General features: G+C 41.3%; 1 protein-coding gene across 1 annotated transcript; it reads left to right on the top strand.

The window, feature by feature from the left end:
* The first annotated feature begins 39,385 nt into the window (after positions 1-39,385).
* On the top strand, positions 39,386-109,577 carry hs3st4 (heparan sulfate (glucosamine) 3-O-sulfotransferase 4). Its single transcript, XM_041957373.1, has 2 exons — positions 39,386-39,981; positions 108,923-109,577. Exons 1-2 carry the CDS (start codon positions 39,386-39,388, stop codon positions 109,575-109,577), a joined length of 1,251 nt encoding a protein of 416 aa, XP_041813307.1.
* The last annotated feature ends 12,201 nt before the right edge of the window (positions 109,578-121,778 follow it).

Here is a 121,778-nt window from a genome sequence, read left to right as displayed (position 1 = left end):
ACCAAATTAAACATTTGTATTATACTAATTGTCTTACATTCATTAAATTGCACTATATTTGTTTCGATATGACCCTAAAACCTAGTATTTAGCAGAACAGCATAACTCTGACACAGCAACGATTCTGGTTTTCCTACGAGCTTCCAGCACACTGCCGCTGAACAGCTCCACCTGCTTTGCATAGTCATATCAGTGTTTGAGGAGGGAGCCACTTGGTGGGCAAACTCTGAATTTCTCTCTGACAAATCTCTGTCAAATAAAATGAAAAACACTACAAATGGGCAATACTTCTCCTCTTTTATACCTAACAACTGTCAGATGGAACAAACATAAACCACCAAAAAGTATTTATGGTGTTTTCCAGGAGAACAAAGAAAAAAAACAAACAAAAAAAACCCCCCAAAGCATCCTATTTAGATGTTCTCACTTCATAACGCAGCCAACGTGGCATCATATATTATAGCTGGCATCCAATGTCTGCTGTTTTTTTTTTTTTTTTTTGTGTGTGTGTCAGTCATGAATGTGAAAATTTGTGCACATCTCATAATTCATGGAAAATTTGCCTTTACGATAATATAGTTCATGAAATCAGGGATTTTTAGCAGAAAAATCTCTGACCAGAACAAAACCAAACAAGAAGCTAGTGGAGTCCTTAAAAAAAACAACTTATTTTTATTAACATACTAAATACAGAGTAGTATATACTAAATTTGCCTCATATCTGGAAGTATGTTCTTGTATTAGCATCGAAAGCAGTTTATGTTCTTTAATACTTGGTTTGCATGTGGGACACAACAGGTCATAATGCTTAATTAATACATTGTAAGATGTATGATAAGTACTTTTATTTAAACATGTATTTCTATTAAAAACTGTGTTTCGAACCTGAGCAGCAACATGTGCCACAAAAGTCAATTCAAGTCCACAATCCTGGCACAAATCCTGGTTGGAAAATGGGTTCAGAGGGCGGCGTGATACTGTAGCTCACTGATTAATATCATTTTCCTCCCACTACGAGAGCCTGAATTTGATTCCTGGCCCAGGCATTGTACAGTGCTTACTTTCCATTCACTTCAGTGTTAGTACAGGGCCGGCCGCCGCACTGTGAGTGCTTCTGAATGGATATTCAGCGATTGAACAACTTTCATCTGTGAACATTTGGGCTCGACCCCTCCGTTTGTCGCTTGCTGCTGTGTTATATTTCTCTCTTTAGAGAATACATTGTGTTGGTGAGTGGCGCTCTCTGTTAGCAGGACACCCACTTCAGAGACTGTCAAATTTTGATTCATCGTTCCTTGTGGGCGGAGAACTGTCCGCTGACAAACAGAAATTCATTTGAATAAAAACTATTAGTCCCAGTGTGAAAAAGACACGCTGTAATAAGGCGATATTCTGTGAGTTAGGCCACAAGCTCTTCTCTGTCCAGCAGAGAGAAAGTTAAATCTGCTGCAGGAAGCTTCATGAGAGGCTGCTGAGTCACAGAGGTCTGCTTTAAATGACTTTGAAAGAAGGGAAACTTAAATGTTTGATCACTTCTCAGTGAACTTTTCAGCTGGGAGAGGAAATATGTGATAGACTTAATTTGAACTCTTAACAGAGTAAAGGAAAGAAAATTGCTATCTTTCGCAAATTACAAGATTAATTAGCAATTAATCTTATAATACAATGGATGGAGGGTGAAGGGGATTTTCACTATTAAAATGATTCTTTCCTACTTAATTAACTGCTTATCAATTTTGCATAGTTTTCAACACTAACTTTCCTTGGTTAATAAAGGGATGATATACGGTATATTTTACTTGCAGTGTATACTTAAAATGTACCAGTATTTACTCTTAAGTCAGCTGCTCTACATGGAAAAGATGTGTTTGTTGTGTATTTTTCCGTGTATTTTTGGAAATTAAAAAGTAATTGGTTAACTGAATTAACTTTTTAGGAAAGTCATATCATAAAATATAACATAAAATATTTTCTAAAAATTGATTTAGTCCGTAAAAAACAACAATATATATTGCTGCCTTCCATTTCTTTCATTTAAAAACAGTGCGTATTGTTTTTCAGTTCTAGAAATATGCAAACTATGAAAGATACCTGACATTTAGCGTCCTGGTGGCTGAAGCTGCAGCACTGAGGCACGCTCTGACCACGTTGTAGATTTTTATTTCTTTGAGAATTAAGTGAGATATTGTCACAGGTTCCTTCACACTCACACACTGACACTCACACTAACTCACAGCTTGGACCATGCAGAGTAACACTCATTAATGCCATTACATTATCACCCTTGATTAGCTGAACTATAAACATAAAACATGCCCTTTGAGGTACTTTATGATCCTAAACCATTATCGGTGCTTATTACTGGAGCTTTTTCTTCTTCCAATCAAACTTTATTTATATTACTTTCAGGCTGCTATTGAAACATTTTAAAATGTCAACATGTGTATTTTTATTTCAGCCAATCAGCATTTCTCATATTAAGGAAAGAGGCTCTTATATGCTGAGTGAGGTCTGTTGTTAGAAACGTGGGTGAGAGTGATGGGCTGTAAGTAGGAGCTCAGTTGTCCTTTTGTTGATTTCAGTGACCTCTGCAGGGGTTCATTCACGGCTAATCGATTCACCGATCAGGCCGAGCTGCACTCAGAATAACCCCTGCAACCGCATCCCAGGCCCTCACGTTCCTTCATACAGATGCTAATACAAATAAATGCTCGCTGAGATCCCTCCACACATCAGTGTTTAAATCTGCTGCTGTGAGATCCTCGCACGCTGGACGAGGAGCATGCTGCAGCTATACTGCAAATGACATATAATCTATAAAAGATGGAATATATTCAAATAATTCGTATGAATACATGATTAGAAAATAAAACAGCTCACATGCTCACAGCACTGCTAAAATTCTTTATCCTGACATGATATGTACAGTTTACATTAAAGACAAAGATAAAAGTAGTGAAGTTATTACAGATGTGATTATGTCACAATAACAGGATGCTTCTCTTGTCATTTGCCCCACGGTCAGATGCAGAACAGCTGGTTTGAGTGCAGGGTCTTGCTCGATAACGCCTCAGTGGGGCAGATGCTTGCTGACGCTGGGGCTTAAGCACAGGAAATGACACGTGTCTGCTCCCCAAAACAAAAGAAAAAAAAAACATAGATCCTAATGAGAGTTTATAAAAGACTTAACATCAACCATGCTTTGAACCGTCAGACAGTTGAAATTACGGGATGGGAAGTGGCTTAATGGAGTGTTTGATGGATTTTAATGGGCCACTGCACGACGCACTTCATCAACACAGTTCTTGCAAACATGGTGGCAAACATTATAATGTGCAGCAATGAATGTGCCGCACAAATATAAACTACTGTATACGAATGCTTGTGGTGTGTAAGGTTAGAATTTCCTGTCACCTGAGTGTGCAGGCAGGACTTTTCCTCTGCGGTTGATGTTGATGCAGTGCCACCCATAGACAGGTCAATATATTACATCTTTATCCTCAGTCTGCTTGAGTGGAGGTGGTAATCACACAGACATCAGGCTGAAGAATTAGCAGAAGCACTGTGTTTGCAATGCAAGTGACATACTCTGTGTAGCAAACCCAATGCATGCAGAGAGGTTGTGTTAATGATCTGCAATGATTTTTCAGTAGAGGTATATTTCGGCTTGGGGCAATTATTTGACCAAATGCAATTACATGATTTGATCTGAAACCATCCCTTTTGGAGTTAAGAACATTAGCACATGTTGTTCTTGTGTGCTCTGTTAATGTGGTTTCATGATTTATTGTTGGCCCGGATCGTCATTGAAATGCATCAGCATCAGAAATAACATGGCAAACAGTATTCAGATTTATTTTAGCCCAAGCATCATTATGCTGCATGTATCAGTGGTCTATCAAATAAGCAGCGGTCCCAAAATGTTGGCGTATTCCTTTAAACGTACAGAATTAAAGAGCTGACGTATTTCAGGCAAATCATCAGTTATCGATTAGTCATGCCTGTGGAATACCCAACAATAAGTGATTTCTACTTCATGCACAGATTTCTCCACCGGCGAGCTCAGGAGAAGCATGTTTCCAGACACATCATGTCTAATTTGAGGTGTGTGTGTTTACCATGTATTGTGCTGGACAGCATGCTTGAACAAATATCCAGCCTGCAGCGTGGTTTCCTAAAAACATACATATTTATAGTCAATTGCCTGCACCCCTCCATAGTGGCTGTGGACTGATCTGATGCTGCAGTAATAGGGGGGAGGCGTTCGCTGTCAGCCTGCAGCCTGTCTGTGGGTTCCACCACATTGGTTCTGCTTGATGGTAGATGTCAGCCAGACCATAGAACAAAATAGTTTTGAACGAATGCTGGCAAATTGAATTCCTTCCTCATTTGTTGGCTGCGGCTGTAAATTGATGCTTATTGATAACCGCACTGTGGAGGCCAAGATGACCAACCCTCAACATCACGGATCGATAACATTAACTGAGACGTCCCTGTGACGAGTCCGTGTGAACAAACAATCAGAGAAAACAACGTTCACGCCGTGTGATTTTTTTATGGGGGTCCTTTTGACCAGCAGTGGTTCTGTCACCTTGTTTAATAAGTACTCTCATTTCACCTATTTGTCTTTGTCACCTCAGCGACATTGTTCATCGATCAATAACCGTGGAGCAAAGTAGTCAACATGAATAATGTGCTAAATTAAGATATTTAGCAGTTATTGATTATGAATTTGCCCCTGCCCTTGAACCCCTGCAGAGCACGTAACTGGTTTATATGCAAAGAGAGCTTTATGTCCTTTTATCACAACAAAAGAATGGTACAGTATAGGTCAGGCTCCGTGGCGCTCCATCTATTTTCAGTATTGCAGATTGAGTGCATGTCCTCACAGTGAGGCATCCCTAAGCACTGCCCTTTAAAAACGGGGAGGCAAGTAAAGCATACAAAGCTGCGGTAATTATCTCCATTCTTTACCCTGGTGGTGAATGCGATACGGCGTGCCAAAGAGAAAGGCCTGATCAGCCCAGAACATTTTGTGGAAAACCGGCTTTGCAGCAATCATCCGGCAAAATGTGGCCAGAGACGTGCAGTCAGAAATTATGTCTCTGTCTCCCAGGGTAAACAAGCCAGCACTCATTCATTAAAGAGCTCTCGACTAGACCTCAAATGTGTATTGACCAGCTGGGACAAATGGGAACCATTTCCTTCTATGAATTGAATCCATTTGTTACAGTTTAGGATTGATTCTTTGTCATGGCAACCACCAGAGCACGGTCATGAAATAAGAAATTGCATTATCTCAACTGAAATTGATTTAAGGAAAAAGCAAACCGGGTCGGGTTTTGACAGAGTGAAAGTGCTTGTGAAGTTGTGGCCCAGGACGCATGCAGGTATGTGTCAAAAAGTGAGTAAATGTTGACATCATCGCTCTGTTTAAAGGGTTCATCATCTACCCTGGACCCACAGTTATTATACTTCCTCTACCACACATGCATTCATACCACCATCAGTGTTTTTGGTCCACATCAGCTTCACTTTCACTCTGCATTTCTGCACATCTCCCAGGAAAATGAAGGCTAACTGGCATTTTCTTCTACTCCCTGCGCCCTGACGCCAACCCATGCTGTTATTACGCCATATAAAGTCATGGCAATTTCATTTACCTCTACCTTAAACGTGCTGCTTTCTTTCGTAATTTCCAAAGTGGTGTTCATCATTTCTTTACGGAAACATGGAAACAAATGCAGCGTACCTTTTGTGTTTGGCAGCTGCTGAGCTCTGAAGAAACCAAAGAGCGGTCCGGTTCTCTTTCCGACAGCAACATAAATACCACTTGGAAATTCTCGGGGAGGCATCGAAAAGTTGTCTGTTTCCACTTAAAGTTTTTCTAATTGCAAAGACTGAGATTCCTGCAAAAATGTTGAACTGAAGCTGGGTGTGTAAAGGCACATTAAACTCATCTGATTTGTAGTCTTTAACAATCATTGCTATTTTAATCTCTCTTCCACAGTTGCCAAGTGAGGAAAATCTTTTTAACATGCTACTGAATTGATAATAAGGATAATGTATTGAAGAGGTTACCTGATGAACACACACAGTGCAGTACACTAATCCCAATATCTGCAGAAAATCAGCCCATTTCAATGCGACAGAGACCTTGGTGTCAGATTAAAGTAGTTCTAACATATCACACTATTCATACATGACTGCATTAACAGAACCCACTGGAGCTGTAAATACATATATATGCATATAGGGTTTGGTGTTTTCATGGAAGCTGTGACAAAAAACAGATGTTCCCAGCCCAATTGCCATCTTACTGCAAGAAGCCAGATACAAGGAGCCTAAATCCATGTTAAATTTTAGTAGAAAGGGTGAGCGCTTTTTTTAGAGGGGATGCGTGGGATGCAGTGAGCACCCCGTTTCCCCAGCATTTCCAAAGACAAAACCTGTGCAGCCCGTCAGGAGAGGATACTGGTGAAGAGGTGTTACTGTATTTCTGACGAGGTGCCAAAACCTAATCCCATCAAAGCAGCGGTCTAAGTATATACAACCTTTCCTCTGACTGTTTCCTTTCTCTTTCTGATTTTATATTTGATGTTAATGGGACTGGAAATAAGGAACACTAAAAACATCTGAGACATGAAATAATTGTCAGAAAATGCAATTTTTTTCTTTAATTTAGGTGTTAATCAAACCTTTTTTTTAGAAGTAAACATATGGATTTTAATTGGATGTATACAGAATTTTTCAATTCAGTTATAAGTATGTTGTATATAAAAATGCATGAATATGTATTTAAATAGCATTTATATATATATATATATATATAGTAATACACCTGCATATAGTAAATATTGATCTATTGTGTGTTTTATCTTTTTATTTCTCCATTTTTATTTCATGATACTGTATTTCACCACAGCATATTACTATATTTTTAACATTTGCTATTATACTGTATATATCACTGTCACACTTTACCGATGAATAAGGGAAATTTCTTTCGGTTAAAGTCTGATTTCTGTACAACTTTTATACTAACAAAACATTTATGTACACTGATTTTGGGCTTTACGCTGTATATAGCTTTCCGTTCTTCCTCTGAGCCTTTACTCTTCTTTACTTATTGTATCTGCATAGAGCTTTCTAGATCTGATTTCTAGCTCTAAAGAGCTAGAAATGTGTACGTGTGCTTGTGTTGATCTTCATGTTTTTCTTGACACCTTTCACTTTGCCACCTGCCGGTTTCCTCAGAACCTGGTGTTATCACCTCTATGACAGCTGTCTATAAATACACCAATTCCCACTTGAAATGTCTTTATTTAATCCTCATCTTTAGTACATTCAATTCTGCAATTGAGAGTGAATGAAATTTAAACATGAAACCTTTATTATGACGATGATGAAAAGCAAACCAATTCTGATTAAGAATTGTTTAAATAAGATACCTTCAATAACTGCTTTTTATACAGACATTTAAAAAATGATATTACATTACAAAGTAAACAACTTTTATGAAAAATATCTTCATTTTAAAATATTATCGAAACATACAAATTTTAATAACTTTCTCTATAGTAGCTGGATGAATTGCTTGCTAAGACACAACAAGGAGGCAGCCATATTGAATTTGGTAAATAAGAAACCTCCACTTCCTGCATTGCATTGGTGATCCACCAGAGGGCAGTTAACATGTGCCTGATTGTAAACAACAGGTTTTGTCAGGTAATTTTTGATCATGTATCAAGTATGATACAAGGTTGTTAGCATGACCCCAAATAGAGCCCAGACAATAAACTGACTGCATGTACAGCCTCAGGGATGAAGAAACCAAAACACATAACATGCTGTAATGTGAACTATACATCTTTCTGTTGCTGATGTGCACAACTGAAACTAAGAGGTCATTTTTGGGGCCCCTGTGGACCCAGAATTGAGGCGATCTCAGCCGCAGCCGTAAAGGCAACATCTGCAACGGCCTCCTCATTCAATACCCCGGACAGAGTTATCCAACAAAGCAACACTGACACGGAATCAGTATTACATTTAACTCTGGTTTGAGAAGCCATTACCTTGGCACAGACTAGACAGCTTTATTTAATCTACAAGCTGCCAGCTCTGTCCCCTTCCCAGACTGGCACAGCAGGTGCTTGTTCATTCAATCTGTAGGAGCTGGCATGAGTCGGGGAATTTGATTATATCTGGAGGCCTGAAAAATCTGGCAAAGAGCAAAGTTCAAACTGATGCCTATCTGCACAAGTACTGTGTAATCAGTGTTTTGGTTCTCTGCTGCACTGCATAAATTAGACTGTACGTGCCAAATTTGTAGTAAAAGGGGTAGAGGTTTCTCCTGGGAATATTTGAGGTTAATGTTTGTTTCAGGTAAGAAGAAAAAAAAAAGACACGCTCACAATTCGTCATTGTATTTTTTCCTTTTTCCTTATTTATCCCCTGTGCAGCTCCTCTCCCTATCAAGTCGTGCAGATGCCAGAAATATGTAGGTTATTCCACTGTTGACAGGGCTCCACAGCCAATGAATAACATAGATCGTATCTTTGCAATCCACCGGTCACATCTGATCGTTCACCTCGCGGATACGAGTGGCATTTTTATTTTCAGATTTAAACAGGCGTAAAATGCTGGGATGTCAGAAAGCGCATGTACGGCATGCGTGGCAGGTCAGAGGTCGGTAAGCTGTGTGTGCGGTCTTGGGATTCAGGGATAAGGGAGCACATCCAGGCTGGAGGGCTTAAATCCCAACAAAAAGAGGTGCCGGGCATGGAGTCAGACAGCGAGCTGCACTACAGATTAGATGGGATTGTGGTCACGCTGACCTGCTCTTTCAACCCAAACGTGTACACACACACACACACACACACATATTACAACCACACAGGCTTACATACTGTATAGTGGGGGAGTTATTCAGCTGGTTTTCTGATGCTGAAAGGCACACAGCTAGCTTGCATGAACAACATCAACATGAGGCATCAAGGTCACTAAATAGTCTGCGTTTTCAGTGGGAGTTTTGGCAATAAGATGAGAATTTGCTCATCAGTTAGCGAGTTAGCGTCCCATTTAGAAAGAGAGACACACACACAGACAAACACAATGAATATTTTTAGACACTTTTTAGTTTTATACAGCCAGATATTCTGATTCATGTGTCCTCACAGCATTGCCACTGTGGTCCCATTTCTGTGACAGACAGAATATAAATTGAAAATTTATATTGTCTTCTCCTTTAGGTCCTGATTTGTGAAAAGAGACATTTCTTGTGACTCTTGAAAAAAAAAAAGGGGGAGGATGTGCTGGTGTCATTTGCAGTACGAGTTTTTGATTTTTTCCCCCTGAATAAACATCTTTAGTCCCTGCTGCTCAGCATTTGTTGGAGGATTTTAGCAGGTGTGAGGCAGCAAAGTCAATGGCCAATGAGTTGCCCTTCTTACACCATTACAGGTCATGTCTCGTCTCATTCCGTTCACACTAACAAATTACGCTGGCCTGACACGGTAAATAGACATAATAAGGGCTGTTTGTTTTTCAGCGTCCTCTTCCAGACAAAGTCACGGCTGCTAAATGTTTGTTGTAGCTATAAGGTATTTCTCAGCAGACTACGCCTGAGGTCTGCTTCGTTTGGGCTGTAATTACTCTGTTCTATATTTCATGCCTGTTGGTTCTGCATACAATAGACGTTAATCACTGAGCCGCTGCACATTTCCTAGAGCTGTAATTGAATAGTGGAAGGGGGAGGCAGAGAGCCGGCTGTGACCGTAGCGTACTGCAGATGGCAGTAGCTGAACAGGCATACGCAGGTGAGTCCTGCTCTGCTTTTTTGTCTCCAATGTTAACTCCTCCACAGGTGACAGATGAGAACATAGCGCTTCCCCAACAGTGTAGTAGTACTTTTAATCTAGTTCAGATTTATGATGTCAACAGAGGGAAAATTCTCCCTCGCTGCTTGTCTGAGATGAAATGGAATGTGTGCGCAGACATTAAATAAAGAGGAGGGTGTTTTTGGTGGGCGATAGAAAAAAGGGGGTTTGCCACATATTCACCAAAGTGAATGCCCCGTGTGATTCATCCCACAACCTTTTAGAAGTCTGACTGAGGGAAGGCATGAGGTGAACTGATAACCAAGCACTACATCAGACAGGAAGGAATTGAAAGACAAAGTGTAAATTGCAGCAACTCTCGGAGAGATGAAAGGCAGAGCTGAAGAAAGTTCAAATTGGAACTTAAAACAGGGCAGGAAAAAAAAAAAAAGATGATGAACAGCCAGTATAGATTGACTCTATCTAGTGCCTCATTCAACATGTACACCCTGTGGCTGGATTCCTCATTTCCATAAAAGTCTAGGCCTTCATCTGACAAGAGAAAAAAAAAACACTTGCTGCTGCTTCAAGAGAACACAAAGCATGAAGAATATTGCATCATGCCCTTATCCTGCAGACACTCTTATGTGGTTACACATGACATATCCATTCATGCATTAATGTGCTGCATCGGGACAGTTCTATAAAGCATCCAACTGCATGCAGAAAAAAACACAGCGTCTGCAGCGCGAGGCAAAGCCAATTAAGTGCGTATTTCTCAGGAAGAAATGAGGAGCAAATCAGCCAAGTCAACGCTCGCCACAAATGAGGGGTCAACCTAAATAAAAAGACACGTTCTTAAAAGCATTAGGGGAGCCGAAGCATGAAAGATTTATACGAGGGCCCGAGCTGAAGATTTACAGTCTCGTCTTGACTCAAAGTTTGTCCATCCTGTCAAATGCTGCACGGCTAAATCCGTCACGGTGAAACATCGCCATATCATACTGCCAGGACCAATTGTTTGTTGCGTCTCGAAGATCAGAGCATGACCTTAATGATCTGTGCAACACCGAGTGTTGGATTACCAAGTTACTTGAGTCAGCCAGTGAAAGGCATGCTGCATGTTATATTTTGATTGTGTGGGCAGGAGCTGATACCCCCTCTGCCCTCCCCTCGTGGAACCTGACGCCAGCAGCAGGACACTCTGGGGAGGCTTCAGCAGGACGAGGCATTCAGCCAAATAGCAACGCCACACAGCTCTGCAATTTGTCTTCCTCCTCCTCTGGACACACCTCATGAAAACAAATGAACTCTCACCTTTGTTGCTACAGCCAGGAAGCGTGCAACATTGTTAGAGGCTACAATTCATTGTAGGATGCGGGGGTTGTTATGGATTCCTGAGCACTGCTCCCTTTGGGGGCAGATCCAGACTTCTGTACACCTGTGATTGGATTCCACTAGAATTGGATGAGGTGAAAAAAAAAAAAAGTGAATGATACTTAATGACCTCTGATGTCCAGAGATGTTGGGCCTTCAGGGTTTCTGGACTACATAAAAGACAGCAACAAAAAGCAAGTGTTGGAAATTCACTTGAGGGTCAGAGGCCAGATGCTGCATAAGCACTCCTGCTGCACAAAGATCATAAAGCACAGGGTGGCCTATTGATTTCACAGTCTTTATCGGTGTTTCCATGTGGCCAGTGGCCAAAACACAGTGGAATAGATATGTCTGTCATCTTTATGTGAACATTTACAGCACACAGGTCATTTTTGTTTATGTTTTCCTCATTTACAACAGTGATTTAGAAGAGCTTTCTCTCCGTGTTCTCGAGCAGGACAATATAGTGGAATCAATATGCTGTGGTTGAATTGCTGTACATCAGTTTCCAGCATACTGTACATGAGAATAAAGCCACAAAAGCTTTGCTGTCTGAAGGATAATTCCAGTTTATTACAGCTTGGGTCTCATAGTTGCGGCAACTTTCCTGCCACTTATGATAATATTGCACTCGCCAAAGTGATTGCCGAGATCCGGGGACATTGTTACAAAGAGAAGACAAGAAACACACAATCACACGGGTTGTAAACAAGACCCCAGATTATCTGAACCTGTTGCTGTTTTGATGATTAAATGTGCAGCAGAGACTTCATTCCAGCAAACAGACTGACTCACAAGCTTAGCTTGTAGCAAGCACAGCCTATGGTAATGAGTGGCAAAATAAGGCCTAGGTAGCTTGTTAAGTTCCCTGCAAAATTCAAAGCATTTCATAAATGAGCAGTCCATTGAACTGGTTACTCTGTACTGTGAACAGAAACTGCTCGATCTGGTATCACACCAGCGCACGAAACAGACCCGCCGCTCCACTGTGTTAGTGTCACAGTTTGCCTCACCTAGATGTGAAGAGAACACGTTCTTCTCACGTTGGCAATGATAAATATGCAATGTTAAAAGAAAGTGTGCTGAGAAACATTTCGGGTGACGGTCGCACGTTGGTTTACGCACCAAAACCGAGACGACTGGCAGGAAATGGATGGGAGAGACAGTATACATGCAGTCACAGGTGGAGCATGTCTCGGTGTCTCTTGGGTGCGCCTATGTGTGGCATATTTGACAAAAAGCAGGACTTTGACTGACGCTGCTCTTCATTAAGTGCGGGTCAGACTCCCCCCATCTGAGGAGTCACTTGCACAAACCTTTAGCCTGGTTGGCAGGTGCTCCATCTCCCTCACATTCATCCTTCTTGTTGCTGTTCTTCTTGTTTTATTGGTGGGTGCTGAATGTCTTTTCATGACTGGATGTTGCAGCTAATGTTTTCCATACTGCTGCCTGCTGCACTGGAGGGGACTGTAGCAGCTGGAGAATAAGGCTACAGCATAAACACCCCCGAATGAATTGAGCAAATAAGTGTTTTATTGCTTAGAACAAATGTATAAATCTTTTTTACATTTAAAGTTGCAATTCTTAAGATTTCAGTCCTAGTTGGTTTGGCGGCACCTGATCTGCAAGACCTGAGTCTGCAGACAGCAGGGCACTGTGAAAGCAGTTAGCTACCTTGCTGAGGAGTTGAAGGTGTGCAGCCTGTCGCCTGCAGCTCTTCATCTAAGAGCTCACCGTGGCTGCCCCCTCTCGTTCCATTACTCCCTGCAATATAACAAACTGATCTACTGTCAAAACATGGCGAAAATTACTGTTGTCTTCATTTCTAGACATGTTTTTGATAGCAGTAAATGCAAAACTCACCGACAAACACATTTCATTTCCTGTGACTACTTCATAATAAAAGTCAATCTTGTTGCGTCAGGATGCTTTTAATGTGAAGCTGCAGCAGCAGGAACTGTTCAGTTTGCAGTGGTAGTAGTTCACAATACTGCACATATATAAATACTGCATTACTTTCATCAGTGGGCCATAGCCTCAATCACCACGTGTCACCTCATTCTGAAACAGATCGACATTTATTTAATGAAAATCTTCAAGAACTGCTAATTATAACTGCTAGATATGATGGTGAAACCTGTGAACATAAGCTATAATCAACCTGCTTTTAACTGCTGTATTTTATGTGAAGACAGTTACAAAAGCTTATAATGTGCAACTTATTTTTTTATCGGTTTTCAGCAAATTTTAAATTTCCTGAAAGGTCAACGTGGGCCTTTGTGTAACAATATTTCCATCCTGATTTTTAGATTAAATTCTGTGGCAGATTTCTATCAGCAAGTCAGTTGACTGAGAAGCCTGAGCTTGTTTAAGTGCTGTCTGAGACTGAATGAGTTCAATAACCCCAGTTCATATTCAGGTTAATTATGTCTGCGTCTGTAAATAAATGCAGGTAGTCACCTCTGTAACCTGCGGCTGCTGCCCCTCCTCAGTGTGATTGACTTCCTCTGGAGGCTTTGGGGATTAGGTTGACCTGGTAGGCGAGCTGCTACTGTGTACTTTAGTGGTGTAATTACGGGGTGAACATCACGGCTCAATTTATTGAATACCTCAGTGTTGTCATAATTTTATGCAGCGATTAAATGGCCTGAGTTCTTTTCTCTCCAGCAACCTTACAATCAAAGCCTGCTCTGTACTACCAAATTACATTTCCTACCCACCAACCAGATCCACATTTTTATCATTTCATTTAATACAAGCCATCAAAAGATGTATCAATAGGATGCTACATGCACGCCATTGTAGTGGTTATGATTTCTGTACAAACCCACTCAGAACAGTGCTGTAGAGCAAGCTTACCTGTAAAGTGCTTCAAACAAAGAGCGCTGTAGCCTCAGAAATCTGCCAGGTCTTTTCAAGGGCTGAACAGACAGATGCATTATAACGTAAACACGCTTTATAATAAAGCAGAATTACTTTGTACCTTACAATACAGTGAGGGTGAGTTTCTGTGTGGAAGTGCACCGTGGCAAAATAATTTTGTGGTTTCTGTAGATTCATTACATAGATCTTTCTGATAGTTTTCTCCTTGACCCTTTCGCCATTCTATATGAGTAATGGATACGCTCTCAATCCCATTAAGACTGTAGATAAGGTACTTAAAGGCCACTGAGTGTCGACTGCTATCAGATTTTAATCCTCTGCTCCACTTATTGTAAGGGAGCAACACGCCTGGCTTCTAACAGGAGGGAAAAGATTAAAAGAGTCAAAATAGACAGTGAGTGCTTCAGACTTTGAATCTTTAATCTATTTTATCTTGTGTGCTGTAGTTTTACCACAAAACAGTCTGAACAAATACTTTTTTCTGTTTGTTATTTTTGTTATCCTGTCAAAGATTCCTAACAAAATTAATTCATATGCTTTCCTGAACTGTATCATTAAAGGATGGAGGGAGGACTAGATGACTCACTCAGAGATTATTATTCGCACCTGGTGTCAGAGGAAGAGTAAGAGGTCAGAAAAACACTTCACTGATGTTATATCTAAATTAAAGAAAAGACACACTTTGTCTTGTCTCATTACAGAAGTCAAAAGGGAAGTTGGGAGCACAGATAAAGCCTTTTTTATGAATCCTGGAAGCCAGCAGGTGCCTGTTTTCCCCTCTGAAGCCTCTAAAATAGACTCAGTTAATAATGATAAGATACACACTGTTCTCCACCGTCAACAACGTGGTAACTCTATTTAATTTCTTTTTAAAATTTCCATAAACTCTTACTGTTTCTTCCAAGTTTTTAACTCATTAATGTCCACAGTAGAATTTTATCATTTCTTTTACAGTTCTTTAAAAGTCAGCTGAGCTAATGATGCAGTTTCATTTTAGAGTTCTCCAAAAAACAACATGAAAGAAATAAAAACAGTCACATCGGACTACTCTGGTAATTAAACTGGCTTCAAATGAGGCTTAATGTTCACACAGTTTCTCCTGACTGTCCCTCAGTAATAAATACCCAATGTGCATGTAGGCCTACGATAGAAGGCAGCCAGATTAGCTGTGCACCATGCTAATGCCAAGTTCAACAGGCTAACATGCCAAATAAACACTACAGCAACATAAAAATGGCGAAATAAAATGGCAGGACATAAACCTGCACTTTAAGTGGGAAGTGAAGCTAAATCTGACTGACTCCATGTCTACTGTGTTGTCTGACTAAAATTATTTCACATTTGGACACCAAAACGCACGTGCACAAGCACTAAAAAAGTAAACTTTTCATATGTCCTCTTTAAGGTAACTAAGCTAAGAACAAACCCTTTGAAATTTTTCAAATCGGTCAAAGTATGAGGCCATAGCAAGTTTTTCTTCACACTTTTTCGGTCGTTAGTCACAAGGGATAATAGGAACCTGTATTTCCACCCGGCAGTAAAATGATAAAATGAGTAATCCCATGTGATTAACAACTAAATATAGTATGATACAGAAATGGCTGCTTCTCAAAAACTACAAAGAGTTGTAGCAAATATTTGGTACCGTTGGATTTAGTTCAGTGCTTTTACACTGGATCACGTCTGTTTTTAAAAGAAAATCAATGTCATGTGTTGCCATGTGACAGTTTCGACAGCAAATTGTGTGTTTCCACCTGTAACAAAATAACATTATATTGGTAATATATAATATATATTATATATGTAATATATTGTTAATCAGTATAGTTGCCAGTCATCCTTTGGGTTTACTCCAGATGTTAGAGTGTGATGATTTATTTGCTGATGGATCATTTTAGTTTCCTTGATACCAAAAACTTGAGGAGAAAAACAAGAGGAAAAATGAACCGAAAACATGGAAAACAATGGCGGACTCCCCAGAGTGCGCATTACTGTATCCTTGATTGTAGGAATAGATATCTTGCAGCGTTCAACTCTTTAACCCTGCGGTTTAATCAGCATGTTGACTGAAAAGATGTTATTTAAGTTTCTGAGATTTCCAAGTAAACACCACCGTGCGGTGAACGAGCATTTTAAACAGCTCTGACAAAAAACAATGGAGCGATTTGGTTTGCGTTTGTGACTAACAGCGTGAAAGGAGATCCTACAGTAAACACGCTGAAATATTTAGCTCCGCTCCGTCTCGTTCCCTCGTCTCCGAGTCAGAATGAATGGGATTGAATGCGGAGGAGTGGAAGGTCAGTGGTAGTGAGTGTGCAGGTGTGCATGTGTCAGAAGTTAATAGAGGCAACGGTGGCTCTGTAACAGATTACAGAAGCTCTGTCAAAGGAAGACGGGAGGCAAGGCCTGCAGCCCATTCATCACCAGCCCTGTCTTCTCCTCAGCCTCACTCTCCTTAAGCCATGTGATAAAGGTGCATGTCAGCTCCTCTCTGCTGCTCAACTGCATCCAGTCCCTGCAGAATCCACACACGGAGGATCAGGTGCCTTCACAGCTCGACACCGGAGCCATAGCAAGACCGGCATCGCTGCCTGCTTGCTAATGTAATGCATATATGGAACGGGACTGCCTCCAACACATGGGGTTTCAACTCTCAAAACTACTTATTTAAATACCTTGAAGTTCCAGCAAATCTACAGACTTATTTATACAGTACCTACTGTGTAACTCAGCAATCTTTATCTCACTATAGGAGATTATATATGCCTGAGTTTAAAGTAAAGAAAATCCCCAATCAGCTTGACTGCTCAGAGGAGTCTGGTATTAATCTTGCTGGAAATAGACAGACACTGTCTTACTCTGTGGTGCTCCTATGGCATTAAAACCAGAACGATAACTTCATTCAGGCTAACAACCACTTGGAAGTCATTTCTGTTTGACCTAGATTACAACATCAGGGGATATTTTTCCCCCATTAGTGACACAGGCTTATGTTTGCTCTCGATTGGATGTGTAGGTGGCTGCTGGTTGAGTCATTTTATGAAGGATAAGCCACTCAATCACACCATGTTTCAGCACAAGAGTTGCATTTACACATATTAAGCAAAGGGAAATTGCAGAATCGTGATGATGCTTCTATAAAAGACTGAGTCATCCCTTTCAGCAGCAAATCAAATGTGTATAATCTTGCACAAACCATTAAATAAATCAGTAACTCGAGTTGTGTCTGTGCTGCTCAAGATTCTTCCTCATTGCATAGACCCACAATTTGATTTCACCACGTGCAGCGTGTGTGTCACGACCTCCCTGTGATCACTTGGAACAAAGGAGATGCACATCTGCTCGTTGCATTCAAGCTACAACACAAAAGCCTCTTTTGTTTCCTAACAAATAAACTGCGAAGGTGTTCGGTGCAGGCGTAACTCGTGCAGACGGTGAGCTACTGAACAAACATTAGGTCAGTTCAGCGTATTCGCTGCTGTACAGCGCTGACGGCTTTGCGAAAGCTCTGTACAATAACTGTGCTGAAACCGTTTTCTAATCCCGCACTTTCTCATTTGTAAAGGTCTTCGCATTAATCAGAGAGTTCAGGGTGTTTTTAAAAACATCAAAAACATATTCAGCACGTTTTACTCACAGTCTGGAACATCACTGCTCTCAATATTTTGATCCTGTGCGGCTTTCATTCATTTGATTGGTGCTTCTGTGCTGATATATGTTGGAACATAAAAGCGCTTTAACCTTAACCTTGATAATCTGACAGCCATCTTGAAGAATGAACTAAATCACATGGTTTTAGATGCATAAACTTTCACTCAATATTAAGAAATCAAATCTATGAATGCTTTAGGAGAGATCCACTTCAGGTTGACTGGAAGTCACATATTGATATAATCTCACATGTTTAATTTCAGCACTACTTTATGTTTCTTAAGTCACTGCACTACGGCTCAGGCACAAGAGAATATTAAAGAAAGATTTATCTGCTAACTACAGAAGAGCGTTCTTTTGAAAAATGCCATTGTCAACTGTTAGCGCCTTTTTATTTGGATCTAAATTACATATTCGGGTTTGTAGAGATGAGCAGCTGATTGTTCACTGTAGTTCTCTGGCTCCTGAAATATTTCCTCATGATGAAATATGATATTCTTTTTCGGGGCCACGCAATAAGACTTTTGGCTTTTTGGTGCCACTTTTCACATTTTATCTCCTATCAGACAGATATATGTGGCTGACTATAAACAAAAATATCTTTGGCACGGCATTAAATCCCAAGTCCTCACAGGGTCAAGATGTATTGGAATATATAATATAAACAGCTGAGTATTATCCAGCCACAAGAATATTAACGACCATTGATTAGTACATAGCTCTCTACTCATCAGACCTCCTAAAAGATGCATGTATAGGAAGTGCTGCTATTACACACACTGCCAGACAGTTTAAATTCCTTTGTGCTTTGATTAAGTGCACAGAACACCAATCAATATGGTCACGCTTTGCTGTTTAAAAAATTGAGATCACCCAATCTGACACATAATTTCCTCTGTTGTTTATAGACCCCGGCCTGAAATTATTACCAGATGACCAATGTGCTGCAAACCTTATTTGGACTGTTTAATAAATGCACCTATTCTTTTTAATCGTCTATCGCCGCCTTCGCGTAATGCCTTTCCATTAAGCCTGAGAAGTATGGACATTAAGCTTGCTGCATTTCAATAGCGAGAACTGTCATGTGCCATGCCTTTAATGCATAAATAAATAGCAGTGAATTGATTAGCATGAAATAATGAAGCTATCTTTCTAGATAAAGAGATGGATTCTCTCACAATAGCACAGAGACAGGAATAGACACATGATCTAATATTACCAACAACAGCAGCGTCTGGCATGAAGGCGTGCTGCAGCATGATGCTCACACCTCATAATGAAACTTTACTTTTCATTCTACAGTCCATTTCATCTTCACCTCTCTGCGATGTCCCAGGTCCTTGAGGTGCGCTGGATGAAATGTTCCCCCAGAGTGAGTAAATGTCGTGCAGAAACCTGGTTAGGCCTGCGTTCATTTTGCAGTCAGTTCCCTTCTGCGCCTGCAACACAAGAAGGGTACTTCAACCCTGCCAACTAAAATCTAATCCAGCTACTTGAAGCCTGCTCTGAAATGATATTCTCTCCTCCGCCTAACAACACATGGTCTGAGAGATGCAGCACATATCAAAGTCGTGAGTGCAACAGAGCCATTAGAGGGGAGACTAGGTGTACTGTCCTCCAGAGACAGCCGTTATTTGATTCATAAAATTATTTAATTTTGGACTGATGGGCATTAAGCTGGAGGAAACTATTTCTATGATGATGGGGATCAAACAGATCACATGAATTATTAATCGCGAGCATTTTGTTCCTGATACCCTGAGGAAAAAGCGGCCACTGCTAACACAATCCACATCTCATTTATTTTATGGAAAGTTATTAAAGTATATACTTGAAATCAAACTGTTGGTGCAAGGAGAAAAACACGAAAATAATGAATGTCATAGCCCCAGTATCAGAGAATAAGGCTTTCAATCAGAAAACAGAGATTTACTACTAACCTACGGATATAATAAAAAAAGCATTTGGTCACCTATTTTACTGAGAACTCTTTACAGAAAACAGTTTCATCCATACAGCATGTTCATATCAGGACTGTTGGTCCATTCTTGAAGAACACCAGAGGCAGCAGAGAAAAACACAGCACTCGAACCTCTAAACGTGACAATATGAAAGGGTCATCTATTGTCACAGACGCTATTATGGGCCTCTTATTAACAGTCTGCAGGCATGCTAGCAGCCCTTTCTGCATTCAGGCACAGTAGTGAGCTGAGCTAAATGCTAATGCCAGCACGCCTGTATGTTCAGTCAGGTATAATGTATACAATTTCACCATCTCTGTTTGGAGCTATTTAGCAAAAAAGCTAAAAAGCTACACACAAAGCACAGCTGAGGCCAAAAGCAGTGACATTAGCATTGTTGCTAATTGGACGAACTTTTTGACCTGATGATCGCGCTAGCTGAAAAGTTTGATTTAATTCTGAGCTACAAATGTCAACCTGCTGAAGTCAGGAGAGTCATTAGGATACAACACGTTGGAACCATGACTGTCTGTACCAAATGTTGGTTCAGTCCATCCAGAAGATCCACAGAACTGAGAGCACAACACCAGAACCACATGACAATGCTGTCGCCGAGACATTTCATTTCCATGCTGCTACTTTGCAAAAGCAAACTCTTTTTGCAGCGTGGCTCAACAGCAGGCAAACTTGAACAGAAACCATCAATCCATGCACCAACAAGATGATGAAGCAGGTAACCTCATCCTCCTTCATTTAGCGTCTGCTTCTGATGCTACACTGATGCTAGAAATGGAACTATGTAAGTAATTTTCCGCTGCTGCACTTTATCTAGATACACACATTTTTATTGTAAAAATAAATAAATAAACAACTCAAAGCATGTGAGACATCATGGAGGAGCAGGAGAACATCTCTGAAAACCATTAAATCAAATTGCTGCTGTCTTGCTGAATTATCGTCACCCTGCATTAACTGTGTGGCGCTACATACAGTTTAGAGTGTGTTTTTCTTCCATATTCATTAATATAATAGCCTTGAGAGAAATATTAATGTGAACCAAGCGTCCAATCATAGTGGCCCAGCTTGCTTATGTTGATAAAGGCCTGTGCCACATTACAGCGTGATGTAAACTCGCTGCAATCAAATTTTGTTTTTCCACATCAACGCCGTGGGCACTTGGGCCTAAATTTTGCCAAGGAAACATCACTACAATTCAAAGCTTCAATTCAAAGCGTCGCACTCCGGAGCATAACGCTGTTTCCAGTCAGCCGGAGAGTTTGGTGCTCCCCCTCTAGCGGGGATGCGGACGGCGCCCTCAGCACTCGTCTGCGATGAGGAGAGCTGATGAAGAAGTACAATGCCATGGCCGGCGGTCAGCAGTGTTTATGAGCGGTGTCATCATGGCCGACAGCCTTCCCGCTCTATGATTCATACACTTCCAATCGCAACAGGCACCTGCCGAGAAGTAACAACTCGCCCGCGGAGGAGTGCAGAATTGTTTTAAGCGAGAGGTGTCCTTGATGCCAGCGGACGTAATGACACTCTCTGATGTCTGAAATTCAACAGCTGGAATACTGTGCAAACATTTCCCGGGGATGCATTTCAGACATGTCTATCATCTGATAAAGAAGCTGTCCTATTTACAACTGTTCATTCATTCCGAATGTACACTCCAGTCACTTTTTATTGCAGTCACACTGCCGTCAGTGTTGTGAAAACATTTACCTTTAGGTGACAGCAAACTGAATATCTGAAGTGGTTCGGACGGACCTTGATGGCAGCTGTGATGGCGTGTAGAAAATATGGTGACACTCTTGTAAGTTTGCTGTGGTTAAACTAAAACAGAATCAGTCAAACTAAATAAAAAACGACCTCCCCTTTGAGTTGTTGTGCTGCCCATTAGGAGGTTGATTCATCGCTCATACGACTTTCTCCTGCAGTCTGATGCGCCATTAAGGATTAAACAACGCACCTACTGGCTGTGGAACACTGTCTATAAGACAGACCAGTATAATTTTCCTTCTTCAAAGCCATCTTTAATTGAAATCTTCGTTTGTCATTTTGGGCACAATCACCAGTGGCACCCCATAAAACAGGCACTGACACAGGCCAAGCTTTGAAATTATGATATAATTAGGTATTAAATTGGTGATATATTCTGTTCTTGATTCTTTGGACAGCTGCATTCAAACACGTCTATCACATTTTTCTATTAAATGACACATTTTTGTTCTTGCAAAGCACAGATAAGGCTAATTGGACAGTTGAGAGTCTCGTGAATTGATGGTATAGCTTGGGTTGCTTTTCATTCAAAACGTGGCTTGAATTGGTAAAGGTCCCTCTGCAGCTTGGGCAGCTTCCTTGTGTGACCTTCACTGAGCTTAATGTTTTTGTTTTGCTTCTTCTCGTTCCTTTTAATTCGTCGGCCATTCAGGAACTGCTCGGTGCACTTCGCACATGCAAGGTGAAAATATGGAGCTACAGTCAGACTGTTTGATTCCCTGTGATAATGCATATCATTTACAGTAGAATATCCTGTTTCTAGTCCTTCAGGCAGAGATTGTTGCTGTTTATATAGAGAGAAGGTCAGTAGTGTTGGATTTTTGTATTGAGGGCTTCTAGAAATGTTTATCATCATTATCAGACAACATAGATAGAAACAAGCTTTCCATATAAGACTAATATCAAAATTCTGCCTAAAAGTATAAAGCTGCATAAGACTGTTTTCTATTTTTCCTTTTTTGTTCACTTGACTTTGGTTTAAATACTGGCCGATTTTGAGTTGCCAGCTTTCTGTGCACTCCTAAAACCATTTCTAATGATCAAAAACAACATTTCCAAATTTAACATTTATCCAAAAATGTGTTTTTACTTGAGGCACCAGTCTGACTGTTGGTATTTTACAGGGGAACTTTTAATGCACAACCTTCCAAAGAAAAACAAGCGAACATTTCTGAAAACATTATGCAAATATATGAAGATCTTGCACGTTTCTTTACATTTAAATGGAAGTAATTTGTGCTCAAAACCTTCAGCGAGTGCAGACATTCAGTGGAAACACAGATAAAGTAGTGTCTTCTAGATGCTTGTACCTTGCATAATTATAGTCCCATTCTGATTGAAATGAGACAGACGGTGTTATTGCAATAAAAAGCATAATTAAAAATAAAATGAAAAATGTCTGTGTTGCCCAAAATGACCATGGAAAATAGTGCTTATCAGATTTTGGCAAAAATTCAAATATCACGCATTTGCATTTTTTATCCTGCAGAATACTAACTCAGTGTGACTGTGGTGGAATAATACGATATACAATGAACAACTGATGTGCCTTTAGAGCGCAACAGCCGACAACTTTAGGCTCTCTGTTTTTCCACCATGTCACACTTTGTTGATAAGAACTCGGTGTATCCTGGAAGAAATGGAAAAACCAAACCAGAATCTTTATCTCTCGACATAGTGGATAAACTTAACCTCTGTCTGGGTGTTATCAAACTCCAGTGAACAGGCCCATATTTCTTGTCCATGTGAACATTTACCCTCTGGTCCTCTCTGAATGGAGAGGTACTGTATATCCTGAATCTCACATCTGGACAAATGTTCCCTCTGCACCCGTAACGTCTTGCCTATAATAAATCCTTTAAATTACTCCATGCTTGTTCACAGGAAGAAACAAAACATTCTCTCTCACAGTCCTCACAACACACAGCAAAAATATATAACTTGTAATGAATAAACTGTGGTGCAAACATGCCTCCAAAAAGAAATGTGCACGAAAATAAAAAAAACCATTCACTTTCATCAAAATTGGAAATTTAGATCTTTTGTGGCACTCAGTTAAAAAAAAAAGTCGACTTTAAAGTCATTGAAAGGACACAGGATTTCACATTCAACAGCACTTAAGACAAAAGGGTTAAAACTCATGTGGTTAAAAGCTTAAAAAGGGGGTAAAAAAAAAAAAAAGAACATGTCCGACACAGTGAAAAGCCAATGAATTAGAAGAGGGTTTAGGAACAATTTAAGCATTGGCTCATCTGATGCTTTGGGGACGACTTTTCTATTACACAGTCTCAGCGCTGCCGCAGTTAAAGCTTCATCAGCCATCAGTCTGAAACAGTCCGTTAGGAGAGCGCAGAGGTTTGCACTTTCAACCCTAATTAATGTATGTGATGTGGGCCAGATGTGAACACAGAGGAGAGCCATTCCAGAGAACATGCAGAGAACAGAACGCTGCGTATTTCATGCTCAACACGCCCGGGTTACATAAAGGAATGGCTTTGGAAAGGAGAAGGAGGTGCCGAGGAGGATGAGATTCAGGTTTGGTGATGAAGGCACCCAAGGGGAGACTTGAATCTGAATTCTTTCTGATGCCGGCAATAAACACTGACCCTCTTGTTTTTCTGACATCTGATGCAATGTGCGAAACTAAATCCCAGCCCGGCAGAGCAGAACAATTGTGGAAACCCGCTCTGCATGTCAGTTATTGGTAAATCAGGTGGAGAATCAGAGACAGCTGCCTCCACTATTCTTTCTGTGCATGAAAATGCACAGCGCCGCTCACAGATGATCTGGGCCCCCGTCTTTCAGAAAACACTGTCATGCCGACATTTAGACAGATTTATTCAGGAGATGTGAATTTTCCATGACTGCTGCACCCTGATTTTTCCAGTGAACTATGTAAACAGACATTAAGATGTGGATTATCAGTTGATTGCTATTATTATTTCTATTCATGTTCGTCTATTGTTTACCAATACTTGGAAAAGAAAAGTACATGAAACGACTGTGAAGGAAAGACTAATGATGTGTCTACACAGAGAGCCTGACGCATGAGAGACGGACGAATGGAAAACACATTTCATGGAAGAGATAATCTAGCTTTCTCAATATATCTGTGCTCACAAGCCACGAAACAAATGCCTATACTGTGCTATACACGTGTAAGGCACATGCACAATTCAAGTCCATTTCATTTCACACGGAAGTACAATTACTGCATTTTGGGTTCTGTGTCACCAAAAAGCAGGTAACATTAGCATGCTGTGCTGATATTAGCAGGCTTGTTTATTATTATTGCATTGTACCATTATATCTTATTTAGGCCTTAGCAGCACTTGCTAATTAGTATGAAATGCAAACTACAGCCGAGGATGGGAATATCATTATTTTTGCTGCCTTTCAGTCATAAACCAAAGTATGTGGAACAACTTGAATTTAGATTCTGACATGTGAAAAATTTCTGTTGCTTTGTTTTTGCAGTCTAACAACTGGATCCAAAGGATGGATGGACTGCCATAAGGTAATCTTTGGGGCTGAAAAGTGAAGCCAACGCAAAAGTGGCAAAATTGTGGGTATATCCATGTTTTATACAGTCAGTGGGTGGCGCTCCAAGAAACGTAGATGACCAAAGTCATTAAGATCTGTTGTCTGGATTAAACGTTGCTAATCCATCAAGTAGATGGATCTGGGCGTAGTTAATATTTGCAGTGAATTTAATTGAAGTCCGTCCAATAGCTGTTGAGATGTTTCATTCTGGACCAAAGTGGTGGACCAACTGACCAGCAGACAGACCGGCAGACTGACACTGTCAATCCAAAAGTCACCCCACTCGTGAGGCCCAAAATATATTTAGAGCATCTTAAGCTTCCCAGCAAAAATGGTAGACTATTCAAAAAAACCCCTCTTACATAATGAATGTGTCTTCAGGCAACAGTAGGGTGCTAGGCAGTTAAGAAAATGATTATCCTAAGGTTAAAAGTCCTCATGCCAAAACCATTCTGGGAAATGTGTTTATAAAGTTATACAGTATGCTATTATAGAAGCATTTGATTGGAAGCAGCTGATTCCACCAGCCACACTGCACCTGTTCCCAGCAGAAAGCATATAACCATTGTACTTTACAAGCTGGCTGTGTGCTGAATACTGGGCTGGAAGGTAAATTATATGGACAGAGCAGAATGCACAGTGTTCGACTCTAAGAGCAACTGCATAACTAGGCAGAGGTTTTACCCCTCATTGAATTCATTTTTAATTATTGTGGACACAGTAATCTAAACCAAGCTGAGTGGATGTTTTATAAGAATGTCATTATAGGCGATGGTTTAAGCATCTATTAAACTATGGCTTCCCTGCTCTGCATGTGGCTGGCAGCAGTGATACCAACCACAGCCAAACTGATCTCACTGTGTAAAGAAATTTGACTGAACAGCATCTTTCAAAAAATCTTATTTGCACATTAATAATTGCTGGGGTTATTGGCCAAGATGCCTGGCCCTACCTACAAATCATCACTATGTGGACGGGGAAAAAAAAAAAAAGACATTTACATATGCATGACCAGCAGAATGCAGATGCATTTCTCTGCCAGCACTATTAGGGGTGTTCTCCATTCACTGCGCATGGTTCGCGAACACTATGGCATTCTAATTTGGTCACTTCAGAGGTATGGTGCGTACTCTATGCAGCTCAAGCTCCAGGGTCAGAGTCTACATGTCTCATCTGCTGCACCAGTTGTGGACACAGGAGTGATTTGTTTGTGAAACCATTAAAGCGACTCGAAGTAATGGCGAGACCAAATCGGTATCTCTTGGCAGGCCGATTTATCTTTCAACTCAAAGGTATGACAGAAACATTTGATGTCGATCCCAGTTGCTGGGATGTCGACCTAAAAATGAAGCTAAATCAGTTTAGTGAAGAATCACATGCAGTCACCCTGCAGCCCAAATGGCTGTGTGGCCTGTTGCAAGAGTACAGATGGTGTGCATCAACAAATAGCCAGCTAACAGGTGTAACAGTGACACAGCCATACTGTGGTGAGGTGTGAATTTGTCCACCAGATCATCTATTTACTGAAAAATCCCTCTTATTTATTAATTTAACAGAAACATTTGCTGTTTTAAAAGCAAAATAATACATCAGGTACAATCCTGCTACATTTCTGCACGTTGTGTTATTTTTCCCAAAGTGTGAACCCAAGAGGGTTTAAATTTCATATCTACCTTCCTAACGATGTGGACGGATTCCACATGGCGCTCACCCATGCACCCACACAGGCACAGGAAAATAAAAGCAAACACACACATGCACAAAATCACACACAACCACACGTAGAGAACCTTTTCCCAACGTCGCTGCCAAATCTGATTCAATGGCTTTGTATCATATAGAGCATGTCGCTGTAATTGCATATATCTTAGTCACAAAATATGCAAATGCTTCATATTGGAACATTTCTTAATACAGGAGGAAGACATTTTGATACAAAGCCAGCAGGGAAAAAAAAAAAAAAAACAGCGCTGCGCCCTCTTGTTCCCTTTTATAAAGTCTCTAGTCATTTTTACGGATCATTCAGATATTTTAAAAGTACAAGCTGGAAATGTTACGTTTTATAAGTATTCATGCTGTGCCAAGTTTCTGATGTGCTCTGCTGCGTATTTGTTTATGTCTTGGAGACAGAATATGTGATTTATAGTTAGACTGGTGGGGGTGGCAGCAAGGGAAGCTGTTATGTTCTTCCTTTGCTGCTTGTCGTGCGCCGCTGCCGTTCTCTCCAGCTTGCTGTACGTTCACCCCGATATGCACCCTCAGGCGGTATGCCTTTCATTATTTCTTTTGAAACTTTCATCTGAAGTCTCTGAGGGATTAGCCCTCTTGATTCCTGACACAGTCAATGAAAAACAAGCCTCATATACAGGGAGGCTTACAGCCAGAAAAGCCCTGCTCAGCCCTCCCCTCGCCTCTCGCTGCGAAACTGTATAATGGTTTAAACAACAAGTGGGAGCTCCTCTCATTTTTGGTCATTTTGACATTTTCAGGGTTGAGTTCTTGCAGAACACAATAATAATGATAATTTTATATTATCATCTGGCTTGTTCCCGCGGAGGCTGAATGCACTCACTGGACGACTCTTTGGATAAAAGTGCCTGCTAAATAAATGTAATGTAATTTTAACCCTTAAACCCAACTCTGCAGAGCTGTGCAGGTTTTAGCTGCTTTTATGTTTTGGTTTCCCCGGCTGCACATAGAAAGTATAGCTGAGTCTCCGCGCTCTCATGAACCCCCAGATATAAAGCCATGGGCAGCTATTTCCAGCAAATTGCCCATTATGATACCACTGAGATATGAGTTAAATGAGAAGAAATGTGAACATTTAGCAAGCTAAATATCCAGATATTTTCCTTTGCAGATGCGAGCAACCAAATCAGAGCTAATGTGTTAATTTGTTGGCAAGAAACATGACTCCAGTAAGATGCTCGTGTTGCTCTGTGTTTGCTGAACATGTTAAGCAGGCAATAACGTTTGTTAACACATTACACACCTCAGAGATGGCTTGATGCAGCTTTGAACATTATGGAATCCAATAGCTGTCATGAGAATAACATCTAGCAAACGTATGAGGATAATTAAATGTTCTTGATTTATTAAAGTTGCTATTATCAATATTTATAATGACAATGTATCAAATGACATGCGAAAACAATATACGATGATGTGAAAAGGTTGCCAGTGATAATGAAGCTTCATAGAATTAACACTCAAATCTGCAGCTTCCCTTCAGCGTTATTGAGATTTACTGTGAGCTTATTTCAGATGACTGTTTAGCTGAGCAGCCTGCATCTTCACTCTTTGGGTCACTCTCACAGCTACCATTGCTTTGTTTTTGGCTGCAACAGGCGACTGTTTTCCGCAAAAAAAAGTCACAATCTATTGCCAATGAGGTAACACACTGTTGATTGAGCGTGTGGTCCACTGATGAAAGTATTGCAATATTTATTTATTTGCAGTATTATGAACAGGGTGTTGTAGTGAATCCCAGAAAAAACTGCTGTACTAAGTTACTGCTAATGCAAAGTGAATATTTCAAGCTTCACATTAAAAGCATTTAACTGCCGAGAAATTAGTTGACTTTTATTATGCAGTAGTCACAGGAAATGCAAGGTGTTCATCAACAATGCATCTTCAAAACAAGACAGTGGTTCAGGTTGTAATATTGCAGTGAGTAATAGAACAAGAAGGAGCAGCCACACTGAGCTGTTAGATGAAGAGCTGCAGGTGACATGCCGCACACCTCCAACTCCACAGCAAGGTAACTAACTTCTTTCAGTTTCAGTTTCAGGTCATGATTGCTCAAAAGGCCAAATTAAAAAAGGCCTGACTTCTTTTCTGCAATGCTTGTTTTTCTGTTCCCAGAATTCTCTGCCTTGCTGTTACCACCAGTAACCACAGGTGTCACCAAATCAACCAGGACTGAAAGGACACAGATTGCCACTTTAAAATTAGGAGTTATAACAGAAGGGCCAGAGGTCAAATCCTCAGTGCTTGCCTGGCTTTGTATAGTGACTTGAATGCAAAAGTCCTTTCATCATTTAAACTTAAAGGGTAAAAAATATTGATTATTTGTACAAGATTGCAAATCAATTTGGAAACAGGACCAGCACCAAATGCTATTCTTGCTGGACCATGGTAGTGTTTCTATTAGCATTTGAAATTGACATTTAGACGCTAAAGCAGTCCAAATGGACTGTCATTTAATAAAGTGTAAAGAATGTTTTTGCTTTGGAACCATCAGATTAGTGTGGTGTTAATGCTCTGCTAAGACTACTGGAGGGCAACACTTTCATTTCAGTCTCGGTGTGTCTTTTTAAAGTTGCGGCACATGATTGTCAGCAGGATCGGGGTTAGCCAAACTGTGTCTGAGCGGTGAAATGTTGCAATCTCGACTCCTTACGCTGTAAAAACTGAGTCATTAAATAGTGCATCTGAGTCTCTCTGGGATTTACATGCTGTGTAATGACGCACTCCCTCCTCGTTCTCCTTTGAGCTTACTTTTGTCAGCAGTTTCATTACTTTGCACTTTGCTACTAAGCAGGTGGAGCTAATCTATCTAGTTTGCCCTTCAGTTATGGTTTACTGTCCAGGGGACTGGACACAAGTGTCTCCAATAATCCCTTAATTAGGCAATGATGGACTATTCATTTAGTATGCAAAGCTGCAAATCTCCCCATCCACTGAGCGGAGCCCTCTGCAGTCACACGGAGGCCAACGCTAATGATCTCAGCAAGTGGCAGCAATCCATTGGAGCGATGCAGCAAGTGCACATTAATCTTGCAGGTGATCCAGTTGATGAATGACCCTGGCCCAGAAGCACTGGCAGATCCCACCTTAATTATGCTGAGGGAGCCACACCTGGGAGGCACCGGGGGACATCTTGCTAACTCAGGAACACGGACTCAGGAGAAGGCCTGCGGTCCACGGGCAGCTCGCTCCATGCAGCTCCAGCCCTCGCGTCACTGTAACACCTTGGGAAAAGTGAGCCTTTACAGCAAGTCCATGGAGGACATTATAGCCGGGACTGATATCCACAGCACAATTTGTGGAAAGGGCAAATGGATGTCATCAATTCAAGACATTTTCCACTGATGGGTCATTAGAGGAAAGTGGTTTTTAGGCCAGCTCCAAAAGAAACTCATTCAAGACGTTGCTTTTTCTGTGATGATGCTTCCAACAGAACATTTTCACCACTGCTCTAATTGCACTCCATTATTTGGCTGCGCTCTGACACATTTAAAGAAAAAAGCACAGCAGGCCAAGTGTTGCATCAGTCTAACATCAACGCCCTAAAGATATTACACTTGCACAATGGGAAGATGAGTAAAAAAGAAAATGTGATCAAAACGCATCAGTAAACAATGAGGAAAAAGGAGAAAACCACTAAATCCTCTGCAAACTGTTTGATTAGACATTACAAAGAAAGACATGGATGGCATCCTCCGGAACTGACATCCACATCTACAAAATCCCTTATCTTTCAGGGCCATAAAATCCTCTTTACTCTTCAGGTTCAAGAGGGAAAACAACAGAGCTCATTACATGTTAGAAATTAATATTGCAAAACACTGGACAGTATAACAGAATTGTCTTGGGATCACATTTTTGGCCTGAGAAGGTGTTTTAGTTGTTGTCGCTGAGCAGCTGAGAATGTGTGGCGAGCAGTAGATGAGAGGAGGAGATTGGGAGAGACTTGAAATTAGTTTTTGCTCCTAAACAGAGTGTTTGGTCATTTTGTGCTGTTGCTTTTTGCCCGTCTGAGATATAAACTATTTTGCTTGAAGACAGCCATTTTTAACGACACTAAACATGCATAAAAAATTCAAAATTTACTGCTCCTCGATGGAGAAAAAATATTCTGCAGTTACTTTAAAGGGCATTCTAGTGGCCTCTGACTGGCCCTGATGGGAATATCCGATCCATGTGAACTCAGAGCTGCCTTGATTTCCACTTTCTTCATTTTCCCTCCAGTAATGGTCAACTGGTCCACACAGCATGCTATTGAAGATATGACCCATTCATAGAGGTTATTGGATTCTCTGGCACAACAAACTCCAGTAGGAATAATTTGTCTCGCAGCAAAGCCACTGTGACTTATCTGGGAGAAAATTTTTGAAATCTCATTATCTTGTGGCTTGAAATGAGGATCAATACGTCTTTTGTAGACTTATTTATCTATCTATCTATGTATTATACATACATACATACTATTTACAGTATATATATAAGTGTGTGTGTGTGTGTGTATGTGTGTTGCTGCATGTGAATCAATGCAACACAAGTCAATCGCAGCATCACATACATCCAGCAAATTGATATAACTGCATTCACGTACAATAAAGTTAGGATCCAAAAGGTCAGCTGGAAATGGGACAAAGCCCAAAGGAGTTCTCTTAAGGGCCAGCAGAATTTAATACACATCCATCACTTTTTATCATCTAATTAGTCGGCAGTGTGGCAGGCTGGACAACATTGGAGGGAAGCAGAATTATTGATCAAGTAAAGGATAGTATCTATCATTTCACCTCAGCATTGACACTGCAGCCAGCTGAAAACAGGGGAGACAATAAAACCACAGCAAAGCCCACTGAGAATCATGAACGCCATTCAAAACCCAGGCCATTTGTTTGTTTTCCTCGGTTAGGCCATCGACTAATAGACTTGTTGTACCATCACTATCACTTTACGAATGCCTTCATGGGCCCACTCATAAATCATGTGGATCAGAGTTAAACATTAAAAGTCTTTCTGATATTTAGCATTATATTTTATGCAGACAGGAAATGTGCATTCTATTATTATGTCCCTGAATACCTTTCATACCACCATGAGATCAAATGGTGATAAAGTGTTTAGTTTTGAATGATGTTTTTTTTTTTTTTTTGAGAGAGAGTATATGAATAAAATTATGGGGTGTTGTTATTATTAACATCTGGAAAAACACCTGGAAATGCTAAGGAAAAAAGCACTGCATTTTTACTACTCAGCATTTTTTACAGTTTACATCAGATTTTTGCCTAATTCATCACGAGTCGGACATTCATTCATTCGGTAAACATGATCTATGGAGTGTGCATGTTACAACCTACTGGGATCGCTCATGAAATAAAAACCAAGATGATACAGTAAATGGATGAGCGGGCACGTTATCATGAATATTTTCCTAAAGGACGTGACACGGCTGTGTATCTTTCAGAAGACTGAAGGTTTGTGGCAGAACCGCTTTCACAAAGAAGATGGTTCACCATCACAGACACCAAAATCTAGTGGAACATTTTGGTGGTTCTCACTTGATGACACAAATACCTGGTAAATAGGACATGCATGTGCTATTTTCTGACTTTGAAAGGACTGCCTTGATGCAGAACAGCAGACGTTTGGCTGAGGTGCAATTGCTGCACACTGGACGCCTCCAATTACGTGTCCTCCGAATTCAGCCAATCAAGGTTGCCGTCCTCGGCCACATTAGAGGAGCCTTTGACAGTGGACGGGGCTTGTTGACGCGCTATGATGTATTTGGTTTTGGAATTGAGAAATTTGACGCTTGCAGCTCCTGAATTGGCTCATAGCTGCAAACATCCCCACTGAGATCTGTAATGTCAGAGAAAACAAATCAATACTGTCAATCCCATCTTCAATTAGTCATTCTGACAGTTGACCCTGCTGAGTGGCGCTAGCAAGTTCAGCAATTTAAAAACAGCTTTCTCGCAACAATAACGCACTAAAAACGACAGATAACTTATCTGGTTTCAAACAGCCCACTCAGGAATTTCGAGTTTTTGCAGCTTTGCAAGAATTACAGCAAGAGGACAGAGTAACTATCCAGCGTGACTGCTGAATATGTGCATGTTCTGCAAAACTGTGCTGCAAAACAGTGTTTATTTAATGCAGGACCCGAGGATTTGATGAGGACCAATGAGGACCAGTTCACACATCAGCCGGGCAAACACGGACACACTCTTTTTCTTAATTTACAAAATTATCTCATCAGTGCAAATGATTGTCGTCATAAATCACAATCAAGCAAAATTGTGCATTGCACAGGAACAAGCTTAATAGCGAACTAAATCAATAGCTGTCAGCGCCTACAATTAGCCATAATTCGTTTTTACTTTTAAAAGCTGCAGTTTCTCCCTGTTTGGCATTCAGTCTCTCTGTCACCTCATTGCTTCCTGTCAACAAATTGTGCATAACTCAGAACAGAAATCCTAAACATTCAAACCTTGTGGGAGAGATTTGGTTTCTCACAAAAGAGAACTTTTTTCTGACACATTAATTTGCTCTGATGTGCCTCACATTTGTCAGGGGCTGAAATATTAAATCTGGTAAAAACTATCAGCATCTTGTCTGAATCCACTTTCTTGCCAAGCTCTGCCATTGTTTAAACAAACCAATTATTCTTATTATTGTGGTAAAGCCAGGTAGTCATAATCTATTGCAGCTTGGGTTAATACATATCCAGACATGCACACACAGTGACAGTCAGGATGTCTAAAGAATCACCTAAATGATTTTCTTATTCTATTTTATTCCATTTGCTTCTATAATAAATTCTCACTTTGAATTTGAATTAAGTGTCGTTGAGTCACAAGTTAGTCATCTCTCTTGACCTTTAACGTTCGATTTGGTCACAATTAAAAATCAATCAAGGTGATTTTTGACCTAATTGAACACAGGTGCATTCAGATTCCTTGAGTATGCAAAGAAGAAGAAGACCTCTTCACAATGGGAGCCTCACAGCGGGGCGTCATTTTTTGTTCAAACATTGTGATGACATACTGCTGCTGGAGTTATGGGCTCCAAACACCGAGTGTAACTGTGGTCTGCCTCCATTTTATTCCCATTCCCTCAAAGTCATTACTCATTACTCCCTGCGCTGTTACAACAATTCAAACACCCCTGCACATTTGTTGAATAATCAATAACAGCACAATAACAGACTTGACCATCATAACCAAACTTCAGTCACAAACATGTGAAAAAATGTATTCAGAGAAGACACATATCTGCAGGAGTCTGCAGTTCTATTATTTAGCTCCAATTTGTCCAGAGTGATGTCAAATACAAGCAGTTGAGACACTACGTTGTCTACTGCATATGTTATATTTTACTCCACATTTTTAAAACACTAATATTAGCATCAAAAACTCAATTTTAGCGTGTGATTGTGCCCACTTCGAGTCATATAAACATTTTAGCCTTTCTTTCATTGCTGTCATCCATCACACTGAAATTCCCATCAGAAAGTACAGTGCCTACTGTACCCACCTTGCACAGCTGTGAAGTGGAGCACATATTTGCACATTGTGTTTGTGTTTATACATCCCCGGTTTGGTTTATGTGCACGGCCCCAGGCCACAGGTCGCTCATTTTGTTGCTCAGCTTGCCTTCACGTATGCATTAACCAGATTTCTGATTATATTTGGAGTGCGAACGGAAAGCGAGTGCTTTCCACAGGGGTTTGTGTGATACTGATCCAAATGCATTTTCCAGAAATAAAGCATGGGAATCTCACATCCCTCATTGAGCGACTGGATATAAAGGTGGTTTGTTGCAAAATATGTGGCTGTCCTGTTTGGTGTTTTTTTTTTTTCAGAGCTTCATAAATTCTGTGCACCACAATGTTGTTCTATATTAAAATCAGAACAATCCTTCTACTCACCTAACACTGTATTATAAATCCTCGTTTTCTCAAACTTCCTGCAGAGAAATTCTTTAAAGAAATTCATGAGCAAAATGCCCCCAAGTATCACTGGAAGGCATTTTCCTTGTGAATTTTGTTATCTTCATTAAATGCCGACAACAAGAGTGTAGACTGTACAGAACCTGAGCAGCACCATACAGTGCAGAGTGTTGCCCATGTTTATGTTTTTTTTTTTACTTTATAAAGCTTTATATTTTTCTTCATTAGAATGTAACACATCAGGTTACTTGACTGTGACTTTGTAGTCCATTAATCATTCAGAGGCTGTGCAATAAATCAGCAGGTCATATAAATAATGATTAGGATCACTTAGCGTGTAGAAGAGAAATTTGTTCCTTTCATGGTGTTTTATAGAGTCTCTGTAATTGTTTGGGATCCCTTGATTTGAACCGATTGAGGGATGCTCACTTGTATCTGCTTTGTCATCTTCTGTCTAATTGCAGCCTGATAAACCACCTCTGCTGTCAGCCCCACGGGAACAACAGGGTGTGGTACTGGCCAAAGCACTCAGACTGAAATTACACAGAGCACTGTAACAGTCCAGACCTGCCAAAATCGCCCCACAATGGCCATTCCAGCAGACAGGCTGAGACTGTGGCAGAGTTCAGAATCAGGTCAGGTCCTGAGCTGTAGCTACTGAGAAAGTGCCAGGAGCCTGATGTATTTTAAACTGACAGCGCAGGACCTTCATGTGTGGTGCGTTTTCGGAAATTTGGACAGGAATTATTTTGCAGTCTTTCGGGTTTTATCATTAAACAAAATCTGTAGAACCCTTTGTGCTGCATCTTTTGACGATGAATCAGAGACCGAAGGAGCTCTGTTGCTGCATTAATTCACCACAGAAGAGATGGCAGGTGTTGCATAAGATGCAGTTTAGTCCTTAGCCTCGTCTGTGCTAACTGCCTCCAGGCTGCGTCCCCAGCACACCAACACAGAGAACAATACACTGACCACCAGCACCTAGTGCAGAGCTGTCTGGGTTAGATTTTCAAAGCTAAAAGCCATGAAAAACTCTTATTATCTGTACACTAAGGTATACAGCACAAGTTTTGAAAGATACCTCTGTAATATTTTCTGTTCAGATGTAGTCCCATTAAACACTGTGGACAGAATCTGTCTTTTCTTTGTGACATGTGGAAATATTCAAATGGGGGGAAAAAAGCATGCATGAAAACATGGTGGACCATGTATAAAAGACATGCTGCGCTATAATAAAGCAGACCAGCCTCCTCTGAAGCCTGTAAGGTACTATTTATAACGAGTCAGATGAATAATTTCGCATTAACTGTGAGTGGATATTGTCAGAATTGAAAACCATAATTGCAGTGGAGACACATTGGATAGCCGAGACACACTTTTAATTCCAGGTATAAATGTAATATGGATAATTCATATCTGACTACAATCTAGACATGAGGTGAATGTTAATGCGAGCTGCAAAGAGGGGCCACGATGGCTCACAGTCTCATCGTGATGAGCACTGAGTGTGTGGCGGTAGACTCAGACCAGAGTGATTAGCTTGTGCCATATTTCTACCAAACAAGGAGATTGGAGTCATTTTTAACCCGGAGTGAGTAGATTTTGATGGTCGACTTGGAGAGGCAAACTGATGCTTTAAAACCTTGAGCTCCACTTAAGTCCTGTTCAGACCTGTTGCCTGTAGTCAGGCTAGAAAATGCTCATTTGATGCTGGCCTTGTGACGCAACCAGTAATTTCTCTTCTTAACAAAGCAGCTGCCTGGACTTACACTAAACTTCAATAAACTCCATTTTTCCTGAGCGACTGCTTGTTTGTAAATGCAAATAGAGACAATCTGAGTACTCGGCTTCCACAGGGACAGACAATGTCTGAGCGATTTAAGAACGGCTCAGATAACAGACACAACAAAGGCAAGATAAAATGGGTCAATATATTTTCTCTTGTGCTCTGATAATAAATTATCATCAGCATGGAGTGGCGGCAGCCATCTTAATACCACTTCACTTGTGCTATGAACACTGAAGCGTTCTGCTGCAACTGCTCCACAGCCAAGGAGTGTGTGAGCATGCTCAGAAATCTCTGACAGGGTGACTCCTAGACAGGTAGGAAGTCTGATGACAGCGAGAATTTACAAACGGGGCAGTTCGTGCTAGAGAGCTCTCCGCTTCTCCGAGTGGCAATTTACGAATACAACAATTTCAACAAACCCATTGAGCTCTCCTACGCTCTCTTGACTGCCAAACACCCAGTAACCATTGTACTTCAAACACTTGTTCAGGCTTTCCTCCCCCTCATCCAATCACCTGCGTTGCTTGTGGACAGGTCGAGTTTGTAAATAACTTGATATTTCATGTTGGTTGGGACATAAAAATGGAGCTAAAACCAGAAGCCGTCATGGAAAGGTGTTAAAGTTTTCACTCATGAAGATATTCAGCACATGGCAACTAGCGCTGCTGTTTCTTTGACATCTGCATCTCACACAGACATAAGGTAACTCATGTTTATCCATATGATGTGGTTTGTTTAGTGACAAATAAACACTTTCGAATTGCCACTAGGGGCAGTGAAGAAGAAGCTGTGCCCTCAACATTTCATCACCTTTAAGTTTCTGAGCAAAATTGCTGTTTGAAGTCGTGTTTCCGTAAACCCGATGATTTTAAGTCTAATTTTCACTCTGTTTTAGCTCTGTTTTTGGTCTCTACCAACTCCAGAGGTTTGCCATCTGTGAGCAGCTTTGAGAGTGGAGAATGAGCTGAGCTGCAGATTTAGGTGATTATTCTCTGTGGGTCCATCGTTATGAGTGACCCCTTTCACTTTGTCAGATTGTTTTCACGTTGCAATTTGATGCATTGTTATGATCAAAAACACTGAAATCTTGACTATATGTGTTAGGAAAGTCAGAAATGTGAAGATGTTTGCTCTCTGCACTGGAAGCTCTCATTGGCCAGCATAGATTTTCTGATTCGGTGGAAATGCGCCGGCTGAATGCAAAAGAGCTCCCTTGCAATATTGTTGCCCTTTAGCAACACTCAATACAACACTATAATAAAATGACTGTGTCACCTCTGCATGCTGAGGGGGCCACAGACAGCTGGAGGTGACAAATTTGCTCAAGCAACATATTCATATAGATATTTTTTTTCACATTTCAAACTTTGCATACAACAGTGGCTTGCTGTTACGAGAGCCAGGCGTTGCAAATGATTTGTGACCCGGTGCTTAGTGTGACGCTGGCTCTCCCGGTGTGTTGGAGGTGTGTGATGAATGAGTTTCACTAATACAGGGAGACATTTCAGTGGCATGCAATTTTAAATCCTCATATTGCTGCAACAAAGTGTACAAGTTAAGGTCTAGTGAATATTCTCATCAGTAATTGCAGTCTGCACCCATGTGTAATAAATTCAGTGTATAACACGCCTAAGCAGCATTCCCGTCCTAAGCATGATGCAGAACACAGGACTGTTTTCTGCATGTGCTCTCTTGCATTTAGAAACATGTGGAGAACTACACCCAAGATGACTCATTTTAATTCAGAACACAGTGTTGCTAATTATCCGCTTTGATTCATACAACCTGCTTTTTTATTTATGGGGATAAACTTCTTCTTCTGTCTTTTTGTAAATGAACTTATGCAATTCTCCACAGAAAGCCAGCAGGGTGCAGACATGAGCTTTCTGTAAAATACAATCTCTATCAAAATAATCTTTGGGAGATGGAGTTTTAAAGTGAACTTTATGCAGTATGAAACAATTCACAGCGCAATACGATCTCGCGTCTTCCGGCATTGTGATTCGCTTCTCTGCGAGTGGCCACATGACGGAGGGGAAGCAGCTTTCCGCCCGGCCGTCTCAGAGGAGGAAATCTGACGTTTAGAGCCCTACTTGTGCACGAATAGAGGAGAAAAAAAGTGGGTGTACACACTAGTTGTGCTGTGTGGCTCCACGGTGCTTCACTTCAGATGAGCTCACCAAGCCGATGCGCACATCGCAGGAGCCCACCAATCTGAGAAGGCGCAAGGACGGCGAGCAGCGGCCGGGGAGTCAGTGGGAGGACTGGACGCTTTTGCGCAAAGGCTGCCGACTTTCTGCTAGAAAAGTAAACGAGAGGGAGAAGCGGAGAGGATTGTGCGCCCAGTCGCCTCTTGTTGGAGAGATTCAGCGGATCTGTGGGATGCCTGGATGGATGTGAATCCACTCTGGTATCGCAGACTGGACTGGACTTCGGGCTGATGAGAAGAAGCCCACTTTAAACACTCCGCTGTTCCTTTTTTCTTTCTTTGTTTCCCCCCTTTCCTTCCCTCCCTCTTCACAAAATGCCAGGATTTCCTTCATTATACTATGTCCAGTTCAAGCCAGGCTGCTCATCTGGAAGGACGCCAGACCTCCAGCCTCTCAAATCTGCAAGTTCAGTCCAATAAATTGTGACATTGTCTGTCAGCCTTGAAATAAGGAATCGATACTGAAGCAAAAGGACGCGGTATTCTTCCGGAATTTTAACGATCTATTTCCCGGCTATCCTTATAAATATGCGCTTTGGTTGGATTGGCTCGGTTTGGTCCAGCTTCACGCTTTTTTGGCTGGAGCGGCGCTGATAGTGACTGATTATTGCTGTTGATTTTGTCCATGCAAGACTCGGGGTGGAAACATGTCTGGCCACTTCTCTGAGAGGATCACTGCTATCAGAGATGGCATTTTGGTCCAGCACTTCGGTTTTCACCTCTAAAGTGCCCCGGAAAATCTTATTCATGTTCACCCTCTCCCTCTCTGTCACCTACCTGTTCTATAGCTTGATGAGCTGCTACAACTCGCTGCAGTTCCCCCTGCAAGAGAACTACGTCTATCAAGGGAGGCTGGTGACGGAGGAGACAACTTTTGTGACATTGAGGGAGAAACTTTATTCCGCCTCGCAGGGCTTTACCGAATTCACCGAAGCCGAGAGAACCACCGCGGTCTCCGCCGTGAGGGATCATGCCGAGGCCGAACAAAGGACGATGGAGTGGATTAGGACCCAGGCGTCTCCAACTAAATCCGCGGCGGCGTATCGCACCACCGCGCTGGAGAGGGAGCACCAGGAATTCAGCACCACGGACAGCGAACTCAGGGTGAACTGCACCATGGATTACGGAGAGAAGAAACTTCCCCAAGCCATCATCATCGGGGTGAAGAAAGGGGGGACTAGAGCCCTGCTGGAGGCTCTCAGGGTGCACCCGGACGTCAGAGCGGTTGGAAACGAGCCACATTTCTTTGACAGGAACTACGAGAAGGGGCTGGACTGGTACCGGTGAGTATCCGTTTCAGTCTGATCTAGCGCCAGTGTTTCGTTTGAGCCCACTTTATTCCCGATCACGCACAATTCAGGCCTCCTCTTAAGTGTCTCCCGAAGAAAATCTTCAGTCATTCGTTGGACGTCAAGGAAAATCAATTTGCAAGAGACTTCAAACCTGCTGGAGATCAGACTGTAAACTTTTCACTCTCTGCCCTTTCAGCCACTTTCTATTATCATCAGGCAGCTTTTGCTTCTGATAAAAATAAACACAGCCCTCTTTTTGGTCACTGTGGATTGGATTGTGTGTGATGGATTATCACACTCCAGCAAGTTTCAAGTCTCTGCATGCCGAGAGTTATTTAGCCTATAGTGACAGGCAGAAAGGCACCTGGGATTGTAGGAGAAGTCACTGGGAAGCAGGTGCATGTAGGGTTTGGTATAAACTGGCTGAATGGTCCTTTAAAAAATTATAATAGTAACTGAAAGTGAGCTCTGTGATCTTGTTCTTTCTTATTGTCAGAGCTTTTGAACAGTTTTCACTGTGTTTCTGAAACAGAGGATGTGTGCTATTATGGCCTTCAACAGCAGAGAATCACACTGTACCACATGTCTGTCTGTCATTTACCAAGTGATGCTCCCTCAGCTGGAGTTTAGACCGTCACCAGGGTGACACAGTGTTTGCACGCAAACACGCACGGAGGAGTGTCGGTGTGCAATTACAGGATTTTGTTTAATTTCACTTTTTTGGCGAAGTGTTTTGACAGAGCCGCTGTGCACTTCAGGCTGCTTCCTGTATCCGCCGGTAAAGATGAAATACACAACACACAGCGAGAGAAAAACCATGTGATGCTCATAGTGAATACTTAATGTAATGTTTGTCAAGTCTGGATGCCATTTTTGATGTTAACCAAGAGAAAGTGGCTCATTATTCAGTTCATTATGCCTCAGTTTTATGTCCCGTTATACACATATAGTCGTGATTTAAACAGGGAAATAGTTCCGTGGGAGCACATCTCTGTGTGACTGAACTGCATATCACATATATTATGTTGTGGAAGTATCTAAAGAAGAACTAGAAAAGTCTTTTTCCTGGTGTTTTGGGTTTAAAGTCAGTCAGTATTGTCTCATCCTTCAACTACTGAAGCCCCTCCTTTAATGAAACTGCACACAGTCCAACATGTGACAGTGCTGTATAAGTGCTGTGATTTTTGAAGCTGTGCTTTGCAGCTGCTTCTCAAAGGAGCATAAATTGTTGTAGGTGATGTGTGTGATGGCTGACATTCACTTTGAGTCCAGGTATATTAGCCAGAGAAGCAGCTGTTTATCATTGGCATGTTTATGGGAGGAAAAAAAAAAATCAATTTGAGGGTTCATTCATGGTCAGTTGGCCATGGCTCGGTTAGACGTCGTTCTCACATAATGATGTTTGACCGGGGGAATTCAAGACTTTCTAATGGAGTCAATGAGCTGACAAGAATGACGCTGACTCAAAGTCCCTTCTGTTTCTCCGGAGAAACCCGGGTGTGTTACGCCGGTGTTTGGGTTGCGGAGCATCTGCTTTCATCTTGCTGCATAGACATGGGAGCTCTCGGCTGTTCATTTAGACTGTGTTAATGCAAGCTGTTTCATTATGCTTCCGGTGAAAGGCTCATTAGACAGGAAGATGACATGCTTACATAAATAATAATAAGTGCGCTTGTGTGTTTTAGGGCCCCTGAGCCAATAAAAAATCCCAAAAGTAGCCTTAATTTTATTGCTGTTATTGTCCTTTGCATAATGCTCACCTCAGAATGGTGCGTTCAGGAAGCAAATAAACACACAGGCCACATTTTGCACCGCTGGGTGCAAAGTTAATTGTTAAATGGGTAAAAAATATTCACGAATTGAGATACTATTTCCGACACTGATACAGAAATTCATTCAGACCACGTTTGTTTGTTTGTTTCTAAATGTTGCATTATCCTGCCTCTCTCCTCTCTGTCTGTGATGCTCTGGCTAATGTGCACTTAATGGAAGTGAAATTATGATCAGTTACAGATGTTTGCAACCATTTGACATTGGTGTAGTTGAACGAGACCAGCAATCTCATGAAATGTGATTCATAAATTTGGGCCCGTCTCAGTAACACCTGCTCCACATGCTGATGGATATGATCAACGAACTAAGAGGGTGTAACCCAAAGGCAGCTCGTAAGCGCTTACATGCACTCGAATGCTCGTTCAGTTTGTTCTCAGCACAGCGAATCCAATGACGTCTCTGTGTTACTGCACTAGAAGCTCGTACTGACGGGTAATATTTGTCCGTAACAGTTTCTCCTACACATATTCAGGTGTGGGGATCTTTAGAAAGACTTGTGGGTGGGTGTGTTTGGGTTGTTGCTGCTGTTTGTGTGTGTTTCGGGGATTACTTTCCTGCTACTTTGTTTCTTTGTGCGATGCTCTGGAGGAAAGACAACAGGATGAAGGAGCGTTCCATTGAGTTTTGTGTTGTGAATTAAAGAACCTGCCATGAAGTGAGAATACAGTGTGGAGTCGCTCAGGCTCGCCTGGAGCCGTCACCACTGCAGCACGGTCTGGTCCACTGGAGGCAGGGCTAGTCCACTTGAATAAGACCGCAGACAGACTTTAATGTTAAATGAAGAATTATGAACATTCTTCATTTATGTCAGCTGAATATTTAATTCCCACGTTTTGGTTTCATTTAGATAAATGCACCTCTTACCGCGAATGCTTTTTGTTGACACTTTACTATGACTTAGGCAAAGCATGATAAAGAATCATCTCCACCGAGGATGTTATCATTATCCTGGTGAACGTTTGATACGGTCAAATGTCAGTGACAGTGGTGGAAAAAAGGAAATATGTGCTCTTTTATGTGGGCAGCAGCGAACGCCCCCTCCTATTCCACAGCCACTGTGCCCTCTCACTGACGTAAATACAGGCAGCAAGTTGGCAGTTTATAATGTCTAAAGGTTATACGTACATGTGTTACATAGAAGACCAATTCTAATAACGGCACTTTATCACGTTTCAGGTTAATTGAAATAAATGGATAAATAAATGTATGTGTGCTTTGGCATATTTGACAAAACTGCACCAGAAACATTTTGTGGGTGGTTTGAATCTCTGTGTTGTTGTTTTGTCAGAGGATCAACATTATATTGTAGACTAAATCACTATTATTACAATCCAAAAATAAACAAGATAACATGAACTTAAGATATAGGCAGGGGAGAAAGGATTCGACTACAGTAGTGTCTAGATCCTGACTGCTTTTGTGATTCACTAAGGTTTGCCTATGTCTGTTAACATGGACGGATGCCTTCATAAAAAGCATGTAATGTGTTTCATTTGCAGTGTTGTCAGTAGCTCAGGAAGGTTTTCTGCTGCACAGTTTATTACTTGTATGACTGAAATTGAATATATACTAAAGTCCTACTTTTAGCATGACTTAATTTGCATACACTCTTGCTTTTTACTGCTATGCTGTGCTGTTATACTTGATACTAGAAAACTGAGCCATTACTGACACGCTAGTAGCTGGAGGAATTTAACCAAATGATCAAAAGTACTCAGACTATTGAGAATAAAATACTCAGTAGTTTTCCCTTTTAAGAAGAGGATGTAGAAGGAAAACAGTTTTAGATCTTTTGTAATTCATTTTAGTAATTTGTCCACCTGGTTGTTGGACTTTTATTCAATCTGTTAAGTATTTCTTGCAGTGATCACTTCTGGATGTGGCTCAAGGATGGTTTTAGCCTCCTGCATAAACACAGAGTTGCATATCCATAAAAATATTCTGCACATCTAATGTTCACATCAGGATTCCAAGTTTATTGTGGGTCTGGTATGAGCCTCCATTGATGGGCCCAGATTGGTGATTGGTGCTGCTTCCCTGTTTTTAGCGCTCTTGGACAGTTTCTCCAGTGTGTTTTGGGCTTACTTGAACAAGCAATTAGCAATGTAGTGCCATCATTACCGTACACAGAGGACTTTCAACAGCCAATTGGCGCTTCTAATGTTGCCTCTATTTCTGAGTAAAGAGGATGAGCCGCCACCACCGCAAGGATTTAACTTATCTGTTCTCTTGAGCATGCCTCAACCTGGAATAGGAAACGTTTGATGCATGATGACCAATACAGCAAATGTTGCTCCAGCTCTGTGCCAGTGCTCGCATACTTTAGTGGGAAGATAATGTGCCTCATAAATTGTGCTAAAGAATGTCATTGATTATTGATCATACATGAAGATTTATGTCTGCTGTGGGTGATCGTCCTCAGCAGGAATTCACACTATTTGGGGACTGGCCTAATTAAGGCTAATGAGTGAGGTCCACTGCTTGGTATTTTTGCAAAATGCCAAACACATAGCGTTTACATTCGTGTTAATAATAGGGTTTGAAAGCAGTAACTGCCAGAGCAAGAACCTTGAGAGAACAGAGAATAATCCTAAAAATGTTGCTGTTGACATCTGTGATAGAAAAACATGGTATAATCATTTACAGTGGGATCTTGTTGACAGACAAGATATTTTTTCTGATTTAAAAATGGCTAAACTATTACATTAAAAAATAGGAAAACATCTCAAATTTTGAAGCTCTTGACATTTGAGTTAACTGCGGCAGTACCAGACTATCACGTTGTTAAAAATAACACCATTTTGAAAAGTGTCAGATTGTCCATTTTAGATTAATTCCAGTTGAAAAGCATGTGTGACCAGATCAAATAATGCAGCAGAAGGCACGAGGTTTCTCATCTACTGAGGCTCAATGGAAATCTGCTCAGCATTGATGTGTGAACTGGACAGTCAGCAAAGTGGGAGCAGTTATATCAGTCTCTTCACAGGAAGAATGGCTTTCTTCACACTGAAAGAACTTGGTACGGAGCAACTGAGTTGAGAAAAGCTTCTTGTAAAAATGGGATTATGTGACAAATATGTAATTAAGTAATTTTAAATGTTAAGGCAAGAATGTGTTCTCAAACAGCTCACTGATTTATGAGCTAAAGCTAAGATTCAAAGTATTGAAAAGTGTGTGTTGGATCCTCACTTTAGCTTTGGTACAATCAGTATCTGGATACACCAGAGGTGCAACGTTCAACTATTAATGTGGTAAAGGTAATTAACATTGTGACCAAATATCCATTTTAATTACATACTAACATAAAACAACTTGTGTGTTGAGTCTCATAGACATTTATCTCCTTTTGCTCTGTGGACGTCACATTGGTAACTCAATCTGCTTCTCTGCAGCTGAAACATGACTGGCTGACCTGATCTTAATCAACCATCTTGAACAGTTCACTGGTCTTTCTGACTGTGGGTTAAACTGGTTTATCATTATCATCCATGATGATGATTTAATTATTATTAGTAGCAGTAATAACAACAACAACAACAACAACAATAATAATCATCAATAATAATAATAATAATAATAATAATATATTATATTATTATTAATACCATTATTGTGCATATAAAAATAACAATACTACTACTACTACTACGAATAATAATAATTATTATTATTACTAAAATAATAATAAGAGTACCACTCTCTCTGTGTCCCGCTGTGCATGTGTGTGTGTGTGTATGTGTGTGTGTGTGTGTGTGTGTAATCCACCCCTATTATGCGGGATCTTGTGAAACATACAGAAGGTACTTGATATCCACTCCAGACTCCACCATGAACAGCGCTGTCAGAAATCTTAACAAAAGTACTGCAGTGGTCGTGCAAAATGTGCAACAATGATGTAAATTACGCTGGTTGTTACCACTTCAGTCCTGTGGAATCAGCTTTGGATCAAAGTGAGATGTACCTGTATTCTATCAGGTTGTGGACCACGTAGCTAAATACGTACTGTATGAAATCATCTGAGAGGGCGACATACACACCCTTCACATCTCCTCCACATAAAAAGTGGGAAGAAATGCACATTTTGTACTTTAACAAGCCGTACTGCTCTTCAAATCCACTAAAATGAGTTGAAATACAATCCACTAAAGTGAGTTGTCCACACACTTGATTGAACAAGCCTTTGTATAGTTTTATGCGCATGTCAAGCCCCACAATAATTGGCCCATAGCCATAAATTATACTTCTCTCGTAAAGGTTCTGAGTGTAAGACTTAATAGGATATGAAATAGATTTATATACTGTACTTCATCAAATAACTGCCCCTAAGAGTATATAGGTGTGATAAGAGCCAGAAGAAAAACCAATACAGGCATGTCTGAGGAAACATTCGTCCCTCCTCTGTAACAGCAGTGTAGTTCCTGCATGTGGAAGCTCTCCTGAATAACTTATCACTCTGTCAGCCTTCTGCTAACAAACTGCAGCTACCACCTCCTGTAACACCACAGTTTCACCACAGACTCTATGGATTTGACCCAGTGTTAAAAGGATTTATTGCCAAGCTCACCTGTTTATGAGCCAAATGCATCATCTATCAAAATCATCGCCTCACAGTCGGGACTTGGCAGCACTAAATTAAAAGCTTACTGTATTTTAAGGAAAAAGACGAAGCAACAGCGGGTCGGGATCTAAACAACTTCAGTTTGAAGGAGTTTGGTGACTTTCATCGCACTGCACAAAACCCTAAACCTGGTTTACCAGCGTTAATGAAAAAAAGAGATTTGAAACCGCGGTAATCCAAGAAGATTATGATAGTCACCTGAAATTCATTTATCTCTGGTCAGCATGTGAGAAGATCACCAGCTCAGCCAAGGCCTGCATGTGCACATCCTTTGTCCCCTTCTGGAACGTATTTATACACAAGATAAATCAGCTGACTCTAAACCAGAATCAAAGTTCTACTGAGGTTTGCAAGCTCTAATATCTTTGTGTTATTAAAATGACACTTTAACCCCATGTGCAATAAAAGTTGAGGGGAAGTGCCCATAAATCTTTAGAGCAGTGTTTTATTCTTTCAGGGCTGCGGCCCCGCTGAGAAACGAGTCAGCGATAGCTTCCAGCTCCGTGGTGATTAGTCCCAGTAGACACCGTTTTTATTCCAGCATACTCCGAAACTATTTCACTTTCGTTGCCGACTTTTTTCAATCATCTTTTCTTGACGCTTCATAAGATGTGGCCTTTTAAAAGGGTGTCATAGAATGAGCCTTGCCATTTCCAAGGACTTTTCTCTTTGTGTGAGTTGTAATGCGCTCTAATCAATAGATCGTACACACCTACAAAACTTTTAGCTCTGCCAAGGTCATACAATACAGTGCATTCACTCCTCACTTTATCAAAGAATCGGATCCTTTCTTTGCACTGTATTGTGAAGAATTCACTTTTTTTTTCCTATATTAAAGTCTATTCATGGAGGCAGTGTCAATGCATCATGTCTGATTCAGCGTATCACGTCTGAAGGAACAGTGTGTACTGCAGCACAGGCTTTGGTGTACCTGCAACCTCCGGTCGTAAGACAGGACCCGGTGACAGGAGGTGTGTAATGGAGACATGGATCCACTGCTGAGCCCAGCAGCAGAAAGTCTAAATCCAGCGTTTATCCCTTGTTTAGCCCTGCTTTCCCTCTCTCAGCTGCTCCATGGGCAGCTTAGCCCCTGACTCTTGCCACCTGACTGGGAGCCCATGACTCCACTCAGTGGGGAGATGGGAAAGAGCAAGGTGGGCCAGATCCCCGAGCAGGCAGGATGCCATCCCTTCCAGCTGGGCCCGTGTGCTGCCGCAGTGCCTCCCTGTCCCGCGCCTTCCCCACCATGGCAGAATCTGCCGACGCCTGATAAGACGGCGCCAAGACTCACAAGGACGCACCTCTGAGTGCTCTGATGCCAGTGCTGCAGTTGTGGAATTAAACTTTTTAATTAGCAGCATACCCCTGCGCTGTCAAGAGAGTGGACCGCTTCAGTACAGTCTTTCTCATTGCCCGCCCTCTTTCCACTTGATTAAACTCCCAAGCATCATGGAGCTCTGAGGTTCCAGTTACCACAGGAGCAATCATGTTTATTTCTTGTTTGAGCATCTCTTTAGATTCAGCATAGCAAAAGAAAATTACTCATCATATACCACTAGCTAGAAAGGGCAGCCTCTTTCTCCTGCTCTACCTCACTCACTAGTCCATGTATTGAAAATTGTAAGCCTACTGTTGAATCAATTTTACGATGAAGTAATCTTCTCCATGAGGAAGAAGTGACTCCTTGTTGTTTAAAAGCACTCCTCAGTGATGATCAGACTCGCAGCTGATTGTCAAGTGTAATGATGGAGGACCATTGAGTGTCTTTAATCTCAAAACTAGCCACATATTTTAAACTTGATGTAATTCTTGTTCTATTGCGAATGGCCCCTTGTAGGAAAAATACATCATTGTATCGAGTTCCATGAATCATTAATGCGCTGCATGCATGGTGCATATGTATTTATGTGTTTGTTAATTCAGTGGAAGTGTGTTGGATATTTGTTTCATGTGCTGGGGTGTTTCTGTTGCTGCCAGACATCCATGGCAAACCCTGAGAGGATTCATTTTATCATTCTGATATTAAATGCAACTTTATTCATCTACACTCAGCTTCTGGTCAGTGTCATGCCATCGTCATTCAAGCTGTATCTTTACATGCACATGCACAAGTCCATATCTATGAAATGGAATGTAAAAGACCTGGTTATTAATATCCCTGTATGATTCTACCATAATCCTGGCTTTTGGAGGCCTGTGCATGAGTGGATTTGGCCAAACAGCCTCTTTACCATTCCAGTAAAAATAAGCCTAAAATGCTCATCCAAGGCATATCCAAAGTAAATTGATAGCTGTTCTTGAACCATTTGGACTACATGCAAGGTTTTGGTCTCTTTTGAAAGGTAACACTCTGAACTTTTCAGTCAGAATCACTGTAAGTGCTGCTGGCATTGAGTAATACAAGTTTGAACACATTGAAGTTGAAGGTTTTTTTTTTTCTCTCAGAGTATTTATTTTTTTTATTTTTATTTTTGTGCAGATTCCCGCAGATAAATATATCTGGGACTTATTAGCTGGAAAACACATTGAGACCACTGCATGAAGCCTTAAACTAGTCTAAGTTCAATAAAAACTGATAACAGTACCACAGAAACAGAACATTTTCATGTTTTCTCTAATGTTATATTTAGGGTTAGGCAATTTACTATATATTTATCTATATTTATATTCATGGAATCTCTGTTTTGGCTTTCTATTTTCATGTTGTATGCATTTACACCTATTTTGGCTATATATCTTTATATTGAGGTCATTTACTATAATTATAATTTTAAATTGTTTGTAATATCACTACTATCACTGAAATCCTTTATTTGAGGTGCTGGAGCTCTAAATAATCCACTGTGGTGGCATATCGGCATCCTCAGAATGTCAATGACTATCCGAAACGTCACTCATCATCAACATCGGCAGTGATCGGCTTGATCTTCACACTTCAGCTGTGTCATTTGAAACTCAAGACTCCACAAAGTAAGTGGAGACAAGATAGTGTCCTTCTGTATATGTTTCCAGAGGTTGTGACGGTTAAAACACAGAAGACAAGCAGAAGAAAAGCATATCACCTGCAAATTTAAAAAGGGGAAATCATCTTTCTGTGGATTATTACCATGTTTTAGACTTTAGACCTTTGTTGATGTTACCAGACCGTTTTTGTCAACTTGTTATTGATCTGTGGATCAGTGACAGACCAAATCGGTGAGTTGCCTGAATGTTGCCTAACTTATAAAAACGGTTGTTTCTCTGCTGTTGCCGTTTTTTAGTGCCTCCTGTTGTGATTGTATCTTGAAATGGGTTGCATCAATCGATTCAAGAGAATCTTAGCTTTCTTCCAGTGTATGGTATGTGTGTACGCGTTAACGTAGCATTTGTGTCGATAGAAGGGAAGGAAAATAAACATTTCACGGGATCTTATGTGCCAGTGTACTTCTTGGCCTAAAATGTTAGTCAGCTTTACAGTTGTTGGCAGGCAGATTTTGACAGAGCCAGGCTAACTGTTTCTCCCTGTGTCCGGCCTCTGTGCTAAGCTTACTTAACTAGCATCTGGCTCCAGGCACGAGAGTGGTATTGATCACCTCCTCTATCCCGCAGAAATCATGCACACAAGCGTTCTTCTGAAAACATCAAACCAATCCATTAAGGCTAGGGAAATGGCTAAAGATGGTTTTGGCTAAATATTACAAAACTAAATGAGTCGTGTCAAGTGATTTAATCAGTGTTGCCCTTTTTCAGTATCTACCTGAGGCCATAAATGTAAATCATGTTGCATAGCAACAAGTGGATACTGGAGGAAAATGATTGCATTGTTAGTCACATGCAGGATGAACATTTTGCCACTTGTGCCATTTCAAATATTTCCTTTTTATGTACTTAAATACGTTAGTGCTGGTCTGTATAAACATACTTGCTCTTGCAATTGAGTAGTATAAATGTAATTTGTAGGAGACAGTGTTGCACCAGAGTTACTTTCCCTCAAATATCATTTTCTGCAGATGGACCATTACATATTTTACAAAATGTATTAATTATTTTTGGGCTTTGAATTGCTAAAATCTCAGGAAAAATTTTCTTTTTGTTGTACACTGCAGATCTGAATTTCAACAAGTACAATCACAAAGCTGCAACTATTTCAACACAGCTAATTAGTACAACCATTACAACACTATTCTCCAGGTTTCATATTTTCTGCAGTGGATCTCCTAATACGGCAGATCAACACATACTGTACAGAGCGCAGTGCTGAGTTACCTTTCAGGAGGTTTTTCCTTTCACTGGTGTTTTGTTTTGGCTGAATAGAGGCTCTTTTTTTCATTTTGTTCCAGGATTACAGATTGGTTTGATCTTATTCTAGCGATCTCTATTGTAACATGGGAATTATGGAAGACGAAATACTGCTCCGGCCTTTTTGCATATGGAGGAAAAAAAACCTCTTGAGCAGTTAATGGGTATAGCCAATTTCATCCTGCCTTTGGTCCTGTTCAGGATTCATGCACATTCCTTCTCTCTCACACACACACATACACACACACATTCATCTCTTTCTCTTGCCCTGCTGTAGCTACACTCTGATGCTTTCAAGTGGAAGTCTATTTTACTTATGGTTAGAATTTAATTCCCCGTTTTTTCCCCCTTCCATTGCGATGAAGTGGCCGTGGGTTATGGTTCACCATCAAGGCTCATATCTACTTTATTTTTGTGTCCATCAAACGAGGCAGATAAAGTTCAGAGCAGCCTTCTCCTGCGCTGTTGCTGGGATGGAAGGGAGGACTTAAGCTTGTGGTTTTTTGTTCCACAACATGGACAGACTGTCTCAAAATGAAAGACATAGCTTCGTCTGTTAAATTATTTATTTTGGACCCAAAATAAAGTATAAACTGAAGTCATTTTATACTCAAAGGGATCCGTCTCTCCCAAAAGATGATTTGCATGCAACAGAATTGCCGTGATGTTCTTCTAGTCTGGAGAAACAATGATTCTGTTCTGCAGAATGCTGGTTTACAGACGTCTTTAAATCTCTGCAAATAAGACTACCTTGGGACAAATACGCATGTCAATCATACTTGTCAAGATTCCAATTTTCCTTCCACATCTCCTGGAGCACTTGCGCTGCTCATGCTCCTTATTGGCTGCGAGGGATGTGGTCTCATGACACAAGCTGATGCATTTGTTCAGTCAAAGGGAAAACCCTGACAGGAATGGTCATGAAGCCAAGATACAGGGACTGCTGGGAGTATGTTTCAAATGTGTGTCCATGAGCTGATAGGTGCTTCTGTTGTGTGTTATGCTGAGGGATGAGGGGAGGGGGGAAGGATGAAAATGTTGGCTTCTCCTGCCAGTATCAGCAGCATTATCATATGACAATTATGCAGTAGACGTATGCAGCAATGTGCAGCGTATGGCTTTTTTTTTCCCATCACGAAAACGTTGGACTTTTTGTGAAAGCATAGAAATTAGCATCTAACGCTGGCTGTTAAACAAAAATGCTATTTCAGCCATTTTTCTCAATTCTCATTAATTTCTTTTTTCCTTTTCAAGGATTTGATGGAAATGAAATCTTAGGACCCTTTATTGAAGTGATCTTTGGAGCCGAAAGCATCTCGTGCTCTTCACAGCATCTACAGTTCAGCAACAACCTGACAGACTTAATTCAATTATGGCCGTGTGATGTGTTGAGACTCCGGAGGTGCGAGCTAATTCCTCTGTTTACACCCCTGAGTCACTGTCACAGACAAAGACAAACACATTCATTGGCTTCCAGGATCTTGTTTGCTGTGATTGTCCCATCGCCTTTGAAGTTTCTCATCGCTTTATGTTGTTTACTTATTCATGCTCTTTCTTCCTCTCAAATCACCATGGGGTATTCCGAATAATTTTAGCACAGTGTGAAACAATGTATGAGGAGTATTAGATGTGTAAACTGCACTCAACACACTTCTTACATACAGTAGAGACGCTGCCGTGCTGGATTGACTTTCGCTTTTTGAAGAGGACATTTTTCACTCAGTAAAATCCTGATTTCGTAACTGTGCGATGAAACAAACAGCACTGCTGATGTCTCTGCCACCAGCACTCTCAGTGTGTTTGGTATGTTCAAAGTCATTAACCCAAACTGTGGCATATGCCAAACTCCTCTGAGACTTGGATTAAGCCAATGAAATTCAAAAGGACGCTTTTAGGGATTATGCTAATTGCTAATGGCTGTATCAGGAGGTGATTGTTTCCCCTGGATAATTTGGATTATTGGCATTAGAGATTTAGGAGAGAGTCGACGTGTTCTGCCTTTCTAATAAGGTTGTTACCTTCTCTCAACCATGAAGCCAACTCTTCCCTTGTGGGGCCGTTGATATGGGTGATATATTGTCTTCTATGCACAATGCACCACACAACCACACACACAATAAAATCAGTAATGAATTATGATTCAGGCAAAGGAAAAAAAAATGGTAACACTTTTGGTTGAAATAGTGGTCATAATACAGCGTTAGTGCTGCCCCAGGTCTAACGGGGAGAATTTAGTGTGGCCTTCACACTCTTTCCATTCTGTTGTTGTAAAGCCAACATTCACAAATCATGTTTACATATACCAAAGTATATAACCTAAGGCTGGGTAATGTTCAAAACTTTTCAATACCGCTACCAGACTTTTTCCTCGGCATAAGGATTTGACTGGTCGTAGACTGTCTGTACATCCACACTTAGAAATGGATCATTCAGATTTACCAACATGTAATCAGGTTTAGATGATTAAAAAATAACATTCCACACATTCTCCCTGCTGGTCAAGACCTGGAGCCAACCATGGACAGTATAATAAATAGAGGACGCAGCCACAGTGACGTCACTCAGTGGTTTGTTTTGATGCATCTGGTGGGGGGTTATGGCCGTCGCCATCATGGAGCCAGAAGTGACCATATCTGCCAGAGAGAGGTGGAGCTGGGGAGGATACGCATTGCTGATTTTTGTCATTTTCAAACATGTAGTCTTCAGCTCCAACGGATGCTGACTCAAGTGACATCACTTGAGGCCATTTATCAGACTATGCAGGGTTACTCCCCAAGACCTGTACACACATTTTGATGTGCAAAATTGTGGAAAATATGTACATTTTTTTGGCTACGTATTTCTAATTATGCTGATGGTCTGAAGTTTTTGTGGAATTTTGCAAATTGCAATCCATTGTCAGCCCTTTCATTGTTTGCGTCTTTTTGGTTCTACCACTAGGAGTCACCAAAGTCAGACATGTTCATACCCTCTGCTGTAAACACAGGGAATTAACCTACACTGTCACATTGGAAACCCTCCTTTGGGTTGTTTTGGAATGCCACTGATGAACGACCCATTTTGAAATTAAGATATGAAGACTTGTATATTATTAATAAACTGCCAAGACATTTGACTTCATGTATTTTAGTTACGAGCAAAGCTGTTACCACAGTAATCTTACAGAAATCAGCAAGATTGTGTTGGTTGCTGTCTGCCTATATATGCTCTCTCAGTAAAAATAAAGATTAAAAATGTCCTTGAGCCTTTTCTAACCTGAGTTGGCCTTTAACCTTTGTCATCATCACAACTGCTATAAAAGCATGGGTCAAATTTCAGAAGTATTTTATTTGAGGCATCTACCAGGGTGCAAAACTATAAAAACATTCCAGTTTGCTTTCAGGCTATAGCAGATTAGGATCCTTGATTTATTTCTGGGTCTTTTTTCATAAAGAAGTTCATGTGAACTGCACTCAGTTAGTCATTCCATGCATTTTAAGTATGCCCGTGGTGGATCTCCCAATAGTCGCTCTCTACTCTAATCGACCTCTAGTTTGTTTCATGTCTACAAGACAGGAGGAGGCAGAATCCTAAGTATGAATTGATTTTTGAATGAGCATACATTTACTTTTAAACACCTGCAGAACACACTGGGGCTGTGCTGTGCAGCAAACAGGCTGTCTTAATTGATTTGAGTAATGAACATGGACTTGCTCTCTGCATTTTGACTCAAGGTCACTTTGCCATCACAGTCTGAAGCTGTGTCCTCTGGTCTTTATAAAGGACCAACTTACCATGGAAAGTGTATCGGGGCCGAGGTGAGAAGGTAGCTGCTGTAACTAATGGGTTTATTTAATTCAATTTATTGCTTCAGCCGCTGCATCATATGAGACATGCTGGTCACTGTAAGATTGAGGTTTCTTCATGAAAGAAAGAGAGATTAACCCCTTTTTCAGAAGGGCAGAATACACTCTCATGTCATGCTGGATTTTCGTGCCTAGATAGCTGGATGTATAAATCTGCAGAACTAAATGAATATAGGTTTGTGGTGAAATGAGACTCTCAAGCTTATTTCGTACAAGCCTTCTAATCAGCGTCACGCTGGGGCTATGCTTGCCGGGCTGGGAATCTGTAATAAATGAGGGCTTTGTCAACATGTCCACTGTTGGATGCAGGGAAGCAGTGTCTTTTGATTTCAGTGTGTCAGCCGAAATGCACTCCGGCATATTTGTCCAGGCAAATGTTTAGCATTCACTGCTATCTTTTTCATCTATTATGTATTTCTATGGATTGAGAATGGCATTCTGTTTTCACCCTGAGCGTATTGTGATAATTAATTCATCCTTAATACTATTATGCTGGCTACATGTCAGACCATATCTGCCTCTTAACACATTGTCTCCAATTAACATTTTCGAAATTTCTGATGCAATCTGTAGAATACAAATGAAGCCGTCCCAGCAGCTTCTGGCCCTGTGTTGTCTCGGCTCAGAGCGAATTGCTTTCTCTTAAATTTGTTTTGTAATATACCTCATTTTTACAGGAATAAACACGTACGCTTTGCACATTGGGTAAACTCAACAAAGGCTTCGGGGTTTTCGAAAATTAATGTGCCATGATAATTACTTAAGCAACGCCAGAGGAAGGAATTTCACACCTTGCGTTTATTAATATATAGTGTAATTTGCCTTGGTTGTAATGTGCATATGTTTCTTCATGTTATTTCATGGTCCTGGTGTTATATTGTCACATCCGAACAGATGGATCGTCATGCGCTGGCACAACGTCAGCGACTTATTTCAAAACAAATTTATTTGTGAGGATATTCTAGTCCACATGTAACATGTTTGTATGAATTTTTCATGTATATTGCAGTATTTTACAGGATGTTTGCACTTGTCACTGATTCTACTCCCCTACTTTTCTTGAATTTTGAAATTTTTTTTTGACGAGTGTAAAGTATCTAGAGGAATGCTTTGGTTTACACATTCATGTCTTCTGAGAATTCCTCAAAAACAACTCAAAATATGAAACTAAGGCATTGTAAACCACCATAACATGATCATCCACACTCCACTATTTTCATTGTGAAACCATTTGCTACTTCAGTCTTGAGGACCCAGAGCACTGCCTCCCTCTATCCTGCCAGGTAGTTGATTGCAGGTAATTGACTTCACCTGGCGTCCCAGGTGTAAACCGCTTCCTGATTACATGTTCAGAGTGAAAAGCAGCAGGCATTTAGGTCCAGAGGGCTTGGATTGAAAACTATCACCCTAAACACATCTACTTCCAAACCAATCTACCCAAATTGCTCTCCAGCAATCTAGTGAATGCTTTCTTTTAAAAACATAATTTAGTCTAGCATTTCCTCATAAATGCTGCCAGAACCATGTCAAAAAATACATATTGTTTAGGTTTTTTTAGGCTTGCCATTCTTTAGCTCATAGAGGAGCGTCAGCAGAGGTGCAGTGACAAATTATTCTGACTTATAATGAGACAGTGGGTTGCACAGACACTGACATCAGAGAGGTTGTGCCCCCTGCCCTGGATAAGTGCTAACCCACAGAGTCAGACATGGCTCTTTTTCTCCATGACTTCATTCCTTTTTGTTTCCTGACTCATTTTTTCAGACTTGTGAAAGCTCAAAATCTGAAAAGCGCAACAATGTCCACCACACGTTCTGTCAATTTCTGAAAGTTGCCAGAGAAATCGTGCGGTGAAAATGAATGTAATTATCCAGCCGCCCGTTGATTTGATACAATTACAAAAAAAGAGTGCCAGGTCTTTAAAACAGTGAAAGATCCCTCACCGCCAACTACTGTACAGTACATGGTGGAATATCCGGAACGGGAGGACATTTAGAGAAAAAGAGGCATTGTTTTAATGGAAGTGAAGCATTTGCTGTCTTTCTTTATGAACTGGGCCGTGTGAATAAAGTAATAATGGGGATTTAAATCTGGCATGAATGCATTTAAATGTAGTTCACACTAGCAGGAAACCTCAATGACTTTAAATGACCTGTTGTACTGTGGGCACGTAGGGTTTATGTGATACCACCCCATCTGAAGACACACAGGAACATAGAACAGCCAACTGGTGTCACAGTTACAAGCAACTTATTAATTACTTCCTGCTGAAGCCTATAATCTCAAATATACTGAGCACATACACATGAGCTTTATAGAACACCGGCACGGTGTGTGGCTTAATACAAGTGTAAGGCCCGTGCAAACATTGTGAGCTGACAGACAGATCAAGAAGATGCGAGTAGGAGTCAAGGGACCATTTGGCAATGTGGGGGCTGCATCTTGTTGTATGCATTTACGGCTCTGGGGAGGGACAGTAAGTAAGGTGACGCACGGCCTCGGCCATACTGGCTATTAAGTCTGTGAGAGGAAAAGTTGTGGAGCAGATGGTTGCCGGGTGTGTGCGCACTACTGCTGGCGTTTGACCAAAGGAACGCAGCATCACGGTGAAGTCTTGACAACTGAAAAACTAATCTGGAGGCATTTTTGTGATCTTTGGGGAAATGTGTTAAGAAGTTTGCTCAAAAGTTACAATCGTGTTAACTAAACAGGGTTGCCAGGTTTTGTTTTGGTGCGATCTCTGTTATCATTAGATTTTCAACATTTTTGGGATACTCTGAAGAGTTTTCTTCCTTGTTATAGCTAACTGTAATTGTTGTGATCTTACCTCTGAGAAATCGCTGCCTCTGCTAGCAGTTTAAAATGTTTCAACAGGCTTAACAAGCACAATGTTTCAGAGAGATTAGATGCTCTGCACAGTGGCACAGTTCCATATTCAATGCCTGAATAAGCAACAGTCCTACGTTTTGTAGCCAATAGTGTTTTCATAGAGCCCTTAAGATTCTGCTGCCTTTACTTCACTTTGCATTCACATGTCTCTAGTTAAGTAGCTTTTATGTGTGTTAATTTTGAGACTAATTTAACTCAATTCCTTGCTCTTTATCTGTCTTTAGCCTCTTTTTCAGGTGCAGCCAATGTAATGTCTCCTTCCTTTAAAAACAAACAAACAAACAAACAAAGCATTCCAGTATGGATTTGTACGTCAGTTACCATAGTGACGGTAGAGGCTGCGAAGCTTCAATATGTTCAGGTCAGCCCTACACATATCTAGCGAAACATCTCAGCATCTACTTGATGGTTTGGCACATTATCTTATATAGACGTTCATGGTTTCCAGAGGATGAATCATAATGACTTTGGTCATCCTGTAACTTTTCCTGCAGCGCCACCATGAGGTTGATGACCGGATGGATTGCATGTCATTTGGTACAGACATTCATGTTCACTACAATAATGAAAAATGCAGTTCTGCTGCTGTAATAAAGGAACAAGTTGTCTTATGGAGGCAGTTTAATGTTATCTTAGAACCACAACACGATGCTCGGCATTACAACATTTGAGAATGAATAGCCGTTGTACTGAGGCATGATGGTGGACTTCCACGTTGGCTTCCTTTCTATGAGAGGAGCCTCTGGGTGTGATCTCAGCCTGCTCTATGCCACTGTTGTGGTTTGTTTGTTTTGGAGCAGGTTCAGTGCCTTAGCTGGCCTCTTTATTACTGCATTCCCTAATGCCTTGATTTAATGCACTCTCAGAGGTCAGATATTGTGCTGGCAGCCACAGACCACTTCCTTCAACACCGCCCCATTAATAACAGCAAATAAATCAGGGCACACTGAATGTCCTCACTTGCATATTGGAGCTATTTGCGAGTGCGACTGGAACATCTTTATTACATAGAGGAGGTGTATTGCCAAACATCTGTTTACACCTCATTCGGCAGTCCAAAACGTGTGGTCCATGTCCAGATTAATTAAAGGTACTATTCCCTGTGGGTTGCTTACATTTGCATTGCATTAGAAATCCTCAGAGGGCTTCAAATTGATTTGTGGAAGATTCATAAGACCATGTAATGTTCAGTCACTTGGCAAACCCTTCAACAAATGACTTCTTCCTGAAGAAAAAAAAATACATTTCTTTGCTTTAGGTGATTTCATGAAAGACTGCAGACAAACGTAAACACAATATGAAGGCTCTGATGTATAGCCTGTAGCATAAGCATAATAGTAAAATTGCTCATATGTAACCCAGGCATTTCAGGTTTGCAACTAACCTGTTTGAGATGAAACAAAGGGTAAAATGAGTCATTCTCAGTAAGGTGCCAGAGATTGGGCTTTGCAGCAGCCTGGTTTCTGCACATACGTATCAGATTTCGTTTCATCATCTGATGATACGGATGTGGTCAGACAGAAGAATTATTATTGATGTCAGCATGTGTTTATCTTGATTTGGCCGTGTATAATCAACCTTACCCAGCAGGCACCTTTTCGTTTTATTCAAGAGCAAATGTACCATCCAAACACTCGCGTGTCTTTTGAGATTAAACTTTGAGTTATGCCAAACATCTTCTCTGCTCAATAAATAAATAAATGCATGAAGATTAAAAAAAAAAAAAAAGCAACCTACACGGGACAGTGCTTACACAGTCATTTATATTGTTTATGTACCATTAATCTCCCACAGCACTTTCCCCTTCACTTTTCACATGAAAGCATAAATTGCTCCAGGAGACTCTCATGCAACAACAACTCATATGCTACATACTGTAACAGAGAAATGCAGGCATCCCCAAGAGGAAAGGAATAGGTCTAGAAAAAAAACAAAAAAAACAAAAAAACATAGGACATCACTGTTCATGGCTGGAGGGAGTTTATTATACATAATTATCATTTTGTGCAAATACATTTTGCCAAGAGCAGAATATTAATTTCAAGCTCTCCTCCTCTGAGGTAATCAAAGACTCTGCATTAATTACATATATGAGCACGGGAATCTTGTTAATGGAAATAAACACCATCAAAGTTACTCAAGGAGCTTAATGCAAATAGAATCCTTGGACAACAATTGCATGTGTGTGTTTGTGTGTGCATGTGTGTGTGTGCTGGCATGAGGACTGTATCCTCTATATGGGAAGTCCATGAGTCTGCGATGATTCATGCATTTCTCATGGAAAACCAAACATGTTGGTCTGCCCAACTGAATAATCAACATCATTAGCCATTCTATTTTTTCTCCCCTTGCTATTAAAAATGAACAAACCCACTATAGCTGCAAAAACTTGGCAGCAGGGACTTCGTCTTTATTTGCAAGGCAGCCAATGAAATGTCTGGGCGGGGGCGGGCGTGTATGAATTATGCAGAAAGCAGCTATTCCAATATTTATCACTATATGTGATATTTTTTTTATTGCACAGGGGAAAACAGGTGTGATTACATGTCATATATTTAGATTTCGCAACGACTGGTAGCTGATCTTGCAAAGATTCGAGTGATCAAAAAAAAAAAGTGTCCAATTATCAGATTTTAGTCGTTCACTCGCAGTAATCTCATTACAACCCTGCAGTCATCTTAAGTGGATGCTAAGAATACAACTGAGAGAGTGAGAGTGAATGGATCTTATGCTTTCACTTCCATGCTCAACTAAATTATGCACTGGAGCATTGTTTATCCATCAAACCAGGCCGTGTTCCAGCAATCCACTCACAAAGAAATTCAGAATTAATTGGCAACACCAAAGTGGAGACACAGCAAATAGACAACTTTCTTCTTCTGTCCACGATGCAAATAATATCCAGTATGGGGAAAAAGAGGAGCTCGCTGTCTTTTATGTATCGTCCCCTCGGTTCTTATGCCAAAATTCAGTTTCTCTGTGGAGTCTTTAACCTCTCCACCCCCGGTTCCCCACGGCTCTGGCAGGAATATCCTGACTAAAATTAATGCGGTAGTGAGCAGCGATTGAGGAGGTAAATGAAGGATTGTGAATGACGGTCTGATAATTGGGGTCTGCTGCAGCTCTCCGTCCTCGCTCTGATCTGGGGGACAGGAAGGGAACGGGAGTTGGGAAAGGGGGAGGGCGGCAGGGCTTACTCAGCAAAAGAACCCATTTGAAGTAGGGACACACATCACCCTTCTACCTTCTGCTCTTATAATAGCCCTTTAGTACACTCTTAAGTGACTTGCTTAGATATATTGCGTGTGGCTTACCTATACTCTTCAGCTGTGCTATCAGCGGCCCTCGTGGAGAGTGCTGTTCATGCTCGATGGGAAGCGGAGGGGGGAGCTGCTAAGTGGTGCACCTTGGCGCGAGCCGTGTTTACCCATGAGCACTCAACACAGTGACACATGCTTTCACTTTGACTAATAAATCATTGAAGGTCTGATGTGCATCGATGGGAATGCAGTGTCAGTTTTGATACTTGATTAGCATTTCTGTCACTTCGCCTTACGTTTAACATAACTCCAGCTGTGCAACTCAATTCACACTGCCCATGGGCATGACTATGACGAACCATCGCTTCAGCTGACAGCCTGTCGTAGTGACACATCGACAAATGTGCAATTTCACTGAATATTTGAAACAAATAAGATGCATCACAGGGGGAATTTGCATACAACAATTAGAACGTCTGCAATTGCATTCTTTACCTCTTCCTTATATCCTCGCAATTTTAGCTTTAATCATTTACTTTGACACTATTTTTATAAAAAATTTTATTGTCTTTCATGTCACACACCCAAAAATTACATGCATTCCAGCTTTTTCTTTCTCCTGTAGCGACAATGCTTAGGTAAGCTGTGTTGTCCAGGGGTTCGGCTGATCAGGAGCCCACACTGTGTTGAGGAAACATTCCCTGCACCGTGTCATTCACGCTGTCCTGACTGCATGTTTGTTTTAATCTATCACGGCATTCTCAGTTAAATATAAACGCGCCTGCCCCGAAATCCCTGAAGATCAGCTGTTTCTAAGAGTCTGCTACCGGCAGCCACCAACACTTTAAAAGTTGCAGTCACACATACGGTCTGTTCCGGCCTTTTGACAAACCGTATTTGAACCTTTTAACCCTGCCTCTATCCTTTACGTTCATGCTTTATTTATATAAAGTATGACTCACTGATTAAAGCGAGCTGTTTGCATGCCCTGTAATGTGAAAATTGCAGAGTGAATGATATTAAATAGCATGCAGTATGTTGTTCACAATTCCCCTTAGAATATTATGTAAACAGCGTGCCTCTGTACAGATATGGGAATTAGCATCCTGCCTTAGCGTATGTTAACCTACGCTCTGCTCAGTCCTCCCCATCTGTCAAACTCTACTGTTCAAAACAGTGAAGGGGACAAATCTGTCTGTCACACTGACTGAAACTTCAGCTTATTTTAATTGTTACATCCCAAGTAATGTGACGGCCTCTCTCTGCAGACAGCATGTAGCATTTAGTCATACCTTCATCATTTTGAAGATATGAATCTGCTATTTCTCATGTTCCTCAATATTTCAGAGGAGTCTCGGTCTACGATATCCGGCATCCGAGCGGGAGTGATCTCTGCTCTCGGCACCAGCACAAAGCAGGAGGAAATAATTATAAAATACAACAAACGCCTTCACACTCACACAAAAACACTTACTTACTCAGCTGATAAAATAACGGCCTCACATTGTTGACCCTCGTTTTTCAGAGTGAATATATATCACATACTGTGCTTTGAAAAGCTGATTTATTTAGACTTTTGGGGGGGATCAGAGTTAATGTACCCCTGACCTTGGAATTCAACTTTAGTATAATTGAGGTAAGTGCCTGGGCCACATTTTCATGCACACTGTTAATATGGTAATGAGAAGATATGTTAATATCCACCTTCATTCTTGTCCTCCTGCATCCTGGCTGTAGTGATACCTGTCTGCATCCCCCCTGAGAGGCCGGCCTGTTCACTGTAACGCTGTCCGGGCAGAGCCAGAGCCGGGATGCACTTAACCCTTTCTCAGACCACACCGCCTCCCACTTTCTGTTAAAATTAGAGCACTGCAATACCACAAATCTGTGTGCAGTCATTCATTCATCACAGGGCTCGCAAATATCTAAACTGCTGTAGACTCAGCACAAACTAAAGGAAGTAGAAACTAGTGATGTGAGAATAAATTAAGGCACATCTATAAAAGTGCATTATGTTCTTTCTAATGTTCATTTAAACCCACATTTGTGATACGTACAGTGCAAAGAGCAAACCTTGTGCTCCTGCTTGCAGTGGCTTGTTTGGCTAAATGAATGAATATATATTGTTGAATCTTAATGAATTAATGGGCAAGTGTTAGCAACACTGGAACACTTGTTTCTTGTTTCTTTTTTCACACGGGGAATCCAGTTTATAAATGTTTGATCACAGTGATTACTTTGATTCAGCATTGTTAGAACTTTACTACAGCAGAGTCCTCTTTTGAAATGGCGAGACGATCAATGTGCACAACATAGTTTTCCATGGCAACAGTACACCGACTCTTATTCTGCTAGCCAGCTAATCAAAAATCAGCTCTTGACACTGCACAACAGATTAGCAAAAGACCTACCCTTGAATCAAGGAAAGTAATGAGTCTCGCTGCTTGCGACATTATTCAGCTGAAGAATGTTCATGTAATTTGCCACTCTGTGATGGAGGGTAAATAGGGCTGCATTTGAATGCAAAATGTGCTGAAAATCCCAGGAATCTCTTCTGTTGTACTCTCCACCAAGTAGAAACTGGCAAGTTTGAATTGCTGTGTAGTTGAGTAAAATTTCCACATAATAGTGTGAAAGATGAGACATTTGTCAGCATTGGGGAATCAGCATGGTGCACGGTACTTAATATTAAAGCCAAAACGGATTCAATAGTTTTGAAATGTCAAAATGTATCTCACCATAAGATAGAAACTAAACTCATGTTTAAAGATTTTGAAGTCTTTGTGGGCACAGATGAAAACCAACAACCTGAGAGGAACTAAAAGTAGCAGCATAAAGCAGATTTTTGCTCTCAAGTTATAAATCTCCCAGCGCTACAAGCTAGTGTTAGCAGTAATAATCAACAGTCATGCAGGAAACACATCTGCACCTCTTTATTTTGGAGCTTTGAGTGCTGCTAAATGTGTGGACAAGATGTAAGTTAGCAGACTCATTGTGAAAGTCAACATTTCCCAGAGATAATGTCAGCGCTGAAGTGACTTTTGCCTGTTCAGGTGTCTCAGAGATGTGCAAGTTGTATTTAAATGGCTTACACTACATTTACTTTTTAGTTTTACAGCAACATAAAACTAAATGCGCCTCATTCCCAATATTACAAGGAATAAAAACAAGGCTGCAAAATGTTTCCTGAACGGTGCTTCAGTTCCTTTCCTGGTTATGCTCAGTTTATTTAATGGGGCTTCTGTAATAATTAAGAGCCAGTTTTTAACAATAATTTCAGTAACGTGGGAACAATAAAACTGATAAAACAGTCATGTAGGATGAACAAGTTGTCCTAGATTATAGGATATACATGCATGCAACATGTTTGAAGGTTTTTATTGTGCAGCTGTTACTGTAGGCATGTGGTTTGCATGTTTATAATACTGAAAAATGATGACCCTGCATGACTTTGTTCATGATGATGATGATATCTGCATTTAAAATGATTCTTAATGTGTTTAAAAAGCGTGTATAAATCATGTTTTTTTTAAGCATGAGTAGCATCTAATAATGTATTACAAAATGTAATGGCGGTTTAAATGGTTTAATCAAGCTTCTTGTACATTTAAATTGCACACTCCACACCCATTACCGCCCAGGGCTACTGGAAAGAGAAAGCCACTTAAATACCACTTAAATGACTTAAAATATTATATATTTATATGTATATTTTATTTAGGGGAAGAAATTAGACCACATGCATTAGATCATAGAGGAGAGAGGCACCAAAAAGGAAAATCGTCTCTTTTGTAACAGCAAAGTGTCATTATTTGAGTTTATGGTTTTGTTTGTTTTTCTTATGCTCATAACAAGATAGCAGAGTGAAAAACCTCACCGTACGAGTCGGGGTTTGGTGGTTTTATCTGATTTCCTTGCAGAGTTGGTCAGAGAATACTCTGCGGGCCCTGACCTTTGCTTTAAGGCTTATGGCCTACATTGTATTGAACAAAGTAAATCTTCTTTGTCTTTCCCTCTGAGGGCCTCTGAATCAGAAACATAATGGATACAAAAAGAAATGGTTTCGGAGGAAAGAAATGCTCTTGGGTACGGTGTCCTCTCGCCGTAGCGTCTGTCTGCATTATAATGTTATCTCAGTGTGTCCTTGTTTTGGACACGGGGATGGATCTATACAGTAAAACTGTTCCTTTAAATTGTAGCTGCACTTGTAGAGACCAGCCTGTGAAGTCAGTCAGTCTGAGATGAAAGCTCGACATAGCTTTCGGAGCTTCTCATCTTTAGAACAAAGACGCATCACACTGCAACACAGGACTCTGCAGCCTGTGGTAAAATCTGACAGTCCTTATATTTATATTTACACACACACTAATCACATCATTAATCTGAAACTCTGCCAGGTTTAAAATCACTGCCACGAAACCAAATTTCTGAATTTATTGACATTTTTTAAAGTAAACAATGGCAGATTTCAACATTTTCTGTTAACAGGCCGGAATATAAAACACTCACCTGTCAACTGGTGAAACAGTCCACAATGAAAAATGGTTTAACGTTAATTGGATTCTTTTTAACACATCAGGTTTATGACATCCGTGGCTACATTGCTGTTGACTGTAGCACCAGTAATAGCATTTTAGAGCTTGCAGCTGTACATCTGCCCTGCTGCTACATGCTCTGACAGGTTTAGTGGCACGACTGCATTAACCCAATACTGAGGGAAAGAGCTGAGTCTGCCAGTCCCCGGTCCCATTTTCACAGGCCGATCTTAAAACCGGACAAAGCCTAACACTTTGATCTGCTGGCTGAGTTCTGCCAGAACGTCTTAACTGCCTCTGACTGCTTGGTGGCTCAGCTGTGCGCTCATTCTGAGGGGAACAAAAGCAGAGCTAAAAGATTGGGGTCGAAAGCATGTTCGACTGCCACTGTAAGAAAAACAGGAACTCCCAGCTAGTGATGATCACTGTTATAATTGGTGTATAATTCAATCATTTCATTCCCAGATTAACATCTGCCGTCACATCCATCAGGGAAGGTGGAAAACAAATATTTATCAGCTCGGTCAGATCGAGATTTAAGCCTCTGCAAAATGCACTGAGAGTGTTTGCTGGTGCACGCTTCATCCTAAACTGCTGTCACTTTCAACTGTACTTAGAGTTACAATTTCAACACTTGAACTTTTGTACACAAATGTGCGCCTCAATTTGCATTTATAGTAAGAAACTGTGCCAAGTATTGTTGTTAGTCATCTCCTCTTCAGAGAGGCCGGCGCGCTCTACTAAAACTTCACAAGCGTTGCATTTTTCTCTCTGTTTTCTAACTTGTAAAGCCAAAAATCCATCTCAAGGTTTGATTCAATGAAGAAAACTCAGAACCTTCCACCAAGATGAAGTCATTGGTGTCATTGGAAGCCATCAAAAAGGTGCAAAAGCCCTTTTCTTTCATCTTCACACTCTCCTTTATCATGTTAAATGGAGTATAATTTCATTTTTGCATAATTAATTTCAGAGGACATCACAGCTCCAGTGTCAGTCGCAATGCCAATTTGGTTACAGTTAACAGCATTGAAGGTCATATATTTTGAGTAATTGTTACTCAAAGTCTGTGTAATTATATCGTTGAATAGCCAATTAAAATCCTTGTTAGAGGTTGAGATATTCCTTTATTTACCTTCCGGCTGTGGACTTTCTTTGCTCTTGTCTTTCCTTAAAGCTTTGCAGGAGTACACCCCTCTGCGCACACACACACACACATCACTGCTGCTGCCGTGGCTGCTCTTGTCATGCTGGTTTAATAAGAGATAGCATAGAATTAGAGAAAAGACAATACTGGGTGTTTGCACTCCCCCATACTGGGGTAATGGCCTGGGGAAGCTGATTAAATACCATGGGAGCTTCTGTCCAACCAGCTTAATCTGGACAATAGAGTACGTGGGTGAACACTATTCCATAGTGTTCACACTCGCCTATACGAAAGAATGAAATTAGCAACACATCCCACATACTCAAGTCTTTTCTTTCTCTGCAATTTCTTTACGTATTTTCTGTCACACAGTAATTATTGCGGAGAGCTTTATGTGTTAACGATGCGCCCTGTGTTATTTTGAGAAGCGCAGCCAATGAACTCCTAAAGCTGCAGGAAGGATCCTACAAATGCGTCACCTACGGTAGTATCAGCACTGAAAATCCAGTCCCCAGGTGGAACTGTGAGAAAGTGGGAGGGGATGTGTGGAACTGAAAATAAATCCCCTGATGAGTAAAAAGACAGACTGAACAAACGTGAAGGGCTCACTCAACACACGTTCGTGACTTTTGTTGTGTGAGCGTGTGTGACGGATGAGTTTTATTTAACCAATCAGCTGCCTGATAGCAGGACAAGAACACTTTTTTGGACGAGTATGCTAATATGAGGGTTGTGGGTGCAAAATGCAATTCAATACGATGGCAGAAATACGTTTTTTTTTTAAAAATAAAAAGTCACATATTTAATATGCTTTTTTTTTTATTCTAAGCTTCAAATGGGCTGAGGTTTTGGATTCCATTAAATTTAAAGCTACTGCTGTTACTGTGTCCACCCCTGTACACTTTAAAAGCTCCACTGTCCTATTTGCCTGGCTTTAGTCACCACATATGCACTGCCACAGTGACCCCAGGGGCTCTCCAAAGATGCCACACTGCGCATGGCCCATGTTGCTATAGAAAGAGCTAGAAAGCTGCAGCTGATCCTTTCTCATTTCGGTGCACTCAGCACGTTGGGCCCATAATGCCTTGAGTGCTTGCCTGAGCTACATGGCATCACTCAGTTCAGCCACTCTCCAATTCTAGTTTCTCCTCCGATATCCAGGGTAACAAGAGCAGGATAACTGGAAGAAAAAAAAAAGGTGGAATAAGGGTTTTGGCCAGGGGGGGCGGAGGGAAGCAGGCAAAAGCTCGCCCGGGGCAAAGCAGACCAGAGAGCTCTCTCTGGTACACACTAATCTGGCCACCCACTAGTTGTGACCTATGTATTCCCTGTGTGAGCAACGCACTCCAGACAAGCCCACCCTTCCATCACTGTCACACGCGGCACTAATGAGTGCCAGAGGGCACGAGGTCAATGACTAAGCTGATTTGCCTGCTGATAAGTGATCGCCAGGAGGTACCGCAGTGGAGAAGCTGAGAACAAGTCTTCCCTGAATTTGCCGGGCCAGCTCTCCCTTTCCTTCTCTTACAAAAAAAAAAAGTAAAATGATTGCCCACATCGGCCTCGTTCCACATCCCCCACAGCCAGACGTCCAGGGAACTAAACCAAGCAAATAACCAAATCACTGCTACTATTACATTTTCATTACTCAGAGAACACGGTGTTACCATCGGTGTAATCACACTCCAGATGTTTTTTTGTTTTTTTTTTTAACCTTAAGAAGCGTTTAGTGCATTAAAAACCCAACTCGCTCTCTGAGTCTTTGTTATTCCTAATGGAGGAGTAAGTGATTTGAGAGTAAAATTGTCTCTCAGTGATTTCAGCATGCCATTCACATAGGTAAATGATAACAGCCCCCGAAACTAATTTACATGTGATTATGCAGCTGTTACTGTAGAAAGGAGAGCATAGCTGTAATTGTCTAACTTTTAGCATGTAATTACATAGCACTTTGCTCTCTGTAATCTGAGATGCTATAGAGAGCTGTGGCAGAATTAATTAAAGAAAGAGGTGTGTTGTCTTGATGCACACCCCTGTTCTTTTTTCACATCTCGCCGCTCCACACATTTGTCTTTTTAATGAAGTGTGTTTTTCACCTTTACACACTCAAAAAGTTGTTAAGGGACACAGGTATGACTTTTTGCTTCTTATTTTTTTAAGATGCATTGAACTCCATATTCTGTCAGAGGCATCTATCGCCACAGCGGATAAAAGGAGTGAAGAAATAGAGTAATTATCCTATACCTTCCAGAGCTGAAAAGATTTTTTTCTCGTTCCGTTCTATGGATCGCGCCTTATCATCACGCGTCCAGCTTATCTTGTTCTCTTTTAACTCCACCAAAAGCAGCATCAAGCTGTTGATGACTTTAATCTTCCTAAAATGAGGCGCACAATTCAAGAGAAAGATGGAGCCTGGAGCATGTGAAATTTCCGGCACCAGGTGGGGATGAATCTGCAGTCTGCCCGCAAAGAGTCTTCGCTTTGTAATCGCAGACACACACTTGATGCCTTTATTTTGGCAAGACATTGAATATTGGCAGTTCTCAGGAAGACTGGCAGTAGTCGAAATCAATCGGGTCATCTGGTGTCAGGGGGAGACAGCGGAGCCCAGAGGCTGTCTGTCCATCAGGGAGCGCGGCAGCCATCCCAGGGCACGCTACACCTACACTACGTTCCTCCATACATGTGCACTAATGACAAGTTTGTTTTAATTAATTGGTGCCTCCTTGAGGTTTATTCAATTTTCACACCGTTTAGTGTCATTAGAAGGCGGGTAAATAATGCATCAGGTACACAGAGAAGAGGAGGTTTTTGTGCTCCCGCTCAGAGGATTTGCAAATATCTCTGAAAGATTTAGCAGTTTGCTCTGAAGCTTTTACATCAGAACGGTTGCAGCCTACTTCATAGCAAACTCATGCAGACATCAGTTGTAGTAGTTAACAGTTTATGAAGGGGTTTCTGTCTGGTGGGTATTAAAGAGTGTTAAAATAGGGCAAGATCTAGTTCAAAATTCATAGGAAAAATCAAAACTTAAGCAAACAGAGTTTATCAGCCGAAGCTCCACAAAATCACAGAGCAGGTTTTGGTCAAATTAGTTTGATCATTGACACCTTCACAGTGCTGTACCCATTCTGGATCTATTTTGAGGCCATTGCACTTGATTTATTCGAGCAGGAGGACGGAGACAACATATGCCATTGCAGGTGGTGTTTGTTATGAACCCACCCAACAGCAAGACGATAAAACTAAACCCATTAAAATTTCATCTTGATTTTGTCGGTATTAAATAAACACACAGACAAACATCTTGTGGTTGCAGCTTAGAAAATGAACTCTGGCAATTAAAAATATATAGATATTTAATGTTTTTCAGATCCTGTATCTCTGTCATGTTAGAATGCATTAAAAATATATTTTTTTCCAAACCTGAATGGACTAGATTTGGGATGGGCTCTGTTTCTTCACACACATACATCCATAGTCAGTGATTGTTCACTGATCAGAATGCATCGAAAATTCATATTTTGCTTTAAATTAACCATTAGTAGAACGTAGTGTCTAAATAAATAGGGCAAAAATGCACCTGTGCTTGTCACTTTGCAGTCATGGTTTAGACCTTTAATGGAGAAAGTCAGAAAATCCCTTTAAAACCGTCTGTATGAATTTCTTCCACCTGTGCAGACAAAAAGAGGTTTGACTCGTGTGGGTGTTTGTGCATATTTCTTCTGAAACCTGGCACTCGGCTCCCAAAACTTTAGACAGCCAAACTTTTCTTGGGTTTCAAAACTGCGCCTGCGTTGAAGGTCCAAGACAGACTGTAACGCAAGGCAGCGGGATCAGAATAATACTTTAATCTTTTCAGAAAACTAACATCGACTTCCTTTTAATTTTAAACATGCAATCATCCTGTCACAGCCTGCTGTAATGTTCCTGTTTTCCTGGCATCGTTTTCAGAGTGTGTACGTTGCTGCCAGCCCATGAATGATGCATGCGCATGTAGAGCTGCGGGGGCTTTCTAATAGTGATCCTGCGTTGCCTCGCTCCCAGGGCTGGAAGGAGGGGAGGTGGCAGCCTGTAACCGTGTTGACATTTTGGAGTGAGTGATCCACAACAAATGTCTGTTAATGGTGTGCCGTGTTTCATGCAAGTCCGTTGTATTCTTCCAGCCCAGCACAGGCCACCCCATCCATGCCAGCAGAGGTGATGCTTCACCAAGCTGCACAAATCAGCTTTCCATTTCACTCTGCATGAGAGATGCTGTTTGAAAAGTGGTTTCCGGTTGATAAGTGGCTGCTTCCCATGATGGAAATACAAGTAATACTTCCGCTTCCGTGAGCAACAGCCGCATGGTCACAGTCTCACATTGCCACGATGGTGAATTAATGCTCTGCCGGTGCAAAGTCTACACTGTGCATCCCGCCTGCAGAGTGTTTGGTAATCAGCGCTTAGGGCCAGAGGAATGGCAGCCATTAAAGGGAGTTTAATAGATATGAAACAAAACGTTATTCTGCTCCCTCTGCCCCTCAAGAAAAGGACAGTCAATGTGGAAGCAACCTTAAGAATTAGTGTGACAGCAATGACGGGCTGAGCTCCTCTGCCTACAGACAGTTGTTCTACTCAAGCATCTTAATTGCTTGAAGGCTGCAAAAGCGCTACGAAAGCAGTTGAAATGAGAGAATTGTGGTCTTCAGTGTAAAACAGTGGTCCTGGGGCGCATTTCTCCAAATCTACCACATGCAAGTTATGATTTGCCAAATATGAGGTGAAATACAATGAATGGGATTTGCACAATGAATGAGGGCCTTTGGACGTGTCCTGCTGTTGAGTCGTGGTTGTCACCGCGGTGGTCCTGGGCGCTCCGGTGATCTGGGTGAACCTTCATTTTTGCCCTGTTGTTTTAAGCCTATATTTGTTTACAGTTTGGTAAATTTGCATTGTGGGAAGTCATGCTGCATTAGCCATTAGCTGTTCCTGTTAGAACCATGGATGTAGAGACAACTAGAGATGAAACAGTTTCTTAATTAATTAGCCGTGTGACAGAACATTAATCAGCAAATCATTAGATAATCAATTAACTGTTGCGGTCATGTTTAACGCAATTCTCTGATCCCAGTTCCTCAAATCTTAAGATTTCCTGCTTTTTTTTTTTCATCATATTGAATAATACGCTGAATATGTTTGGGTTTTGGGCTGTTGGTCGAACAAAACATGACATTTATAGACTGGGAAATTATGAAGGGAATTTTTCACTGTTTTCTGACATTTTATTGACAAAATGACTGATAATAATGAAAATAATCAGCAGTGCAACAGACTGAAGAAAATGTGATGATGAGGAGACCAGATCTGAAGTTATGAGAAGCATCTTTTTTGTTCAATTTCATGTCTGTAAGGTGTAGGCTGCTCCAGGATCATCCAGTGTGTCATGTATGTGTGTTCAGATCAGACTGAGTTATGACTCTGAGAGGAACTGTTTTTTCACTTTATCCATGCGCCCCCCCACGTTCTGCTGCCCGAGGCAATAGCCTGCGATGCTTGTACTGCGAACCACCACTGGGTCCTCAAGCTGAGACACCCCATGAATATGAAAGCCTACCTTCTAGATTATACTTAATTTGTGCCATTTATCCTCTGGGACAAGAAGGATCCACACATTGTATTTTCTTGAAGAGCTTCACATAAATCACGAAGAGGAGAATAATGTCGGCGTGCTGGAATAACATGTAATAGTATTCCTTTTCAGGCATTCAGGCACAATAAGACTTAAAGGGACACTTCCTACGTGCACCTCTCCCATTATCATGGAAAACTGATTCCAAGCAGATTATTAATCTCACTGGCTTTCATTGAACACTTGATCTTTTTTCGAATTGTGAATTTGTAGCTGTTAATATGTTTAGGAGGGAAGATAAAATGAAGCTCCAGGTAGCAGCTTGTGAGTCCGGCCCTAGTTATCTTAGTGTGTGAAAAGAATTCTTACATTCCTTCCTTTCATGCATACAAATAAAAGCAACACAGGACATTATCCTGCCAAAGGTCCAAAATACTAATTACCTGCTGTTTACTGGGCTTTGTATAGCCCACCTTTCTTGGGACAATCAATAATTACACACAAAGGCCGGGGGAATGAAATCACCCTGATAACCATTAGCATGAAACTGGATGAAGTTCATTAGCGATTCTGCGGGCATAGTGTGTAATATCCAATATCGGAGACAACTAGCTCTGTTATCCCTTTGCCTTTTGTTCTCATCCCGTGTAGAAGGCACACAAGTTGGTATTCTGTGACAATTCATTACAGCCTTACACAACATGCAGTCTAATATATTGCCTCATAACAGCAAGAGGAGCTGTTTTGGATACATTTTTATGCTCTTTGCACATGCTTTCTCTCACACATTTCCCTTTTTTTTAATGATATACTTATGCTGCAATTTCCGTGGCCCAGAACGACACGATGTTACGTTTTAACAACTGGGATAAAATGCCAAATGCAGAGCTGATTAATGAAAGAAAAAAAAAAAAATCATGAAGTTGCGATTACAGTGTAACACGAGACTGCTTATTTCTGTACCTCATAATTATCCTGCCGGCTTGTGTTCATCAGTATTATCTTTTCATTATGATGTGACATGTTCCAAGAATGACCAACTATTATCTTCCTTTTCCATCCATCAGACTGCTTCAGATGCAGTCATTTGAATGGATTCTGATTTACTCACCAGGTACATTTTGCATGTGTACAGTATGGAGGGAACAGGGCTGAACATGTGCTTTGAGTCCAATTTAACCAGTGGTTTAATAGCTGTGGGCGTCTGCCGTGTGGTGACAAACTGAAAGAGAATATTATTTACATTTGTTAAACCAGAAATCCGATGTCTCAACATGGATGCCTGAACATGCTGCTGTGTGTCACACGAGCCTGCACTTGCTGCTTGCGCTAACGTTACACTGCATGACTGGCTCCCTATGGCGGTGCACAAAAGAGCTCCTTTCAAGCTGGGATGGACGACACAAAGGGACCGTGCATGCAGAAAATAAATAAATGATGAGACATGTTAAAAATTAACTATCTCTGCTTTTCCCACCAAATGACCAAGAGCTTTCGACAAGCGGGAGAGCTTTCGATAGGAGACGCGGGCGGGTGCTCGGGATCATTGTTTATCTGAATCTTACCGTAATGACAGCAAACAACACAATTCATAAGCAGTGTGACACTCTCTGATTCTCCCTCTCTTCTCTGGTCCCGAAGCTTTCATTTTCTATTCAGCATCCTTGTTCATCATCTGTGTGTGCTCTATTTTTGCAGTCTGGCCACTGAACCCAATTTGTACCCAGTGTAACCCACTGCAGTCATTTCATTAGTTTGTGGAGGCACATTTACATTTACTGAATATTTATATCGAATTGCGTCCCATTAAATCTTGTCAAAATATCTTATCAATTAGTAATTACATGCACATGCTGCTCATTAAACCAAGTCACAATCGGAAAACTGGAAAAGTGGTGGAAGAGGTATTAACATCCTTGAGTAAAAGCACCAACACCACAGTGTAAATATACTTAATTACAAGTTAAAGTCCTGCAATTAAAATCCTACTTGAAGTATTATTAGCAAAATGTTCTTGTGGTATCAAAAGTAGTAGTACTTCTGCTGTAAAATGTCCCCTGTGACTGATATTTAATTATAAATAGCATTATTAAATATTAAGACTGATGCATAAGTGCATTTTCCAGCTGTATGTGGTCAAGGTAGCGATAGTTTACATACAGCAGTAGTTTAGTCCAGCGGTCTTGAGATCGAGCCGCCCTCCAAAGGGTCACAAGATAAATGTGAGAGGTCGTGAGATGATTAATGGCAGAGGAAAAACAAAACCATTATGTTCAATTTGTGCACTTTTCTCTAATCTTTCTTTTTTGTGGGGTATTGGATAATTTTACTTTTTGTAAAACGGTTATTTAAATGAGAGGTTTTTAGACGGGTGGAACTTTTTGGTGGAGCTCATTTAAGTCTGAACACTTGATATGATAAGGGGCCCCAGCAGCGTTGCTTCATTATAAGTGGTCATAAGTCTAAAAGGTTGTGAACTACAGATTTAATCTTGTGTTGTATTAAAGTTTGTCATCTGGTTATTTTATTTAAAATCTTAATCAGAAGAATAATAAATGTAAAACAGAAATATTCATGTAAAGTACCTCAAAAAGTGCACTTTTCCAGTAAATGTCCTCAGTTACATACAATATGGAGAATTAAGCAGAGAATTAAATGTTAGAACATATATTAGTATTGTATTAGTATTATATAGTTATATTAGTCTCCTTTTTAGTGACTCGACTGATTTAGTCTGAATTAGCCTCAGACGGGACCAAACATCCTGCTCACGTACATTCACTGCTGTCGTAAGGGATGAAGACATCTGCTCTACATAGTAAATGCTCTGCTGCTTTTCCTTCTTCTTCTCTCTCTTTATTTTAAATGCCTCTTACTTCTGGTGAACCTATTGGAAACCACAGTCCGTGTAAAGTGTTAAATGTAGAGAGGGTTTGCCACATCACCACATGTCAGGAGCAGAGAGAGGAATCTTAATTTATCACAGAAAAAGGCCTTTTCACCTCTTCATCAGCCACTGAAAGGGTATTAAACAGCTTCTACTTTATAACAAGAAACTTAAGGAGAATATAAATCTTTTTCTTTCATGGTATGATGTTGCTTTTATGTTCAGATGTTTCTTGGACAAGATAAGGTCTTCAACGTCGCTCACTGTCTGCTGCGGTTGTGCAGCTCAGATCTAATTAGTAACCAGGCAGTCTAAATACTCTGCAAGAACATTGGAAGTAGTAGCATTTGCACACAAATGGCACCGCTCAGTGCACAGTTTAGTCAGAGACCCTTTACTCGAGGGCTTCTCGCTGCATCTAATGACAGACCTGTGGAAAGGTCTGAAAAACTCGCTAAATGTTGCTAAAATTGCTAAAAAAAAAAAAAAAAAAACCCACCAGGATGAATAAAAAAAGGAGGAAGGTCAGCTGTGATGATCAGTGATTGGGGTGGTGCGCTCAAGACTTTTGCTCTTGGTATGAAAAATGTTTACCAAATTAAACTATTTTAACGAGTTTCAGAGAGAAGACAGAAATCCATTCAAAAAGCTGAGTAACATTTGCATGTAGACACATACAAAATATTTCTAGCAGACATTTATCATTCTTAACAGATGTCCATCTTTCCCCCAAAGGCTGTTTTCCTAGTTCTAGTTCTGCTTCTAACTTTCAAAGTGAAAAAGATAATTTAGTGTGTGTCGGGGGAAGCCTTGCTTCACTCTAGTAAACCTGTGTCTTTCAAGTTTCCTTCTTTGCAGTCTATGCAGTAAATCAAATGAGCACACTTCTCTTTTTCTCCTCTCCTGGGACATATTTTGTTTCAGTTTTCTGAAAATCACACAGTTTAGTCAGGGTTTGAGGGGCTTGTTTACCGCAGTTGAAACACAGCTTGGGAGGAAATATGTTATGAAACAAATATACACTTTTTAAACTGAGTTTTGAAAGTAAATGTGTTCACATTTTGCTTTGTGTTTTGTAAAAGCGCCGCCGTGTCGCCCGGCTAGCGGCGTCTGAATCGTGGCGCCGTCGTTAGCGGCGGCAACGCGACGGCCGCAGATAACCTTTGAGCGTGCTTGTCCGTGTCTGGCTAGATACTTGATGGGAAACAAAGAGTGTCTGAAGAACAGAGGGGATGTTAAAGTGCTCAGCGTACCCTTCCACTGACACTATCTCAAGTGAGACTTACTGCAAGTGGACAAGCACAGAGAGCAGAAAACATGGCAGAAAAGGGAGAGGTAACATTGATCAAGGAGAAAAATAGGATCCTCCTTCAGAGTCGTTCATCATCACCTCGCTGTGCTACTTAAAGTCCAGATGGCTCTAAAGGATACGTAACACTGATTACTGTTTAGAATAACAGTATTTGAAACCTGCTTCCTTTATGAAACCAGGATATTTAAATGATCATATCTATCTGTCTCAACATCTCTTTAATTTCTCCATCAATAAATGAATGGGAATAAATGAAACACACGTTGTGCACATCGCGCAGGAGGCTGCCCCTCCTCTGGGAATCCAGTATCACAACATAGCGCGTCCTTGCACCTTTGTTGCATGTCTTACACCCACCTCCGATGTTTCCTGTCTGTATCTGCACTGTGTCATCAAATAAAAGGCAAGAAAAAAACAAAAACAAAAAGCAAAACACCATTGTAGGCTTTGGTGCTGCCGTGATGAAATCTCTCAGACAACCACAAAACATCGTTTGCTAGATTGTTGTGAGAGTCCTCGGGCATTTAACAGACAAACGATGACCTCTGGATTGAATCTCGTCCTGAAAGAAGTCCGTCTCTCAAGCCACAAAATAAACCGATATGACAAAAAAGAACTGCTTTGTTCTCACGTATGATTTAGTTTATTTTCGTAGACAGTGGCGTAAATCAAAGTAAGACTTTGAAAGACATGCAAGCTCAAAATATGTGACTTAATATCGACTCAGGAGGAAGCTTATTAAAAGCTCATCAATAGATGAGGAAGAGGATGAGACAGGGACGCCGGAAGGTCGTGCAGTCTATATAATGACGCCATATTAAATGGTGAGTGGCAGCTATGTTTTTTAGTACTCGTTTAAAGAGCCAGGATCACTTAAATCTACTTGGTATGAACAACATATCACACTACAGCAGACAGCAAACCTGAACACCATCATACTGGAAGTCAAAGCAGCACCAGCGACCACACAGAACCAAAGCTTGAGGACTGGAGGAGATGAAGAGGGAGAGACGTGAGTTGGACCAGTTCATCACAGTTTATAATAACTCAGCACTGCGAGGATACAGAAGTTTCACAGAGGAGACGAGCGACGCCTAAACGTGGATCTGCCTGACTGTTTGTCGCCGTTAACAGACTCCGGTCTGCAGAGGAGTTCGTACACGTCACTGCTAAACCACAGAACTGTAGAGTAACATAAGGCGTCGTGATCAAAGGAAGCTTTTGTATCGCGTCGACACGCCGTCTCTCCCTCTGCTGCGAGTCGGCATCGCAACTTTTTAGCAATTGATGGGTTTTATAATGCCTGATTTTAAGGGGCGCTGCAGCCCTCTCAGCACTCCGACTTCCTGCATCCATGATTAAAGAGAATATGTAGAGAAATATATCGAAAGTTGATTTTTAGCTTGTAATATATTCATCATGAATTCATTTCACGTGGATTTTGAGGCAGTGATGTCAAACTTAAAGAAAAGTTAGTTATAAATATTTCTGTGCAGTCATCTTCTTACAAACGCTATATATTGAGAATTAAGAAAAAAGCAACTGTTTAATGTAGCTGCAAGAATTTGACAGTTATTGAAAGTGTTAGTACCTGCAAAGCATCTGAGGACAGATGATATGATTTGAAATCTCAAAAAACTGGACCTCTTCAGACAAGTTAAAAAAAAAAGCAGTTCGATCCTGTGACCTCATTAATTACTGGAGCACATATCAGTCGAGATGCTCCACCATTACCAACACAAACATAAAGACACACCAGTCCTGACCCTAAGTGTTTCCATGCCATTAAGCATACTGTGAATCAGACAGGAGCTTTGAGCAGACCTTAGCTTTTAGCGCCTTTTCACCCCGGGCATGTTGCTTACAATGGCAGAACACACTACTCCTATTTCTCAGTCCCGGTCTTATTCAAGGGATATTTTCAGCCGTTCTGAGAAGAAGAGTCCTCTAAAAAAATGTTCCCGAACTAAAGCAGCACAATAAATAAATCAAAACACATACTGGTTTGCAGTTTACCCCCCAGTCTGAAGTAAAACCCTTGTAGGACATCCTCTGTTTCGAGGTATGACAATTTAGGAACATCTCTTTTGACGGGGTGTTTACTTTAAGACACATTTTGAGCAGCAGTTGAAATTGTTTGCTTGCTCAGTTCTATTCAGTGTTTATCCATTCAGTCTCCCTCTCCCACCCAGATTAGCTGGAAATCTATGTGCCAGTTTAGAGAGGGGTTAGCCCTACTTGACAGTTTTTCCTATCTCTCTGAAATGACAAATGCCATCAAAGAATCTGGAGGCTAAAGTAACGCTGTCTGGCTTGCAATGCTAGGTAATTAAAATGGGAGGGCAGCTAGCTCCCTAATGTCAGAGGGATTTCGTTATCAGCCTCGCGAGGTGCTATGAAATGAGTCTCTGCGCGCCATAGTCTTAACCGCTCATATCTCCCTCCTCAGACTCTGGCTTGGGTTGCAGTTCTAGACGGGGGTTGCCGTCCCGTCCCCGTGACTCGGCCAGTAGAAGGTCAGAGGCACACAAAAAGAGACAGATTGTGCAGCCACCTCTCAACAGGACTCATCTCATCTCGTTTACAGCACAGCGGGCTGCGTTCGCGGTGCGATGCCCCGGAAAGTGACGTGGCTAACGCTGAACAGACGCTAACGCTAACGGACACTTGAAATGTCCATAAAACGCAGCGAGAGGCGGCGTTCCGTCCTGCCCGGCAGAAAACGATCTGTTTTGAGATGCAAATGTTTTCACTAATCGGAGTCGCACCTCACATTTCTGACAGCGTTGTCACATGGCTGAGTACGGCTCCCAGAGCTTTCAGCCTCGTGGCTCTGCCGTTGATGAGGCAGAGCTTGATGACACACGATTTAACGTCCGCTGAATACTCGATGCAGGCAGAGAGCTTATGGCCAAACCTACAGTAGAGCAAATGCTTCATTCAGTTATGTTCAGACTTAGGATGAAGTCTATCTTATCTTATCTTAAACTTAAAGGTCAGGCTTTATGCAAAGAGTTCATTCTCATTTGCCTCTCAGTGTGTCTAATCATGCACACAGTTGCAGACGGCCAACGCAAAACAGTGGAGGTGAATTTAATTTACGGCGCTCAGAGCAGGGCGAATTTCAAACGCGCAGTCGACGCGGCGCTCGCTGATACTGGATGCCGTGTCAAGAGCGTGGGGGGAGTGTACTGTAATGTCACACCGTGGGAGAAACGTTCATCAGCTCCGAATCTCAGCGGACGCCTCAAGCCAGATCGAGTACTTCCTCCGAAAGGTCTTTGTGGAGGCAAAGCCCGGATTCAGACCCCGTCGAAGAGGACGTGCGGCGAGCTTCAACCCTCTAATCACACGTCTCCGTATTGCGTTCCCAAATCAGAAGCACTTATTTACACACATGCTGCTCATGCCCAAGAATACCCTGGCACTCGGTAATGACTTGTAACATCTCCAGTAATGGCTTTCTCACCCGACCGACTTCTTAGCTGACGGCTGCGGCCGTTGTAATTTACACCGCGGGTTCCTGGATCTCAGTTTTGCTAAAAGCGACTCTCTGTATGAAGCACACACATAACACTGTGTTGTGTTACATGGCGACTGGGCCCGATCCCAAAGCCGAGTGCCATCCTCAAAAGTGCTACATCACCCGAAAGAGGGGAAAAAAAAGGAAAAAGTTTTGCTCATCTGCAGCTTTGGGGAGCAATTAAACCTGCTGCATATGAAGCGGGTATTTAATCATATCAGTTGTACACCGCTCCCTCTGGCTGAACTGATGTTAAAATAAAATCATGGTCCAGTGTTTAGCAGACACTTTAGGTTAGTTTTCTGCTCTTTGTTGCCCATCAGTTTTGCATGCTTTTAACTTAGGGGGGAATTAGCCAACTTGTTCAATCAGCCGGGCGCAAACTGACCAAAATGAATGACCCACTTGAGGTTGTTGGGAATAAGTGGTTTTAGAAATACAGGTGGGAAAATGGCCACCTCTCCTCTACCCAGTTCCTATTCTCCAAACCCTGCTTTTTCCTCCCTCAATCTTCTCCCTAATAGTTTTTTCTCTTGCTTTTAGCTTTATATGACGAACCTCTCTTCTGCCTCTCAGCCTCTCCCCGCTTACAAAGCTTTTAAACATTGATAGCGCCTGCAGAGGGCACGGAGGCCCGCGTGGGAGGAGAGTCGGTGACCTCAGGTGATTTTGAGCACCTGGCTCTCAGAGGAGATGTGCGAGGAGCGGCCCCGTAGTTTCTACTTTGCTTTTAGACAGACGCGAGCAGCAGACCCACTTTCTCCGACTGCCGATGGATTCTTTTTCTTCTCGCCGGTCCCACGTGTGCCTTTGATCACGGTGTCTATTTTTACCATCTTTCATTGTCACCAAGACGTAAAACTAATAGAACACACAAAGAGACCAGTATTTTGCGGCATGGAGATCTGGAGGAAGAGCGTATCTCAGGCTTATCTTGGATGTTTGACATCAGCCCTGTAAATTAGTGATAGTATTTTCATCTGAATTTCCTGCGTCTGACTGCCTGCAGTGCATGTTTGAAGCTCAACAGACAGCACATCACAGTGTAATGAGAAAGACAGGCAAACACAGCACACAGCTTATTTAGGATTTCCATCACAGTCACAGCAGAAATCATGGCGTTGTTCTTTGGCACCCAGTATTCTGCTGATTGCTGATTTTATGCATCTGGCACGAAACCATGTGCCTCTGCATGCTGCGCCGTTTGGTAAAGAATGCAGTGACTCTTTGTTTTCCAAAATCTAATGCAGCTTCACATTTCCGAGGCTGCATTTAGTCATACCTCATTTGGTTTGAGGACACTAAACACGCTCAATTAGTTCGTCTGTTTTCTCTGCCATTCATTTTAATAACGATTATTGTCTGCCTCGTTCTCAAATAAAAATAATTACGGGTTACGCTGCACAACCTTCCCGCAAACCTGATGATGCCGTGTGATCTCCCCACGCAGGACGTTTTCCAACAGGCTGCTGTAGCTGCACATTACAACTGTCTCCCCGCACATGCGCTGGCAAACAGTGATTTAGATGTCAAAAAGCGGCTCTGCTCACCACACTGCTGTGCTAAAGCAGCATAGGCATATCAGAGTGGTCAAGCATGGCATTAGTTTCCCAAATTCCCTGAATTTGTTGGGTTTTAAAGGATTACCAGGAAGTACACAGCTCAGTGCTGCTCTAAAATTTCCAGATTTTCTAGTGATTGATATTTACAAGCCTTTTTAAAGCCGTGGCTGCTTTTTAATGTCTGTTGATATTCAGTTTCAGTAGCGGCGTGTTCAGCTGAAAATAAAACATGTGATTGTCAAACAAACCTTGCACTAAAGGCGGAAAAAGAAAGTCAGTGTTTGTAATATGTCTTCTGCTATCTGTCCGGACAAAAATGTTATCAAAGATTTACACAACAGTCGCAGTAAGTGGTGATTCTGACCGAAAAGGGTAAGCCATCACTCCATGACTCAGCTGTCTGACACACTCATTTATTTTAGAGAGAGACAAGATTATTTCCGTAATAATTCAACGTCGAGGGGAATGATGGTGCTTCCCTTTTGGCCAATGAAATAAAACATTCGCTAAGAAAATGTAAATAAACTTCATATACAATTTAATGCACATTACTCTTCACAGCCGCCGTCATAAATAAACTCAGGAAGGTTTATAATTCAGCCACGATGCATTAAATGGCTTCTCTAAGCTATTGCTCATTAATGGTAGCTGAACAATTCATAGAGTTAGCATTTAAGCAGCACTTAGCAATTAAGGGCTATGTAGGGACAGGCACGGCAAATTAGCTCGAGGCATGAGAGCTATGATATGTGGCTGCGGCCTGATCAATGAGTATTCGATATGCCTTCAAACGTCAGCAGCTTCTCACACTGACCAGGGCTTTGGTTAACAGAAACACTGTGTTGTGTTTTTGAAGCGTTGTGCGTGTCAGACTGGCTCACAAGGTCTGTTGACTTCAGATTACTAAAAACCAGAATGGCCAAACAAAGGGGTTCCCTGCCAGAAGAGGCACTGCATTTTATAGCCTGAAAATTATTAGTGTCTGCAGTTGCTCAGGTCTGGAGGGTCATTACTGCCATCTTTATAACGGCGCAGGAAACAGCAGCTCTTTTCCCAAAACAGCTGTAATATTCTCTTATTTCACTGAGCTCATTTGTCGTGTGTTTTGTATCAGTAATTAAACCCTTGTTTTCTCTCTGATTTGCATTTGTTGTGTTTGGAGCGTAAGCAGCAAGGCACTAAACTGAGAATGCCACGACTGCAAAGTGACACATGCTTCAGTGGAACCTCCATGCAGTGCAGCTGCACTTCATGACAGCTTCACTGATGGCTGGTTGAGGTAAAGCTGCGGCTTTCTGCTGTTTATGGTCATGTTTTTTCACCATCTTATGATCCCAGTGGAGGTTATTTTTTTTTTATACTCCATCTCCATATAAAGCCTGGCCTCCGCTGAGAGTCTCATGAGAGCGGAGAATAGAAAAAGTTGACAAAAAGTTTCTAGCTTACTTTATATGTAGGCTTTTAAAAAAATATTTATTCATATTGACATATAATACAAGGTATCTGCTAAATACCGTTAAAGAATTAATTACTGAATATTTAAATGCACATTTTTAAGAGCAGTTATTATTTATTAGAATTTACACGCACAAACACATTTTTTGCTCATTTTATTTGTTGGCCTGTGTTTGAACTGCACATCTGCTGAATTTTTCATAGCCATAAAAACACATTTGTATTTGAATCTGTTCATGTTTTTCTTTCTTTCGCTGCATGTCTTTTTCTCCAATAAACAGATGGCCCTGGTATGATCCTTTTATATTGTTACCATGGCAACCACAGGTGCAAACTTATCCCTCACCCAGGTCTTGGTGGATATGAGGCTTGCACGGGTTTATAAGTGCAGGATATGTACATATATTGCTCTCTTTTTCAACACGGCAACACTTGTCAGTTGATATGTTATTGTTGTGCATTCACACGCCATTTATAGTGGCTGCCTGTCATTATCATGCACATTTTTCTTTTTTTCTATTTCCCCTGAAGTGATATCAGTGTAAAAATGCTTTTGACAGGTAGATGATGGACGAGAGGGGTAAATAAGCCTGTGGCTTTACACACTTCTGACAGGGTCTCAAAGTAACACTGAACACAGGTTACATCCTCCCTGGAACAGTTATGTGCAAGTGAAGAAACATTGTATTAAACCTTATTATTGATCATGAAATTTAAAAAAAGGCAAAAAAAAAAAAAAAGGCAAAAAAATATAATTGTTTTCTACCTTTCCCTCTCAGGGATTAAATAAGGGGAAGAATAATACATAGACCTCATAGGTGAGTTGTTGTACATTAAAATGCAGCATGGAAGACAAATATCAAATCTCACGAACAAGAAAGATGGTTTTCCCAACTGATGGCAGATAAATCCATTCAAGTAAGCAGATCTTCCGCAGACAATTCACACCTTTCACTGTCATTGCAGTAACTGAACAATCAATACATTCACACCTATTAGTGTCTTTGGCGCAGTGGATTATTCGCTTATACCAATTAGTGGACCGAGAGGAAAATGGAAGAGGCCTCGCTGACAAAAGCACACGTCTAAAACAACGCAGCTTGACGGACTGTCAAAGATGACTTTAATTAGACCTGATGAACATTGGATGTCAGAATGCAGCATTAAAGAGATCAGTTCATCAGAAGTTAAAATTGTAGACAAGCCTTGTCAGAATACCAAAATCTTGTGTGTGTTTGCAGTTTTCCCAAGCACTTCCACTACAGTATCTTCCCACTGCTGAGTAGTAACTGTAATGTTTAAGATAGTTTTCGCAGCGATCATATCCTCTCAAAGGGCCGTATTGTTTTGCTTGAATAGCCTATGTCTTTGTTTCTCAATCGCTATGTGAACAATCCATTACTTGGTCAAATGCGCTGTTTTAGAAGAGAAGACAAACATCCATATTTAATGATATTGTTTGTTCCTCTTTTTCTCCAGAGTGCCATCCTGCCTGGCGTACTGTATGTATAGCATCAGATCATCCAAATTCAAGTGTATTTTTTTCTGGGCTTTAATGTGGATGAGTGATTAACCTGTTAAACTCCAGGCAGAGTGGGATGACGGCCTCACAACACTGACAAAAGGCATCAATAATTCAGAATCTGGTGTGCTGAGATGCTACAGGCTGGAGATTAATGTTGCATTCTTTGTTTAGTTGTAGCTACTACAGTACATAAACTCTGATATTGCACAGGGAACATCAGGTTATATAACAAAATAGCCTCTGAAGCATCCTAAAATTAAGATTTTTGCAGGTGCCAATGCAAACACAATCATGTGCACAGTATTCAGGCCGACAGGACATATGGAATTTTCTACAATAATGAGAGAGGAATCTAAGAAAGTGAAGCAATCGGGCACAGGAACAGCGAGAAGTCCAGTGTGTGTAGGTAAGTGCATTTCTGCACAACTGTCAAATGAATCCTTGCAGCGGTTCAATCAATAAGAACATTTCCTTCCATCATGATAAAGTTTAATTCTCTCATACCTCTTATTCTTCTAACCATGCATGTGCTACTTAAAATCCAATCAGTTTCAGTGTCAACAAGGCAGCGTCCCCTGAGGTTAAACCATGCTGCCAGCTTAGCTTCTTCCACCACCACTGGTAGATTTTTATTTCATCAGCTGTTTGTCGCTGTCACTCCGGTTGTTGCTTTTCATTCGTCTCCCCAAAAGCAGTGGCTACAAAGTTTTAAACTGTTTGATTCAATAAAGCTTTTTCAATTAATTTCTCCTGATGCAATTAGGAACGACTCTCTGCAACTAATGTAATAATGCCATAGAAGTGTAAATATGTGATCACTTCTGTGGTATTAATTATTTCAGAAGTGTGCAGAACTGGAACAGAGTGGTACGTGTTACACTGGCCACCATGCAAATTCTACACCTTTCATTCACTGTTGCTGTGTCTACGTAAGCAACCATAGCATTGAATTTTAGGTTAATCACGAGCGCAAGGTGAAACTGAACGACAATGCAGGGTCGGCCACTGATCTAATGTTCTTATCGTGCATTAATTGGCACAATGTCCCCTCAGTCTCATGTTTTATGCCCTCAAACTGTTGCTGTATGCCTCAGCGCTGGGATCAGCTGTGGCCGGAGGCATTATGTTTTCAGGGCTGTTCATCCATCCGTCCATACATACGTTCATCCATCCATCCATACTTTTAAACCAAACTGTTCCCATTCCCGGAGCATCAGATTTGCTCTGCCATGCCCCTTGGCATCTCACACCGATGCACAGTATAGCCTTTAGCATCTGCATGAGGCACACCGGGCTTTCAACTAACTCCACTGTGAACCCATCCGCAGCAATAGTAGACTTACTTGGTCGGAAACTCGGTCTCCTGCGTGTGACTAACCACTCTGACCCAGCCTCCACCCCTTTGTTGCTCTTTCTATGCTGGGTGGCACAGTTGCTATGAGCATCTAATATTGCTACAGATGCGTTTATATTGGAGTTAGTTGTAAGCCCCATTCATATCTGAAGCATTATAGTCAGCCACAAGCTCACTGGTTCTGCTGATATTGAGCTTCAGGTGGTTGTTATTGCACCCTGTGATGAAAAATAGCCTCTAAGTGAAGACAGCAGGTTTCTCACCGGAAATTACTGACTGGAATCATACATGTCAATGGAGTGAGAACTTCCATTTCACCATTAAATACACTAAAGTCTTCACTTCATCTCTTATACGAGTCTGGACAGACATGGATGTAAATGCAACTTGACTGGTGCAAGGTGTAATTCCAGTTTTTTTCTGCAGATGTTTGTGCGCTGGAAGACAAGGGAGGCAAACAATTGGAACCACGGGTCAGTTTTAATGCATCATGCTAGATATTTATTTTCCCACGTTACAAAGGCCAAGTGTCGTACCACATGAAGGGCATCAACGAGCGAGGGCTAAAATGCGGCCCAGAGGTCGCGGGATCTGCCCTCGCTGTGATATGCACACTCTACAGCGGTAGGAAGCGCTGCGCAGACAACTCGACAATCTTTGAGGCAGCAAAGGTCAGAGACTTTGATTCCAGCTAACTGATGTCATGTGCCAGGTCTGCAGAGCTACTCACACTGTGCTGAGCAGCTCAGCCTTCACAGGAACTCTGACTCTACAGCAGACTAATTGCTATGAAATGGAAGTGACCTGATAACCTAACGTCTCCTGTATCAGTCTGTGGCATATTTATCTTTAATTGGCTGCAATGAAGTTTTAGACCCTGATCCACGTTATATTTTAGATGACATTTAACAGCTTTGACTGACATTTTCCTCATATTTTTATTCAAGGGATTTCACAAGACCAGCCTATCAAGACAGCTATCGAAACACGACTGCCTGTGTGGGTAATAGCCTCACCATCTCCTCTGTGCAACCTTTGAAATAGCTCCACTGTGGAGGACTGACAGCTGTTTAGACAAGATTTATTCTAATGTTAAAGTACAATAAGTAGTTCATGTAAGTGCAGGGAAGAAAGGAAACCCAGGATAACCTTTTGGAAAATAAAGGCATAAAAGTCACACTCTTTTCCTTTGTGGCTCTTGGAGATACAAGAGAGGAGAATTACAATATGCTGAAAACAGACATTAATAAGACAAAAGCATAAGCATTTTCCCCCTTTTTTTTTTTTTTTTTTTTTACCATGTCTTGACGGATTTAAAAATACTCTTGGATGTTATTATTATGCAGAACAAGTCGGCTATTTCATCTCTTTATGTGAAGGAGAGCTATTCCCTCTAGAAATCATGAGCTTGTTGATCAATTTCTGCAGACTCTTGTTCTAATGACCATGAGACTCCGTGACATGTGCAGTCAATCCACATAAATAACTCAGTGTAGGAAGGAAACGCACTCGCACAGTTTTAAGCTGCGGGTCGGCGAGTTTCACCTACGAAGTTGAAGAGAGAAGAGCTCTCTGACTCTGAGACAGGCAGCTGGTTGGCTAGTGCAGCAGCAATAGCGTTGGTCTAGGAGGTGGTTTAAGTGACAAAATGGGCAAAAGATGCACATACGACACAGGATGAAGCTCAATATGTGCGCATTTGCTCTCTTGCTCAGAGTTGGGTGAGAAGGCTGATATGATTCTTGTGTCTGCACAGTAAATATGAAGTAAAGTCTTAGCTTAGCTTAGCTTAGCAAAAAGACTGGCAACAGGGTGAAACAGCTGTCCTGGCTCTGCCCAACGGTTGCAAAACCTGCCTACCAGCACCTCTAAAGCTCACTAATTAACAACTGACAACAATAGTTTTACAGGAGGTGCTGCTTGCCATAACCTTTAGTACAGATTAAACTGATATAAGGTGTTAATTTTTGAGCTTTAGAGCTGCTGGTAGGTGGATTCTCCCATTTCCACTCTTTATGCTAAGCTAAGCTAACTGCTGGCCGTAGCTTTGTGTTTACCGTACATCTGAACATGCAACCCTCGACAAGAAAGCAAGCAAGCGCAATTCCCAAAATGATGAACTATTCTTTTGGCCATCTGGGTTTATTGTTTGTGACAGATGCTGTGACAGAGGAATGCATCATGTTTAAGTCAGTTCACTGCCTGGCTGTTGGAAGGTTTTTTCAGCCCACTGATAACAAGGATAAACTCTCTGAAGTCAAGTTATTTATCTTCCAGTGGCGTATGCCATTCCAAAATGGCTAAATGTTTCCAATTTCCTGTTTGTTCTCGGCGGAGATGACACAGCTAAATGATTTTGACACAGATAATGAAAACAGTAAAACAGCACAGATTTAGGTGTCAGCACAGCTGTTAATTATTTTGTTCTCCAAGGCATTGCCCCTTGGGTGGTATTGAAGAAGGCTGGTGTTCAGCATATTTAGGACAGTTTATGTTAATTGAAACGAGACAGTGACAACTAGCTCACTGCTATTTTCTTGCCAACAATGACGTGAGGAGCATCTTGGCAAATGATGTATTGAAATCAAATTCAGAAGTCACTAAAAAAAAATAATTAATATTAACTAGCACTTGGCATAGTCTGGTTTGGTTAAAGCAAATTGTTTATTGCACGTCCAATGAAGTCCAATGTAAGACAATGCAAATTAAAAGGAAATGTTTAATGTAAGTTATTTAATAATCTGAGAATGTGCAGCTACATTTAATACTATCCTGCCCAGCGTGGTGATACAGTATGTTGGTGTAAAAGCTGTTCCTATAATAAAAAAATACACCAAATTACCAGCTGATGAGTCTGTCAGCTGTGGGGCAGGGGGCTTACGTTAAAATTGCCAAAAGGAACAACAATGATGAATCCTGGTGGATATTCAGAGTAACCTCAAAGCTGCTTCTAGCACGCGCCGTCACATTGGCTTTCAGGGTCTGAACACAGCTCATTCCGGCTGAGACAGAGTGTCAGTGTCATAGGCAGATTCGGCGCAGAGGAACGCTGATGCAGCCCCGCAGCCATGTGCTTCTTTGTCATGGTCAGGCCAGATGACAGCCAGACGGGACACTCCGTCACTCAGCTCGCAGCAGAGGTGGAGGATTGTCTGGGGCCAAGGAACACGCACATGAAAACACGGCGAGAGAGTGTCACATCATCAAAACGTCATAAAACAGTGATGTTTTTTAAAGCACGAGGAGCCTTGTGGAGAACTTCTATCTGTGATGGAAGAAACGGCTTAATGGATAAAAGTTATTCGGCTTAAGGACAGCTTTTTATCCAATTTATCAGTTGCTAAACCCTTGTCCCCAAATAGCCGTCGTCCAGTCATAGTTTAGCAGCCACAGCTAGGCACGGGGGATTTTTGGGATTTGGATTTTTTGAGCTTCTCCAAAAGCAAAAATACAGGAGCAAAAGTGCAAGGAATGGATGAATGTAATCTGCTCTAATTCAAGATGAAAACATTTGCATGTCAAGATAACGAGCTTGTATAGTAACACTAGTAACTGGAGCATTGTTTCTAAAGGCAAGGAGCATGTTATTAGTGAATAACATGAATTTGTGAAGTTAAAGGTTAGCCAACATTAGAAAAAAAGACCTGTTCAAGACTGTCATATCCACTGCATGATAGCCGACATGCTCCAATTTTCAGGTTTAGAGTAACAATAGCTCTGCCTTAATTTGGCTCGTAAATGTGGAGTAAACTGTTTTCCTACAATCATTAAAGCACAAAGCTAACCACAGGTAGCCTCAGCTTTTCTATAATGAGCATCCAAACCATCCACGAGTTATGTTAGAACAAGCATTTTAACTACATTAGTCTACCTGCTATAATCCTAGGGCCTCTACACTGCAATACGTTACAAAGTTGCCTCAGATAAGCAGCTTTAGCCTCAGTCTTTCAGCATGATATTGTGTATATAGCCATCAAGTGCACGTTAAAGAGCCCTGAGCTGTGCTACAATCTGACAAGCATAAATGGTCAGTTGTGTTTGCATCAGACCACATGAAGCAGACAGCTTATATTTTTCAGGGCTATACTTAATGTTGTGTTGCCTTCCACTCATACCTGTCAACAGTGGGATTTGAAAATGTGGGAAATTTTCCAGTGCCCCACCCTACCACCCCTACCAATGTCCATACACCCCTTACATTTAGACTTGGGTACACACACAGTGAATCCTAAATTCACTGCTCGGCAACCACTTTTTTTAAAACATCAGAGCAACAAGGATTGGGTTAACTAGTTCCCACATTGAACGACTGGTTGAAAGCGAAATGCTGTGAACATCTCTGCATTATATAAATAAAAACACAAAAGGGCAGATAAATTCAGCTCTTACTTGAAGGACATGTACACATCGCTTACACATTATGCTTCAGTTGTGATATGGAGAGAGGCTACTGGTAAGTGAGGCAATTTGCAGGAGAGGGTGATTATGAAAATGGATGGGAGAGATAGCATAAATGCAGGCATTGGCGGGCCATGTTTCTGTGCCTCTTGGGCGCTCTTATGCTTGGCAGATTTGTCGCTTTTCCCTCAGTGTGATACACTAAAATCCGTGTGGTATATTTTACTGACTGGCGTTGCTCTTCATTACATACATCAAGCCTCCTCCCATGATGGTTGCACAGACTTTTAGCCTTTTTGGCATCACTCCATCCCTCTCATGCTCATCCTTCTTCTTCTACTACTTGTTTTATTAGCACGTGCCGTTTGAGTGAATGGCTCCTCGTCAATGGATGCTACTGTTCTACATACTGCCACCTGCTGTACTGGAGGGGAATGTAGCAAACACATCAAACAGGTGGTTATGCCATCAGCCAAGAAATACAGGAGCTTTATGGAAACATATTTTAGGATGATACTGTAATTTAACACACTGTGGTAGAAAACAGCTATTATGGCAATTAGCCTACTTTTTTATTAAGATGTACCAATTTTCAAACAAAGTCATTTCAATTATACCCAATGTATGTGAATATTCAGTCTGTAAATACGCAGCGTAAACATAACAACCCCTTCATATTTATTTCAACAGCTTTTTTAACATGCCCGTGGTGCTCCATCAGATTGCACTGAACATCTGTTCTGAGAATAACTGCGAAATATCATGGGTGCACTATGTTGCTAAATACTAATCAAATCAACATAATACATGTCTGGTTTGATTAGTATGTCAGGGACATCAAAAAACACAGTCTAGGATAACAAAATTAACCTTTAAGGTATGCAAACAGACATTTTTAATTACCTGGGAGCAATTAGAGAGTGTCATAAAGCGTGAAGCTAACCCAGATCTACACCTCCTCCTTTTAAAGAGCTCTTGGCTTGCCAGCACGGTGAGTTTTGCCTCAAGACGCAGTTGAAATTTCTTAGGATTCCAGCTGTGCTGAGGCGAAAACAAGGCTGTTCTCCAGCAAGCTGCTTCTGTTGGTGAAGTAAGTCACACCCAACACTTCTTTCTGCTTTGGAGCACTTAAGCGACATGAATAATTACAGGCTTTATTGGGAATGTCTGACAATGTGGTCATGAGATTGGTTGCGCTTGTCACAAACTGCGCATTAAGTCATCATGAACACAGAGCTGTCCAAATGGGATGTGTACCATATCTTTATCAATAATACAAGTCTTCCTCTCAGACTTCATCATTCTGTCCCAGAAATGTCTGTAGCAGCTATGCAGAGATCTTTGTTTCCTCGTCTTTGCTACCAGGTTAGACAAAGATCCGTTTAAGAAATATGCAAAAATGGCATTATTATGATGGTGCCTCATCATTCTTGGTCATGTAAACAAAATATTAACAGGGGGGAAAGCTGAATGCATATGAGGCTTATCTCAACCCCTTCTGACAGGCCTGAGGCTGGTCACTTCAGGCTTTTTGTTTGAGATGTCAGCATCCTTAGCTGTGAGAAATAATGAACATCCAGGAGGAGAATAAAGCATCTTTTAATAGCCTTCTGTCTTGCTGAGGTAAAAGTCAATGTGGAGACCATTTATAATGAGGCAATCATCAGGTGGACCTCGTGATAATATTGTTCCTCATAATATGCCCTGAAATTCTCTTGGCTCACAAACCTCCACCCAGACAAGAAGCAAACTCCCCCTGAGCTTGTTACAGCTGGAGCGACCCAGCAACACAATATGACATGCATCTGCAGTGTGAGAATATTAACATGAATCATGCAAATTGCTGGTGGTTTTGCACACGCCATTCAGCCGGGCTTGTAAAGATTAGTAGTGCCTGTTGACTTGAAAACGTACATTTGAAATGTGATCATGTGAACAACTAAGCGGAGGATTAATTGAGGAGAAAATTCTCTCTGACAGGCTTTTAACTGCTACGCTCAGATATAAAAACTGTCCATTAAAAGCATTAATAACTCTATACTCATTGCAGTTCATCTGAGATTATCCCTGTTGAAACCACTTTTAGTTTCATAATTTCTTCAAGACACAAGTGGTGGGAGAGGCCAACAGTTTGAAATTTCCACTTTAAACCACGAAGCATAAATCCTTGTTGTGTGAAAGATGACTGTGGTGTGTAATATTAATTACAACAACATCTGCTCAGAGAAACTGCAGGAAATGACAAATATGAATGCACTGTGAATCCAGTTCTACTAAAACGGAACAAAAACAGTCACATTACATTCTGCATAATGATGGGGTGAAGAACATGGTGGAAAATGATTCCAAATATTGCCTTTTTTGAATAAACACATGGTCAAAAGTATGTGGACACATCTTGCCCTTCCCTTCCAAAGCTATGGTCATAAAGCTGCCGCTACAACAGCCTCCAGTCTTCTGGGAAGGCTTTCCACAAGGGTTTGGAGCCCGGCTGCAGGGATTTGCTCCCAATCAGCCAACATGGCATTAGTGGGGTCAACCGGGTTGCAAAGTCTGGCTCAGAGTCGGCGTTCCAGATCATCCCAAAGGTGTCCTTCCACACCCAGACAGAGAAAAACATTTCTTTATGGACCTGGCTTTGTGCACAGGGGCACGTCATGCTGAAGCACAGATGGCCCTTCTTTAAACTGCTGCACGAAGCTCGAAACACACCTTTATCTAAAAAAAAATCCCTTTTAATCGTTTATAAAGCCCTACATAACTTGGTCCGTTACTATATTGATGACTTCCTTTCATTTTATGTTCCAACTAGACCTCTCAGCTCTTCCACTGCCTTTCTCCTAGATGTTACTGTTTCCTACATGAAATCTGGTGAGGCTAGTTCCTGTTTTTATGGCCTTAAACTGTGGAATACCTTCCCCTCTGATCTTAGAATAGCATCCCTTGGTACCTGTTTTCTTAATCTGGTTTGTAATTTGGGATAATGTAACCATATTAATATTAATACAATGCAGTGGTATTGCAGTTTCTCTTAAGTGGACCGAAGTAACCTAACCTAAACCCTGAAAAACAACCAGACCTAAAGTACACAAAATACATGTAATATATGTGTGTGTGTGTATATATATATATATATATATATATATATATATATATATAATTTTAGAAGTGAATGGAGTGTAAAGTCTGCAAATAAATACATGCAGATGTAGGTGCCACCGTTCTTGAAATGATCAAAATAACACCAATGACTGTCTTCCTGGCAGCAGTTTCAGGCTAAAGCTGTAACAGTTTACACGTAAATGAAATAGCAGCTGGATATTCTTGCACTTCATTCCGAAGCCTCATTTACACTAAATTTCTGACTAGTGGTGATAATCATACGTCGCTAGAAGAGACAAACTGTTTTCCTTTAGCACATTTCTGGCATTTGAACGGGCTGATTGGCGAAATTGATTCGAGCTTTCCTTCCCATTTATCGCATAAACAGATCCTGATTGAAGAAAACGTGGAGTCACATTGTGTTGTGAATGACGTCTGAAATGCCGCTGAAAGATGGCGAGACATGTGCGCTAACGGGGAGCTACAACGGGCTCTTGTTCTAAAGCTTGAGCCTTTCAGAAGTCCTCCATTTTATCGCTGCTATCATTACAATATATTGCTTGTATGTGCAAGAGTCATTAGGCAATTAATTTATTGTATAGCTTTACACACCCCGGTGTCCAATTCCATCCATTAGAGTGGATTGATATTAAAATTATATTCTTCACATGGCTGGAGCGTTTCTTCATGTAAGGGGAGGGTCCACAGCCACCACAGCGTAACGTGGAGAGTTCAAGAACTGGTCAGCTTTGAAAGACAGAAAGAGAATTCGCCGTGTGTTATTGACAATGGCAAGCGGGTACGAGTATCCGCCGGATGACCACATTCATTAGGAAAAGCTCCGTCTTTGTAACATACCTTCAGCGAAAGAGTCTCTCGCGTTACAGCGGGAAAAGCACCAAAAAGCCGCAATGCAGTTTGTCCTGCCAAATCATCTGATCACAGTGCTTAATTGAATACTGATGTAAAATGCAGACAGCTCGGGATAGCCGAGCAGCTTTTGCAACTAATTAAAACATGCTACGCATCCCATATGGATAATTTGCTTTGACTCATTTATCCTCTGTGCTGGAAGTGTACCTGCTTTAAGTGTTGGTTAAGGGATTTTCATGGTCAGCAATACATTTGCATCTCAAAAAATAAATGCACACCTGTCAACATGTACAGCAGTAATGACATTCTTACTCAGCCTTATCATTTGAAGGGCCCTAATCAGGTAGAGCGTTGAAATATATTCCATCAGAAAATAAAATCAGAGCTACCCCCCTGTGGCTACAGGATACAGCCAATGTGCTGGGATGCGTTTGATAGAAGAAGTGCAGAAAGAAACACTTAATTCACATTTTAATATAGTAAATATTAACAAACATGATACAAGGACAACAGGAAGTTAAGTTCATCGGACCATCTACTCATCGCTTTGAAAATATGCATTTATCAGTCTATGAGTATGTGCACGGGGATGGTACACAGCGTGTCTCTCAGTGCATTATCCAGTCAGCAAGTTTTCTTTGGCAGAGGTGCGAGCCAAATAAACAGCCAAGCTGCGGCGCCGATTTGGTCGGGAATGATGTCACATTTCAAGTTGAACCATTACACCTGTTGGGAATAACTGATGCGGCTGACACCGGGGCTTTCGTCACAATCTAATTTCATCTTTGGACTGCGCAGAGATGCGGCTTCCAGTGGCATTGTTGAGCAGCAGGTTGGCGTACAGTGTGGAGGCCACATACTCGCCTCCCACAGGTGTAAGTGGTGCTGCTGCAGCAGGCTGCATGGCTTCCTAAGCACCAACCATATGTTGCCCGAAAGCAAACGGTTCCTGTGGTGGTGCAGCCACATGCCATACTCTGCATGGCCCTGAGCTGTTGGGTCTTATCTGGGCTGTTTGCTCTGATGCTGTGCGACGCCTCTGACTGGAAAGGTCCAGTGAAGCATACACGCTGATGGCCCGAACGTGTTAAGCCGTGTCACCTCTGCAAGCCAGCTGTGCCAATACATCATCTCATGTGGCACAGAGTTACCGTTCGGATCAGAATTGTGTCTCATCTCAGCTATTGTTCAGACAAAACATCGCAAGTAACACAGTGATTGCTTCAGCTTTATTTCCGACTTGCAGTCAGAGAAAATGCGACCTAGTGCTGTTCAAAGCCGCCTGTGGGGGCGATCGAGTGTGACTGCTCCAGCTAAGGAGTTAATCATTGGCTTTATTTTGAAATTCACCCCTCCCTATAACCCAAATGCTCCATTTTATTACGAACGCTGAATCCCAGTAACGCACATTAAACATTCAAATAATGGACACTTAGAAACAACACAAGTAAAAACCAGATCAGAGGACATTTAAAGTGTATTTTATTAAGGTTATTCTGTTAATAATAACTGCAATCTTTTACACTTTGCTCTTAGTTGACATCTTCTAAATTAATTTGAAATTGTCGGGTGACACTGAAGCACTCCGTCATTCCCTGAAATGACTTGGAGAAACCATCTGGATGAAGATGACTTTACTTTATTCGCTGAATATCGTTTTAGCACCTGGATTTTCTTTAATCGCCGACATTTATTCAAAGACGTATTCTGTCTTTTGTGCTGATTTTAAACTGGAATATATTCAAACCCAGAATTTAAAATGCGCTTAAATCATTGCTTTTTAATTGAATTGTAATTGATGTTCCCTTTACTCCGAGAATAGAGCAGAACATACGAGGACAACAATAGAAAAAAGCCTTTGGAGATTAAAGTTTAATATTCGGTTTTATAAACATTTGACACATTTCTCTTTAAGCTCTCCCTTTGGCAGCCTGGATTACACAAGTTATCTCTAAAACATTATCCTGCATTTGTGATGTGTGTTTATGGCAGATTCACTCACTGTGTCAAACTACCTCTGCTGGGGAGATTAAGGGTGTGTACAGGGGTTTACTGGAAGTCCTCAAACAAGCTGCTCAAAGGGCTGAGGGCTATACCAAGATCCATTCAAGGATTACATCCTCATATCTCCCATCTTGAGTATTGAAAAGCAGCGAGATGTTCAATGACTTGCAACAGCCATTTCACGGCCGAGGTGTTTGTCTGTCCATTTTCCCAGCGATAAAGAACATCTCTCTGTTGGTTTGGGGCTGTAACCAGCAGAAATAATGCGGAACAGCCAGGTTAGAGGTCCTGCAGAGGCTTTCTGTGCAGTCAGCTGAGGTCTTTGGTTGGTGTTCGCCCAGCATTGAGTCGGTGAAAGAGGGAACTTGCAATGCTCTGATCCTGAGAATGATTAAATGACAGAAAGAGAGACATTTTATGTAATGGTTGTTTAGTCACCATTTGCTTTCTGACAGCACAGTGAACCCACTCTTACTGCAGACTTAGGTCCTTTTCATAGTGGACTCTGTTTAATCCTTTCAGTCCTTTGCAGGTATGAAACTCCAGAAGGAGAAGCAACCCATTGAGATTAAGGTGTTAGATTAAATCTAACAGTGATTAAATAACCAACCATTATATGACTGTAGCAAATTAATTTCCCCAGTGTCATGTCAGCCTGGCTTACAGAGTGTGTCTGTGGAGCCAACTGTGAGCTGCTGATATTAGCTGCAGTCATACCAGCTTTGGAAATGTAACAGCTAACCTAGTGGCTGGTGGCAGTAAAAATAAAAACTCCCACAAGACAAAGGAGCGTTTGAGGAAGCAAAACTCTGCATTTCGATTGTTAAAAAAAAGACCCCCTTAAAAGAGGCGCACATAAGAGAAACATTTATGTGCTTCGACATAAACACCGTAAATCCTACATAAAAGAACCTTTTCTGTGCGTCCCCCTGTCTGCACTCGTAAATATAACTGTCATTCAGCTCATCTGAGTATGACGTACGTGCAGCAGCTGAGGCTACTAAGCGTGTGTCAAATGAAAAGCACGCTTAAGGCAAGCTGAACTGGTCATAGCTGGAATTTAGCTGGTAAGCAAACAGAATATCCACCATGAAAATGAGCTTTAGAAATGGGAGAAAATAGCTCAGCTTTTCTGCACATACATGACACTGGGAGATACATATCTATAAATGATAGCAGCTCACATGGAAGGTGAACTATTTCAGCTTTTTTTTTTTTTTCCTCCCAGCAGACTGTTTGAATTGAGCAATCTCTGCCAGCTAAAGCACAATTTGGATTAGCAAAAGCCCCTCTGATAGGTCAGCTTAGCCCGTAATGGAGCAGCTTAGGCCTTGTCTGCATGATTATAACATTCTTAGCAGCCTATTTCGTTGCATCCAGATGTTACAGTAGTACAAACATCTCTGCCTGCCTTTAAGCCCAACACAAATTTAGATCACAGGGACATAAAATGATGCACTTTTAAAAATATCCCTGCATATAAGATGCATTTTGACAAGAAACCTAATTGAAGCTGCGCTGCTGTTCCTAATAGACGTCCACATCATCTGTTGTTTGTCATTTCTCGTGTATTTGCCACATTTAATTTATCTTAAAGGTTTTAATCTTGGACAGGATTTCGCTCTTTCATCTCTTTGCTGAATCAAAGCATCATAGTGTCGACTTTTTAAGTCCAGAGACACACAGACTTTTCAGCTGTGACACATGATTGGGAAATGCTGGCATGAAGAATGGCTTTTGGTTGATTGATAGTTTAGCAGCTCAGTCATTTTGTTCACACTCTGCTTTTAAATTGCCACAAATTCTCGTTCATAAGCTGTATTTTGCTCTTGTAATTTGTTTTCAACAGTTCAGCTCGCGGCTGCGCTATAAATTAGCGCTCCCTCTAGACTGTTCCAGCTGTTCTGACAGGACACGCTGATGCTAAAGTGAATTGTCCCTCACGTTACGGATAGTGTTTGTGTGTGTGTGTGTCTGTAAACCTCAGTGCGCTCATTTACACTGAGGATTCAAGGGTGTATTGTTAATAACAATAATGCGTAATGTTCCCAGCAGCTTTCTCAGCACAGTCAATAAGCAGGCCAAGACAAGGTTAAAGGTTCAGCGGTTCATAAGCACTGTTGTCGATGATAGAAATGAGTTAAAAAGGAGATTAGTATAATAATCAATGACAATCAATTGTTTTTTTTTCTTGTAAATGAAAGTTCAGATGCGGGTGTGATGATCACACGCTCTCACAGAAACATACAGTAGTTTCATCAGCGCCTCCTGCTCACACGCATCAACAAATCAGCAAACTTTTTTATTTATGCCTTCATTTACGACTAAAAAGTACTTTAACCAACGAGTTTTATTTACAAGCTTCAAACATTACAGTTTACGAGCGGCACACGCAGGCAGGCAACGCTTTTCCATCAGACTGCTGCAGGGCAGCCCGCAGCTTTATGGATGCGGAACATCGAGGAAGCGACGACTGAAACTTTGAGCTTTTGGATGCACGGTGTCATGTTTTTGGTCTCAGAGTGCAGCAACTTAATCAGGAGCATCTGTGTCTTTCTCATTTGTTTGTAGTTTGGTTCACAAGGTGAGTGCTATACTGCCTGATATACATGCCTCTGCTGTGGCTGATCCATTGATGGATTGGTTTTGTGGTTTTATGAGGATTAACAGGGTGCAATTCCTTAATCTAAGGGTGTGATGCTTTATCTTGTTTTCATTAATTTGGAATCAACCTGAATAATGGCATAAAGAATAATAATACTAATCTAATCAGAGCAACTTAGTAAATATTTTAGGTTAGACATGTTTTTGTCATAGTGAGAAAATAATTGGGAAGGAGTTCATATTTTTCTTTCACACCAGTGAGTAACATCAGCGTCTGCAGCTTAAACGCTTAAATGTTTAATGTTGTCTCTGATAAGTTCCTGACAAGCTAATTTAACGAAACAAGACAAAAATAAATGCACCAAATAATCATCCGTCCTGGCGTTTAAAAACAATGAACCTGAATTTAAGAAGCTCCTGCGGATTCTAAAATTAGCACTGATAACCTGTTTCCTCCCGATGTCAGTTTCACCACATTTTAGCTTTTCCTCCTATCTGCTGAGAACCCATTTCCATCCTTTTCCCTGCTCTGTGACTACAGCCCACATCAATATTTTACAGTGAGCACTGTGCTGGGCCAACCCAACCAGATGACCTGCCACAGCAGCTGAAAGAATTTAACCTGTGCCACAGTGTTTGATTGGTATTTAAGGTGCCTTTGCAGCACACGACACGCCATCGTGCAGTTTATGTATTTTCTCACGCCAGAGCACGTAATAGACCCGTCAATCCAGTCGAGGATAGTGTGTCAGTGTCACGTTTTTTTTCCTCGCCTTGGCGCTTGTGAAGGCGCCGGCACGGGGGCGATAATGATGGAAGCAAACGATGAACTTAGCATGATGAGCGATCGCGTTGGGAGGAGGTCGAACGCAGCACTTTCACTCAGGAGACTGGCGTTCGCTTCCTGTGTGAAACCAACAATCAGAAACTCGATTTTTTCCTAAAACCTAACTGAGTGGTTTTACTGTCTAAACCTAATCGAGCTGCGATGGTTCTCAGCGAGCTTTATTTGTCTGACTTTTTGCTGACCGGAATGAGAACGTGTTCTTTTGACGCCAACGTAAGGCACAGTGCGACAGTGACGCGGTGACTGGCGGGGCTGTTTCACTCTTTTGGTCGTGTTTAAGCGATCGTTGGGCAAAGAAACAGAGATAGAGGGAGCTGCAAATCTCTCATACAAAAGGTAACAGACTCATTTCTCCTGTCTTTTTTTCCCCCTCCCCTCCGCTTTCTGCCTGTTGGGAGCAAATATCTTGGAGGTTTTCCAAACCAAAGATCAAAGTGCGACACATTCCCAGGCATGCGTATGGGGGAGACGTTCCTGGAGCTATATATATAAAATACCTGGAGCCCAGATAATATTTAAAAGGATTAACACATACCTGCAGTGCTCGGTGAGGATGTCATTAACAGGAATAACAGTCTGATTATTTACCAGCAGCATCAACATGCTGTACAGTAACTTATCACGCATGATTCACACCATGCTCAAAATGAAATACAGGGTTTACAAAGAGCTACGAGCACAGGATCGGAAATACGATGGGGGATCATCCGAAACGGCGTGAAATCACACACACCAGCAGGTTTCCACACTCGCCCACTAGAATAGACTCACTCCCCCCTCAAGAGAGGAAATCATTCTAGTTTGTCACATTAGCTGCGGACCAGTTGCAGCTGTAAACTGCTGAGCAAACGCTTCGCATACATTTTTCCCTTCCCGAACTCGTTTTAAAGCCCTTCAAGTTGCCCCACTATTTAAATAGCAGGATAAACAGACACTCCAGCGGTGCCATGTCAGTGTGCTGCTGCACATGTGGCCATTATAACAAGGGGTCGAACAGGAGTCACAAGGCAATGGTGGTGTTTCTAGTGATGGAGGTGCTGCTGCAGTGGACATACAGAGGAATTACAAGTCAATGACATTTTTTTTTCAGTTATTACTCCAATACTGTTCATTAAATCACCTTAATGATTCAATTTAGAACAAAAGATATTAGAATTGAAAATGTGGGGCATTTTGGAATGGAAAAGAGCAGGAAGAGACACTGTAGATATAGTCTTAATTATCCTAATGGATGCATAACAAGGAGGTAACACACGTCATTACAGAATCTTCCGAGGCTTTTCTTCCTCTTCTTCTTCTTTTTCTTTGCCAGACTTGCACTACACACAGTCTGGTGCATCTGATCCGGACCTGGCCTTTGTCTTCACTGGCCCGGGCACAAAGAGAGTTACATGCTGGAGGCAGGTCTCATCAGCGTTGAGGCTGGACATTTAACACCACTGCCAAGTGAGGAATTCAGACATGAAAGTGAAGGCTGCACAGAGACTCTTGAATCACAACGTACCAAGTTTGCTTTGTAATCCTCATTTCCCTCCTCATTTCAATTCATGACAAAGCACGAGACTCACACACCATTTATCCCTGTGAAAGTCCCGCTGAGCTTGAAAATTGCCTGAGATAGACAGCAAAATGCAGCAAAACTACTCATTTCTATTCCAGCTATCAAGTTGAATTTGTTCATTTGTTAAACATGTTAAATCTTCTTGGAAGAATCTTTTTTATTTGACTCTCAGATTAAAAGTCTGGCAACAAAAAGGCCCTTGTGTGTCATCATGTGTGCTTTGATGCCATTTCTCTTGCGCTCAAAGAAAAACTGCTTATTAATAATCAACTTTGTACTGATTTCTAGCTGTAATGTGCGGCTTCAGGAAGGTGGCTTGCTTTGGATGGAGTCTTCTGCTTTAGGCTGAAACCAAAACAATCGATCAAAGCGTCGCTCGTTGACCAGAAGTTGTGACAAAGAATCATCACACAAACACACAAACTTGCACTGTTTCCCTTTGACGGCAGCGCTGAGACAAACTCGAGTGAACTGAGGTTAAAATGCTGCCATGATTAGACTTGAACTCAAACAAACAAACTTCCAACAGTGTCATATTTACAGTCCATTTGGTAAAGTCTATTTTTTGTAGAAATGCTGCATTTTGTGTTTAAATGCTAACACCTAAAGGTTGATGTAATATGTAAAGCCAGGGGTAGTATTACTGTTCTCTTTGCAGGCCGTCGCTGACATTTCCCAACCGTTTTATGGCACACATTGCCAATTTTTGTGATATGACAAATGGCAAAAGTAACAAGTTTCCCTGCCATAATTTTGCTCTGATATTCATCCTGACATTTTGAGAGTTGCCTTAAATTTCCACAAAAGGGGAGAACTGCCAAATTCTCTGAATCAAGTTCTGTCTGCGTTACTGGTTATGTGCACTAATTTGTCGCTCAGAGGACGGAGTTTGTGGAGCCTCCTCCTCTGTGGTGTCACACTGACCTACAGCTCCATAATGAATTGGGAAAAATGGAGAAAAACGTGTCTGTGACAGGTAAAATAACCTCTTGGATATCTGAAAAAAAAAAAGGTAGAAGCCCTCTCTTTCCGATAAGCTTTCTCCACACCAAGGTCGACATAGCTCAGGGCAACATACAGGAAGGAGCAGCTATTGTATCAACAGATCATATTCACAATTTCACCTTTTCTGCTCCCTGTTGCAGCGAAGGAAATCAGACACAGATGCTGTTTAATTTGCTGTCTTTAACGACCGGTTTTGTTCCATTTGTTTGTGATGATGGCTTCAGCCATATGGCTACGCCCTGATGGAAGGCAGTTTATATCTTCTGTAGCCACTTGTTTATCCACACAGTAATTGATGCCCTTCAATCTTGTCATCTTGTCAGATGCTGTATCTCCGCCGGCTTGGTGCACACAGTGTGTAATTGAAAATGAAAAATCCCAAATGCTGGGAATGCTCTCTTTTTGAAAATTACCTCTAATAATTGTACACATACAGTTGGACCTTAAATGAACCTACTTAATACAAGTATGCTCTATCAGATCTCATGAATACGTCATGTAACAAAAGGAGCACGAGTGAGCAGTGCAGGAGAATTCATGTCAAATGCTACTTCGTATGCTGCGGTCAGACAGTGCACAGTTTTATCTGCGGTCAACTTCAGCGAAATGATTGGATCCTGAAGTCTCGGCCATTTTTCTCAGGCAAGGAAATCTATCATGTTCAGACTGTCATATTAATTGGTTCTGCTTAACTGAGCTGGATCGGCAACATTTCCGGGATGTAAATTTTAGCCTTTGACTCTGACGTATTCAGGTGTGACTTCCAATTACAGTTCGCCGTTTTGTGCTTTTCTTTCAGCTAATACGCAATTTGCGAGTGTTTTTACTTGTGAGAGACGACTGTTGGAAGAAATCTTGAAATAATCAGTTTTAATGCAGATAAAAGTCAGACTTCTTAAGTGAAACACCACTGACAGGATATTTAGGTTAACTGTAATTTGCCGATTGACTGGCCCGTTATTATTGTGCATATGTTCTGTTTCTGGTCAATAAATGATCATGACTGTAGCGAGTGCTCTTTTTTTTAATTATGGGCGCGTTTGGTGCAGGGAGCAGCACATCACGGCTGCTTGCTGTTGTAGTGGCAACATCAATAACAGAATATTGAGGGCAATTGTGATCAAATTGAATGAGTGTTGCCTGAAGTGCTCTCATCAGCTTATCCAAAGGCAAATAAACAAACAAGCAAGGCACAATAAAGGAAGAAAATCGTCTTTCAGGCGAGTGGCAGACTGCTGCTGTTTTATTAAGAGGCACAGATGAGCCATTATGTAAGAATTGTATTTTTGGGTTTAAGGTTTGTACTGTATATTTATTTCTGGGATTGTGAAGAGAAATCAGTGGCTTTTTATAGCAAGTAATGTTAAAACCAGACACTGAAGTTGAAAAAAGCAATATCCTCCCTTGAGTCTCTGATATGAGATAAGATTGCTTGCATTTTCTCCCCAGACTTTAATACAGTTAAAAATAGACTCATTTCCCAGCTCATGTGCACTGTTATGGGCTAATGATGCAGGATTCCAAACATCCTCATAGTTTCCCTCGTCGCCGCGCTGTATTTCATGATGTTTTATGTCCAAAGGGCATCTGAACACAGCTTCAGATCTCAGTGCTGCAGTCTGGCGATGTGGGGAGAGAAGTACCTGGCTCGCCCACTGTTGGAAGTGGGGTGGTCTTTAGGGGATCTCCGGAAGAGAGCGGGGAATAAGGTTTTGATCAGGACCAGCTGTCACTTCTGTCCTCAACTATTCTGTTGAAGCCCACAGTCCTGCACAAGTACAAGTATAATGGGCTTATTTAGGCCGGCTGTGTTGTGTTTTAATTAGTCTCGCCGTTTCCTTCGTCCTGCCGTTCAACAAACGCGGCTTACGTGTCGCGAAAACTAAACGTACTCAGGAGGGACCGACATTAATAATGTAGGCTAGATTAATAACATTATTAATTTATGACAGGATAATTTGGCAGGAATCTCACCACTAGGCTCAGAAAAGTTCAGCATTTCTTACTGAGAGATCTGAAGGTGAGTTAGTGTAGGTGAGATGATGGACTCAAAAACATGTAGTCTGTGATCCATCAAGGTCTGGTTCACTGGACTTTGTAGAGCTGAGCCCTGTGTTACACTGAAGGACGACAGCATGATGTGAAGTATTTCTTCAAAACAATTTTCTTGACTAAATAAGCAACAAGGAAAAAAACAAAACGGCCTCATCAGGACTGTGTCGATGTGGTTTTATCTGACGTCATCACATTCTGATGTAAACATTTCCTGAATCCCGATTGGTGCACAATCATTAGTGACATCACCCTTGTCACCTGAAATAACAAAAGCAGAGAAAAGGCGTCAAGGCTATTTTGGACGAATGACGAGTCATTCTGCACGGAGCAGATCGAGCTAGACAGGAAGCCAGACACAGGAACAGCGTAGAAGCCGCTAAATTTTCAAAATAAAACACCCTGCGCAGACTCACTACAACTAAAACAGACAAAAAAAACATTTAACTATGAAGCATACTTACATGCGGTAGACGCCCCAAAAAATCATCATGCATTTACTGGTGTGGGAATAAATGTGTGAAAAATAAGTAGTGTACTAATTGGAGAACAAGGTGTGAATAATACGTGTCAGGGCGAGGTGGCTGTTGTAGTTGATTTTCCACCACATGCAGCGTCATTACAGGTCCAATGTAGAAAGTAAAGAATGTGCAGACAGGAATGGATCAAAGAGATGTGACGAAACATGCTGCTGCTTCATCGCCTGTAAGAGTCCACTGTTGCCGCTATTTTTTATCATGCTCACAGTCATGTTTGCTTCGGAGAATGTCGGTTTCACATGTCTCTGACTCACACTAAGACGAGAGAATATACATGTGAAAAACTCACAATTTGACCTGCAGTAGGTCTACAGGTCTTACATAATTAGATCCAGCACAGCATCAAGGCAAGCCCACCTAAAGGATCCGTTCTCTACGCTCAGGTGGGGAGGTCAGAATCCGGTGGAGAAAAACAAAAACAAAGCAAACTCTCCGCCGTTACTTGAGCCCGATCTGATCACTGAGAATGGCAGCCTACTCTGTATTTGTTTTCCTCCTGAAAGTTGCACCTTAACCGTGACAAAACAATACCTCCCACTCCATAACAGACCCACTAAGACCCTTCGCTGTGGCCTGTAGGCTTGTTTGCTATGTGTGCCAAACATGTACGCATCCACTTGTTGAGAGCCGAGTGAAGAATGACTCATCTGACCAACTGTTTTTTTTTCTCTCTCTTTCTCTCTCCACTTCGCAGCGAACCAGTGTCTTTGTTCTTTGTACTGCTGTAATCACAAACATGTCACTCACAGTGTAATAATGGGATTATTCATTGCAAACTGACCACAGTATCTCTCACTTCAAATGTCCTGACTGACTGTTGTTGATGAATAGCCGCTTACACCCTCGGTTGATATTTGCAATCAGAGTTGCACCTCAGTACAATTACCTTTCGTTCTACTTTCTGCTGTCTGCCTGCACTGACAGCTGAGGCTGGTTTACTGAGAAATTGCCTAATACTTAAAATAAATTAAATATGTTCCTTCCCTCTCCTCCCTAACAGAGGGATTAGTCTCTGTCGCTGGGTCAATATTAACAGAAGACAAAAAAAAATTAGACGTTTCTATATTTCTGCCTCAATATCATCATATTATTTTTTAGGAATTATTTTGAGGATTAGAGCAGTCTGCGCGCATCACCGAAACGCCTCCAAAATGTGCTCTCCGAGGACTCAGGAGCTTATTATGAGTGGACTCCTTTAGAATAATTGATTGTATTTGACATGACATGGAGGAAGCTCGGCGGATTGATACTCAGCAGCGGAGCCGTGATCAATCCAAATGAGAGACTTGGGGAGCTTTTATTCCTCTGCCGGAGTTTATTAGAAAGAACTTCGCTTCTCTGGAGAAACGCGGTACGTCCGGAAACAGCTTGGACCTATTAGGGCGCCGGGATGTAAATTAGCACGATCCCTCACCTCATCATGCCTCAAAATATTCCCCGCACGCTAATTTGACAGAACGTAATGAAACATTGAGTTAAATGCTTGGACATGTTCCAGAGCGCTTTGGTGAGGGGCATGAAGAGCTGAGATGATCTGGAAAGATGCTGTGATTTGGTATACTGCACGTTCTCCAAGATGAATCAACCTTTAGAGACGGCTGGGCCGAAATCTTCTACATTTCATGAGGAGTGAGTGTGAAATAGATTTCCTGCCTAAGTTCGAGTACGTGGCCTCAATGCGACTGGAGAAATGTAATTTTAAAAGGTTTATTTTCTCCTCAATTATTTATTTGTCAGACTCGAACAGTGTTTTAGCTACGTTTAAAGGATATGCTTGCAATGGATTTTGTCAGCACTTTTACGAGTTTGGCAACGTAATGAGGATGCATTCAGATGTTTTCCAGGGAAATGTAGCAATTTTTTTATCACAGAGTCACATTCTGCATGAGCTGCTATGAGTCTGTCTGTGTTATTTACTTGCATCTATTATATCTCTCATTGCAACAAAGGTAATTCTCTCGTAGGCATACTGTAGCATGCGTCTCATAGCAGACATCATTAAAAGTTCCTCCTTGCTTTAAGTATGAGGCAGACTTCTGTTTTCTAAGTAAATGAAGGTTTGGACGTATGCGACAAAGTAAATGTTACATGGTGTGTCATCGGCCTGAGGAAGTAAACAGCAGATGGCTCGCAGGGCCGCTTTTGCTCTATGGATTTTATTTACCTACCCACCTGGATGACCTGTGTTGAGCTATGCAGTTGATGCGGCGAGGAAAAAGAAAGCGAGAGTTAACAGTTTGCTCTTGTTTACTCCAGTTCCACCACATTGCAAGGCCAGAGGAGTCATTTGCCACGCATGGAGAAATTAGCTTGTTTATCAGCATTTTGATTTCCGTCCCGCCTCGCCGTCCCTCTGACATTTTGGACGTACATGATCCATGACTGATTCCCAATCAGAATGGAGCCTCTGCAACACGGCGAGGTATTCGGCTGGTGCAGTTTTCATCGCTTGATAATTAAATGTATGATGATTAGCATTGAGCCCAATGAGGACAATGGCTTGTTATGTGCACGCCTTCAAAGAGGTAACCTTGAACATCGTACATCTGTCCTGCCGATTGGATATGCTCCAAAGATGCACAGCACATTACCAGTGAGATGCTGCAGCTCCATACAGTAGGATACCGGTTGTTTCAAGGTGATTTGATGTGGTCTATTGGAGCTTTCCTTTTTTTTTCATTACCATACATGGTGATGCCGCACCCTCAGACCACCTACTGGAGTTGAGTTAAGTGGCAGACAGAGATAAAGTCCTTGAAAGGTTACAAAAATCTTTAGCCATTCATTACCGTAAGGGAGAAAGTGTGGAAAAAGATGCTGTATAATGAAAACTAATACTCTTTCTAGTCACTATGCTATCTGTAGATATGTTTAATATCCCATTACAGGCCCAGAAGTAACCACAGTTCCATACTGTCAAGAGACAAACATAATCCGGAGGGAAATTACCCATCAGGAAAGCAATACTGTTACTGAGATGCAATTACCCGGCCACTTGTGAGACTTTCAGCCCAGTGTCCATGGGTGCATGTGTGTGTGAGGGTGGTCGATATGTGCATAACAGCTCTTATGTTTTGCAGAGTAAATTGGATTCTTTGCTGGAGAACAGTTAATTTGGAATGTGTCCGAGATGCAAATGATTGATGTGACTATATCGTTACGACTGTAGGTTTGGGGTGCGGGGCAGCCTAATGGAAAAAATTTTGCGGGGAGAAGGAAAAAGCTTTTATTACAGAGTTTATGGAGAATTTTTCTGGACTAACTCTGCAAGTCTCCAGATGGAATCATTTGGACTTTCGGTCGGCCGCTTATACATTAATTTCTCAGCAAATATTACTTAATTTGTGGAGGCAAAAGCAACGTGCATGCTTGGATTCTGCTTCCCTTTACGTTACAGTGTGGAGCTCCTGTGCTCGTATTTGTTAGTAGTTAAATAAATGGCGTGTCTCACGGAGGATTTAATGTACCAATTTAGCACTGAATCACATTGCCTACAAACAAAGAAAACAGCACGGATTGGAATGAACATCAGTGTAAACATTTGATAAGGATTTGCTTGAGGCGAATGCTATGCTTTATTATTGATACAAAAATAGAAACAAGACTTGCTCCTGTGCGTATGATATACTTGCCTCTGCACTGTCGCATCCTACAACTCATTCCCCCAGACCAAGTCGAACATAATACTGGTGGCAGTGGCAAATGGCTTCCCATTATTCCCGGATGAATTTCTCAAATCGGGGACATTTCTATTGTACTGCAAATTATCACCTTGAATCTAATAATTAATCACTGCTGCCTTCAATGAACGGCCCCTAACCTTAAACATACTACGGAGAGGGGAAGAAAAGAGCTGCCTGCTCTCATTGCATTGGAAGCGCACACGGAATAAGACTGCCTGCACAGAGTGTGAGCCTCGCATGCATAATAAATGTATGACAAAACAATACCCCAGGCACCCCGGTATTAATGATATGCAGCGAACTCATTATTAAAGTTCCAAAACAGCTCCTGGAGTAACACAGATGGAGTCAATTAAGCAATGAGCATACTTGCTTGCCTGCCGTTTCATCTTCTTTCTTTTATCTCTTGCATATTACTCCATGGATGTAATTAGCTGTATGTTTCTCCTCACAACATAATGTCCAGTGATAATAACAGTTATTTTCACTTGTAACTTCAAATAATGTACTGCTTAATAAATGTACCAAATTTGCTTGCACTGTGTCCTTGGGTATTTCACTTGCACTGCGAGAGGTGTTGCGGATAGTCCCGCGCTAAGCTGCTTTTTTCTCTCTTCCTGTTTGTGTTCCCAGAGACCTGATGCCTTCGACGCTGGAGGGGCAGATCACCATGGAGAAGACACCCAGCTACTTTGTGACTAACCATGCCCCAAAGCGGATCCACTCCATGGCCAGGGACATCAAGCTTATTATTGTGGTGCGTAATCCTGTCACTAGAGCCATTTCAGACTACACACAGACTTTGTCCAAGAAACCTGAGATCCCCACCTTCGAGGTTCTGGCTTTTAAGAACCGGACGCTGGGTCTTATAGACGCTTCATGGAGCGCGTTGCGTATAGGAATATATGCGCTCCACTTGGAGAGCTGGATGCAGTATTTCCCTCTTTCCCAAATGCACTTTGTGAGCGGCGAGAGGCTCATCGTGGATCCCGCGGGCGAGATGGCCAAAGTGCAGGACTTCTTGGGACTCAAACGGATCGTCACAGACAAACACTTTTACTTCAATAAAACGAAAGGATTTCCGTGTCTGAAGAAGCCGGAGGACAGCAGCACTCCCAGATGCCTCGGCAAGTCGAAAGGGAGAACTCACCCTAAAATCGAGCCGGACGTGATTCGGCGGCTGCACAAGTTCTACAAACCCTTTAACATGATGTTCTACCAAATGACCGGCCAGAACTTTGAATGGGAGCTGGAGGAGGACAGTGAATCTCGTAGCTCTCAGGACTAGTAGACTGCGGCATGGCACGGCGCAGCCACACCACCAGCCTTCTCAATAAAACTACTATTGTCCCGCTTCGTCTTCAGAGAGAGTGCTTGAGCACGCCAATCAATCATGGCTGTCTTTGCAGTGTCTGTATCCATTAGCAAGAGTTTACTGACATGCTTTTTCTCTCCCTTCAATACTAATGTTGTTGATGATGGCAAATCATTATTGTATATACCAAACATAAAATATATTTATATTTGTGAAAAGGAGATGATTTATTCATTTGGTTTTTAAAGCATAGAGCTGATATAGAAATCATGTTGACTATGGCAATGCATGCGATGAGTTAAGTGTCCTTACCTCATGAGCCCTAAGGGTAAACTCTGCCTGTTTCTTCTCCCTTTACTTTCCTGCAGTTTGTTGCCCTCACACCCACTCACCAGCATTCAGTACAAAAAGATATTCTATTTCAATGGCTAAGGCCACGAAGCGCTCTGTATTGTCTTTTCACACTGTCCTGCTGCTTCAGAAGAACGAGAAAAGAGAAAAACGATAGACGTGCTATAGTCCAATAATCCTATGACGTGCTCATCCTTTTAGTTGTCCATATTCTGAGTGGAGACAATCCTTTTTTTTTGTCAGTCAAGTTTACCAAAGTGTTGATTTACTCAGTGTCAGTATTGTGGTTGCCGTGCACTCATTAACTGCACACATATTCAATAAGAGAGCTGATGGCCATCATTCAATAATTGGATTGTTTCGCTGCATAGCCGAACATTAGCATACTGATGACCATGCACTCAGATGTGGTGCAGTATCAGTGGTTTTGGCATAATTTGACAAATGAATCCATGTACTACAAATATCAAGGGTTAGCTGTGGATCAAACAATTCTGCATCTTGACAAAAACAATTTCCTGTCGCCGAAATGCTCCCAAAACATCAGTTAACTCTTACGGTCCTCGACTGTTTGCCTTGCGACCCGCCTCTTGTCACAGTAACACATGTCAATGAGGGTGAAGAATAACACCGGAAGGACCGAGCAGAAGTTTGTTAACAAACATCTGCTGCGGCGCGGTCTTCTGTCGTTGGAGATTAATGGCGTGTTAAATAAGCCGCTGCCGCTGGAACAATGTCAATGTCAGAGAGAATTTGCTGTCAAGGAAAGGCTACATAGATGCCCAGGTAAATTACCAAGCCATTACTGTGTGTACTTAACTTGAATGAGATGATGTCTGCCAGGGAAACGTGCTGTAACCAGAGGTTTACTACCAAACACCTGTGATCAGCAGGACTAAGTGGGTGGATGCTTGTGTTGAACATAACAGAGTTTTGCTGTGAAATGCTCCTTTACTCGTGCAATGAAAAAAACGACATGACCCATCATCTTTTCTTTCTTCTTACTTTTTATTTTGCATAACCCGCTGTGCGTCTGTCTGTTGTCTCTGGACTTTTCATCAATTGAGACAATCAATACAGTCAATGAGTCAATAAATGCAGTCTGCTACACATCACTGGTTGCTACAGCTATGATGCATTGCTCTGTTAATCCTCCCTGTTCTCCGGCCATGGACGGCTGGATTGGTTCACTCTCTGCAGACCTCTCTGTCACCCTGGGGAGGCCGGCACCAGCAGCTACTTACACAGAGCAATTGATTCAATCAAAGTAAGCACTATACTGCCCTTTGTAGTGCCAAGCCCGAACACTTACCTCTGAGTCTCACTATCCACAAGTCACAACTTCCACTTTGAGGCTTTTCTGTGCAGCCATCCCTTGGTGTTTTCTTGACAATCTCTCTGTCTCCCTGCACTTTTACCCCCTCCCCCCTTCCTCTCCTTCGCTCTCCACACTCGTCATCCTCTGAGTCGATGTGCTGTGGTGGGAAGCTGTCACAAAGGTACAGCACTCTGTATAACAGCAAGCAAGATGTGCTAATCATACATTTAAGAGAAGCCTTCATCATTATTTATTAATTCACCCCCCCCCCAAGCTTTAGAACATGTATAATCCACCTTCCAAACCGTGCAGTCCCTCCTACTCAGTGTAGAGAAGCTCAAAGAGATGCACAGAAGGCACCCTACAGTGTTATTAGGACAGATGAGGACTCCATTTTCCACCTATGAATATGCACTCGTGCTGTCATTTGCATTTCCAGGATCACACGCATGAGGGAATTCCTCCCCAAAGTTAAAACTTGGATCCAACCTCTCATTAACGGGAACACACGCGCACCTTTTTCTTTTGTACCTCTTGCTTGTTTCAGGTACAGGCGGAGTACTGTGATACATCCTGCGAGAGTTCCGACGCATGAAAGACATGCTAAGCTGCCCTTCTTGTGTTCCTCCCGGTGGGGGTCAGGCCGCGTTGTGTGGTTCATCGGAGTTTCCAGCATCAAGTAAAGAAGACTGTGATGATGAACGAGCGTCGCCAGCCCATCAAACTGTCATTGCTTAAGCGCCGTCACTTCAAAATGAAGTACAAGTTCACATTTGTCAGTCATTACTGACAATTTGGCAAAGAGCTGAAAACAGGAATTCATGGTGTGAAAAAGCAACCTGGATGTACCTGGACAATGATTTGCATTTTTCTGCTTGTGTGTTTATTTTTGGTTGAAGGGCTATAATCTGTGTATGAGAGGTGCTTTAAAGTGTTGTATTCACTTTTCTGCTATATGATCCATAATTATACACTGCTGAGGGGCATAATTAAAGGGTACAGCAAGCTCAGTTTGAACCAAACCAGTGTGAATAGTTTGGGCTGTAGAGAAATGAATGTTTGAAAAAAAAAAAAAAAAAAGCATCAGTGAAGCCTCCATTACTACCAACTAATTGGTTTTTCACTTCATTTGAGTGAATGATTACTAGCTCTGTGAAGAGGCACAATGGTGTCAACTTTTACAACTAACTTTGCATTGATCCACTCTGAATTAGTCTCTGAATGTTCTTCTTTTAGTGTTACTGATATCCAAATGCCTAAAAGGAGTGAAATGTGTGTTTATTCATTGGTGATATGCCATAAAGGTTTTCAGGAGCGTTGAATAACAGCAAAACAAATATCCACAAAATGAAATAAGCTGAGAGTGAGATGCAACTGTACACTCATCATTTTTATCTTCAACAAAATCATTCATTCATCCATGCTGCAAATGTATTTGCATGGAAATATTCTGAAGGTGGATTAAGTCACATTTCTACTGCAGGAACTTTCTCCAGGGAGGAGGAACCTTTGGAGACACTCAGTGCATTTCCACCGCAGGGACAAGGGTCTAAATTAAGTTTTGGGGACATTATTCTGGGGACCAAATGTCCCTGTTCAGGGATTGTTACTTTCCAAAAGTACAGAACTTTGTGAGTAGATCTTACAGTGCTGAACATCTCTGATTGTTCCAGTACTTATTTCAGCCACCATTTTTAAAAATCTGCAGCTACAAATGGACTGCATTGATATAGTGCTTTTCTAGAATTATCTACAGTGGCCGACAGGGGCAAATGCGCTGCCACAGTCCAAAACATAAGAGAAACGTGCTGCTACGCCAATTCAAAAACACATACAAAACATGCTGCAAATGAAAAAAACATGCTGCAGAATGTCAAAACAAATGCATTAACAGCAAACACGCTCCACATACAGAAACGATAATATGTCTAAAACACACAAACTCCAAAGCATATGCAACAGAAAAATGCATCCAGTGGCAGTTCTCCAGGCCTGTAGGGGGAGCACTAAGTGGAACAGGTTGGTTTTTGACCAGAGAGAGAGACCAGACGAGAGAGGGTTTGTTTTTGGTGCAGGAAAAAAACAGTAACGCCAAATGTAAAGAAAAATATGTACCGTTTCATGTCATGTCACCTCACTCCACTTTTTTCCGACTTCAAAAGCAATCTCATCTAGTCTCTCTCTCTAGTGCTCCCTCTAGAGGCCTGGAGAACTTCCATTGTGTTGACTGGATATGCAACATTTTTCTGTTGCACTTTGTGTTGCTTCTGTATTTCCAGCGTGTTTGCTGTTGGTGTATTTGTCTTGGCACTCTGCAGCATGTTTTTTTTCATTTGCAGCACATTTCTGCTGTTGTATTTGCTCTAGATTTTCATTTGTGGTTTCAAATTGGCATTTCTGAGGCTGCAGACCATTCCTCCTAATGGAAAAGTTTTAGGCCTTTGCAGCATGTTTGTCCTTGTCGGCCACCGCACTTACCGACCACCCAAAGTACTATACAACAAAAGTCAGCACTCAACTATTCACACACACACATTCATATAAAGCACATGACAAATGGACTCTTGATGACTGATTACATCATTGTTGTATAGTCACACACAAAAATGTCGTATACATACAGCTGTCACATTTCCAGTGACGCAATTTGCCTGAACTTCACAGGTCGAGCCCCGGCGTTGGAAGGAACCTTTTTGTTCCTTGAACAGTCGTTCCTGGGGCCAAAACGTTCTAGAGACTTTGGATGGAAAAGGCACAATCCCCACCTCGCTCTCTTTTCTCTACTTTTAATATCTGTGTCTTCAGGTGTGCGGATGGGGTGATGAGGTGTCAGAAGAATGAGGACAATGGTTGCCAAGGACAACCTGTATGTTGGTGACTGAACATATTGAGATTCACAACCCAAACATAAAACGTCTGTCTCCTCTGTTTCTCCAGCGAGACTCCTCATTTCCACATTTGCAAAACTTCTCATGAATCTTAAATGTATTTAAGTGTCGCCCTGCTTTGTGAAATGATATTCCGCCCCATTTCAGAGCTGAAACTGATGTTGTAAGTGGGACTGAGGTTGCTGTAAAAACCGTCCTTAATGACGGGACTGAAGTTATTTTTTAAAATGTCCTCAATCACACATCACAATGCCCTCAGATCCACAATTCCTGCCATTTCCGCAGACCACTGCTGGTACCAGGAGGGCTTGTTTCATCTGCTCTTGCTTCCTGAATCAGGAACTTCCTCTTCAGCCACCTCAGGAGAGGAAAAGCATCCTCTCACAAATCTCGCCGCAGAACCTCTCCTCTCCTCTGTTGTTTGGGTGATTTTCCATCCCGACTGTACTCTCTGATTCCTGCCTACACACAAGCCCGCTAGTCTTTACAGAGACTGAAATTTGATTTAATCTTGTGTGCTTTTTCAAACGCCTAGCCATGGCCTGAGGGCACTAAAACACCTCTTTGAGCTCTCCGATCAGAATCCTGACAATTTCCGATGATGTTAGAAACAAAGAGTGTTCAATGATTGGCAGAAATTTATCAGGAATACAGGTCAGCTCATTATTGCAACTGAAATACAGAAAAGTCCAGTGCAATTAGTATTTGCAACAGAGCTATTTTTACCCTCATTGTGTTGTTTACTATTAATTCAGTTTTCTGTGTTCTGCTAATTAATGAGATGCTGTGTGTTCAACGCAGGTATTGTGGGATGTTTAAAGGTCTGCTTGCGCAAAGATTTCATAAGCAAAAAAAAAAAAAAAAAAAATGCCACTCAGCATCAGTGCACACAGTCATCATCTAATCACCAATTAAACAGTAATCACTGAAAGATAAACCTGTTGATGGTGTAGAGCAATAAATTAGACATACATAATTAATGTATGTTTAATGAAATCAGCAGAAAATCGCATTGGCTGCTCAAACTGTGCTATGATAATGTGCAGTAATCCAGTTGCATCTGAATAGTATTAACCCAGTCGTCTCCCTCCACCCCTCCTCCTTTATTAATGCTCACAACAACAACAACAACAACAACGCTCCCAAACACAGGGACTGATTCTGCTTCTCATGCATGACTGGTTAAAGCTGGCATGTTCATTCCCAGTCTTAAGCACCCAACTGGTTTCTGCTCTAATCAGAGAGAGCCAGGTGACTGCAGTTAACTCGCTGGTTGGCTAGAAAAACTCTCAGTACTCTAAAGTAGGATTTGAAAACACCCTTCTCCTCTAACTTTCTCCAAGAAACTGTTCATGTACATTTTTCCCCACCAAATAAATGTGCATGAATGACTTAAGAGGTCTCTTCTCCCCCGTAAGTGAATAAAATGTTGCCATTGTATGTTTCTGCAAACCAAAGATCCGTTCAATTTGTACCTTTCATACATATCACGCGAACGTTGCTGCAGTAGGTGACATTATTCAGATAACTGGTGGATGTATGTGCGAGACAACTGCCAAGCAGCAGTCGAGCCGTGTCTGCAGCATCGACAAGACGTCAGGATGTTTTCCAGCTGGGTTTGGGGCAACAAAACGTCACCTTTTTTTTGGGGTTTTGTGCCTAAAACTAACCAGACCTTAACCACAGCGCTGTACAGCATAAAACTGAAAATTCAACAAGAAATGCAAACTTTCAACACCTATAATGCCAACATTTATTCTGGAAACGGTGATGCTGCAATCCTTCCTCTTTAGCGTCACACAGTGTTTCTCTGCACAAGGTCTCATATTTCAGATCCCTGGACATTACACTTTGGTGATTTTCAAATTCAGTTCTTTTAATACTTTGAAAATATTTGATGTGTAATGATCAGTTGGTCTAATGTGTATTTCTAACATCAGGTTTTGTCATAAATGCAAATTATATTCTCCAAAGCAGTGTGAAAGAAACATTTTCCAACACATCCTCATTCCAATTGACAATGACTCCCAAAATGACAGATATATCACTAATTGAGAGAACCAATAACACGCCGGTGGGATGAAGGCAGACCTTCATTTGAACTGCTCTAACCCAGTAAAACATGTTTATTGCATATTGCATTATTTTCACTTTTCACAACAGCTACTATGAGCCAATTCAAGTCCAGGTCATCAGCCACACGGAAAGTGTTGGGGCAGGTCCAGTTGTTTTGATGAACACATATCTTTTAAATCCAATGTGCTGCAGTTTTAATAAGACGAAAAACACCTTGAAAACAATCTGGCACCTAATTTCTAACTAAAAACAACAAGATATGGTGAGAAGCAAGAGCATTATGAAATATCAGTCGTGTTGGAGGCAGAAGAGGACACAATAAAACTGCAATTGAGGGCACAACATTTTGGCGCTATGTCATCGTGATATCCTGATTTACAGAGTGTAATCAAGGCAATACCAGCAATAAATCAGTGATCTCATGACCCAAAAAATATTTCAGCTTCTGAAGAGAGAACAAATGAGATGGGAGTGTGCAGAGAAAGACAATAAATATATTGAGTAATGCTCATTAAGTGTGATATACTTGACTCTCCTCTGCAGAAATCTTAAGATATTCGATACCTTCACATGTTGCTGCATGTGACTTGGACATGGAAAAAACAAGCAACTAGACTGGTGGAGCTGGCGAAAGACGTGTTACATTTATTTTCTCCGGTGCTCTGTGGGAAGAAATCAAACATTTCTACAGCTCGAGCCTCCAGGTTCTTAAATCTGCTCCTCCAGGACCAGAGTCCTGCAGATGTCTGATCCACCCTGAAAGTTAATAAGCCACACCTGGATCTGTATCTACTTGGCACCGAGTGTGTCACATTAACTATCAAGGAGGATCAGAAGGAGGATCAAAAACCTGAAGGATACCAACCCTCGAGGAGCAGAATTGAGTGTCTAGGCTGCAGGCCAAAACATGGCTTGTCAAGAAGCGCAGCACTCCACTGGCAGAAAAGCTCTTCCAAGGTGGTCCACTGTCACCTTGAATTGAGGGCCTCCATTCAGCAGAACTGAAGCACTGGGTTAGTGGTCTAGTTTTTCAAGGTCTTCAAGAAAAGTCAAGCTCACTGCAGAAAGTGAAACTGGCAAACTTGAAGGCTTAGCACTGAGAATTTAATATGCACTGTGTCTGTTTATTTCATGTTCTTTGTGAACCTTTGAGCCCTTTTTGGACTGGATTAGTCCCCCAAAATGAATTATTATTCATGCAAGACATTCAACTGGCTGTAATTTCTGCAAAATATTACAGAAATGAGAAAAGAATCATTGAGTAAATTGTAGAACTGAGCTTTGTAAAATAATTTTCTACTTATTTATTTTAATTCTGATAATGATGAGCCTTCTGCAGGCAGTATGAGTAAGCCAGAGGTAACTACATCACAGTTGGACTCAGTCTTACCCAGATTCTTATCCAGAAGCCAAGCCTCAGTGTTAATGAAAATAATCTTCAGAGTTGGCTCAAGGACAGCAATATATTTATGAGCTTGGAAAATCCAAGGATTTTGAAGCTACTTTTATTAAAAGGAGCCGAAATACCACATTAACAGTGTGTTGCATGTGTTCATGTATGAATCACGGTCAGCTGTGCTGTTCGGGCCACTCTTGAAATCACTGATGATAGAAACATCAGCAGCCTGTGAAGAAATAATGGGACATTTCTCCTGCGACATAAGGATCTCAGCAGGCGTTTGCTGATTTCTGGAAAAAAAGTGAAGCATTTGCATGGAGTCAGATGTCAGATGTAATATGAGTGCTGGGTGTCGGATAAAGATTAGAGCTTTTATGGCACAAAACAACAGTAGAAATCATTTCTCCACAGAAGCATAAAGGCAGCAAAAAAGTGATGTATAGTAAATATAGAGTAAAAATATAGTGATGATAGTGAAGTTTGGGGAAAAGGGTGTTAACAACACATACATTCAGCAGAATCTTTCCAATAATTATGCTGTTTTTACAGTTTTGATGTGCTACCAGAACAATGGGGGTAGAGGTAATGAAAGGGGCTTCTGGAAAATCACTCAAAACTTATGTTAATGAAGAGAAAATAAAAATATATAACTTTCTTTTCCAAAGTGAGCAAAATGTGCTGGGGTGCAGCAATGTATTCATAGAGGTCTTCACAGGTTTAACATTAGACCACTGCATAGGCAATTTAGCCTGCTTATTGGCTTTAGATTCAGTGCTGCACAATAAAAAACAAATGTTTTTGCACTCTGCTTGTGGCACAGCAATTCCTGCTGAATATCCCCAAATGTCAACTTTGTTTCCCCGTCCTATACCCAGCATTTACAGAAATAGTTTATTCCTCCTTTCCTCCTCTCCACAGTCTTATTATCTTCCACTCTACCTACATTCAAAGGTATACTATGCAGGAATTGTCAGTTTGTAAACACAGCATTCAAACTTGGGCCCCCCTCCCGGGCTCAGCGCCACCAGAAGCGCACTGTGTGTATGTCGAGCAGCTTGTATATACACCGCGAGATACCTTTGTAGGAACATTACATGCCATTTTTGAAGCTTCCTCTTAGATGCATGCTGCTTACAGTCTGGCACCTGTTCGTTTCCCTGTCCCAGCCTCACCTGCATTATTGGCTGCAGCCCGAACACAAGAAAATCAGAAGAATACAAGAAAATACAGGCAGGGTCTCTGCAGATAAATGCACTGCTACGCTCTTCTCGAGGTTCATAAGTGATGATTGAGAGGGATCACCTTATCAGTCTATATGTGTTTTTCATCAAAATCCTGCATAGTCTACCTTTAATTACGAGCAGGAACCGCTAAACATTTTATCAATGTCTGATTCATATATCAAAATTACAATGTAAATCACAGGTTGTTTTATAAAGGGTTGCATTCAGTTAACATTAACATAATAAAATTAGTATTTCTGTGATCCACTTTTGAAAAAGATCAGTTCAGCTACATGAAAAAATAGCTAAGCTAAATGAAAGACAGTGTCAGAAATGCCCAGTGGAACTTTAACGCAGCCTCTGTCCGACCTTTTTTCTGGTTTCAACTTTTGAAAGCCGAACCTTGTTTTAAACTTTGTCAGAATGGAATCACCTTTTCACACATTAGCCTTTCTTCCTTTAAAAGCTTTTTATTATGATCACAGCACTCTTTACTCTCAGTCTGCTGCCCATCTCACAGCACCGGTGCGGCTCAGCTGAGTGTCTGCACTGTGTTACATCATTTACATAAATGTGCACAATAGGATAAGATGCAGCAGGCGGAGAATCATCTTTTAATCTAGTTCACTAAATGCTGGTGTCTAATAACAAGAACCACCTCACCGACCCTACAGACACCAAAAACAAAGTCTATTTTGTGTTTTTATCACTGACTGTGACTGTCTAAAACATGGACTTGGTCTCTGTGACATCACATGAAGAGCCACAGTGAAGCTAAGTGACAGTGGCTTCAGCTGTCGCCATCTTGGCAGTGCGTGACTCTGCCAAACTCCTGGCTAATCCAAAAGCAGACAAAGGGGTGGAGCGTGGGTGGAGCTGAGGTGGCGGACATGAACGTCTAAATATTGTTTCCAGGCCTTTGCTGTGCTGCAAATCCCTCCCTAAAACCCCAAATGAGTGCCAATAAAATAAAGTTAAAGATAAAATGAAACAAAAAGGACAGCCCTGCAGAAAGGTGGTACATTTCTGATTTGGGGGTTGGGGGTTGGTAGAAAAAAAGAGAATGCATTTAACTGTCTCTTTTTCAAACGTTTGGTTCATGTTTATCATCCTGTGAAAACTGTAGAGCACACTCCAGCTACAGGCTGCTAGTAATACCAGTTTTCAGTTCTGTTGCAGACTCAGTTTAACTTTGAAGTGCTGTTCAAATGAAGAATTGAAACATGAATCAACCCATCTCTAGAGCCTTCCCTAAGTACTGTCTGACTCCCTGCCAATTAATAACCCAGTACAATTTTCTGCAGAGACATATTTCATGTGTATGAATCACTCCAGAAATTACTGTGGGGACCTGCTGATAGTTTAACTCTTCAAGACTGCAAAAACAGGCCGATGCAAGAAAAACCTTGAGTCTCTTCAGCAAGACGGATACTTGTTGGGAGGAAGAACCATTTCTTTCTAGTTTTGGGAAATTTAGACCTGAAAAAATGTTTTTTTTTTTCTCATTGAAGTCAACACAGCATTCCATCTTAATCATACTAAATTACGCCAGGTATTACCAAGTATGAAGGACATTTCATTCCAACTCCAACGGCTCTTTCATCGGCTGCGACCTCCGACAGTCAGGACCGCTCAGCACAGGCCATCTGGTCAAGGGCTTCGCCAACAGATGCTTTATTTTTCAAACCGATACCTGCACATCCCAGAAAGTCCTGCTTTGAAAGAAGACTAATTTCATTATCAATCCATGCAGGTAATGATCTCATTAATTCACTGTTGATTCATTTTCAGCTGAGTGGATATTAACCTTTTGCCAGTAATCATTAATTTTCTGTGGGAGAGGTGTGGTATGTTGTGATTGGAGCCACATAAACAAAACAATTAATAGGCTCCCGACATTAGAGGTCCTTCATGATGTCCAGCTGACTTCTTACACTCAAATGATTGATTTATTGATCCCCCGCCTCCACCATCACCACCACCAGAGCTGCTCGAATCTCTCACCTCACACAGGGTATGTTTGCCCCAGAAGTGACATGGGGGATTATTTGTGTTGTTTTGTGTAGCCATGCATGCATTTTTGAGGACAATTATCATGCTCTGAATGCTCATAACTCTGCAGCAGGCAGTCGCCGATTACTGTACAGCACCTGGTCACACATCCCAGTTTGCCTCAGGTTAAATACACTATTATCGATCATTTAAAAGTTACAAAGTCTTAACTGATTGTTGTATTGTTCTGGAAGTTGTCTATGTACAGTGCATTGACATGGTTTTGTAGACATATATTGTGTTTCTAGCCACATGTGTTTCAATGGTGATTTCCTGCATTCATTTCTTATTTCTTTATCAGAATTATTATTAGGACCAATCTTTCAAGCACTTATTAACCTCATGAAACAACATTTGTGCCATCATAGAGGAGATTTTAAATGGGGGTCAGGAGTTTTTAGAGGCCTAACCTAGAACCTATCGATCCAAAGCTCCCTCAATGGACATTAAAAAAAAAAAAGTTTGTGTCTCTCGGAGAAGTTGCTACCAGCAGCTGTAAAGAGTCCTTCGCTCTTAAAATTGTCTTCAAGCTCTGTCAAACTGTACCATTACTGACGCTCACTGTCACAACTCCTGGATAAGTACACCGCATGGCTTACGAGTGATTTTTAAAGTGATAGTAATTACAGTTCCCAGAGTCACAGAAGTGGCTCTCCTGAAGTTCACATCCTGTCCACATCAGCGTCCTCAGGTCTCTCCCTGACAACTCGTCTCGCTCTGTAACGTTCAGATGTTCGTGGACAAGCAGACACAAGCTTGTTCTGTGCATCTTTCCTCATGAGCCAACCTGCGTTTGAATATTGGGTAATATATACCTCGTGTTGTGATTTACATTCGCTGTTTTTGCTTTCAGTACTCTTCACACAA

This window comes from Chelmon rostratus, chromosome 17 (genome assembly GCF_017976325.1).
Source record: "Chelmon rostratus isolate fCheRos1 chromosome 17, fCheRos1.pri, whole genome shotgun sequence".
NCBI classification, from domain to species: Eukaryota; Metazoa; Chordata; class Actinopteri; order Chaetodontiformes; family Chaetodontidae; genus Chelmon; species Chelmon rostratus.
This window is presented reverse-complemented; position numbering and strand designations above follow the sequence as displayed.

What these genes read in the sequence shown, in the direction of transcription:
- hs3st4 (XM_041957373.1), top strand. Translation starts at nt 39,386, where the DNA reads ATGGCATTTTGGTCCAGCACTTCGGTTTTCACCTCTAAAGTGCCCCGG. An exon ending in AAGGGGCTGGACTGGTACCG is followed by an intron (nt 39,982 to 108,922) that starts GTGAGTATCCGT and finishes TTGTGTTCCCAG; the next exon opens with AGACCTGATGCCTTCGACGC.